Source organism: Gigantopelta aegis, chromosome 6 (genome assembly GCF_016097555.1).
Source record: "Gigantopelta aegis isolate Gae_Host chromosome 6, Gae_host_genome, whole genome shotgun sequence".
In the NCBI taxonomy this organism is placed as follows: Eukaryota; Metazoa; Mollusca; class Gastropoda; order Neomphalida; family Peltospiridae; genus Gigantopelta; species Gigantopelta aegis.
Window position 1 is genome coordinate 30,013,652 of NC_054704.1, and position 123,937 is coordinate 30,137,588.

The window sequence follows — 123,937 nt, forward strand, 5'->3', positions numbered from 1 at the left end:
GTAAAGCGCTCGCTTGATACACAGTCAGTTTAGGATCTATTCCCATCAATGGGCTATTTCCCACCAGTACACCACAACTGGTATATCAGACTGTGGTATGTGCTATCCTGTCTGTGGGTTGGTGCATAATAAAAGATCCCTTGCTACTAATGGAAAAAGGCAGCAGGTTTCCTCTCTAAGACTATATATCAAACTTCCCACATGTTTGATATCCAATAGCCAATGATTAAATTAATAAATCAATGTGCTCCATGTGGTATCGTTAAACAAAACAAACTTTAACTTTGATATATACTGGTCATGGGACACTGGTTGGGATGGGAAAAACCGCAATGGGTCTGCTGAGGTTCAATCCTACATGTATAACCTAAGCGTCTCAGGTGAGCATTCGAACATGTTGGATCCTGCCCAACAATCAATAAAATATGGCCTGATTCAATGAACATACATATACACATGTATATATATATATATATATACTTTTATATTGTCCTGGATCCAGTTTTACGAAGTGATCTAAGCACTAAGATTGCTTTGTAAAATAGGGCCCTGAAAAATATGTTATTTAACCAATGACATAGCCCTCACAGCGCTCACTCGATATGCAGTCGGTCTGAGATCGATTCCTGTCGGTGGGCTATTTCTCATTCCAGCCAGTGCACCACGACTGGTATATCAAAGGCCATGGTATGTACTACCCTGTCTGTGGAATGGTGGATATAAAAGATCCCTTGCTGCTAATCGGAAAGAGTAACCCATGAAGTGGCGACAGTGGGTTTCCTCCCTCAATATCTGTGTGGTCCTTAACCATATAACCGTAAATAAAATGTGTTGAGTGCATCGTTAAATAAAACATTTCCTTCCTTCCTTCCAATGACATAGCCTTCATATCCCATGACATTAACAGTTTGTGAGAAATGGAGTTAAATGCTAAACTTTAACATTGATCTAAACGCTGATGCCATCGCCAACGCTGTTGGAAACGTAATGCCTATATGACAAAAATTAATTATTAAACAGACACCCAAACTACTTTTTTTTAATTTACAAACTAGCAGCAATGGGTCTTTTATATACGCACAGGCAGGATACCATACACTACAGCCTTCAATATATAATTTATGGAATCTGAATGACAAAACTGTATACCATAATCAAAATTTAGCCGAGTCAGTTGAGCGCTTGCCCGATCGAACCACCTCAGTGGATCCGTTCAACTGACTGGGGTTTTTTCTCGTTCCAACCAGTGCACCACAACTGGTCAAATGCCTGTGGGAAAGTGCATATAAAAGATCCCTTGCTGCTCATGGAAAAATGTAGCAGGTTTCCTCTGATGACTACAAGTCTACCAAATGTTTGACATCCAATGATTAATTAATCAATGTGCTCTAGTGGTGTTATTAAACAAAACAAAACAAAACAAACTACTTCATCCTTAGGACTGCCATTCCCCTGAAAGATATCCCCCAAAGACTAGCTTAGAAAATCCAAACTTGAAGAGAATAGAGCCTAATGGAATATATACAGCTATAATTATAGGCATGCACTCATGAGTCACTGTAAAAACAGTGATGATGAGATGTTAGCCTGGTAGCAGATGGAAACGAACTTGAACACATAGTGATTTTAAAATGAACAGGCAGTTTGCAGACCTGTGACACTAACATAGTAAAATCCAGAATTCTAAAAAAAAATCTGGTGGCTGATCACCTCTGTGGATGTAACCAGATCCTAGGACCGATGATAAACAAATCTGGTGGCTGATCACCTCTGTGGATGTAACCAGATCCTAGGACCGATGATAAACAAATCTGGTGGCTGCTCACCTCTGTGGATGTAACCAGATCCTAGGACCGATGATAAACAAATCTGGTGGCTGCTCACCTCTGTGGATGTAACCAGATCCTAGGACCGATGATAAACAAATCTGGTGGCTGATCACCTCTGTGGATGTAACCAGATCCTAGGACCGATGATAAACAAATCTGGTGGCTGCTCACCTCTGTGGATGTAACCAGATCCTAGGACCGATGATAAACAAATCTGGTGGCTGCTCACCTCTGTGGATGTAACCAGATCCTAGGACCGATGATAAACAAATCTGGTGGCTGCTCACCTCTGTGGATGTAACCAGATCCTAGGACCGATGATAAACAAATCTGGTGGCTGCTCACCTCTGTGGATGTAACCAGATCCTAGGACCGATGATAAACAAATCTGGTGGCTGCTCACCTCTGTGGATGTAACCAGATCCTAGGACCGATGATAAACAAATCTGGTGGCTGCTCACCTCTGTGGATGTAACCAGATCCTAGGACCGATGATAAACAGGTAGGTGCCCTTCCTGCCCCGGAACCACCCACTGGCTTTGTCAGAGGCTGGATCCGTGATAGGCATGCCTGAACCTTTATTGGATATTGACACGTAAATAGAGTTCCCATTCCCATTCCCAGGTAAGTGCTCTACCATTGGGCCACTCCTCTCTTTATTTCTGCTAATACTGTCTTATAGTGAAGACGCATGTGCAGGAAATTCAGCAGGGGTGAGGGTGAGGGGTCTAGACTGGTAAGTGAAGTTTATAGTGGATGTTAAGTCATGCTCCCCCAGAAAATACATTGAAAAAAAAGAAGAAAATTTGCTGGAGCCGAGAGGTTATGACCCCTTAAAACCCTCCTCCTACATATGCACTCTGTAATTTCAAGATTATAATAACAATTATAACAAATTCACGAAACCAAAGAGTAAGATATATTTATTGTTATCTTTCTGAGCACATATAAAATCTGTCAAACATTTGTACACACATATTACAACAGCTTTGCTTTTATTTCAATTTCTATAATTATGATACCTTTGTATTTGCTTTTTTACAATGTTAACATACTTTTCCATTTGTCATTATACAATATACATATTAAATAAAATCTTTGGTTATTATATACATTTCTGCACAAGGCACGGTAACAGTTATATACAATACTACTGATTCTTGCTCACATTTTCACATCTTCATCATATAACATACATTATTAATATTTTTTACAAAACAATATTTGTAATATGGGAATCACTCTACAAAATAATCTTTGTATTAACAGAACCACTGCAGTGACTATGTGACTGATTACGTATACACTCTTTCTGTTCACAGTAATTACATATTTTAATTAACTGCAATTCTGTATAGCAAAAATGAAAGAAACTGCCATTAATATAAGCATGTGCCTGTTCACCAATATTCTTCCTAATATACTTAGATGGTGTAAAAGTAATGTGCAAGTAATGAGTGGGAAAACTGCTAGGGATGTTCAGGGACATGTTATAGTGTGGATTTTCTTTTGTAAATTTGACGTGCATCCAGATGCATGTTCAAGAGTGCGAGAATTCACGAACAAGATGACTGGTACCATCGTCTTCTATCATATCACATTCATTTAACATTAGATGCCAAAACTAGTCTAGCATGTAACCGTAATCTCTCGCATTCATGGCTCAGTGACAAATATTCCCTTGACTGATATTGAAATTATAAATAATTTTACCACCCATCCCCTCCACCCACCCTGCCAACCCAACAACAAGTAGCAGAACATTTAAGTACCCTAACCTTGTATTTTTTAAACATGCCTAAAAAGCCTGAGTAAGCAAGTGGCTTCTATGAACAGGCACTGTGCCTACAAAATTTTAGGATCTAGATTCCAAGGCTTACAAAACTTTAGGATCTAGATTCCAAGGCTTACAAAACTTTAGGATCTAGATTCCGAGGCTTACAAAACTTTAGGGTCTAGATTCCGAGGCTTACAAAACTTTAGGATCTAGATTCCGAGGCTTACAAAACTTTAGGATCTAGATTCCGAGGCTTACAAAACTTTAGGATCTAGATTCCAAGGCTTACAAAACTTTAGGATCTAGATTCCGAGGCTTACAAAACTTTAGGATCTAGATTCCAAGGCTTACAAAACTTTAGGATCTAGATTCCGAGGCTTACAAAACTTTAGGATCTAGATTCCGAGGCTTACAAAACCTTAGGATCTAGATTCCAAGGCTTACAAAACCTTAGGATCTAGATTCCGAGGCTTACAAAACTTTAGGATCTAGATTCCAAGGCTTACAAAACTTTAGGATCTAGATTCCAAGGCTTACAAAAACTTAGGGTCTAGATTCCGAGGCCTTAATAAAGTCTCACTAATACAAACAGCATGTAGTTAAAAAAGTGGGCCGTGTTTTATGAAGCAATCATAGAGCTAAGATCACCTGAAGTGGGTAATACTTAATATGATCTTAGTGCTACGATCACAACAAGGCCCTGGAGACTATGCTTAAGTCTTGAGTCTGGACTGTAGATATTATGGCATGTTAAAATATTGTGGTTTTCATACATGTGACTCTTTCACAACAATTTAATTGATAATTTTCGAATTTTGATGATGATCAGCATTTATATTTGTTTGACACTCAGTAGCCAATATGTTTTTCATACTGGGGTGTCATTAAATATTCAATTCAATTAGCAAGGGCCTAGATGAATTTATATATACATGTACATATTAAAATACATTCTATACAGGTGGGTGATTTAAACAGAAATCAAGAATTTGATAAATGTCATATCTTCTTCCTTCATACTCTGCATATATTACTGGTATAAAAATAAATGACAAATTCCACTATCTAAAAATTCAAAGGGCATGACACTGCATAAGAACTATAATGACTTGCAAAAGTAATAACATTCCAAAAAGTTTAAAAAAAAAAAAAAATCACAAAAGAAAAATGTCTCATGTGATAAAGAACCAATTATTTGTTTCGAGGTCTGTTTTCAGATCACCGGGTAAAAACGGACAAATTAAACCAAAACATGGCTTTACCAATAACGGCTGTTCTAGAAATGATTATGATGGGGGTGCAGGTGGGGGTGATGTAAATGGGAAAGACATTGAAAGTTTTACTTTTAGCTAGTACACCCTTTTTGGTGTGATAATAATGCAAATGAAACATTATTATGATTAAGGTTTGAAGAACAGAATCATCAAGTTCAGTCTTAGTGAACGTGACGTTTAACTGGTGAATCCACCTTAAATACACTGAATATGTCTGAAATGTCAGTCTGGAATCTCTTACCTAATTCATGATTCATATCCATAGAACAGTGTTTGTCAACCTTTTTCTGCCAATAAACAGTAATATATTATTAAAATTAGAAACTTAAAAGAACACTTTAATCATTGGCTATTGGATGTCAAACACTTGATAATTTAAGTATTAGAGAAACCTGCTACTCTTTTTCCATTAGCAGCAAGGAATCTTTCATATGCACTTTCCTACAGAGATGACAAATCAGGTCAGGTCAGTGTTTAACGTGCACATTCAGAGCAAGCTGTTGTAGCGCATGCCTGTCCTGGGCACAATTGCCGGCCTTGGCTGGCTCCTCTGTCCAGGACAGGAAAGTGTTTGGGGTGGGTGGGAGAGGTAGCAGGCGGTGGGTAGTTTTGGTGCTATGGAATTTTGAAATAGAATAGAAAGGTTGAAAGGTTACACAGTTTCGATGAAGGAATTTGGGTGCTTTTTTTTAACGGTCTGCCAAAAGGTAAAGGGGAGCTAAGTATAGTTTTTTAATTTTAATATATCGAGAGTAGTTCGTTATTGGAACCTAGCCTACTGTGTCAAAATAACCATACACTTGACACCAAACAGCCATAGTTTAAAATGTGCTGAGGTGTTGTCAAACAAGTATTTCTTTCGTAAAAGGTGGGCATTGGGGGGAAATGTGCCTGCCCCTCCTCTCTTTCTAAACAATCATTTCTAAAACAGCTCCATAATACAGTTCATACAGACAATTAAAAAAATGTGTCCTGTACATATAATCTCAATATAGATGCACCATTAAATATAAATAACCAATGTCCTACACCTTTGACATCATCAATTTCAGGGCTAGCTCTGCCACTCGCCAGTTGTGAATTTCAGGAACAATTGGTGAATTTTATTTTGATTTGGCGAAAACATTTCATGTAATAATTGGTATTTTGTTGAAAAAGAACAGTGGATTTTGATTTGGTGAAAACATTTCATGTAATAATTGGTATTTTGTTGAAAAAGAACAGTGGATTTTGATTTGTTGAAAACATTTCATGTAATAATTGGTATTTTGTTGAAAAATAACAGTGGATTTTGCATATTTAAAGATAATTTGGCGAATTATTTTGCTCACCCAAAGCTAGCCCTGAATTTGACTTGACTAGGGTAGGTAGGTGATATTCTGGCTCCTCTTGTCAGATTATCACCAACCTACCCTACACATAATTAACAACTCACGACCATAATGACAGTAACTAATGAACATTTTAAAGTCAAACATCTTTTGACATAAAAAAAAAGTCCAGTCTGAAACATAACTGTTCATAAGAAAAGTTGTTACTTGTTAAAATATTTTAACAAGAAAAAACCATTAACTGAACGTTTGTCTAAACTGGCATCCCCTTAAGACTACTGAAATTAACATGCATGCCCAGGATAGGCCTGCTTGAAAATATAGGCATGTTAATCTGATTAGTATTGGTCTAAAACAAGAGGTTCACCTAAATAGTCACCTGACTAAATTGTCGACTGAATCTACCAGACTAATAGTATGCATGACAACCATTTTTCTGGTGGTGTGTGTGAAATTTTCATATTTTTTAAAATGCATGTACCTCTGAGAAGTAATGGTTATCAGGGCTTCTAGATTATGGTAGCCCCACTCCCGTGGCTAGTGATATTATTCAATGATGGGCTAGTAAATAACTACAATTGCCATGCTCAATGGCTAGTGAAAAAAAAATGTGTCAAATGTTGCAGTTAAGTCTATTTTGTAAATATGAATATACTGACGCCACTCCAACCCCTAATGTTTGTGTTTTTAAGCTCTATCTCCCCCTTTAGGTAACATATCTGATTATTACTATTATTTAGTAAAATTGTATTAACTCAAAGTAAAGTAGGGCTAGTGAATTTTTAATCGTGGCTAGTAAATTTTTTAAATGACTGATCCCATGGCCAATAGATTTAAAAACAAATCTAGAAGCCCTGGGTTATGGAGATGGGGTCAAGTCTAATTTTTAACGGTATTTCAGAGTTTCAACATCATAGTCTCTTGTTTCACTCTATTTAACTTTATCCAAATGTGTTAAAACGTTTGTAGATTAACGGAACTGGACACTATCATGGTTGAAACTAAGATCTGTAACTTTAGTACAATCTCAATGACAACTCTGTAGTGTCAGTGTGGATTCAGGCGGGGGCCCAAGGGACCCAGTGTAGATTCAGGTGGCGTGGATTCAGGCAGGGGCCCAAAGGACCCACCCCCCTCCCCCCTATTTTTGGTAAAACAATATATATTACAGAATACACCAAAAATGCAAACTTATCCCGACCATCTGTCAAAGACCTTTAAATTCTATTTTCAAAAACAAGAGTGGCTTTTGGGGGCCCCCTCTATTAAAAAATCCTGGATCCGCACCTGGGTGTTGCACATCTACAGGAAATTCCTGTGGACTAAGACTGTATCAGAGGTGTTTGAAGGCTTTGATGATCAACAGAACACAATTTTAATATACATTTTCTGATAATAAATAAATTATCACAGTTTATGAAACTCGTTGAGAATTTCGTTATTCCCCTAAATCATTCTCAGGAAATTCAATTATTCACAGCTTGTTTCATAATTTTAATTCAGCACCTATGTGACTGTGGTAATATTTTATGTAATGACTGCATAGTCCACCGACTGCGACTGTTTTTAATATCAGAGATCAAAATCAATATTATCACATTAAAAAAAAAAAATCCATTTCAATAAAATCAAAAACATGTATTAACCAAGAACTAAAGAAGCAATTAAAGAAATGGTTATTTATACAGGTATCACATAATTAATATAGTTATGATATTTAATTTGTTCACGTATCAATCATAATGTTTAAATTTATAACACATTTGGCACATTTTCTGAAGTAGTACAATGTAATCATAATTTAAAAATCATCTGCTGAATTTAGTATGTATAAAACTAACGGTTATTTAAGACATGAAGAAAATAGGGGATGTAACAAAAAATATTAGCAAACACTACACTGGTCTGTAAAAACAGAAATTGTAGCCTCAAATGGGTGTATACATTCCCAATAATGTTTTTCAATAAATCAGATTTTTAAAATTGTGCTCCTCATTTCAATTAAAAAAAAAAAAAATCTTGCATCACCTTTTGAGATAAAGAATATTTAGAAATATTATAAGGACATTCATTGCTCTACAACATCAGTTACTGAATATTCATTCATAAATAGTGTTTTGGTGTACAATGTTTGTTAGGAATGAATATTAAAACAGTACACAGTACACTGATACTCATTGTTCATTTAAGCAAACTTATTAACAAACAAACAATGGAACTGAATGTGAAGAGTACACTGGTAAATGTTAGTTTTTTAAGCAGAATGATAATGAATATTCATAAACACATTACACTGGTACACACACTGATCCGCAAAGGAGACTTAATGAAGATTACTTAACACAAGTAGTCCACTGGTAGTGCACACTGCTCTGCTTTGAGCCTTAATGAACTCTAATAAACATTATACACAAGTTTTCTTTGACTAGTATAATAAATAAATCACTGACATACATTCTGTCATAAACCTCCTTATGAAATGAAAACACTTGACTTGCACAAAGCATAAATATCTTGCAATTCAGTATTAAAAAAACAAAACTACAGAAAAAATCTAAAACAATAGGAGTTAACAATCTGCTTTTGATAATTGTTTGAGGACAATAAAATATATTAAAACAAATCTGTACTAAAGCAGCACGTTTTAAATTTACAAATACATAATATATTACATATTTATGCCAAATTAGATGTATCAATTATTATTCTTGAAAACAATACACTTAAGATTATCAGTCATGCAAAAACCAGGATTAAATTAACAAACATTAACAAAAAGCTGATGCTGGTGGGTTTTTTTATCTATCTAATTATAGCATAAATTTATTTCTAACTTTTAAATTTTAACACCAAAACATGCTTTATATTATTTACAAAAAACACCGACTAGTTTAAATGAGCGGCAGAATCTATAAATCTTATGTCAAAAACATTAACATCTTCTTTGAAAGGATCCCTGAACAGGGCTCGAACTTAACGACGGCACCGACGGCAATTGCCGTCATTGAGATATAAATTGCCATCGGTCACGAGTATCACCGATGGCACAAAAGTACCGACGGTAAAGCTCCTCAATTATGGTAAAATGTTTACGTCTGGTGTACATTATATGTCAGTATATACCATTAGTACATTTAAAATATGTCTACATACAGAAAAATAACCTTTCACTTGTGTTTATTTGTTGCGAAAATCATTTTCACAAAAATTGCCATGGGTAGGCTTTAAATTGCCATCAGTGAGCCGTCGTTTCACCCACAGCAATTTTGTTTTTACATTGCTGTCAGAAAGAAATTCTTAAGTTCGAGCCCTGCTTGAATATTAACAATTTCTTAGAAAGGATCCCTGAATATTAACAATTTCTTAGAAAGGATCCCTGAATATTAACAATTTCTTAGAAAGAATCCCTGAATGTTAACAATTTCTTAGAAAGTATCCCTGGATATTAACCATTTCTTAGAAAGGATCCCTGAATATTAACAATTTTTAGAAAGGATCCCTGAATATTAACAATTTTTTAGAAAGGATCCCTGAATATTAACAAGTTCTTAGAAAGGATCCCTGAATATTAACAATTTTTAGAAAGGATCCTTGAATATTAACAATTTCTTAGAAAGGATCCCTGAATATTAACAATTTCTTAGAAAGAATCCCTGAATGTTAACAATTTCTTAGAAAGTATCCCTGGATGTTAACAATTTCTTAGAAAGGATCCCTGAATATTAACAATTCTTAGAAAGGATCCTGAATATTAACAAGTTCTTAGAAAGGATCCCTGAATATTAACAATTTTTAGAAAGGATCCTTGAATATTAACAATTTCTTAGAAAGGATCCCTGAATATTAACAATTTCTTAGAAAGGATCCCTGAATATTAACAATTTAAATCATGATATGTTAGGATATCAAATAGTCATAGTTTAAAATGTGTTGAGGTGTCATTGAACAAACATTCCTTTCCTTTCCTTTATAGCAAATGAAATTAAATTTTAACATACTTTTAAACAGGGCGAGTGGACGGATGGAAACTGTGACCGATCAGCATATGGTTACCAATACTACCAAATGTAATGCATGGAAAGGACAACAGACTAACAATCAAGTTTGATTAAACATTAAAACAAATAATTCTGGCACCTATATTTTTTCAATTAAACATTAACCAAAATAATTATATGAGCTCTGTGGTCTAGTGGATAAGCTGCTGGATAATCAAGCTGACGACAGTGATTCAAATCCCGTCAAAGCTGGCTCACACATTAATTCACCTTTCTCATCTATCACCCTCTGCCGATCATTCTCATTATCTTAAAATAAAACACTTTCCAATTTCTCCCACTATTTCAATCGGTTTCGACCCTTGCTGTCAGTTTCCTCCAACTTTGTCTTCTGAGCTGTCCACACCATCGCCTACCTATCTCAACTTCCTCCACGGGTGTAGTCTCTGTGTCCCTGCACCCACCTGGCATCCTCGTCCTCTGCCACTAATAAAACTGGTCTGACCCACGACACTAACTAACGACCGCCTAGTGCATAGTAAGTGCCTCTTGACACTCCCCGAAGTGGTCAGACTAAGCCCACAGCTAAAAGCTGATGTGGAATGGCAGGTGTGTGGCACAGATAGCCACAAGAGGCAAGCACCTGTCGCGGTTGGAAGGAATGGGATGTGGAGGTGGGCTGTGAAAGAAGTTGAAAGTTAGGAGTTGCCTGATCGGGAAGAAATGAGATGGAATTCAAAGGAGAGAAAGAGAAGGGGGCAGTTGGATTAAGACAATAATAATAATAATTCTGGCACCAATGTTTTTTACACATGAGAAGGTTGAAAATTAAGGTTAAAACCCCCCTGAAGTAACCTATGTTTTTTCTCCACTGTCAGGTGGATAAAACAGTAGATTCATTAACTGATTAAGACCAATAAGAGATGTTTAATATACACTTCACACAGGTCAGACCAATTGAACAATGTTAATAACATCATTAGTAAGATTATGAATGACATCTCCGCGAGTCTGGTCATCTGAAGGATTCTGGGAAGCTGTCAAGACTTTCCTGCCGCACAGAGGCCAGGTTTCCATTTTTCTCCGTGTTGCTAATTCCTAACATGTTTCTAGGTTCCTCCAGAAGCTGCAAATATATAAATTATAAAATTATTTAAAATAACCTAAAATGAGCAAAACTGTGAATGAACAGTGAAAAAAAACAAAACTAGGTTCCACAAATGTCAAGATAAACTAACTTTTCTCCATAACGAAATAAAAAATCAAAACTATTTTAGATGATTGGATAATTCAAAGACAAATATGTCTGAATTAGCAATGAATAATAAAAAGAAAAGGTATTTGATCACATGGCTGAAGGCAACATCCAAAAAACATAGCATACATGTGGAAATATTAATATCTTTGACTGGCTGTTTTTGAACTTCATTTGAATCCATTATATGGACGAGAAACTGTCCTACTGTTTGAGGTTTAGGACAGGTGTCCTAAAACATTGATTTCAGCTATGTTTACTACAATAGTGCTGATAAACTTACAAACTACATATAACTACAATATATAAAAGCCACCCAATTGACATTATAAACATAAAGTCTTTAAACACAGGCAGACTGAAATGCAGACATCTAAATTCAGAATGCAGAAAGCATTGACCTTTTCTTTCTTCATCAATACTTAATCTGACCCCTCAGCTGAGTACACGTCTCCTCTAAACCGAAAATGCACTATTGGATTTCTATACAAAGTGCCTTTATTGAATGCAACTTAAAACCCTTTGAAACTACTTGTCTGTCTTGAATACATAGCCAGGTATATCATTCTCACCAGAGTCAGAACTGAACTTAAAACCCTTTGAAAGTATTTATCTGTCTTGAATACATAGTCAGGCGTAATATTCCTACCAGAGTAATATCGAACTCGTCAAACAGTTCTTGAATAAAGCGCCTGGCCAGCAGACGGAAGGAATAGTTTGCCAACAGGTCACTGACATCCGAATAGAAACACAGATCTTGGAATGCCTTTGGAAACTTCTGCTTTAATCTAAAACACAAGAAAATACAACTAAATATATTTGATATACAATTTATATTTTATAATATTTTATATGCACTTTCCTGGAGAAAGAAAAGCATGTTATTTAGAAGACTTTGGAAGATGCCATACATCATTTCAGAGATTGTCGGGTCTTTGTGAAAGCAACTGCAGCTATGTGATAAGGTTTATTGTCATTTCCAATAAATTGTTTACTTAGTGAACAGATGTTATATTAGTTTGTTTTGTTTAACGACACCACTAGAGTACATTGATATAGTAATCATCGACTATTGGATGTCAAACATTTTGTAATTTTAACATATAGTCTTAGAGAGGAAACCTGCTACATTTTTCCATTAATAGCAATGGATCTTTTATATGCACCATCTCATAGACAGGATAACACATACCAATGCCTTTGATATACCGTCGTGGTGCACTGGCTGGAACGAGAAATAGCCCAATGGGCCCACCGACGGGGTTGGATCATAAACTGACCGCTCATCAAGTGAGCGCTTTACCACTGGGCTATGTCCCCACACACTGGATGTAGTAATTACTCACTGGTATAGGATACAATAAAAAATACCAAATGTAACACTGTGATTTTGTACAAAAATATGGGATGCTAATAAAAACTTTTTTTTTTTTTAATCTCTGAAATGTCATGTGATCCCTCCCAATTTTTTGCAGGTAAAATAAATATTAGATATTTAATTTTTTTATATGTGTACTGACTTGGTGGATCCACTGATCATATCAGTTTTTTTATAAAATTGGAACATTAGTAGTAATGAAAAATTATTTATTCTAGTGGAACCTAAAAATACTTATGCAGGTTGTCTTGCATTACACCAGTGACTTCTGTGTCAAAGTCTGAGCTGTAGTACAGTCCTACCTGATGACTGAAAACCGATCGTAATACTGTACTAACGTGAGTAGAACCTGGTCCAATCCCTTGAGTCCTATTGAACTACAGAGACTGATGATGAGACGGAGAATTTCCTTCATAATACTGACTCTACAAACCGATGTAATATGTAGACGGAGTAAAGCCTGCTTCCCTTGAGTCCATAACTACTGACTCTGACAAGACGGAGAATTTCCTTCATAATACTGACTCTACAAACCAATCGTAATACTGTACTAACGCGAGTAAAGCCTGCTCCGATCCCTTGAGTCCTACTGAACTACAGAGACTGATGACGAGACGGAGAATTTCCTTCATAATACTGACTCTACAAACCGATCTTAATACTGTACTAATGTGAGTAAAGCCTGCTCCGATCCCTTGAGTCCTACTGAACTACAGAGACTGATAACGAGACGGAGAATTTCCTTCATAATACTGACTCTACAAACCGATCGTAATACTGTACTAACGTGAGTAAAGCCTGCTCCGATCCCTTGAGTCCTACTGAGCTACACAGACTGATGATGAGACGGAGGATTTCCTTCCGCACGAGAGTCCGGCCTTCGGGGGTGTCTTCACTCAGCTTCTTGGGCGCTGCAAGCAAAATGGCTAATATATTAGGCTGCATTCGAGTGTGCTCGTAATTACCATTCTGACAACTACCAAATTGAAAATAGCAACCGAAATCTTCCAAAGCTGATATTTTCCACTTGTAAACTCAGAAGAAAAAAGGCTAACCGAGTGACCTTCACCTTTTGAATTTAAAGAAAAATAGTGACAAAATGTCTGTCTGAACTCGGTTTTGATGATAAGAAATAAAGCATGCACCGGAACTCTTTCACCACTAGGTTTTACAGCCTTGACCTTCCCTGCACACTGAGTTTAAATAGCAGATTTATGATCATGTTTGTTAAAGGATAAAACTACTTGTTTTATCATTAATTTTAGTTATAGGCTATACATTTCCAGAAAGGTGAATGGACAGCTGTCTAGATAAAAAAATAATACTTTAAAACTGTTAGATTCAACAGGTATAAATCTGGTAATTACAGGTAAATTATGCATATGACTCACCTATTTGAGTAGGTAGGACTGGTAATTTAAAAAAAACCCAGTACAAATGTTTTTCTTGTGGGATAATTAATTAATTAACATTCCAGTTATAATTTTAAAAATATATTTACAATGCTTTTGCAAAATTAACAAGCCATAATAAGCTTTCATTTCATCAACAGAAACATCATACCACACACCTTTGTTGTTAGCAGGATCTGTATCACGCTTTTTTTTGGCATTCATGTTGGTAAATTACACAATTATAATATAAAATAGCGAAAAGTACTTTATGGCGTTTGTGTTGATGTCAAACACTTTTACGGGCCCCGGATTTTTAGTAAACGTTGATCTGCAGGTAACCGAATATGGCTCATATGTCCAGGTAAACTCAGGCGCGTGGTAAAACAGTGGCAAGTCATCTTGTAACTCGTCATCGGTATCATTTTCTTCTAAATTGCCATGTTGAATGACATTTCGTTCACGATCGCCAATCTTGATTAAATCAAATGCACCAAAGTCCATATTATCCCACATTTCATCATCGGAAAACCCGTCATCTGAATTGCAACCATTGTTTTCAACAGACAAAATTTCGTCACCTGGTTCATGTTTAATTACAGTCAGAATATCAGTATAAACTTGGAAAAACTCATTCAAAATTCGCTAGAACATGGGCGCAGCCATTACAGTGTGTCACATGGCAGCTTTGGTCGCGCGAGATTTTGTGTAATTATAATATTGACGCGTCACTCGGCACCAAATATGAACAGGTGTTACAAGCCGCTAAACCGGCCTGTCGTGCTGAGAGGCACTGGATATCGCTAGCCGGTATACCGGCCTGTCGTGGTGAAAGAGTTAATTGTGCAACTGAAGATGATTGATCGGTGCAAAACTGGTGGGAGACTATTTTAATACTTTTTCACCCTATTTCAAGTGAGAGATGACGTAATTTATAATTTATGAAAATTTCACACATTTAAGTCAATAAACTAGAAAAATATTATAAATATTAATAGGTGTATCAGAATAATTTTAAAAAGTAATATTATATTTCAAGCATCTGAGTATTGATTATCTGCATAAACCATTTATCGGTCAAGCAAAAATAAATTCGGGTAACCCATTTTCTTTTTGCATAACCCGTTATGTCCCTGTAAATAATGTCCTAAATTTAATGTGTGAACGGAAAAAAAGTTATTTGCTGTAGCAACTTAATATATATGTAGTCCAGTTTAGAAAATGGTTCCTCATAAAAAAAATACTTTCCGATATGCTTTTTAAAATCTTTCTTTGATGATTACACGTAGGTTGACCTCTGTAGTATTTAAATAACCCACTGGTTTGAAGTAACTTGTTATATGTAGCACTAACTGATAACAACTGTGTAAGTGGTATGGTGCCACTTGTGTAATAGCAATTTCGTGGTCGACTTATGTTAATATTTTACAATGTCAGTCGGGAGCACTCCCTAAAATTAGTAGTCACATGACCCTCTCGACAGTGTTGTATTTTTCACAGAATATATTCTGACATAGAAATTGTATTGAACTGCATGGAGTAATTAATGGTGGTGTGTAACCTTATACTAAATTAGATTTGCGTGAATGACACGCGAAGGAAACAATTGTTCTCGCAATTTTCTGAGGCCTATTATTTTTACATGTGTCTGAACTCATTTCACTGGTTCAACTTACCTATGTCTGAACTCATTTCATTGGTTCAACTTACCTGTGTCTGAACTTGTTTCACTGGTTCCACTTCCCGGGGTTTCTGACGAGACTATGATACTTTCTCCGCGAGGTCGACTCGTCTTGATACCTTGAAGAGAGCCCCCTAACTGGCCCGTCCCTCCATCCGAATCACAGTCAATCGGAGGAATGTCTGAAACAAAGAGTCTTCCTTAATACTGAGTACATTCTGACCAATCTTCAAAGGAATGAATGAGCGAACGAAAGATCAAATGAACAAATGAATATTTAAGGACATTCCAGCATGAATGACATGAATGAGATAATCAGCTACTGGGTGTCAAACAAATGTAAATGAATGGTGAAAATTACACATCAATATAAGAATTAACATACTTAAATTAATACAAAATTAATAGAGCTGGCCCAATTCCCTAAAAAAACTACAATAAAAAAAACCTACCGTAATAAAAAAAACAAACAAAAAAACTCAAAAACAACAACAAAAAACCCCAACTAAATTAATAAATAAATAAATAAATAAAAAGAAGAGGTAACTGTTGTAAAAAAATTCTAATAAAGTAATGCATTATCCATTTATTTTCAACAACCAAGCGACTGCACCCCATCCAACTCCACCTATTTCAGAGTATCTCCAGGCACAATCTGTCCCCCTAACCTCCCCCTCACCAGCCAAGCCATTTCTGTTAGTCATCCTACCGTTGTAATCCCGAATATAATCTTCCTCATGGTCAGATTTCTGAGACTGCCGGTTGCGTCTGCACACCAAACAAATATCTGCCTGGTGCTCAAACAGAGAATCATATTTCAGTGGTGGGACGTTCACCGACAACGAACCCTTTCTCACTGAAAATTAAATACATAACAGTAAATTAAAACACAAAAAGCCTAAAAACACAATTTCAGTTTATTTTTAACCAGGAGTTTCTTTCCTTCTCTTACAATATTAAATATTAATAATGAAAAATGATATGCCTACTGACCAATTGACTCGGCCAGGTGTAACAAGTATGTAGTGTACATCAAAAACAGGCTTTGTAAATTCAGCCTGCAATGATAAAGTTGTCAGTCCTTACCAAGATAAAAACAAACAAATCAGTTTTACCTAGAAAGTGATGATTCATTATGCCAAACAAATTATTTTCTGACTGACGAAGATGGTTTGCTACTGAAAGCCTATTGCTAATTTGAGTGTATTAATAAAATGTGCTGTTCTCTAGTAAAGCCTGCCAATGAAATCACTCACCAGAAAGCTAGTTGCTGATTTGTATGTATTCATGAAATGTGCTGTGAAATCACTCACCAGAAAGCCTGTTGCTGATTTGTATGTATTCATGAAATGTGCTGTGAACTCACTCACCAGAAACCCTTCTGCTGATTTGTGTATATTCATGAAATGTGCTGTGAAATCACTCACCAGAAAGCCTGCTGCTGATTTGTGTGTATTCATGAAATGTGCTGTGAAATCACTCACCAGAAAGCCTGTTGCTGATTTTTGTGTATTCATCTTTTGCTGAAACTGATGATCTCTGATCTTCACCTTCAATGACCTAAAACACAATTTTGCTGTGTAAAATAGCACATGTGCTTTTCAATTTACATTTAAAATTTTGAACAAACATCTCTAAAGTTTAAAAGATTTTATTTACAGTTATGTTTAAATTATCTAGGACACCCTAGGTAATACTGACCATCCTTTAATAGGCCAACCATGGGGTGGTAGTTGGAACAGAACATTACTAAGAGTTGATGGTTCCACTGTGAGGAATCGATTCTTCAACCTATCTCAGGCAAGTGCTCAACTACCGATCTATACCCTATTCCTATAAACAGTGCTCAAAATAGTTAAAAAGAAAAGCTTTTGACAAAATTTAGGAGAGAAATAATTTTAAGACTTTTCCAGACTTTTAAAAGTTCCATACTGGTAAGAACTGAAAGATAGAGCACTCACTTGAAGTGCTGCGAGTTGAAGTATAAATCCCATTACTGGTTAAGCAAAAGCTATGGTATGTGCTGTTTTTGCTTGTCGTCAAGTACATACAACTGATTGCTTGCTGCTAACAGGCAAGAGCAGGATTTTTCTTACAACTCTTATTTTCTGGATGAAGTCATTTGTCACTATTATCATACGTCAGACACCTAATAACTGTTTTTTAAATATGTTCTGTGGTTTTGTCAACATTATTTAAATTTTCTTGCTTCCAAATCAGTTTCACAACATGTTCAATACTTCCATTACAATACATGATTGATTTTTTGGCTGAACTACCTTACTCAAAGGAATGTCATTCTCCAGTAATCCATGTTATATCCATCTTTAAGAACAGCCATAATTAGAAAGATGGATCATGTTATTCAACTCATCTCAAGTTGGGATTTTCCTACCTATAGTCCTTCCCAGCTTCCATGAACATTGGGTTTTTTTGGTAAATAATTTCAGTTTGATTTGACTAAGAAGAAAAGTTAAAGTGGTTTGGAAAAAAAAAAAAAAAACCCACTATTTTTTGTACGTAATTTAGAAAATAATCCACTCAGAAATTAGTAACTTTGTCAGGTGTGGATACCGAATTTTTCTGTGTGTGTGTGTGTGTTTCGTATGCAGCTAATTAAATGAAAAATATTTAAGGATGCCTATTCATTCATTAATATTAGTGGAAAATAAAATTGTCAACGGGGGGGGGGGGAGGAGGGGAGGGGGAGGGAGGGGGGGGGGAGAAAGGGAGAGATCTCCTCAAACCTCTTCTGGATCTGCGCCTGCTTGTAATAAACACCAAAGTAAGAAAACTACGTTCCGTGATGGGACAGGACTGGTATAAAATTTCTGTTTTGTATTTACCTCGAATATCATGTGAATGTCGACAGGGAGTGTGAGACCTATGAATCGGTTAGTGGGTTTGTTCGCCTTGATGGCCGACTTGTTTAACGTGTTGAACGGACTCGTTTGCTGAACTTCACAGTCCACGAGAGACGCACAGCTCATGTTGCTTCGTATTGTGCTGGAAAATCAGAGAAAATAATCATCAGGCATGTGACTGAAACATTTCTAAAAAAGCTGAAAATTATACATGCATGCCGAAGGCACGTAATTGAGTGTAGAATGCAAGGAAAATGAATGAAATGAAAACTTTTTAAAAAGCAGAATTCCACCAATTAGCGGAAGAATCACATGCCTGAATCATCCATACATTTTACTGAATACTGTGTCCAAAGTATATATCCCCAAAATAATCACACCCAAATTAAGTGCAAACATGCCGACTTCAAAACATTTGACCTCAAAACCACGGGATTAGATAAAAAATAACTTGAAATTTATTTCTGAATATCTACAACTCTTCATCAGCTGTAAATAACATTTCTGAATTAAAAAAGACCTGGCTGCGCTCAGAACAGACAAATAACATGTTGCACCCAAATTATAGGCCCTCAGATTTCATGGAAGTTATCGTTTCGGGTACGGTGTCGGTAAAATCACAGAACCAAAATTTTGTTTCCCATGATTATTATATTTAGTACAACTATTCAACAAAAATAATATATATATAATTATTTTTTAAAACCAGTTTCCAATGGGTTCCCATGATCACAAGACATGCATCGAAAAAGTGTTTGCCATGAAATTAGAAATCCTATGGCCTGAAATTAGTGCTACTTAAAGCCCTGATTGTCAACCTATGTTACACTAGTTAATGAAAATGGAAATATTTTATTTAATGACGCACTCAACACATCTTATTTATGGTTATATGGCGTCGGACATATGGCTAAGGACTATACAGATATTGAGAGGAAACCCACTGTCACCACATCATGGGTTACTCTTTTCGATTAACAGCAAGGGATCTGTTATATGCATCATCCCATCAACATAACACATACCACGGCCTTTGATATACCAGTCGTGGTGCACTGGCTGGAGTGAGAAACAGCACAATGGGCCCACTGACAGGGATCGATCCCAGACCGACCGTGCATCAAGCGATCTCTTTACCACTGGGCTACGTCCTGCCCCACTAGTTAAAGGCCTTACCTCAGATACATGTTGTCTACGCTGCTATCCGACTCTGTACTGCACGTTCTCGTAATCAGCGGCTCCACAAACAGGGAGACCGAAGCGTCACCTTCCCCCTCTGAACTGTACGTCCTCTGTCGCTTAATTATCCGGAGTGTCGCGTAACCGAGAGCATCACGGTAACTTGTGTACGCAGAAACTGTTTCCACGCTGCGGCTGATCCCGAGAGACGACGCGGCTGATCGCCTCCGCAGACTAGGGACGCGCGTCAAGTTAACGAGTCGTCGGTTGACAGTCGAAGGGTGGACCTTGTCGGTCGTGTCAAGCTGTACGGATGCCGGTATAGTATTGAGAGATGACGCGCTCGCGATTGGACTCAGAGGTGAAACCGTCAATGTGGGCATGAGGCCAGAGTCGCAAGAACTTATACCACTTGTTGTGGAGTCCGTGTTGAAACTGCTAGTCCGACTTTTACTTTTATGTGAACTATCACTGCTGCTGCGGTCCTCTCTCACGACCGAACTGCCACCAAGTTTGAAAGAAAACTTCTCCTGCCCTTTATTGTCGCCGTCTGGCGACATACTTCCGACAGTGAAGGTAAACTTGTTTTCTTTTTGATTATTTGAAGGTGACATTTCGCCCTCAGATCCTTGTGACTGATGAACAAACGCGGCACTTTTGTCGATTATCACAGAGGTTATCACAGAGGTTGCCACTGGTGTCGTTTTTGTACTTTTATCCATTTCAGACACTATAGTATTCACTGTCTGTGTGTGCGTTTCTGGTTGCAATTTAACATTGAGTTTTTCTGAATTAGACTTCACCGACACATTGTGAAACTGGTGAAATTCGACCGTGTCCGATTGCAACGTCCTGTCACTGGGCATATCCTTCACAGAATGCTGCAACAAGACTGGCACTTTGTCATTCACTAGAATGGGAATGTTTAATGACTTCATCGAATGAATGTTGGTTTTATCACAGGAACAGTTTTGATCAGAGTTATCCCCCTTCTCTTCCTCTTCAATGAAAGACAACTGTGTGCTTCCCATGACCATCACTTTGTCCCCATCTCCTTTGAAAGCACTATGAAAACTAGAACAACTGTCACCTAGGTACCCGCGATACTGAAAGGGAAAGCAGCCCCCCTCATCCATGACTGGCCACAGATCCTCTCTTGTACGGCACATCGACTCCCAACCATACCTGGCAAGAATTTCTGTCCCTTTTCTAGTCGAAGCTAGAAGTCCCAACACATAGAAGGCTGTGCTGTAAAACAAGACAATTATAATGACAACATGCCTAATGTGCATTCTGTAAAGAAAATATTATCAATAAGAAATGCATACTGGTTTTACAATAGATCACAAGAATACTTCAGAATTAAATTAAATGTCCTGCCTATCATAAACTGATTCTGTGGATAAAGAAATAATTTGTGATGTAACATTCAGAATTAATCTACTCTTTTGAAGAAAAAATTCAACAATAATAATTTTAAAAATTCAACAAATAAAATAAAAAAAAAGCATTTAACAACAAATGATGTACCTGAGGGTGGTATAGCCCTAATCCACATAGATACATAATGAATAATTCCTTTTCTCCCATCCATTCAGTGAAAATAAACAATGTTGTACAAATGTCCAAAATGATTTTTTTTTTTTTAATTTTATTATGCAGTGAAATAAATATCACCATTAGAAAAACATATCTAAAAACTGTTGATACTAAAAGTATAAACTGAAAACAACAATTCTGCTGAATTAAATGTCTCGCCTACCATAAATGTTTTCGGTGCACTGTGATGAACATCGATAGGTGCAACTATAAACCAAGTTTCACCGACATAGGACTAATAGTTTGTGAGAAACAGATCTAAACAGGAAGCTTTAACTCTAAAGTTGACACCTTCACTGCCACTGCTGTTGGAAAAGTAACACCTATATCTCACCATTTAACTTTGTAAAGGAAGAACAAAAACAATATACTGTTCCATCAGATTGTGTATTCTTGTTATTGTGAGAGAATTTTTGTCTTTTCCCATGCCAAGAATTGTCTGGACATACCAGACAGATTTATTTCATCTGGAGTGCTGTCATAAAACAAATATCTTGCATAGCTATAAATGGAGGAAAAAAGATCTGGGCCTGTGCTTATAAAACTTTTAGAGTCCAGACTCAATCTCAAATGACGTCACATGTATACAATTTGTATAGCGTTGTCATGACATTAGTATCTCAGACTTATTTAGAGTCTTGAGTCTAGACTCTAAAACGTTCTGTAAGCACCGGGCCTTGAAGGTTTACAGGGTCTTTCAAAGTAGGTGGTTACTGTGAGATCAAAGATAAAAATGGAAACAGTTTTCAGATGACAAAACAAATCTGAAAATTCCATGGTTTTTTATATCCCATAGTGTATGCATATTTACAGCATGATTTATTCTGAATCGTACATATAATGAAGGCAGTTACCCTCTGATTGAGAACACTCCACATTCCTCAGCCAATCGGATAAATTCCGGTATCAATCTTTCTTTGTCCAAATAGGTCACTCCTTCCACAGAGATTCCTAAATGACCCTGAATAATACAACATAATACAAAGTTAAAATATCAACACAACGAGCAGATTCTCAAGCAACAGAAATGTATTGAAAAAGAGCAAACAGCTAAGGGATGATCATGTCATCATTGTTAAGAAACTTGTTTAATTTGTCTAGAGGTTTGAATACCTGGTACGAAAGACTCATGTATTTATTGCAACTTTGTACTATAGTATTGTCGGAAATAGAATAAAAATGATTTTCGTTGATTATTTCTTACATATTAAACTGACTAGTAAATATTTTGTAAATATCTATTTAATGATACTCTACCTAATTTAGCATTTACTTGTTTGGGCGCTCATTGATGTACAAGGTGGTGTTTACTTTTGAAATTAAAAGAAAAATGTCAGTAAACAGGTGATTTGTGCACTTTATTGGAACAGACTATAACAAATTTTGGTCAACGTGTCAATTTCATTGCTGTTACAATAGGTGAGGGACTGTTTCTGATGACGGTTTGGGGGCGAGACGTAGCCCAGTGGTAAAGTGCTCACTTGATGTGTGGTCGGTTTGGGATCAATCCCTGTCAGCGGGCCCATTGGGCTATTGCTCGCTCCAGCCAGTGCACCACGACTGGTACATCAAAGGCCATGGCATGTGCTATCCTGTCTATGGGATGATGCATATAAAAGATCCCTTGCTGCCAATCGAAAAGAGTAGCCCCTGAAGTGGCGACAGCGGGTTTCCTCCTTCAATATCTGTGTGGTCCGTAACCATATGTCTGACGCCATATAACCGTAAATAAAATGTGTTGAGTGCGTCGTTAAATAAAACATTTCCTTCCTTCCTTCCTGATGATGGTTTGCCCCTATCCCTCTCCAAAACAAAATATTTGTAGTCATTTATAAGTAACTTTTGAGCAAAACTGTCAAGAGCCATTATGAGTGATCCATTATACCGGTATTAAAGGTGCTATCTCAATGTTACACAATGACAGCTATTGCAAATCAATTTTTTTTTTTTTTTAAATTTTGATTTAACATTTAAAGAAGACACCTTTAACAATATGCCCATAAATGATTATAGGAAATAATTTTATCTACTGGCAGAAAATACATTTTTATTGGAGAATCTTTATCACAGCTCGCATTATATAGCACCTTTAAATTGTTGCAAGGTTGTGTAAATTTCTAATGTACTTATATTGAATTTATATTCAATAAATATGCTTGTCATAATTAATAATTTATGCTGGAATTCAAAATAATCAGTCAACTTGCAGTTTTAAATTAAAAGTTTGTTTAAGGGTAAATGAAATTGACACATATCGATCAAAATGTGTTATAATCTGTTCCAATAAAGGTGACATATTTAGTTTAATTTCAAGAGTAAACACTACCTTGTACATCAATGAGAGCCTAAACAAGTAAATGCTAAATTAGGTAAAGTCTCATTGAATGGGTATTTACAAAATATTTACTTGTTAGTTTAATATAAAAGAAATAATCGACGAAAATCATTTTCATTCTATTTCCGACAGTACTTTAGGAGGCATAAATCTCAAAAGGATATAGTTTTTTCTTTCGTTTTGTTTACAGAGTATACATTTTTGTTTTACTCCCTCATTTTTTGCTATGCTATTAAATTAAGGGTTTTTTTATAATTGTAAAAATAATATCTAAAACTGCTGTTTCACAATTAATACTTTTTGGAATTCGTGAAATAATTTTATTACAATTCACAGAATAAAAACGATACATTTTTGTCATATTTCAGAACTTTGGTATCCCCTGTTGCCTTTTTGTCACTCCTTCAGAGGATTCTGCCTACAGATGGATGGGCCGTAGTCTGAATTCTTGAAACAACATGGGGTCGCTACAATTTCCTATTTACTTCAACCATATTATAATTTGAAATAAATAATGTCATTTATGCTTACCAGAGCCCACAAGGCAGTTTTCAACTTAAGAATATGATCATCTGACAGTAATTCCAAACTCCGAACATACTGATTATACTGATGGACACATTCCTGAAAATAAAGTATAATTATAAATTATTCGTTTTATTTGCAAGCACAGTGTTAACCGAATAGCATGGATTTTTATATAAAAATATAGCACCAACAGGTTGTTAAAAATAGTATCAAGTCCAGACTAGCGAATTTTAAGAATAAAAGGCAAGTATTGGTATCTTTTATTTAAATTAAATATTAAAAAATGACAACACTGCTATATCAAAAAGCCTATTATTTTCTTACCTCTTTCTTGAGCATGTCAAAACCGTCTTCATGCATCGTTAGTTGACCATAAAGATGCATTGGAAGAAACACATCTTTCTGTGGATGTCTGCAAACAAAACAGATACTTTAACAATGAAGTCAATATTAAGCTTATCTCAAGATTAAAACAAACGCAAAAATGTCAACAACAAAAAACAAGACAAAACACAAACCCACTCACTCCATCTCCGCAAAACCAAAAACAACAAAAACCTTTGTGATAGCAGTTATTGTTTGATAAATAGAACTATTTAATTTTTGTATTGAAATAAACTTCTGTAATAAAATTGCTTCGCCTAAACAGGCTTACTTGAACTACAGAATTTATTTCTGCATTCAAATTATTAATCCAACCAGAGGGGACTATAGGTTTCATCTCCGTCCTTCTGTTTGTCTCTCAACATCCATCTGTCACACATATAGTCTTCCGGATGTCGTTTTTTTCACAATGCTTTGAGATATTGAGCTGAAATTTTGTATATAGCTTTATTTGGTATTGTTACAGATCTAGTTTGACTTTCATGGTGATTTACCCATTTTTGTCAAGAGTTATGGGCCTTGAACTTAGGAAATACGAAAATTTGTTTTTCAGATTTTAATTTTTTTTGCAATGCCTCAAGATATTGTGTTGAAATTTTGTGCATAGCTTTATCATGTTCTATTACAAATCAAGTTTGACCTTCATGGAAGATACGAATATGTGTTGGGCTCTGTAGGGGTCATGTATTGCTTTAGCAGTATATCACAATGCGTGTTTCTCTACTGAACTTTGTGCTGTTCTGAATTTACTGAACTTACTTTTGTATTGATCGTCTTGTGAATGAACCCTCGTACGTCTTCTCATACGTGGTCAGCGCTTCATTCAGCATTTCCTCCACTATCTGAACATATCTGGTGTTGAAGCCCTGAAGAAAATAACACAATAAAGAAATACAAAATAAACTTGAACAAAGGAGACAGTTCATAGATAAAAATTACACGGACAAAAAATTCTGAAAACGTTTCATCAAAGAATAAAGACAATAACGTTTTTTTGTTGGTGCTGAAATCAGAATTGTTTTTTTAATTGTACAGATTTCCATCTCTGACAAGTTAAAAAAAAGAGAAAAGGAAATTCTCAATTTTATATGAAATAACAACAAATTTCCAAAAACATATCTTTAAAGTAAACACCTTATTAAAAAAATGGCAGGATATTTAGTTTTACTCATATGATGTTAGATGCTTAAAGGGACACGCCCTAGTTACGGCTAGTTGTTAACCATTACGGCGTTGTTTTTCGCTATTAAACCCATTTTTTCACAAATAAAATTGCACTTTACTTACATTTTATTATTTAGAATACACATTTCCATTCACCTGAAGTGCTTTTTGGTAATCCTGGTAATCCTGATGTTTGTAAAACCACGAAATGCATTTTTTGTATTTCTTAAAATGCTGTGTGCACTCGAGAAAAAACCGTTAAGCAAGCGAGGTCCAATCTATTTTTAGAGGGAACCTTCCTGTGTAAACGTCACAGACGTTGGTATACCACGTGACCGTTATCATTTTGGTCCGGTTTGTTTTCTCGTGCACGGTTTGCGCAATCAACATCCGATTTGTAAGTGTCTCAATACAAAACGTTACAAACCCTTAAAACCAATAATTTTGCTAAGTCTTACGATATCTGGAGAGGGGATACAACCAGGACAGAACAGTTGGAACATGTCCAGGAGAGGTGAAAGGAACGTAGGTATTGTTGTGCTTCGAGCGACATCTACCGGTGACATCAGAATACTAACTTTCAAAATTATTTCAAGCAATTGGGACATGGGGATTCCCATGGTATTTATCGATATAAAACCTGCTTTTTCACTCCATTTGATAAAAACGTGATCTAAGTGTGTTACAGGTTTGTAGATTAACCAAATTATAATTTATTTTCGCTGGATGGAACTAGGGTGTGCGGCTTTAACAATAACTAAAAATATTATGCTAATAAAGTAACTATTGATAACTCAAAATTGCTTGAATTTCTGGGACTGGAAATAAACATTGTGTATTTCATGAATTCCGTGACCCCCCAAAAAAAGGAAAAAAAAGAAGAAAAAAAAAGAAAAAACCCCCAGAAAAAAACAGAGAAAAAAAAGAGAGAGAAGGAAAAAAAAAAAAGAGTCAAAACCTTGTTCCATTTCTGCAGCTCATGCATCACAAAGTTGGAGTCCATGAGAGACTTGAACCCTTTAGGAACAGACAAGAACCGACACAACATCATCACACCCTGGTCACCGAGATGTAGCAGTGAAGGCCTTAACTTGATCAAGGATTCTAGGTTTTCCTGAAAACAGTTAAAAAAACCCCCAAATTAAATGTAAAAATTATTAACATTCAAGATACTGCAAGTAAGATATCTTACTGACGTCATCAAAGTTAACATGCTGTATTCCACGTACAGTGCATTCTCTCATTAATATTTTCTGCCATTTTGCATACCCCAATAGAGAACAAAACAATTAACAGAACCACAGGAAGTTACAATAAGAAATATCCATGAAAATTATACTTAACCATTCAGAAATGAAACATATTTTATATATAACTTTAAAATTAAAAATACATCAGCAACAGTTATAAATTTGTACCACATAAATATGGCTTGTGTCAACCATTAAAATCCATTCCAGTATATATCCTTTTTCATGTCAGTAAAACTTCATTGTAGAAACTTGATACAGTGAAACTCCTCTAAACCAGACGCCTTCGGGACCAAATAAAACATCCGGCATTAAGAGATATCCAGTTTAGAGAGGTTCTCTTCTGTACAGATATATAAAAGGGGGCTGCCAAAAATGTCTGGTTTTAAGGGAATTCCGGTTTACAGAGGGTCTGGTTTTGAGAGGTTTCACTGTATGATAAAAATAATAAAATAGGCCTCACGTTTATTTCTGAAGCCTCGTCCAGGATATTCAACGCTACTCCGGCCACTATCTGACTGGGGTCATACAGCTGGGTCACCAGGAACTCGATACCCCATGACGAGAAGGACGCAATACCCGTACGAAGCAGCACTCTCAGGAATCTGGTACAATATATTCTACCAGTCTGCAGTAAAGAAACCAAAACCATTCTGTGAAGCTTAGCAAGTAGTTTGCCATGAGAAGGACGCAATACCCGTACGAAGCAGCACTCTCAGGAATCTGGTACAATATATTCTACCAGTCTGCAGTAAAGAAACCAAAACCATTCTGTGAAGCTTAGCAAGTAGTTTGCCATGAGAAGGACGCAATACCCGTACAAAGCAGCACTCTCAGGAATCTGGTACAATATATTCTACCAGTCTGCAGTAAAACAACCAAAACGATTTTGTGAAGCTTAGCAAGTAGTTTACCATGAGAAGAACGCAATACCCGTATGGAGCAGCACTCTCAGGAATCTGGTACAATATATTCTACCAGTCTGCAGTAAAGAAACCAAAACCATTCTGTGAAGCTTAGCAAGTAGTTTGCCATGCAGATAGCTTCTGTATTCAGAAATGTAACATAATATGATAAAATAATTACAAACAACTCTCTGCTGTTATATGATACACTTGAGTCTGATTTGTTGGCGTCACCAACAAACTGAATGTTATCCTTTGATAAAATGAAGAAACGTATGCCATTACTTAAGCATCATGAAAAGGACAAAAGCAACTGATTTGTGTGTATTTAAACAAAATAAATTTAGTTTTTTTTATAATTATAAGAATTTGTTTGCGTGTGAATTCACTGACATTTTAACAGTCACCAATTTGATATAAAATCGCGTCACTATACTAGGTTTTTATACAACCTGTGACTGTTAAGCAAAAGTAAATTCACAAAAAAAGACAGACAAATAATTCTTATTTAATATAGCATGTTATTGAATGCACATACTTTGCCGTAGGAATATACTTTAAAATTCTGAATAAATATGATACTCAGTCATAAAAATATATTTTAATTCCAAACAAATCTATTTTGTCATACATATCAGGGCACAATACTATTATATTCTATAATTAAAAGCTCCAAACTTGAGTATCGTTGGAATTACATGTGTAGTATATCAGTAATCAATTTTAAAAAATACTACCTATTTGAAAAATCAGTTTGTTTAAAATAAATTTGAAATACCAATGTGGTACTAAACCACAGTACAATAGATTTATGTTTAATAGGTAACTCAGTGGTTATGCAAATATAATTAATGTAACAATCTGTTATCTAAATATAAATCATGTGAACCGAATTCTGGTTACCAAAGATTTTCATATATTGTTTCTTCCACATGAAATAATTTAATTTTAAAAAAAAATTACACTTTGTTATAAAGACTATATTTTAATTTTGAATTCTAAAAAATCTAGCTAAATGATATTTTGTCATAATATAGAGTAACTGTTAAGTGTGCACATAATAGGTTAAACTGCCATTCACCAATTTGCCAAATAAAAATCATATTGAATTTGGTGCATTATTGTCAAGTTGATAATGCACCAAATTCAATATGATTCTTATTTGGCAAATTGGTGAATGACGTTTAACCTATTATATGCAGACTTAACAGTTAATGTATATTATGACAAAATGACAAAATATCATTTAGCTAGATTTTTTAGAATTCAAAATTAAAATACAGTCTTTGTAACAAAATGTAATTATCAACTTGACAATAATGCACACTAAAAATCATATCTAATCTCTTGAAATATTTGCTTCGGTTTTAATTTTGGTGGCTAAGCTTGTTTTTGTCACCAATAAAGAGGTTATAAATGATTATAATGTGATTATTGAAATAACTCACCTCAGAGGAAGCAGTGAGAGCTTTGGACAAAATGGTGCGAGCGGATCCCTCCCTTGAATAGTTCAAACTGGCCACAGCCAACTTGATGTAAATGTCTTGAGTGTTCGGACCAATCAGATCCAAAAGGCTAAAACAAAACAATTAACACAAGATACTTAGACAGTTTGCATGCAGTTTTATCTTTCTTTCTTGTTGTTGGGTTTTTTTTTTACTGCAGTTTTAACACAGGATAAAAAATAATAAGTAAAACCACATTTAATGCAATTTATGCACAATTTATGGATACATTTTTAGCTAAAACCCCCATCTCTGTTGCTAGTTTTACATTACTAAGAAACATATGATTCCTACATTTTGTATGGTATCACCTGACCTGACAAAACATTCTAGGTAGTGGTTGTCTGGTTGGGCATTGGTGGAAGTGTACTAAGAATGAAAGGTCAGGTTACAGTATGAAATTTTTGCTCCTTCATTTTGCTACAGAACTGCATGTATATCTAGGTTGTTATAGAAGATGCCATTTTAACAAGCTCGACTTGCTCTCCAATCGAGATGAAATGGTCAAGTAGGCAAACTATTTTTAAATACTCCAGAGGACATAACTTGGTAATGTCAATGGCCCCTGAGATAATTGCCATACCCTCTAGGTAATGTATAAACAATACTGGACTTATCTGGACATATCTATAAATAATATAAATTATTATTAAATATTAAAATCATTTCCATGAATCATTTACATACTTAACAAATACAAAGGTACAACAATTGCCCTATTTGAAAAGTGTGGGATAAGGATGTTGAAGTTTGTTTTGTTCAACAATACCACTAGAGCACATTTGAAATATTAATCATTGGCTATTGGATGTCAGACATTTACATATAGTCTTGAGAGAGAAAACTGGTACATTTTCCCCATTAGTAGCAAGGGATCTTTTTCATGCAACATCCCACAGACAGGATAGCACATACCACGGCCACCGACAAGACTGATCCTAGACCGACCACCCCAATGGAATAAGGAATCTTACTTTTGAAAGATGCCTGTGTTTTCCAAGAAGCGATCACCTCGTGGCGTGAGTGAGAAGCGACCGATGAAGAGGAAGTAGAACTGGCTGAGAGAATGGTGCATACTGTTCATACCGAATATCGACTCGGGAGCCACTCTGTGGGCGCTCAGCTGCAACGGAGAGTAGGAGAAACAAGCATGTTACTAAGGAAATGACCCTAATCATCTACTTCTTTAACTGTCAATCTCATATTTTTGTATTTATGGTGCTTTCATTAACTAAAAGAAAGCAAAACTTTTTCTTATACCTTTGATCCTTTTTACACACATTTAAAAACAAAAAAAATCATACAAAGACCAAATTAACATCAACAGCATCAACCAGTTTCAAAATGTATCGGTATGTTTTTGGTTTATTACATGAAACATCAATTTACCTTGTCATAAATACATTAAATAATTCATATTTTATTCCATTTTAAAACAATTTAGTTAAACATACTATAGGTTCCTATTAAAAGAGTTAAATATCAAATACAGTGTTCTACTGAAATCCTAATTAGAACAGATGGTTACCTCGTATAAGCACTGTGCAATATCTGTAAGCCATTCTGTTACGTGTTTTTGTGCCTCATCCTGTAAGTCAAGATAAATAAAACAATATAATTACAATCCTTTATTAATAATAATAATAATAATAATAATAACAATAATGATAATAATAATAATATACCAGTAATAATAAAGAAAGAAATGTTTTATTTAACGACGCACTCAACACATTTTATTTACGGTTATATGGCGTCAGACATATGGTTAAGGACCACACAGATTTGGAGAGGAAACCCGCTGTCGCCACATAGGCTACTCTTTTATGACAGGCAGCAAGGGATCTTTTATTTGTGCTTCCCACAGGCAGGATAACACAAACCATGGCCTTTGTTGAACCAGTTATGGATCACTGGTCGGTGCAAGTGGTTTACACCTACCCATTGAGCCTTGCTCATTCACTCACTCAGGGTTTGGAGTCGGTATCTGAATTAAAAATCCCATGCCTCGACTGGGATCCGAACCCAGTACCTACCAGCCTGTAGACTGATGGCCTGCCACGACGCCACCGAGGCCAGTCCCAGTAATATAATAACAACTATTCTGTGAGAAAAATTTCAGTTCAATATCTTAAGGCATTGCAAAATTAAAGGGCCCTGGAAAACAGCTTTTTTTTTATCTCCTAAGTTCAAGGGCCATAATTTTGTCCAAAATGGGTAAATTGGCATGAAAGTCAAACTTGATCTGTAACAGTACATGATAAAGCTGTACATAAAATTTCATTGCGAAAAACCCCATCTGGAAAACTATATGTCGGACAGTCAGACGAACAGGCAGACAGACAGAGATAAAACCTATAGCCCCTCCGGTTGGACCTGGAGTGGACTAATAATAATGATAATAAAATAATAATTAAAGTAATACTACTACTACTACTACTACAGTGATCTCCAAAATGTTAAGTACAAACAATTTTGGCATCGGCTAAAATCTCTAACTGTAAAAGAAAGAGTACCTGATGTGACTTGATAAGGAAGTCTATCAGATGACAGCCTACTTTGCAGAAGAGTCTTGAATTATCACATTTGAGGTCCATACGAGAGAATTGGTCATTCGTTGGTTTGAAGAAATAAATAACTTTTTTCACCAGTCTGAAATGACAAGACATGAATAATTGTTTTCAGCAGCATTTAAAAAACAAAAAAATTAAAAATCAAATTATACAGGGATCATGCTAGGGGTGATTTCGATGCCAATGAACTTCGTCTTATTTTAATTGCAATGGCGAAATCCACTTAATTTTGACTTCTTGAAATCAGATTGCAACCACGACTATGCAAAATTATCTAATGTCTAAGATCCAATAGCTGTATCTTTATAAAATGATACAGTGAAGCCTCCCAAAAGTGGACGCTGTGTAAACCGGAATTTCATCAAAACCAGACTTTTTCAATGGTTCCTTTTTAAACATCAGTACGAAACAGAACCTATCTAAACCAGATGCCTCCAAAATCCAAACTTTTTACTTGGCCCTATGAGTGTCCGGTTTAGAGGAATTTCTGTATAAAGGAAGGAAGAAAGGACATGTTTTATTTAACGATGCACTCAACACATTTTATTTATGGTTACACTGTATAAAGATGCTCAGAAATAATGTTGGTCTGGTATTCTATAAATAAAACAAACATTTTGAGAGTACTGCTAAAGCAATACATGTCCCCTACCAGGCCCATCAATTTTTCATATCTCCTAAATTCAAGGGCCATAACAGAAAAGTGGGTAAATCACCACTAAACTTCAACTTGATCTGTAAAGCTATATACAAATGATAAAGCTATATAAAAAAAATTATTGTGATATATCCTGGCATTGCAAAAATCTGGAATTTGTTTTTCACATCTTCTAAGATCAAGGGCCATAAGTCCATTAAAAATGAGTAAATCGTTATGAAAGTCAAACATGATCTGTAACAGTACGTGATAAACCTATACACAAAATTTCAGCTCAATATCTAAAGGTCTTCTGAAAAAAGATTCTGGAAAAGAAATTTTGACATCTCCTAAGTTCAAGGGCCATAAGTCCGTTAAAAATGAGTAAATCGTTATGAAAGTCAAACATGATCTGTAACAGTTTGTGATAAACCTATACACAAAATTTCAATATCTAAAGGTCTTCTGAGAACAAATTCCGGGAAAACACATTTTCACATCTTCTAAGTTCAAGGGCCATAACGCCATCAAAAATGGGTAAATCGTCATGAAAGTCAAACGTTATCTGTAATAATACATGATGAAACTATATACAAAACTTCAGCTCAGTATCTCAAAGCCTTCTGTTAAAAACATCCGGAAAACATATGTGGGACAGATGGACGGAAGGACAGATAGACAGACGGATGGACGGATGGAGCTGTAGGGGACTAATAACAGCATTTATTATTGTGAACTGGTCTAACTTGAAATACAATTTTAAAAATGATTTTAACCTCACTGAAAAAGAAAGGTCTGAGTCATAATAAACTATTCAAGTCATAATACAAACCTGATTACATTCTGGTCATCAAGTCTTCGTAATTTATCATCTGGCCACTGAAAACATTTAAATGTTGAATTTTAGCTATGTTTAATAGTTACATTTCTTTTATACCAAGTCATATTATATTCACGTATATCCTTTTGCACTTATAGTATTATAATTAAATTTTCTTTGTGTCTCTACACTTTATGGCAATCTGACTGGTCCAGAGGTGCTTACTTTTTTTTTTCATATCTCGATGCCTACTACCACCCTCCAACTGACTCGCACTACTTTTGTGCAACCATATTTAGATATTTTTAAGAAAACACACAGAGTCATACAGTATGCACATCATTTTTTTCAGTTCATACTTGCATGCACCAAAAAATAATTGCGGTCAATTTTTAAATATTTCCACAAAATAATGTAAGAAAATGTCAGTCTTTAAACACAGGTAAATATTTTTAAACTATTTGCTCAAAGATGCTACAGATGATTTTGGAATTAACCTCTTTTTTTTATAAATTTAAATCCATGAGAATTATGAAGGCCATCAAGTGGAAATTAAAAACCTGTGAGTGAAAGAAAGAAATGTTTTATTTAATGACGCACTCAACACATTTTATTTACAGTTATAAGGCGTCCAACATATGGTTAAGGACCACACAGATATTCATGGGCTACTTTTCGATTAGCAGCAAGGGATCTTTTATATGCACCATCCCACACAGGGTAGTACATACCACGGCCTTTGATATACCAGTCGTGCTGCACTGGCTGGAACAGAAATAGCCCAATGGGTCCACCGATGGGGATCGATCCCAGACCGACCGTGCATCGAGCAAGTGTTTTACCACTGGGCTACATCCCGACCCTACTTGTGAGTGAAATGCAGTAAAATGCATGCAAAACATGAATGGTGATGTGTAACCTGTACTGAATCTAGGACATCCAATCCTCACCTTCAACAAAGAACTAATGAGATTCCAGTCCCAACACTTCCAATCTCTGTTTCCAAGAATCTGAGTGTCACGCACCACTTGAGACACGAGGTCATCAGCCAGGGCCTAAAAGTAAATAAACCAAATAGTACGACATGTTATAAACCTGGTTTATTACCCTCTCAAAATATGCAGTTTTGGGATCGGACAAGCCAAAGCCTACAATAAGGCCTCTTGCAAAATTTTACAACAAAACAGTTACACAGTCAACATGTTTTAAATATAGAAGCTTGGTCAGAAGACAGACAGGCAGTAGCAGGATGGGAATAGCAATATACTGCAAATCCTTGAGCAGAAACCAAGAGGGCTGTAAAGAAAAAATAAGTGTATTGCCCAATAGTAAATGAAAAATATCCTTTACTTTCAACTTATTTTCATGCTTATATCCAATTAAGGTTCAAGCACGCTGTCCTGGGCACACATCTCAGCTATCTGGGCTGTTTGTCCATGACAGTGAGTTTGGGGTTAGTTTGTTAGTGAGAAAAAAAAGAGGGTGTAGTGGTTTTACACCTACCCTACTGAGTTGATAAAAAAACTCGCTCTGGGTGGGAGCCGGTACCGGGCTGCAAACCCTGTACCTACCAGCCTTATGTCTGATGGCTTTACCACGATGCCACCAAGGTCGGTAAATCAAAATACCTTTGTGAAGTACAGCTCTGACAAGCTGTCTCGTTTCAAGTGCCAGTGTCTGCCTACGAATTCAATGAATTTCCCAGCATGCTGCAGAAGCTGATCGAGAAAGAGACTGTGTGGAACCGGTCCGCGTTTCTTCAGTGAATGTAAATGAGTCAGGTTGGTCACAGCCACACTGGCCTGGCTTTAATAAAGAAAGAAAACAAACTTTTATCAATACGAGTGCTAAAGTGAAATATTTTTCCATACAAATCAGAGTTCACACTGGAAATGGGCCCTTAATAGGATTATCAATATGATGTTTTTTAAACAAGAAATCTGTACCATATTCAAATTTAGATAGCTAAACACAATAAAATAAAGGCTCTTTTGACAATTGTATTTATTACATTTTCTTAATTAGCATTTTGGTAATTTAATAATGAAATATATTTGCGTAACATTAACAGGGAACAATATTTTAAAATCTTAAGACAGCCTGAAGTTGGTTCAGCTGATAGTGTAAGGTTATCTAAAATAAACTTTAAAATACTGGGGTTTTTTTTTTACTGCAAATCACTGAAGAACAGTTTCTTTAAAGGGACAGACTCTAGTTTCTAAACACCAAGTCTTTATGTTTCACAATTACAGCCGTTTATGATCACTGAAATCAAACATTACTTATATTTTATTCTTTACATTATCCATTTTCGTACATCCGAAGTGTTTCTGGTCATCCTGGTGTTTCTAATACCACAAAATGTATTTTTCACATTTTCGAAAACGCACATGCGTTCGAGAAATAGCGGTTAAGGAGTTGCGTTTTAGTTAATTTTTACGGGTATTTCAATGTCACAGACTCTTTTTTTACTCTATTGTATCCATATTTGTTACAGGTTTGTAAATTAATCAAACTTAGGGTCCATTTTTACGGGTTGAAACTAGGGTCTAGATGAAAAAAATATGTTTAAATTCTAGGTTCTCTCCCTTTAATACTTGGTAAAGTGACTTTCAGAACATGATGTCTAAAGCTTTTCAATTAAACATGATATTAAAACAAGCATAGTATCCTCATATTTTATATTTACCAAATTGTTTGTAATTAACAGTGTGGATATTAAAGACATGCTGATTGCATATCAGTAATGCTTACTGTCGCTTTGCAAGAGGAATTTCAAAGGAGGAAGCCATGGTTATCAAACTTGGTAAACAATGACTATGGCTGCTGGTTTCTGGAGGGAGTAGTTTGTAGGCCTGGAAAAAACAAGACACCCATATAATATATCAAATATTGTTTAACAAGATTAGGAATCAGTCAAATAATAAATATATTTATATGTAACACATCAAATATATTGTTTGACAATTAGGAATCAGTCAAATAATAAATATATGTACAAGTAACATATCAAATATATTGTTTAACAAGATTAGGAATCAGTCAAATAATAAATATATGTACAAGTAACATATCAAATATATTGTTTAACAAGATTAGGAATCAGACAAATAATAAAATATATGTAGAGCCAAAAAATCAACAATGGCACAAATCTGTGAAACTGTGTTCCGTTCCATATTATTTTAACATGCTCATATACCACAGAGGTTTCGAGCATGTCTGCCCCGGGATTCGACCTCTGAGAGGCCAGGGGCCCAACCCGGGGCAGATGAATCTGTGTAAATTCTTTTTGTGTCAAAATTAAATGAAAGGGGTATTTGTTTAACACGGCCATTGATCTTCACGACATCAAAGCAGTACTGTAACAGTAACAAAATTGATCCGTAATTTTTTTTTATCATTATCAAGAATTAAGTATTATTATTTGTAATAAATTGTTGTCTCAAGATGACCCGAATTTTGAGAGCTGTTACCGACACCTCAGCACATTTCAACTCCTTAAAGCACTGACCATAGTTATTACAGTCAACTGTTTTCAGCTATTACAGCTTTTTCATAATATAAAATGGCTGTTTCAGTTATTTTTTCTGTTTTCTCTGAAAAATCAATTACAATATTTAGTGGCAAAGGGGGAAATTTAAAAACATTTTTTTTTTTTTTTAGACAGGCACTATCAAGCTTTTACCTACCAAATGCAGCAATTCACCCAACAATATCACAGCTCTGGTAAACAGGGCTCCTTCGCTGCTTATCACAACTTCAATCAATGCCTGACAAAAAAAACAAACATAAAAAAAAACAATAAGGCTCATCCTGTGCTTGAATTGTTATTATGAAAACATTTAACATGATAAAAAGTTTCGTATTTCTCCTGCCTCATCTATTCTAGTCTTCTTTCATGATGCATTTTATTTAGTACTTCCATGCACCAATCTAGCTGATCCTGGTAAAACAGGCCTACCCCATGGTACCAGATAATATACATGCAAAACTTAGTCAAGTAGTTACAGATGCATAGAAAATCCCAAACATTTGACCAAGCTGAAGCATTTCTACAACATGTGTAGAATGAACATTTGTTTATATTTATTTTCGTTCTTATATCCAATTAAGGTTCAAGCATGCTGTCCTGGGCAACCACCTCAGCTATCTGGGCTGTTTGTCTAGGACAGTAGGTCAGTGGTTAGTTAGAGAGAAGTTGGTGTAGTGGTCTTACCCATCGAGTTGTTAACTCAAGCCGGTACAGGGATGCGAACCCAGTATCTACCAGCCTTAAGTCTGGTGGCGTAACCACTACACCACTGAGGCTAGTTAACACAAATATTCACAATGCACCTTTAATAGCTGGAGCTGGACAGCAAGGAGCTGACAAAGAAAGAAAGAAAGAAATGTTTTATTTAACGATGCACTCAACACATTTTATTTACGGTTATATGGCGTCAGACATATGGTTAAGGACCACACAGATTTTGAGAGGAAACCTGCTGTCACCACTTCATGGGCTACTCTTGAGCTGACAAATAAGGAGTGCTATCACAGGGAGAAAAAAGCAAGGACATTTTAGGACTGAAAGGTTAGGGAACACATAAAATAAGGAAATAGGCACAGACACATCTGTTATTATATTAACCACATCTGTGGTCAAAATGGTTACCTCTAAAATGCCAGCACTAATCCAAGCACTTAAGATCAGTGCTAAATGATTCTCAACAAGATTTGTTCTGAAAAAAAAAAAAAAAAAAATTAAAACAAAATATAGAATAAAATACAGAAAACTATAACTACTAAACAATTCTTACAACTTAATCCCTCCATAAAACTCCCACCAAAATCCTATTGGATAGATGAACATGATATGTATTTTATTTTCAAAGTATAGAAAGAACAGTGAATTTTATGGCAATATCTTCAAACTAATCTTACACCAATGTCAGTTCATGAAATTTACGGGGGTTTTTCCACAACGTAGATTTTACATCCCAAACAGTTATAAAACAAATTCATAATTCATAACTGAAACAGCGAAGGAAAAAGGACATTACAGTCATGTGACCGGAACTAGAGGGAGCATACAGCAGAAGAATTTCAGGCCATCCCATTGGCTGTTGGGATGTTCAGACCAGACTACTAGCCGTAGGAGGGAGTGCACTTGTTTGAAGACAGGTGATGTTGAAAAGAAATAAATATTGCTATAGGTGTAAGAATATAAAGGAATCTGCAACTGATTTTTGTCCATACTTTTTATAAATTAATACGTTCAAGTATATATCAGGTATCCAAGTCACCTGTCCAGGAAAGTGTTAACTGATTAGTGAGAGAAGCTAATGCAGTAGTCTTACACTCCCACAACTGACCTTGGTGGTGGAGTGGTTCAGCCATCAGATATAAGGCTTGTAGGTTTTAGGTTCGCCTCCTAGTACTGGTACCCACCCAGAATGAGTCGGTGGGAAGGTGTAAGACCACTACACCGACTTCTTTCACTAAAAACTAAAAGCTAACCACTAACCATCTATCCTGGACACAGTCCAGATAGCTGGGTGTGTGTGCCCAGGAGAGGGTGCTTAAATCTTAACCTTCTGACTACTGCAGGCGAGATATCTTGCCCGACGTCACGCCAGTCGACATACTGTACACTGTATACAGTTTATTCCCCAATTCATATTTCCCGCCATTTTGCACACCACACTTACCAGGAAACAGTTTAGTTTACAATAAACAGCTTTTGTTTGTTGTTTTTCAGTGGAAAATAGCTTGGAATTTTTAGTTTAAAAAGTGGTTTTCGGCAAGTATTTTCGCTTGACAACAATGGCGGCACATTGCGGTCATTTTCAGGGATCGATAACTGATTGTAATAGCTAATTTGATAATAAATTTGATCGTTTTACCAACAACAAAAATCACCAAATATTGCAATATGAATAAAAAACATTCTGGTCAGAAAACCACTGTTATTGGGAATAATGGACATGACTACTGGACAGCTGGACACACATCTTTTTTTATTCTTTGCCTAATTTAATAACCATTAACTGACCTAAAATATCATAGAAATTACAAAAACCCACGAAAATAATATTTACCGATTCATACATGAACTTTATTTTATATATTTAGAAAACATTTAAGTGAATATGTTAGTAAAAATTATAAACTTGTACCCACTCAACATGGTTTTGTCAAAAATTAATCCAGTAGTCTAAAGGTTGATTGGATATAAGCATGAAAATAACTACAAATGAATTAATACACAATGTCACTCACCAATCTTCAACCAACTGACATAACCACTGAACCATTGAGGTCAAGTTAATGCAAGTGTTCAGTTAGAAACAAATCATCAGTGGCAAAAAAAAACCCACCACCACCCTCTGCACCCACCAAACATTTCATCATTCATAAATTATATTAATGTTGAAAAGAATTCTCAAACAGTACTTTTTTTTTAACAATGCTTTGCTATTAAAAATAATAATCCGACACCTTTCATTTTGTAAATGATTTTGTTAGTGAAAGTAATAACCCACCTTGTTTTAGCTAAATGAGGTAACACTGCTCGACCTTCCTCCACTATAAACCCTTCGGAGAGGCGCCATGTTTCCTGCATATCACTGCGGTCTGAAACATCATACAAAGTGTACATGTATATAGTATATATGGAATAATATAATATACTTTAGTTACCGACATTCAACAACTCCATTACTGCAAAAAAACCCCACAAAAAGCATTAATTTGGGGTGTAGCCAGAGAGGAAAAAACGTGGAGGTAAACCCAGACCTGTAAAATAAATATCAGTCAGTGTTCGAGATTAACGGTATCCCGATATCCCAGGGATACCAGAATTTAATTTTGGATACCAGACTTCAATAACCCAGTATCCCACCGGGATACCATACAAAGTTTTTTTTTTTTTTTTTAATCCTGCGTTTTTATTTTTCGCTGAAACAATGAAAGTCGTCATTTATTGGTGAAGTTAAGTAACAGTATTTTCGAGCTCGTACCCAATCTAATGCTATGCCGTAACAGTATCTCCCCCAACTCGTACCCAGTCTAATGCTACACTTGTCTAATGGAGCAATAGCGGGGTAGCAATACACTGGAAACTGCTACGTCGCTATTGTTTTTGTTGGATGTTTCCTCCCTTAAAATGATACAGGTAAGTTTATCATTAGTAATGTCAGAAACACTTATAGATTACTGCTAAATATTAATTTATGTCAGTATTACTCAAAAATAGATGCAGCAAATAATTTTGCCGATTCTGTTTGATTGCGAATTTCACAAATTCCGCGATTTCGATTGCGGCGTAGAAATAGATTGGGAACAGTCCGTCCCATCATTCTATAAAAAAATGTTGTTCTAAATAATGTCAGTTTGGTTTAACGTAAGAAAAAAGTAAAAGTGGTTTGGAAATAACAAAACAATACTATGTTTCTGTGTAACTTACAAATCGGTTGGATCAGAAATAAATCATTTGTAGTAAATTCCATATCATGAAAAAAGGCGTTTTCTGTTGGATGGAATATAAGTGGGATACTAAATTCTCATGTGGGTTACCAGATTTTAAAATGTTACAATCTAACTGGGATACTGCCTACAAATTGCCTTGTCTGCCTCATGTTGGCTACACCATTGTTAATTGCCACACATATTTGGTTGAAAAATTAACTAAAACTTGCATTGCAAATACTTTAATGTCAGTATTACAACTGATATTGTAAGTATTTATCTTACGACAGAGCACACAATACATATACACAAAATACATCAGATAGACATAACACACACACAAAATAGGTGAAAAAAAATATTTTAAGTAGGTTAATTAAAAAACTAACATAATAATTTAATGTATCACATGGCTAGTTCTAAGAAAAGCAGAAATTAACCATTAAAAAGCAGTACCGATAGTTAAAACATTATGTTTGTTTAAAAGACTTGTACTTGATAACGTGTCTCTTAGTTATCTGTAATTATTCACCACATAACCTATTAGCGATTCATGTTAATTCAAAGTTACAAACCCGACACATGAACAGAATGACTGTTCGCATGGAATATTGAGCCCTACATGCTGCACAACTCACCAACACTAATGAGAGCAGTCGCAAAATCCGAGGTCCACTGAGGTAAGGTCAGTCTGAAGAGATCAAACAAGGTTTCCATGATGTTTTTCTGTGGACAAACAAAAGTTAAAATTGGTTTTGTTTCATGACATCACTAGAGCACACTGATTTATTAATCATCCACCAGTGGATGTCAAACATTTAGTAATTGCGACATATAGCCTTAGAGAAGAAACCCGCTACATTTTTCTATTAGTAGCAAGGGATATTTTATATACATCATCCCAAATACAGGATAGCACACACCACAGCTTGTGATGCACTGCCTGGAATGAGAAATAGCCGAATGGGCCTGTGGACAAACAAAGTCTACTTCATCAACATAATATATTAATACATCCAGCATTTGGTAAATACATCCAGCATTTGGTAAATACATGTACATCCAGCATTTTGTAAATCCATCCAGCATTTTGTAACAGGGTAACCACTTCTCAGCCTCACAGAGATACAAACAGATTATTATATATCAATACATTACAATATGAAATAAGAACAGTTACTGTCTTACGACTTTGAAAATATTTTACTGGACCCTAATTTTTTTAAATACATAATATATTTAGGACAGAACAGTTTAGGCCATGGTCAGATTCTTTTCTCTTTTTTGTTTGTTTGTATGTACGCACCAGATTCCACACACATTATCTGCTGCCTATCCAATTCAATTGCCTTGATGACTGGTGTATTAAGGTGTTGAAGTAGGGACGGACAGGTCTGTTAGCACCTACTGATTTCAATACAACCAAATTCAACAGTCAATGAATATCATGTGCAGAAGTGGTACAAAACATACCAAAGATAGCTTTGATCTCAGCCTTACAGTTTCGTCTGCTGAATCATCAAATATACAGTGAAGTTGAATTCGCCAAAAAGCAGATTTGGAACGTAGCTTGTTTAACTGAGATTTTAAGGAAATCTCAGTTTGACAAAACATTCTGAAAAATGCTAACAGTGTTTTTATTCTAGTTTAAAGACTGGTAGAGAGTAATTTGTTCATACTCTGATTTCTGTGTAAGGGAGGTAGAGTATTCCAATGAGGGACTGCAGACCTGACCCTTCTGGATGACACAGTCGTATTAAACCTGGAAATATAACAGAACAATACTGGATGATGTAATTTCAGAACATTCAGAATAATCTTAACTGTCTTTACTTTATAATTCTACAAGTTTTAAAACTGAGAATATTATTTAAAACATATAAAATGTATGACTGTAAACGATCACCGAAACATATAGTTAATCAGTCATAAAAATACTGGCTTTGTGACAAAATGATGTCCAAATTACACGTTGCTTGTTAATATCAACAGTTTTTCCCTATAAATTCTACAAGTTTTAAAACTGAGAATTTTTTTAAAACATAAAATGTATGACCGTAAATGATCACCAAAACATATAGTTAACAAGTCATAAAAATACTGGCTTTGTGACAAAACGATGTCCAAATTACTTGCTTGTTAATATCAACAGTTTTCTCCTATAAAATTAATGCAGGTGAAAAATAAAAAGGTATGTCTATATATAGTAAATTAGATAAAAGACCCAAATGTAATAGCTAGCTTTTATTAGGATATTCAATAGTTGGATGTGTAACAGAAAAAATCAACCTCCACTGAGGGGATTTGAACCACAGACTCTCAGTATGAGAGTCCAGCACTCTACCAACTGAGTTGATAGGGAAATTCCCACAAGCTACTGCCAGTAGGAGCACTTTATACCAACACTACTACATACTATCCTATCAAGTGAAACTATGTCCCAGAGCTATGGGCCATGGGCAGTTGAACTGTTACGGGTCCTGACTGGGTTATAATTGTATTCTTGTGCTAAGAACACACCCAGTCCCTACGTCGGCTCCAAATGTAACAGAAAAAATCAACCTCCACTGAGAGGATTTGAACCACAGACTCTCAGCACGAAAGTCCAGCGCTCTACCAACTGAGCTAATAGGGAAATTCCCACTAGCTACTGCCAGTAGGAGCACTTTATACCAAAACTACTCCAGATGTACCATCATCTGTTGCATTCTCCACAAACAAAAGTCTTTGTAAAATACACAGTTGGGCAATAAAGATAATGCTTAGGTTTTAGAAACAGGCTAATGAAAGATGGTTTCCATGTACCATAAAAAAAAAGTTAAAGTTTGTTTTGTTTAGCAACACCATTAGAGCACATTGATTTATTAATAATCAGCTATTTGGATGTCAAACATTTGGTAATTTTGACATATAGTCTTAGAGAGGAAACCTGCTATATTTTCCCCTTAGTAGCAAGGGATCGTTTGTATGCACCATCCCACAGGGAGGATAGCACATACCACAACATTTGATATGCCAGGCTGGAATCAGAAATAGCTCAATGGGCACACTGACAGGGATTGACCCTAAACCGACCGTCATGACAGCACTTTACCACTGGGTTACGTCCCACCCCATATGCCCATGTGCTAGTACAAGTATTAAATGATTAATAATCTTTCTCCATAATGAACTGTTCAGTAAATATTTGACAGCCTTCCTCTCACCAGGCCATGATCGCATCATGCACACCAGCGCCATTTTTCCAGCGATAAACCTAGCCTCTTTGTCATCTCTGTATGAAAAAAAACGAAAGGACCAATTATTGACATCACTGCTCATCTTAAACTACAAAATTTACAAAGCCTGTTTTTCCTTACAAGCATATGTTTAAGCATTGTAAAATTTATGTACATGTAAGATAAAAAACCAACAACTTTGTATATTTGTCTCTGAAGTGTCTAACATATAGTATTTGCAACATTTGGTCAAAGAAAGAAAAAAAAAAAGAAACATATTTTAACAGCAATTTCTTAAAGCACATCTCATTTAAAGTTATGATGTCACAATAGCATGAAGGAAAATATTCCTTGCTTTTACTCTTATAAATTAACTGAATCTATTCATTTGATTAATCGAGTCCACATTACGTCCTAAAATCTGGTTAACATTTTGACATATTATATATTACTTCATTAATTTGAGACTTATCAGGTTTAATATTTTAAGTTCTTCGACACTAATTGCTTTTAACAACAGTAAGTAGATGTTTAACTTACGCATGATGATGGTCTGTCTCCCCACTGTACCTAAAGTGACAGTCTGTAAATGGCGCCAAGAGTTGCTGTCAGAAAACAAATAAAGTGATAAAGTTATTAGTTTTGCATATTCCTACATAAATTTGTGATGGTGGTTATGCGACAGATAAAAAAAGCTCTATATTTCTATATTATTAATTTAAGGACAGGTAATAAACATAGATTATTGTATAAGCAGGAGTTCAGTACAAGATGTATTGATACTGTTTTATTCACCAAGCTAGAATGTGGGTATGAAACAATACCAAATACATTCCATACACTTCGAATAGCACTTCTGCAAAAATGATATTAGGGCATTGAGTGCTATCACTTCGATTGACAGCATCAGGGCTACAGAAAGTAGTTGCCTGGTCACCAAATGCGAGTAAAATGTCTTATGGATGATTTAAAAAATGCAACTACCAGTCCGAAGGTCTTTTGATTTTGTTTGACACATGTTACCAAGGGCCATTTTTGTTTTGTCAATATATCTATAGATTTCATTTGACGTGAAGACACTGTACATATTGTTAATAATATATTGTTCGGACTATTAAAAATTCTGGCAGGATAGTAATTTTAGTCTGGCGGGCTAGTTAAATATTTACCATTTCTGCACCCCTGCAGCATTCATAAATGTTATCCTCTTACAAATGACATCATGTGTCACGTATGACATCATAATACAAAGGCTAGAGCCTGTATGGAGCTAGATTGCTTGTATATATAATTTGTGTATTTATTATTATTATAAAATCGATTGATGTAATAAAACAATTATGGTACAACGAGACCAATGTTTTGTGGAATGTGAAAAAATAAATATTCATCCTAGGTCAATATATATATCAAGGGTCCAAAAGAATAACCTACAGTGTTCAAACAGATGGTAAATATTATAACGGTTGTGCGTATCAAGATCACAATGACACAGTAAAATAAAAACCTAAATGTCAGTAAATAAAGCTTGTTTAGTTATAAATATTTCATGATTGCCGAATTGTAATTATTAAAGCTTGTGGGTCCTGGACGGAGGAGCCAGCGAGAGTCGACACCTGCACCCATGACAGGCGTGTGCTACAACAGCTCTATGACCTGAACTGACCTGACCAAATTGTAAATTTTAAAATTCAAAAATATCAAAGTGCCAAAAGTATGACATCAAGTGTTATTCCTGTGGACCATTCATATATATTTTTTGCTTTATAAAACACCATATCAGTCTCATCATATAGGTTATTATTGGCTGTTATACATACCTCGAGGTCTGTGTTTGCCCTAATATAGTGCCGTGTCCTTGGGTGGTTTAGCAGGTATAACACAGTGCACACGAGTGACTCGTTCAAACGTGGGTACTGGTGAGAGTCCAGTATGTTCTGTAGCAAACAATTCAGTCCGCCACATTGTGACATTAGGCTTATGTTAGATATTGCTGAAACATAAAAAAAAATTGTTTTTACAATTAGAACAAAATTTGTGAAGAGGACTGCTTTTCTTTTTTAATTTTCATCTTCTTTTAATGTTATATATTCTAATTTATACTCTATTTCCCAAACATTTCTGCCTTCGTAGCAGTTTATTATTCATAAATTATCAATTACTAAGCAGTTTATTATTCAAAATTATTAATTACTAATCAACAAAAATGTACATTATATTTCTTTGAGGTACTAAACCTGCTACTTAATGCCAAACACCTTGGAAGTGTAGATTTTGGTTTCTATATTAAATCTTGTCAATCACATTTGTTGAAATATTTTTGTAATTCTAGTTCATTAGCAAACTGACAATCTTGGATCTAGAAGGGAAGTAACTCTCTTCTTGTATTCAGTTTTACTCAGTGATGTACTCGATCAATTGTTCAAATGGTTCAAGTCAGCAATGCTCAATTAACTTGATTAATTAGAATATCGATAATGAAAACGTAATATTATTCATTGTTGAAAACCATGCCGAGAAGAACTAACAACAATATACGTAAACCTACCAATCTCACAAATAGTGGCGAGAGACACGCGTAGCAATCTATCTCTTTCACTGGCGCCATCTTTGCCGATTGAGATCAGTGGAAAGACAAATGAAGATGGTAACTTATGTGGAGCAATCTGGATGATCTTTCGTATCAGTTTGACTGCATGAATTCTTTCTATCTCGTTGTCTAAACATGTGTCCAGGCATCTGCAATACACATCAATGAATTACATCAAAAAAATATAACTAAATTTCTGTTATATTCATTACAATTTAAAGCCATTCCATCGGTCCAAATGCAGCAATGCAAGGTTGTTCATTTCTCAATGAATGTAAAAATAATGTCGTCAGGGAACATCACTTTATATTAGTACTTTGAGCATTATTGTTTAAGAATTTAAAAAAAAGTCAAATTAAAATGTGAATTTTTAGTATTATTATTAGTAAGTATGTTTCAAATTTAATTATAAGTATTGTCTGTTATTGCTTAAAAAATTACGTTCATCAGGGTATGAAGACAAAAAATCATCCACAAATTTATGTGTGAACGACTTTGCCAATTCAGTTTGGCAGGAATTATGCGTTTCAGCCTAAACCCTGTTTACTATAGATCTACATGTACATGTACTTTCCCAGGTAAAACAGTATATAATCATGGCTTTTAATGGTAGTTATAAAGCTTGGAATATGATGTTTCCAAATGGGTTTATTTATAAGGCTCGATCCTACAAACTGTCAAACCGTAGACAAACATTATACAACTGAACTATATTTTGTTGGTTATCATTTTTCAAAATTCTATTTCAGAGCCTTCACAGTTCTTAGAATTTTAAAATTTATGGGATTATTGGTACCCATTAGAAAGTTCTGTTTTTCAGTAATAATGGATTATGTTACATAAAAATGTGTAACAGATTTATCATTCAGTGATTTTTACCGACACACTATAAACATGATACCAGAAACATTCATTTTTGTGAAATCAGGCCTGCCTTCACTGATTAAAATAATAACTAAAACACTGATCATTAATAAACTTTATGTTGAACTATACAAATGTATACACCAACAGGCATCAAAATTAGTTGACAACCGTTCTGGTTGCCATATGTCAAGAAAGTTGAGAACGCTACTTTGTTCTGCACAAAATGTTATTAACTACATAATTCACCTATAGTCTGTCTCACAGGGAACGCCTTTTTTATACTATGGAATTTACTACACATTATTTGTGTCTGAGCAGACTGATTTGTACACTGCATATAAAAATTGTATATTTTTGTTATTTCCAAAGCACTTTCTTATTACGTTAAATCAAACTGAAATTATTGACAAAAAACATGATGGGACGGACTATAGAGTTTGATTAGGTGTGTGTTATTTAGATACACATGTATGTACAGTATCAGTACAGTGAGAACAGTGACATGAATGACTAACAAAGTATCAGTGAGAATAGTGAAGGGCTTTTATATCAATACATGTAACAATGGAAATACAAATTTATGTTGTAACCTATATACGTTACCAGAATTTCTAAACTATCTTAGCACTACCAGGGCTTCTAGAATTTTTACAAAACCCACTTGCCATGGGATCAGCTAGTGATTTAAAATATTTACTAGCCACAATAAAAAATTCACTAGCCCTACTTTACGTAATACAATTTTACTAATAGTAATAATCAGATATGTTGCCTAAAGAGGGAGATAGAGATTAAAAACACTAAAATTGGGGGCTGGGGTCGCAGGCAGAATATTCATATTTACAAAATAGACTGAAATACAGCATTTGATAACTCTTTTTTTCACTAGCCGTTGGGCATGGCAATTGTAGTTATTTACTAGCCGAACATTGAATATTACTAGCCATGGGAGTGGAGCTACCATAATCTAGAAGTCCTGGGCTACGAAATCGTAAAACCATCCTAGGTTGTGATGTCACTATAACACAAGCTAAAGTCGTCATAGCTTACAATGGTTTTACAATCTGTATTTTGTGGGAACCTGTATATATATATATATATAGGTTAAATCAGACACATTGCTTATTTTGATAACTGCACTAACATAATTGTTAACCTAGCTAAAGAGTCCCTTTGTGAAGGTTGTTTTACCTGGCCACAAAGTAGTCCAATCGTAGGAATAGCAGCGTATCGAGAGTGTCATCAAACAGCAGCAGGTGACGCAGAACCCGGAGTGTCGCTGCTCGTACTTCTTTTGCTTCATCGAGCAACCCGACGCGCAAACTGAGAAAAACATACAAACACAATGTGACTGTGACTACTTAATCCAACAACAGCAGTGTCATTTATCTTAATATAATGCAATTTCTGTTATATTCATTAAAATTTAAAGCCATTCCATTCATCCATCTGTAGCAATGCGAGATTGTTCATTTCTGAATGAACATTTAAACATTTTACATTGCATTGTTGAGCATTATTGTTCAAGAACCAAATTTTTTTTTAAAATAGAATATCTTGTTTATGTTTTCAGTAACAAGTATCTTTTCAATTTTGTTTTCATGTAAATACATATAGGAGATTTGCATTTAAAAATAGAAATAAACCATACACAAAAGTGTACATGTTCTAGAACTGACATACATGTAATTAAATGGAGGATTGGGGGAGGGGGGGGGGGGCGGACAAATCGCCAAGGCATCATAATTATTAAACTATTTTGTCTGGTGCTGCTGATAGTCCTTTTGGTTTGACATGACATAATTGCTAACGCTCGCATGTGCTAGTGCAAAACTATTTTTGTAAGGTGGAGGAAATGGCTCACCTTGTTACGTGAATTTGACACTGAATTTGACTCTTAGCAATTGCTCTGTTATATAATTCCAAGACAGGAATTTATTTCTCACCATCTATTTCACCATCTATTTTCAAACTATATATATATATATATACACACACACATACACACACACACATACTGGTAAATTAAATTAGTTTGTCTGTGGTGAGTACAGAGAACAGTTGCCTCCTCTCATCTGATCAGTACTGAAACTGTCCCAGTCAAAATCAGCAATTGTGATATTATTAATATATATATATATATATATATATATAATACACTTACTTAGGAAACATATTTTTGGTGTGAACATTTATTTACTATTTTGGATGAGCAAGTGAAAACATATTGTGCGCAACTAAGAAAGCAAAACCTATTTGGGCATGTGTGTTTTAAAATAATTGCTCAACCCCTTTGTTTATGGGTTTGATAATCATGTGATTAATTTGCATGTAGCAATGAGTTTTTTTTTCTTTAACATACATGTAATATAGAGACTTACCAAGAAAGAATCTCTTTCGTTGTGAATCCAAATGTCAGTGCATTGGAAGACTTCTTCACATAATGAATGAGTCTTACAAAACAGTTTAAATATCCCAGTTTTTTAGCTTTGGGACACACACTCTTCAGCACAATGTGGTGCAGTATTTCTTTAACATTTTCTTTGGGTTCTGAAATAATAAAGATCTATGTGAAATTTGGCACTGAATAAAAATAAAGATCGTCAGCAGTACTTAAATCAGAAGAAATGACACAATCAGAACAATTTAGGAAACTGTTAAAAAGGTTTATAGATTTAACTACTGATGTGCTGTGCATCAGGCGTCCAAAAATCGGTTTAGAACATTGTAGGGATAAGTGGATTTTTGGGGTAAAACAATCGCACAGTCTTTTTCGAACAGATACATTTGTATTTGTCTTTAAACTTAGTGTCATCAAATATTAGCGTCTGTAAAGCAATACTAAATTTGTTACATTTTTTATGCTCGCTCACATTTTATGATTAACAGTACTTATTAATTATCGGTTATTGGATGTCATACATTTGATATTTTTACACAGAATCTTAAAGGAATCCTGCTAAATTTTTCCATACAAATTAGCAGCTAGGGATCTTTTATATGCACCATCCTACAGACAGGATAACAAATTACATGGCTTTTGATGCACTGGTTGGTACAAGAAATAAACCAAATGGACCCACCGACAGATCAACTGCACATCATTCGAGTGCTTTACCACTGGGCTATGCCCCACTACAAGTGTGAAATATGTCCTGCAAATGTGATCAATTCCAGAAAGCCCTTTAACCCGGGATCGTAGTCATAACGGCCCCAGTACTAAACGGCCTTAACAATAATTGGTCAAAACGGCCCGAAAAAAGTCAAAACGGCCAAAGTTAAAAAGTCATAACGGCCCTTGAAAAAAGTCAAGACGGCCTTAGATATAATACTTTTAAAATGTATTTCATCTACACAAGTGTCGAGAAATGCAGGAGAGTCTTGATGCGTCCTTCAAAATAAGGATGTGTGTTGATCATGACGGTATCAAAGATTGGTCTATCGGTCTTTTTAAATACAAGGTCAACTGGTGGTCTTAATTATATTAGTAAATTGGGGAACAGGCCCGTTGTGGCCCCCGGGTGAGCAGCGCCACTAGGAACTCGTTCAGACGATACGCACTCACCCGGAAAGCCTAGATGGTCCACTACCCCCCCCCCCCCCTTTCTGAGATTGAATTATTAAAATAATGAATTACAGGGCGGGCACGCACGACACCCCGACGAGTAGCGCCACATGGAACTCGTCCGGGGGGCACGGCCGGGTCGGTCTATCAGTGTTGTTAAATAAAATGTTAATTGGTGGTCTTAATTACAATAGTAAATTGCGTTGTGTAGGCTAATAAATTGATACCAGTGATTCTTTTGTTTTGGTTGTTTTTATACATATTTTTGAACTGCCTGTGATATAGGCTATATTGATTACTAATTATTCTGACCATTTCTTTTGGCCGTTTTGACTTTTTTGTTTGGCCGTTTTGACTTATATGTTCAGGGCCGTTTCATCATGGGGCCATTTTGACCGCATACATTTAACCCGTACCATAAATGATAAAACAAATTGAAAATAATAAAAATGTGCTGGGATTCAGACAAATATTTCTTTTCTTTGAGTTTTTCAATTAATGTAAACTTCACTACTGATACCCATGTTCTGCCAAGTGTGCATGTGCATGTGTGTGTGTATGTCCTGCATTTTGTGCATACACATAAAATCTACCTTGACAGACGAGTAGGGCCTAACCCATGTGGCGGAAGTGGGTTTCTTTTCTGATATTCTAGACCATTTGTCACCAATGACACGATTGTCAAGCTTGATACACATTAATCACTGCTCAAACAATCGTCTGGGTGTAGTTAATCAACTAGTTCCTTCATTTTCTATTATTTTAAAATATTTTTTAAAACATTTTTTTTTATTGCTTACCCTTGGCAAAGTCAAGACGGATTTCAGTTTCACTTTCGTGGCGATCTGAAAAAAGAAGATAACACAAAATATTAATTGCATCGTATAGTTAATCAAGTATATCTATTTTGTTCTCAATATATATTAAAATAAACGTTCAACATACTTCGGAATCGCCCACTTCTTAGATTTCGGCCCTGGCGAACCATTGAGGCCGCCATATTGGTGGCAAAATAGTAAACATTAACCAATCGGCGCCTTGTTATCCATGGTTATGTGGCTCAGTCTTAAAAGCAGTATCAGTTTACAAGGTTTTAATTTTTAAAAACTTAACTTTAATTATAGACATACAAAAAATATATATTCATTCGGAAGATCTGTGTAAAGAAATGGTTGTTATGATGTATGGATCTTGCAATATTTTACTTGTAGTCCGTCCCATCATTCTATATAAAAAAAACAATCGATTGTTAATAATTTCAGTTTGGTTTGACGTAAGAAGAAAAGTGTTTTGGAAATAGCAAACAAAAAATAAGACTATTTCTGTGTCCAATTTAGAAAACAAACGGCTCAGAAATAAATAACTTGTAGTATATCCCATAGCATGAAAAAGGCGTTCCCTGTGGGACGGACTATAAATCTATTAACATTTGTGGAAACTTTTCAGGGGTTATTCCACACATTTGAAATATTCAGGATAAATTGTATACGGATATCTATGCATCTACATAGTTCTGATAATGCATACATGTACTAAGACACTTGACGACTGATATTTCAATTAAGAGAATCAATAATTAAATAGTTAACCGAATTAGGCTATGTACGTAAATTTTATTGAAAATTAGGGGTCGGGGATAAATTTATTACGTAGAATTACTGAAAGTTCGAATAATATCTACAAATATTTTTTTGGTTTTGTTTACTTATTTAAAAAAAAAACAATATATATTTTTTTTTTAAATCTATGGTCGACACCACAGTGCGAATTGATTCACTACCACCTATTGCATTTTTGATGCACAAGTCACGCGTTCAGTAAAAAAATTTTGTCGCGAGCGCTAGGTAACTTTTTGATAATAGTTTTATTTTTGATTTGTTTCCTTGTTATACTGATTAAAATTGTCATGCCTACCTGTATTTAATGAATAAAAATTATACATATGTTGAAAAATTTACGCAATTCTTCATAACCACCCCCCCCCCCTAATTTTACCATGATCCGCACATGGAGTTATATAATTTTATTGAACGGCACAAAATTTAGCAAGCCTTGTCGCACCACCAAAATAGTTGACACGAGTTTGTAATATTGAATTTTGTTTTGCTTTTCTTTTTTGTGTGTGTGTGGTTTAAAAAAAAAATAATAATGGTGCATGACCGTCCCTAGGCTAATCTCTCTCTCTCTCTCTCTCTCTCTCTCTCTCTCTCTCTCTCTCTCTCTCTCTCTCTCTCTCTCTCTCTCTCTCTCTCTCTCTCTCTCTCTCTCTCTCTCTCTCTCTATGGCTCCCCATAACCTTTTAGGGAAGCAATTAATTACTCTTGTTTTAAAGGGAGGTTTGTGCAATCCATTTCTGCAGTTAACAATAATTAAGTGACACCCCATTTTCTTGCAAGCAGGTTGAATTGAATGCAAATTGTTGGTGTTATTATGCATACTGGGTGGGTGGACAACGTACTGTCGAACCTCTAGATCCATTTTATTACAATTCGATAACATTATCATCATTGGGGCTCTCTTTTGTGTGAGGGAACCAAAATATTTTTAACATTTTTATTTTTGATATGTTGTAAACAGTAGTGGTAAAAACTCAATTTCTTCGGTGATTGTCATAAATAGATTATCAAATGCATGTTTGTAATGTGTACTGTGAATCCAAGGGACGTATGCTGGTATATATTGCCGTCGTTTGACTAAGTCGCAAATCTCTAAGACCTATTTATGAGCAGCATGGCCGCATCGAAACATCAGGAAGTGCAACTGGTTGAACCGCAATTTTCGAAAATCGTTGAAGGCCTTCGTGGAGCTGAAGGTCCAGTATTTGACAACCATGGACAATTTTTCATGGTTGCCCCAGAAGTAGAAAAAGATGGAAAATATGCAGGACAAATTCTAAAAGTTGATTTGGAAACCGGAAAAGTATGTTTGAAATGTCAGATCATGTTATGAATCGAATGATGCTGCGACCACGCCCCCATTTTTATTTGATTTCCAGTCTAATTCTTCATGTTATAATGTGGCGATTTTTAGTTTGATATGCAAACATTATGCTCATGAATTCCATCAGAAATGTGTATCGCTCAATTAATTTATGTATATAAACTCTTGTGGTGTTGATCACAAAATTGTTAGTGCTTAAAAGTCCTGGAAAGTATTTGAAGTGTTTGAGAGCTAGATGGACATTTGGATGGTTATAATTGTTTTCTGTTGTAGAGACTGTTCTATAATGAAAATTCTGGATTTGTGCCCACCACTGAGATTAATTATTAATAAATACACTGCAGGAAGAAACCCTACAGTATGCCCTTTAAACAATGGCATACAAGGCAGGGGAGGGGCAACTGCAAAACCTAAAATTCTTGCAAAAATTATACAGATCTATATTTTTGAAAAAATTGCTAACTTGAGACCTTTTTACCATGTATTTCCATCAATCTACCCTCAAAATTAGTTGTAAACTATGGGCAAGATCAAGCAAAATAGCATTGTAGACTTCAACAAGAGTAAATTTTTGTCAGAAATATATACATTTTTTAGACAGTACTAGACAGTAAACAATTATTTAGAAGACATATTAAACAACTTTAAATAGTAAAACAGAATTATTAATACATACTTTACATATTTAGCTAATTGTTTTCACTTTTAAATATTAAAAGTAATTAGTACAAATTAAAATATACAATCAACTAATAGCTTGCAAGTATTAATAAGTATATATATCTATTTTTTTAATTATACAAATTTAGTCATTGTAACCAATTAAAAACCTGTCCTTCCATTACCGGTACCGATGACGTTTTGATTAATTAGCTGTGATTTAATTAGTGTATGTGTTTTTCAGACAACCATATTATGTGAACCCTCGGTTGACGGTTTTGGAGGTATTCCAGCTGGCTGCCAGTGTGACCATGAGGGGAATTTATGGGTTGCAGATATGAGGCTTGGCATCATCAAAGTCACCCAAAAAGGGGAGATGACTCAGGTGAAATATCCTTTTGTTTGCCATAAATGATCAATCTTCGGTGACTTATCTTCCCTTGCTCCATTCACCAAAGAAAAACCAGTGTTAAAGTAGTGGTACTCAAATAGGCTATCATGAAGGTCAGATCAGGAAGTCACCAAGGTAGAAATTTACACCACCAAGTGTACTTTTTCTATCCAAAATGACCGCATATGATGGAGTCTTTTTCTCTTATCCATTCAGTGAATAAACTATTATTTTACACAAACAGACAGATGGCTGAAAAAGTTACTTTTTTATTTGACCATTTAATCATAAATAAACTACATTATCGTATTTGCCATGTTTGTTTCATAATATAACACTACAAATTAACAAAATATTTATTTAAAACTGTTGTCTGGTGAGCTGATATCAGTATCTTGCATTAATATGACTCCTATTTAATTACCAATGACCTCATGTTAAGCACAATCACATTTTATCCCATATAAGATTAATAGAATCTATCACCATTGTGAGGTATAGATAAGGCTATTTCAACCCAAGGGACAAAATGTTTTTTTATGAGGGCCAAGGTTTGTTTAAATATTTTTAAAACAATGATACAACATGAAATGGCAAACAGAATTTTGAAAACCATGAGTTATGACGTCAGTTGTCATAAAACATGAGTTATGACATCATGCGTATGTAGAATGGTCTAGTGCTCAGGTCGGACACATTTATCTAGCCCTGGGGTCAGACAGATTTTTCTAGCACCGTGCAAAAGCTGGATAACCCTGTCCAGTGGGCAAGAAAGACATTTCTTTCGTAGCTTTCTTTTGTGGGATAGCTCTGTCCTATATACCTGAGGACGAGAGAAATTCATATAAAAGATCCCTTGTTACTGTTCTCTAACAGAAGCTGGTGTGATGCACCAGATTTCCTCTTTGATATTCTAGACTAAGTGTCACAACATCCATATGTTGGACATGAAATAGCTGTACTTTAAAATGTGTAGCAAACACTCCTGTCTACTTTTTCACCTCTGTATATTACTGGGAATTAGGCTTGTTACCTTTAAAGAAAAGTAAAGTAGACAAATGAAAATAATTTTACTTTGGCAACACTCTTTTTTTTTTTTTTAAATTGTTGGGCTATAATTATGTTTATTTTGCTTATTATGTATTTTATTGTTAATAGCAGTGTTTCTTGTAGATATGTACCAAAGACAGTGAAGGACGAACTATGCAAGGATGCAATGACTGTGCATTTGATTACCATGGCAACTTGTGGGTGACTGCACCAGCTGGAGAGATAGCACCACACCCTTATCGGAGGTCAAATGAGGTCACGTTAAACTCTTCTTATGGATTATGCTTTTTGTCAACTATAATTTTGTACATACTGCCAAACCAAATTAATTCCAAATGTATTTGTGGACATAATGCTTTATCTTTCAGACATGTTTTATAGGCTTTTATATAGGTTTTATTGCCCAGATGTACATTTGGTAACATGAGTGGATTAATCCACTATATCAATTGCTACAAATTCAATATAATTCCTTTAAACTTAGTATCTTCAATAATTTGGTATTTAACTGAATTAGGGCTTAAGAAGTAAGGAAAAAAAAGACATTTTCTTTCCTAAATGGCTTATGGCAGTGAGTAGTAGCTGTAATGGAAGGAATTCTGGTTTACAAATAGTCTGGTGTAGAGGAGTTTGTGTACAGATCTGATGCAGAATTGTTTGAATTTAACAAATTATCAGATCCCAGTATTTCAACTGAAATGAAAGAACATTTGAGCGGGAATATTTTATTGCTAGGATGTATCACCAACATCGGCGCCCACCCTGAAAGAGTTTTAATGGCTTGATTAGTAGGTGATTGGACAATACACTGACATCTTTCCGACTAACCAGAAACAACCAACACACTGCGTTAGACAGACAGCCCAGGTGTGTGCTTGAACAGTAATTAGATACAAGCACGGAAATAAATTGAAATGAATAATTGATGGGTTAGATTACAGTAAACCTATCATCATGTTTTTAAGGTACGGCCTTGAGAATCGTTTTTTATTTTCACATTCAGGAAGCCTTTGGGTCTGTGTATTGTTTGACAAAAGCTGGACAAGCTATTCGTGTTGACACGGGAATTTTGTTTCCGAATGGCATTGCTGTCTCGCACCTGGATGATGGCCGACCAAAACAATTAATTGTTGCAGAAACATTTACAAAACTGCTGTGGTCGTATGACATTAATAACGACGGACAACTCCAGAACAAAACAATATGGGGAAGACTTTCAGGTAAGCTGTTACGTGGTCACATGCTAAAAACATCATGTTACTTCATTTTGATATTGGTTTTATCTACTACAATTCACTGTTGAAGGCACCAGATTTTAAAAATTACTTTGACCAAGAGGTGATTTTGTATACAGCATCGAAACATACTGTGAGAACACCTGTATCGGAATGACATTAGTTTTATACAACAAGTCGTGTGGGAGTCATACCTGTGTGAGAACACCTAAATCAGAATGACATTAGTTTTATATGACAAGTCATGTGGGAGTCGTACCAATTAGAACATGTCATATTTCTCACAACAAATCGTATGTGACAAGTCTGTGTGACAAATCGCATTATGAAAATGCCACTTTAGCCACTTTTAGGGCTGGGCAAAATTCTTCATTGGGTTCTTCATTTTAACTCTACCTATTTATGTTTGCATAGACATCCTTACAGTAGTAATTTGATTTACTTAAAGTTATAGCTTTCAGCTTAAAAATACCGGTACTAGCATGACCAGAAACACATTGGATGTACAGAAATTGATAATTAATGTAAGAAGTCTAAAGTAATGTGTAAACATATTTTACACTATCTTAGAATCAGTGTCTTTAAAATATATATATATATATATATATTTTTTTAATGAAATTTTCTTTTTAACAACCCAGTTTTAGATTTATCATGAACTGCAAACAAAAATAAATTATAATTTCAGGGGACCATGAAGGAGGGGCTGATGGGATGGATTTTGATGACGATGGGAACCTGCTTGTTGCTCACTGGGGGAGTGGTTTCATTGAAGTTTTTTCACCAGCAGGTGGAACGTCTGCTAAAAGGATCAAGTGCCCCTTTAAGAAAGCAAGCAACTTACATTTTGCTCAGAAGTCGAACACAGTTTACGTCACAGAACACGATTCCCATGCCTTGTGGAAGTTTGAGTGGGAGAGGAATGGCAAATTACAGTTCTGTGATACCTTGATCTTTTAAAGATACGACATTGTATGGTATATCTGTCCAAAATATAGGGTGGAATTTATGAGTCTTATTTTCTTTAAGCGCAGGTGGTTAAGGATTGTAAATGTATGCAGTTTTATGCATGTAAAAGCAGCTCTTAATGTCTTGCCTAGAAGGATTGTATTACACATGTATTTCACATTGGGCCATGTGAAATATATTATAAACAATCAAGATGACTTTGGATGTGCTGAGGTATATTCCTGGGCCCGTGCTTTAAAACGTTTAGAGTGTAGCCTCCATTCTCTAATGACATCACATGCAGGCAGTCTTAATTTAGAGTCTTGATTCTGGACTCCAAAACAGTTTAATAAGTACCAGGCCAGACCTCACCTTGAAACAAAATTGATGGGAGTGATTATGTGTGTTATGTGTAAGACTCTACCATAATGATACAATATAATTTCAAATGCTAAGGGGAGGTAAAAATTATTCTCCTGGAACTAGTCTCTGGTGAGTTATGGGGAGCGAGAATGATAGCTTAAATGTTGAGGTCTGGTACTCTAAGAAAGACACTGTAAGTTTCCGTCAGGACTACTGTCAGTGTTTTAGAGGACTATGTCCTTAAGCTATTCTTTATGTATAATTTTAGCAGTGGTCAAACTGGGAAAACAAGGTTTTGCTGCTGTTTTTGTGTTGAATAAAAATTTATTATTAATAATACATGTAATACTTAAACAAATCATTGGTGGAAAATCATCTGGGTAAGGGCGTTTTATGAATTTGTCAGGTTAGACCAAAGTGTCTTTTCTTTTAAAGTTGCAATAAATGTTTATTTTATTATTATACTTGTTCATGTGGGGTAAGGTATCATGTATGTCTGTGTTATCTGTGCATGCTTTATTTTAATATCATTTATATACTGTATATATAATGGAAGTCTGTTTACTGTTTATATGTAGTCCTGAAATTGTAGGAAAATGAGGAGTCTTCCAGGTTTTGAAAAAGTACCAAAGAAATAACAGCACCATATTCTTTTGAGTAGCAGCACAAATTAAATGTTTACTGTATATACATTAATTAATAACAATTTTTAAAAAACATGGGACTTGTTACAAACCCTTTGAAATTATATTTTAAATATTATTTTTATACTGGTATATAATATAGGACAACTGGATTTATTTATCATAATTCAAGTGGTCATCTAAGGAGCAATAGAATCCTTGTTATTTATCTGAAGGAGTAGCCTACATTTGGATGTTACGGCAGTGAGCTTCTAACTCCTTCTATCCAAGAGCAAATGAACCAAATATTAGACACCAAACAGCCATAGTTTAAAATGTGCTGAGGTTTTGTTAAATATTAATTTTTAAAGTTTTTAACTAAGACTAGTAATAAATTAGAGTTCAGTCCAGCCTTTGGCAGCAAATTACACCCTAACAACCAGGTCTCTCATTTATATTTATAAACAAATACATAGTCCCACTCCATTAAAACAAGAAATCCTCTATACATGTATGTCTTTGACACTGTTGTTTAGTAGGGTATATGGACATCCTGTCAATCCAGCTGAAATTAAATTTCAATTATCTCCCTTGCCAAAGAAAGGCTCTGGCGTCATATCTGATAGCTGATAACTAATTTTTTTTTTTTTTTTAATAAATCAAATTACTTGATTATACCATGGCTAAAGAAAAGGTTTTTTGACCAAGTGTTAAAATAACTATCACTGACGTAGGAAGCAGAGATTGGGGTGGAAGACATGGGAGGCATGTCCCCCCTACACTTTGTATCAGCATCAGTAATAGTTTTTATATATTTATATATATATATGTGTGTGTGTACCCTCCCCAACCTTTTGGCATCTTCCTATGCCCGTGACTTTGTTAAGACACCAAATAGCTGTAGTTTTAAAATGTGCTGAGGTGGTATTTTTCTTTTTCTTTTTTTAAGAAAAAGCTAATTTATTATTTACCCGATTGTTGACACGCCAGGATTTGGAAAGAATGTAGTAGGTCATCATAAACATAACGGGCCCCTGCTCGGACTATGGTTTCAATTAAATTTTGTTTTAAACATTCACTAAACAATACCTTCTATTATTAAGATACATATCATACATTGTTTTATGACCTACCTGTATATTAAAATTAACATGATTAATCTTCAGGTTTTTTTTTCTTTCTTTAATTAACAGGTTGCATTCTAGTCAATTTATTTATGCCATTCCATTTGTCAAAAAAACCTATCAATGATGAAATGTTCCATATAGCCTGTGATATATTTTAATACATGTATATATCTCGTTATGCTTTTCTTTATCAAAGTCTGGCAAAGGTATATCTATTGATATAATTACTGTGCTTGTTATTGTTAATTAATGTACATCTTTTGATACATGTATTTTTATTATGCTTTGGTAAATAAATAAATAACGATTTTTGGTGTAGTTTTTGTTTGTTTTGTGTTTGTACATTTTAAACCAGCCTGTAATAAGTACATTCTGTTATTGAAGATATGTTTCTGAGAATATATGCAATTTCTCTCATTGATCAATTTATGTAATTAGTAATTAATACTAAATGTTTGACATCCAGGCGATGATTAATAAATCAATAAAACACTTTAAATTTATAAAGGGCACCTACAATATTCGAAAATAATCGGCCTCGGTGGCGATGTGGTTAAGCCATAGGACTACAGGTTGGTAGGTACAGGGTTCGCAGCCCGGTACTAGCTCGTACCCAGAGCGAGTTCTTAAGGGCTCAAGGTGCAAGGCCACTACACCCTCTTCTCTCTCACTAACCACTAGCCAACTAACTCGCTGTCCTGGACAGACAGCCCGTATCGCTGAGATGTCCGTACCAGTGCAATAACGACCAAGGTGTGCAGCAACAACAGTAGTACTGAATTAATATTACGGGCAGGATCTAGCTCTTGTAAGTAGAGTGCTCGACTGAGCATCGAAGGACAGGCGTGTCTTTAATCTGGTGAGCCAAGGTTTTAGGAGAATCATTTCATGCCCCCCTAAAAAATACTTTAAAAAAGGAAAGTTTTCTTGACTTAAGGAAGATGGCTCTAGATGTTTTAGAAGAAGAGAAAAAGATCCAGACTGTCAATCATGAGTGAAAAAAATATATTTCTTGGGAATTACGGATATTGGTGTCACTTGAGAACTTATTGTTAGGTAGGTAGGTAGGTAAGTTGGTCGGTTTTTGACGTGCACATTCAGAACAAGCTGTTGTAGCGCACGCCTGTCATAACTCATGGACACAGGTGTCGACTTCCGTCGGCTCCTTCATACAGGACAGGAAAGGGTTTTGGGGTTGGGGAGGGAACAGCCCGTGCTGGCATGTGCAAGGAAGCACAAGCAGCCCGACCAGGGTCGGTAGCAGTATTCAGGAAGGAGCGGGATGTAGCTAAGTAGCAACGCGCTTTCCTGATGCACGGTCAGTCTAGGATCCCTCGGTAAACCCACTGGGCTATTTCTCGTCCAAACCAGTGCATTACGACTGGTATGGTGAATATAAAAGACCCCTTGCTATTAACGAAACACCTAGATTGGTGCATATATGTATACAATTGCTACTTGCCACCGTTAGTTTCGTTTATTGCATTGGTAATAAAGTCAAGTATGCCAAGCACTAGGCTTTTTAAACCAATACCTACACTATAAGGGTTTAACCTTTCAAATTAGATAGCTAGGCTAGTTTAACTCCCCCTCCGTCATTGTATTCAATGCTATACAAGGACGGAGGGGGATGGGTGGTCATGAATGACCGTTGAACTCACTAGAATAGGGACTTAAGACAATTAGGTACAACCTTAACACAAAACTAGGATTCACACACAGACTACATGCTCACTGCATCAGTACACAGGGTGCATTGACTAATGATAACAATACACCCGCCCCCATTTAATGGCCCAGCACGTACGCTAATAAGGAACCGGACAAAAGAATACCGTTCCGAGTACACAATTGCAATGCACCCGGGGGAAGCTGAACAAAAGAATATCGGCCTCCCCCACCCAAACCCCCAATACTTACTGCTGGTAATAACTTGGTACTTAGTGATGCCTCGACCAGAAGCGGTCAGGCCCTTTATAAGGGCCCTATGGGCAACCTAGGGAGATACCACAGCATCGTAAAGGTCTAAAATTAACGACCTACTCTCGATTCACTAATATCAAAACCTATATTAGCTCGGCCATTTACCTTTTGACCGACCGTTCAAAATTGCGCCAAATTCCCTCAATCAAAATTGCGCACCCTTTTCTCTTTGGCATTTAACTGCTCCATTCAAATTCCATAGCACCACCACCACCCCCACCTGCCTGCTACCGATTTGATTGGGCTGCTGGTGCTCCCTTGCACCTGCCAGTGCAGGCGGTCCCTCCTCTCCCCTCCCCCCACCTTTCCTGTCATGGATGGAGGAGCCGGCCAAGGCTGGCTCTTGTGCCCATGACAGGCGTGTGCTACAACAGCTTGTTCTGAATATGCACGTAAAACCCTATGACATGACATGACAACGAAACACTGTAACGTGTTTCCTCTCTAAGACTAGACCAATATGTAAAAAAATACTAAATGTTTTGACATCCAGGCGATGATTAAAAAATCAATAAAACACTTTAAATTTATAAAGGGCACCTACAATATTCAAAAATAACCGGCCTCGGTGGCGAAGTGGTTAAGTCATCGGACTACAGGCTGGTAGGTACAGGGTTCGCAGCCCGGTACTAGCTCATACCCAGAGCGAGTTCTTAAGGGCTCATTGGGTAGGTGTAATGCTACTACACCCTCTTCTCTAACACTAACCACTAGCCAACTAACTCACTGTCCTGGACAGACAGCCCATATAGCTGAGATGTGTGCCCAGGACAGTGTGCTTGAACCTTAATTGGATATAAGCACGAAAATAAGTTGAAATGACATACATTATTGATATGGTAATACTCTCCCAAAACAAACCGTCGAAGATATTACGCCCCCCACTAAACACGAATAGATTCATTGTATTTATTTGTTAAACACTAGATCTGTTACGGGCAATTGGAAATTCGAGGGAATGGGGGTGCGCAGTATCTGCGTCTGTTATCTAACAATCATGCATGGAAAATCTCCAAATTTGTCAGAAATTATTGATGTTAGTATCACTTGAAAGCATTTTTTTTTTTTTAATGAAAAGTTCACAATATCCCCCCAAACTATTTTTCAAGAATAAAAAGTATTTCCGATTTTTTGGCAACAGTAATTTTTATCTCTGATCACTGATGGCATAGCTATGTTTTATGTCATAATTAAAATTCACCCTTTTTTCCTAATTTCTTTGAACTAGACTTATTAATATGCTGGAATCTGAATGCTTTTCTTCATGTTGACAATTCAGGTTTAAAATTATTATAATTTACAATGTGTGAACGTTGGTTTTAATAGCAATTAATGCTGTTCTTGAACTTGCAGGAACCATTTGGTTCTATCTATTGTGTGACAAATCAAGGGGTGGTTGTCAAAATAGATACCGGATTTCTGTTTCCCAACGGCATTGCTGTCCTGCATGACGATGATGGGTGTCCCAAAACACTGATTGTGGCAGAGACACCAACGAAACGTCTCTGGGGTTTCGATATTGTAGGAAGCGGCAGAGTGGATAACAAACGAATCTGGGGACAGTTGTCAGGTACATGTTAAAACACGGTTACTTGCCTGTAAAGGTGAAGGCCTACTTCATGTAATATCACATGGCCAAAAACATAATTGCCTGTTGTTGTCCATCTGGGTTAAACAGTTACAGCGTTTTTCTGTCTAGGTAAATAATGTCACATTCCAGCTACTTCGATCGGAAATACTATTCGTAGTAATACAGTAAACACTGTTTACATTGTCCAGTAGAAAACGCATACCGCCCCAATGACATAACTAGCGTGAGAGTATTAGGTTTCTTGATCTCTCTGGTGACCAACGATTAAAGTGTGGCTCTCTTGTCTACCACTGAAACACCCCCCCCCCCCCCCCCCCCCCCCCCAACCCAATCAAATACTGCAATCGCGCACAGGTCTGAAAATGCGTTTACAACACTGACCCTCCCTCCCTGGTAGACAATTTTCATTTGCCATATTTGTATACTTAAGTAAGTTTATACTAAAGGCTCAAATAGTCAGACAAAATAGTATAGGCCTATGTACTTAATTTGACATTAAAGGGCGGGACTTAGCTCAGTAGTACAGCGTTCGCTTGATGCGCGGTCGGTTTGGGATCGATCCCAGTCTGTGGGCCCATTGGGCTATTTCTCGTTCCAGTCAGTGCACCACGACTGGTATATCAAAGGCCATGGTATGCATTATCCTTTCTGTGGGATGATGCATATAAAAGATCCCTTGCTACTAACGAAAAAATGTAGCGGGTTTCCTTTCTAAGATTATATATGCCACAATTACCAAATGGTTGACATCCAATAGCCGATGATTAATAAATCAATGTGCTCTAGAGGTGTCGTTAAACAACAGCCCCTCCCCCCCCAAACAACAACAACAAAACCCCCCAAAGAAACATAATTTGTCATTTAGTAGCTGGCATTGTGATGTATTCATGTGTGAAATACACTGTGAAATGATCGGCAATCCCAATAAACATATTCGTATTCGTCTTCATGTGCATGTGCATTTTAATGTATTCATGTGTGGAACACCCCTGCGCGTGCTGTAACCTCACCGTGGTGCAGGGGTGTAACATTCTCTTTGAGAATGGCTAATACAGCACAAATTGAAATTTTGAGTAAAAGTCAGTATCTATCTGTGATATTTGTATTTTTCACAGTTCTTTACAGTGTTTTTATTTAAATTTTGAATTTTTATATTAATGTTTATCATCACCTTTGTTGTTTGCATTACCATAGTTTGACATCCAATAGCCGATGTATTTTTCGTGCTGGGGTGTTGTTAAACATTCATTCATTCATTCATTCATTCATGTGTGGAACACGCTGTGAAATGATCGGCAATCCCAATAAACATATTCGTATTCTGGATTTATCGAGTTTTCTGCCACAGGTGACTTCCGCGGACCAGATGGTATAGATTTCGACAAGCACAACAATCTGCTCGTGACTTACCAAAGAAGCGGAAGTATCGAGGTGTTTCCGCCAGGTGGAGGGTGGCCCGTCAAGTCCATCAGGTGTCCATTCACATGTCCAAGCAACCTTCACTTCAGACCAGGCTCCAGGGACGTCTACGTCACTGAACATCAGTATGATGGCTTGTGGAGATTTGAATGGGAATGTGGAGGAAAACCACAGATGTGCGACCTTGACAATGCTTGAACAAAGACATCGGCAGCCCAGCCCCCTTCCAAACTCTGAAGATATGCATGCTCTCTCTCTCTCTCTCTCTCTCTCTCTCTCTCTCTCTCTCTCTCTCTCTCTCTCTCTCTCTCTCTCTCTCTCTCTCTCTCTCTCTCTGAAGGAGTATAAATATATTACCCCACCCTCAGGTTGTGGCATCTTCCAACGTCTATGCTTAATGTTGGGATTTATTGATTATACCACAACTTAAACACATCGGACGTCAGGCTGCTAAACTCTGATGATTATGCATTGCCTACCCCCCCCCCCCCCCCCAACCTGGCTGAAAGCAAAATTAAAATATAACACCCACTCCCAGGTTGTTGGAACCTTATTTGTTAATTAGTTGAGTTTTCTTGTCGATGAGCACATGTGATTTTTAACTGATTCAACAAATCAATTTAATTCCTATTTTAGGATTTTAGGTCTTAGTAGATCTAACAAAAACCGATGTCAGTACAAGTTCAGGTAACCTTTTATTTGACCAGTTAAAACACCACATTCAGAATAACCTCGCAATAACGGGTCACCTGAACACAAAGTTCGCCTAAAAATGTGTACTGAGAATGTCTAAATCCAATGTTCAAAGTGAACAAATAATCGGGATCCAGTATTTAGAATCCGAAATATTTTATACCTTGAACATATTATAACCGTGACTGTTATCTTCCTTGGTTATTATTTTGCTGTAGAACTACTTTGGGGAATGCAGTCTGGGAGCAATGAGGTCCAGCCTAAATACAAAAATGAAAGAGAGATGAGCCGAGTTCCGAAGTGTTTATTCCTGGTCAGTCAAGTGCGTTGTATTTTACATAGAATACATCTTGCAACAATATAAGATGTGTACATAAAATCGATTCATACATATATATTAGAAAACGTATTAAAACGTTTAAACAGTTAGGCAACTACATTACGTGAAATAATGATTAAACCAAATGGCTTGTATAACAATGTAGAGGTAAATAACTGTGTTTGTTGACTTCGTTTCTAAGTATAAAATACTGTTCATTATGAGAACATTACATATAGTAACTACGGTAATATATTAATTATGCATAATGGCTGTATACACAGGTAACAGTAAATAACTGTATTAGTTAAATTGTGTATATATTGTTTCCATGCATATTGCGTTTACTCCCGAATGTACATGTTAGTGACTAACGATTTGTAATAATGATCAATAAAGTACATATTGCGCGTGTTCCTGTGGCGCCAACGACATGTAATAAATAGCATTTTACGGGAGTTACTGTGGCGCTAATTACATGTAGTACTGATATATAAATTAATCATCGCAGTAGCGTACTATATATATCTTGTGTGTCGAACGTGTTTACCTTTTTGGTATTTGACATTATTTACACTTATATAATTTCGCCTACATTGATCAGCTAGTTAGGTACATGCACGTAATACATATAATAAACAGACATTCACATTTCTACCAAATATGTCATTTAACATTATTCATATGTGCATTAAATATATCCGAATGTATAGATTCATGTAGATAGCAAATGTACATAATAACATTGTATGCAATTAGGATGGCCCACAGATATATTGTATAGTAGATACCGGTATGCACTAAGGTAATCAATACATGTAATAAACATTTTATAACAAACATAGTTTAAAGGTACTTACCTAAATACAAAAATGAAAGAGAGATGAGCCGAGTTCCGAAGTGTTTATTCCTGGTCAGTCAAGTGTGTTGTAACTGGACACTGGTCTGTGCGTTATTTTATAGCACTCGGCTCATATCGTTACGTATTAATGTATTTAGGTATTTTAATTATTGTCAAGATTATTGCCGTAATCAATTTACTCTGGATAAGACATCTTTTGTCTACAGCGGTCCTTAATCGGCGCATACCCATTAATTGGAGCCGGCTCATATCGTTACGTATTGATATACTTAGGTATTTTATTTATTGTCAGGATTATTGCCGTAATCAATCTACTCGGCCCAAGACATCTTTTGTCTCTTGCGCCGCCAGTCTGAAGGCACCTGTTAATTGCAGTCGAACTGTCACAATTTTAAATAATTATATGTCTGTTGTTAGATTGGATGGATTGTAACTTGACGACTTTGGCGATTATAACTTACGTTGCTAGAGTTAAATATATTTTATTTTAATCCGCTTATGGCATGTCCAAGCGAGGCGTTTCCCCCCCCTATGACAATATCATCGCTTACATTGGCTGATGTCAACTCTATTAATGGAAACCCAATTTACATTGGATCCGAAATATTTTATACATTGACTACATCATCGCTTACATTGGCTTATGTCAGCTCTATTAATAGAAACCAATTTACATTGGATCCGATATATTTGATACATTGACGATATCATCGCTTACATTGGCTTATATGAGCTCTATTAATGGAAATCAAGTTGCATTAGATCCCGGACATATCATTGCTTACAGAATATTTTATACTTTGGTGCTCTTAAGTAAACATTTGTATATACATTACTGTTTCTGTATCTGTATATGTTTTTCTAGATGCAATCAAACCTGCCTTAAGCGGACACTCATGATGTAGGCAAAAATGTGTTTCAATGTTTACTGTATGTACTGGTATATAAATGAATGTGTGCTCTTATAGTATAGTGTAAATCAACTTTCTACTATATACACTTTTACCTATTGCTTGACATGGTGAATAATGGTTGAAATGTAGACGGTGTCATCAGAAGGCAACGGTATTTTAACCCTCTTAGAATATTCATACATTTATGTACAGTAGAACATGAATGAATAAATGTTTAAACGACCACCCAGTACAAAGGGAAATCGGCATTTATATGTCAACGGTGTATAAAACAATGAAAGCGATATATTTTGCGATCAAAACACAGTGTATGGAACTGTGGTACATTTTATTCAGACAAACTCTACATTGAACAGCATACAATATATATTTCCCTTATTGACAAATATCAACCCATGCAAAGGGAGAAGACATGGGTTGTTACAGTAATTTTATATATAATTATACACATATAATGTAGTTACTACTTTATAGGCAGACTTAATTAAAATCAGGGCATAAACTTTGGCACGAACGATTTGCACGAACGGTTATGCAAAACCAATATCGCCCGTCGTTCGTGTGTGCAAAAACTATAATCGCTCGTCAGAAAATGTAAACTGACGTGTTTTGGCTAATATAACTATTTGTGGAATAAAATAATAACAGAACAGGCCTAGCATTGCATGTGCAATCTGGATCGGAACGTTTATTTGGGGAATCCCCTTTTCGTTATTATTTTTTTTTTTTTTACATCATATCGGGTTTTGATTTACAAATGACGTCACGACTTATTACAGCCATGGTAAATTCAACATTGGTGTAAAGTGTTTAAAAAACAAAGGATTTAAATCTTTAAATCACTTATTAAAATCAATTCTCAAACACAATCCACCTATCAATATTTGCATTAAACTATTCAATACATCAATTAAACCAGTGTTGTTATATGGGAGTGAAATTTGGGGACCACAAGTTCGTAACACAAATTATTTTACTCTTGATGTAGAAAAAGTACACATAAAATTCTGTAAATGGATTTTGGGGTCAATAAATATAGCAGTAATGCTGCAGCATTAGCAGAATTAGGAAGATTGCCAATGACGTATGATATAATTATTAATGCCTTTAAATATGTATTACATATCCAGACTTCAAACAACCCACTGTTAACTGCTGCGTTTATTGATAGCTCAAAGTCAGCTCAGAACAACAAACCGCCGTGGGTAGCTAAACTTATTAATGCTGCAAACCTAATTGGAATTCCTACGCATCTATCTTCAACTCCAGAATTACCGACTGCATGCACTTTAGGTGAAATCGTAATTAAATGCGAGCAGTACTTTTTGCAGTATATTATGACACAGCTAACATCAAACAAAAATTCCAACAAATATGGTAATAAAATGCGCACATATGACATTCAAACAAATTTCGAGTTCATTTGAGTCCTATTTATTACATACCAAAGACTATGAAAGCAGAAAAGCTTTTAGTAGGCTTCGTTTGAGTTCACATTCACTTATGATTGAAAAGGGAAGATACAAGAAACCACCTGTCCCTGCGAATGAGAGATATTGTCCCAACTGTCCCCTAGAAGTTGAAGACGAATATCATTTCATTATGACGTGCCCTATATATAATGCTTTTAGAAATGATTTACATCATAAAATAATAAAACAAGAATCACATTTTTCTTTTTTGACTAATAATGAAAAATTCTTATTTCTTACATGCAACAATATTCCGGAATTATGCCCTATCATTTGCAATTTTGTAAAGAGATGCTTTAAGTTGCGTGAAAGCATATGAGTTGGAAGTAATTTCAAATTGTTTGCATTTCACGTCTGTATAAACTAATGGAGAATGTACGAGGGTGTGTGGATTCGTGAAAAATAATTCATGAACGCCATAGTTGATGGTTTTTTATGGCTCTACACTTCTGACAATATTTGCTTTTACCTAAATATTAATACCACTAGTAATAAGGCTTAAATTATATATGTATTTGTTGATTCAGATGTTTGTTCATGTAATTAATGTATATTTATGTTACTGTTACTGCAGATAAATGTATATTATATTGTTATTTTTGCTCTGCCCATATTCGGGTGTTATGCAAATAAATTATTCTTATTATTATTCTTAACGTCTGGCACTTTGGTACGTTACGCTAAAACTGAGCTCATGAACAGCGGTTTAAGATACATTGTTGATATATATATATATATATATACTACTCAAAAGAATGTAAGGGTCAGACGATATTTTCGACATTATTTTCTGAATGTCAATTATATTAGCTAGACCATAATGTCATGCATGGTATTGTTCCATTTTGACGAAAGTGGGTCTAAGCAACCCATAAATGAATTAAAATCCACTGTCATTGACACTGTCGACTAATTCTAATGGCGAAAACATGCTTACATTTGCACGTAAATTAGGGCGAAAGCGAAAGGTCTGCTAAGTGCCCATAACTTGCTTTTTCACAAAGCGCTTCATTTGCACGCTTTGCATATGTATTCCATGTTCCCAATGCTGAATTTCCGTATAATTGGTGCTTGCGTTAGTGTACGGTGCACACTCCAAATTCGACAATGGTACGATGTCAACTGACTATCGAAGATCGAGGAAGGGCTATTGCTTGGCTTCAGGATGGCAATACGCAAAGAAATGTTGCTCTGAGACTTGGTGTCAGTCAGAGTGTCGTTGGCCGACTGTGGCAACGGTACCAAGCAACGAATTCTGTTCGAAATCGTCCACGTTCGGGAAGACCCCGAAGCACTACAAATAGAGAGGACCGCTACATCACCAATATGGCTCTACGTCAACGCACAACCACTGCACGCCGATTACGTGACAATCTGCGGACTGCGACTGGAACTCGAGTGTCTGATCAAACCATACGCAATCGTCTGAGAGCCAATAATCTACGCTGCCATCGCCAGGCTGTTCGACCACCACTCCTACCACGTCACAGAACGGCCAGACGTCACTGGTGCACGCTTCATCTGCGGTGGCAACGTGTTCAGTGGGGTCGAGTGATGTTCACTGATGAGTCCAGGTTTAGTCTCCAGTTCAACGACGGTCGGGTTCGTGTCTACAGACGTCCTGGGGAGCGCTTCACTGACGTTAACGTTAGACAACGTCACCGGTTCAGTGGTGGCAGTGTCATGGTGTGGGGCGGCATCTCTATCCACCACAGGACCCCCCCTCTATGTGGTGGATGGCAATCTGAATGGAATCCACTATCTGAATGAGATTATCCGGCCGTTGGTTCTCCCAGGCCTTCAGCAGATTGGCGGCGGGGCAGTTCTGCATGATGACAATGCCAGACCCCACCGCGCCAGGGTGGTTAACAGACTTTCTCAGACAACAAGGTATCGCCAGGATGGATTGGCCAGCATATTCGCCTGACTTGGCCCCAATAGAGAACGCCTGGGACGAATTAGGCAAGAGAGTTCGGGATAACCATGCCCCTCCGGCCAACCTTCATGATCTGGGTCAACTTCTTATGGCAGAGTGGCAGGCCATTCCCCAAGAGTTCTTCAGACGTCTGATCAACAGCATGAGGCAACGATGTGTCGAGTGTATTCGCGCCATGGGTGGATTCACACACTATTAAACGAATGTTCTAATGTGTAAAATCCATGTTTGACAACCTTCAACTTTGACAGCATGTCATGTGACTTTCTTGTATACAGTGACGTTTATTTGTGGTTTTTTGTAAATATGGAACAATAAATTAAATTTTTGGTGTAGTTTACATCATTAATCTAATACACTCTGAAACTTATTTGGTTATAAATTTTTTACCCTTAAATTCTTTTGAGTAGTATATATATATATATTTTAAAGGTATGTAATAAATACAGATGTTATTTTCGGGTCTTTCCGTTCAGATCCGGAAGCTCAAAGCTTCCGGGAAATCCCTGTTTCGTTCAGATTATTGTTTGGCACCAACAAGTACTCCCCTGTAACAGAACCGATGGGGTAGTGTGCTAAAATGTAAATGGCAGCTTTCAAGTTAGTCACAGCATACCAAATAATAATAATAATATAGTATTTATGATAAGAATTTGGAGAAAAGCTACGAACATCGCCCATCTTAGATTCTCATTTAATTACCATTGCCGGTTAACCTTTTCATTTGTATCTGAACCAATGGAGAAAATCGTTCGTGCAAAGACTAAAACCACACGAACGACATATCGTTTGGCTGAAAAAAAATCAAATTTTATGCCGATTTAAAATAATATATTCACAAGTACCTGGATCTTAACAAGTATCTAGAGTAAATGAAAGTATATAATGATATATGAAAATGAGAGTGAGAGAGAAAGAGAGAGAGAGAGAGGAGGAGGATAGAAGAGAAACAAATATGCACACACATACACACACACGCACGTGTTTTGATTATGTACATATTTATCATTATTTATAACAACATTTCAGTGGTCTGTAAAAAGAAGTAGGATATACAATTATACAATAGGCATACATATATGAAGGTGTTTTACTTTACATCAATTTCACGTGACCTGCTGCGCATAGCTCATCTAATATTATAGTTAAAAGAAAACCAGGGCCGTAGCTAGCGGGGAAACATTATTTTCTTAACTGTTAAGAATGTATATTGGTGTTAAGGACATAAGAATACAACATTTCTGATATTAGAAAAAAATCTAATCGAGCTTGTTTTATTGGGTTATTCTTCCTCCATGTGTAATTACGTAGTTCGGGATTATGATCTCTCCAGATGTCCACAAGATCTAATTCACCTATTATATCTAACACTTCATCACAGGCTTTTGGATTGTTTACATTTATGTAGTTATGTGTATCAATCTGTGGGTTTAGAACAAAATTTCAATCTCCACCAAAAATATAATATTTATTTTTAAGAGCTTTTACTTCTTGTAGAACTTGCTTGTAAAAGTTAGGACTGTCTGAATTTGGTCCATATAGGTTTACTAATGTTATACGTATATTGTAAATAGTTATATCGACAATAAGTAAATTTCCGCCGTCTCCTGTAAATACTTTATGTATTTTATATTCAAAATTGTTATTTATTAATATAGCAATGCCACGAGATTGGCTGTTATTAGAATTAAAAATACATTCGTATCCCCACTCCGCGCGTATAAGAAGTTCCTTTTTTTTTAGTAAAGTGAGTGTCTTGTAGGAAATAAACCGAATAACATTTTGACTTTAAAAAATAAAACACATCTGTCCTTTTCTTTACATCAGCCAAACCCCAGCAGTTCACGGAACAACATAAATCCTCTATTCATTTTTAAATATGAATATAAAATATAGTAATATTATTATATAGGAGAAAGAAAGAAAGGAATGTTTTATTTAACGACGCACTCAACACATTTTATTTACGGTTATATGGCGTCAGACATATGGTTAAGGACCACAGAGATTTTGAGAGGAAACCCGCTGTCGCCACAGGCAGGACAGCACAAACCATAGCCTTTGCTGAACCAGTTATGGATCACTGGCTGGTGCAAGTGGTTTACACCTACCCATTGAGCCTTGCGGAGCACTCACTCAAAGTTTGGAGTCGGTATCTGGATTAAAAATCCCATGCCTCGACTGGGATCCGAACCCAGTACCTACCAGCCTGTTGACCGATGGCCTAACCACGACGCCACCGAGGCCGGTATATTATATAGGAGATGCACATTAATTAAATATACCAGGGCCGCAGCTAGCGGGGGGGGGGGGGGGGGGGGCAATCTGGAAAGCATTATAGAAACTTAAAGAAAATTATTTTCTTAACTGTTAAGGATGTATATTAGAGTTAAGGACTTTTCTGAATTTGGTCTAAATACTTTATGTATTTTATTTTCAAAATTGTTATTTATTAATATACCAATGCCACGAGATTGGCTGTTATTAGAATTAAAAATACATTCGTATCCCCACTCCGCGCGTATAAGAAGTTCCTTTTTTCTTTAATAAAGTGAGTGTCTTGTAGGAAATAAACCGAAAAACATTTTGACTTTAAAAAATTAAACACATCTGTCCTTTTCTTTACATTAGCCAAGCCCCAGCAGTTCACCGAACAACATAAATCCTCTATTCATTTTCAAATATGAATATAAAGTATAGTAATATATATAGGAGATGCACATTAATTAAATATACTATTTCGTATACATTACACAGACCACTGACCAGCAGTATATAAACAATTACCTCACAATACAATTGCCTACACATACATTCACACGCCATACAGATATAGATTACAAATACATAAACATGTATAAAAAATAAAAACAACCCTACAGGGTCAAAGTGAAACGTTGCAATGTCTATTTTGCCCTTACCCCACTTTTGTTATAATTTATATTAAATGAAGAATAATGAAATAAAAGTGTGAAATAATAGTAGCAGTAGTAAATTTAGTGGTACTGATAACAGTAGAAACTATTAGTGCATTTTGCGTGGACTAAGCCAGGCTAAACACAACCAACTTAAAGTACCGTAATATACACTGAGAGTAACATAAGCATAAATAATACACACGGTGACATACTTTAGCAGTAGATCCAACACACACATACACATAAAGACACACACATACATACATACGCACACTCACAGAGACGCACACCTATACACACACGCACCAGACAAAGCATAAAGATCATGTACTAACAGTTACATTAAAAAAAAACACCCAAAAAACCCCAACAATCACCAACCCCCCCCCCCCCCCCAAAAAAAAAACCCACAACCCCCCACCCCACCCCAACCAAACAACAACAACCCCAAAACATGCACTTAAACAAAATATTGATAGGAAAAGCCAATCTCGCTACGTGCAATAATACTCGTAAACGAAAACGAAAGGTTTTGGGTATTATTCCATAAAGGAGCTGTCTGTTTCCAGAACGAAAATTAAACTTCATGTTAAAATTATACACACAAACACAGCATACAATATTAACATTACAGATCAAACATTAAAAACAAACAAAATCTATGGAGACAAAAACAAATACACATTACATGGATACTTATTACAAATAAACACGGTAATTAATATGCGAGAGCTAAGTAACGGGCATTAACCTATATTAACTCGCAAATCAATGGAGGAAGTAAACAGATTTTATAATAAAATGCATTTCTTTTTTTTATATTTATATGGGAATGATTTCCTATTTGTTATGGACTAGCAGGGGTTACATTGTTAATTTGTATAAACTGTTTTCTGTACCATATCTTTGTACATCACTCCCCCTGAGAAACAAATGTCTGCTTAATAGGTGACCAACTCTAGGAACAGCTTTATCCTTACCCTGCTCAGCTTTCCAGTCAATATAGTTGAAGGTATCCATAGGACATGCATCCTCACCGGCCGAATGAGGTGCAGTCTGACTGGAAATACTATCAACTAAGGGAACTGAAACAACTGCTGCCTGGCACACTGCTTTAATGACGTCCGCAAAAGGTTTCCTCGAAAGACCATCTGCATCAGCATTTAGCTTGCCTGACCTATATGACAAAGTAAAATCATAACCAGCTAAAGCTGCAACCCATCTATGACTGGTGGTTAATATGTAAGTAAGTGGATTGTTGTCTGTAATCATGTGAAAAGTATTGCCATAAAGGTGTTAAACGGTTAAAAGCTGTTTTTGCCAGACTTGTCCAGCACAATTTGAACTTAAAGCTAATACTAATACTAAGTTCTTTATCTTTCTAAGTTCTCGTAACAACTCATCATAATCCTTGATAAAATCATATTTATTTCTCGTCTGAGCTTTCAACCTGTCAGATCGTAATGATGTCCAAAACTTGTGACGTAATAATTAATTTTTAGCTCCTCTGTCTAAATATCCACTATCAATGGCAATTTGTAACATTGATTCAAATCTACATCCAAAAGTCGTAACAGTCTCATCTGGATTCTGATAGGAATTTAAAAAATTCTTGCATAATCATCCCATTTGTAGAATGTCTCCAAATAACACGCCTAATTTGGACAAGATCTCCTTCGCACCAGCCCTTTCTCCTAATGGAATAACATTTTACGAGCAGTTCCCCGTAAAGATCTTCTAATTGCCTGCACCAGTATACTATTACTCATATTCGGATCAATGGATAAACACTGGATCTCAAATCTCCATTCCCTGTATGTCACATCACCTTTGTGAGGTGGATCATCCCCTGAAAACATTAGAATCTTAGGAACGTATGTTGATTTATTAACATTACTGTCATTTGCTAAGCTGAAACCATGCATCTCATCTCAATCCTGATTAAAAGTAGTCTCTTTTACAACTTCTACACGTGGTGTACTTCTTGCTAAAGGTTTCTTTTCCTCCTTAGGCTTAACATCATATCTTCCACTAGCCTCTAATATTTCAGCCATGTCCTGCATGGACATACCATGAGCCATTATATTTGCAAACAACAAACTGTAATATCAAACTCCAATAGACCTTGGTACAACGCTAAAACAATACAAATAAAAAATAGAACTGTATATCCACCAGTCTCAACTACTTACATAACAATATCTACAACAACGTCAACACTATCCACAACTATATCAACACATGACCATCTATAGCCAAGATGAGAGAAATATAAAACTTTCTTAAAACTGGGATTTATATAAGGGGAGAGAAAAAATATCAAAGGACAGCTTGTCAATATATATTCAGATGTTGAAATATAAACAAATTAATAAATTAACTTAAAAAATTAATAATTATAATCATATTAATTATATTTTCTAACAAAACTAATTTAATGCTATTGTTAGATATGTACTACCAAACTACTACCGAAATTATACCCGATAGTCAAACCTAATAAATTTCAAATACCCAATATAACTAGATTACAACTAAAAATAAAAACACCCAATTAATATTATCTAGCAAATGTAAATCTGTCCAAGTATCTGTCTTTGTCTAATGCAAGATAACCAATCACCTGTGCATGGTCAGAAAGGAAAGTATGAATGAATAGAGCCTAACTAAAAGAAATTTTTTATTTTTTATTTTTTTTGAATTCAAATGCACCCAGCTGTAACAAGAGCCTTTCCTACAATAATATCTAATATTTATACATAATATAAAGTTGAAAACCACAAACAGTTTCACTATGAAAATAAATGGCAAGCTTTGGAGCCCTGCTGGAGTTTCGCGTCGCGTACACCGGGTCACGGGCAACCATGACTTCGGTGTATGGCGACTCGGACTCGCAGAAGAGGAAGGGAAGAGGACGAAGGAAGAAGAAACGTGCGACAGGGGTGGCTCAGGGGGGAACAAAACTGGCGGCTCAACCGCCAGCGGTAGTCCCTTCTGCGTCGGCACACTCGGCTCGGCCCAAGACGAAAGGACCAGCTCATCCGGACCCACCGTCAACACCGACGGATGCTCTCAATGCGCCGATGTGCGATACACCCGCAGACGGACCTCCATCTCCCTCAACGTCACCGCCTACACGCAACTGGCCACTGTCACCAGTCTTGCCAGTTCGGAAGGCTGCGGTCCGGGCAGGAGCCGTTGCGAAGAGGAAGGCCGTCTCTCAGTCGAGCGACCAGCCTGACAAGGCAAGGCCTCCACGTTCACAAGCACGGTCCCCTTCCGACTCGAAAGCCGTCTGGAAAGTTCAGATTGGGAAAATCAGGTCCGTGAAGTTCGTGCAGGTGGACATCTCGGATCCGGCATCACTGATGGGTGGACTAATGGAACCAGAGCTAAAACAACTGCCTGATGGAAGCGCTTACGAGCTACACACCATCAAGTCTACAGTTGGTACTAACTCAGTGCCGAGAAGGAGTCTACCGACAAGCGGTCCCGGTTACAGAGATGGATAGCCACACTATCCACAGGATCGTCAAGACCCTTTTCGGCAACAACTACCGGAGTGTCATAACCATCTTAGCCGACCAGAGATGGAAGCACTTCATCCCCGCTTTTGCCGGTTCTCCGCTCATCGGTTCGCCCTAATGGCATTAACGAGGCCACTCACGTGGACATATAGATCGGACTTTAAACATTTAGACCTTCGTTCAAAATTTTATGTCGAAATTACTTCTTTTTAAAAATATTATTAAATAGTCCGATCCTCTCTTCTTTCGCCCAAGACCCCTACAAACAACACGCACGCACACGCACACACACACACACACACACACACACACACACACACACACACACACACTTAACTAACTACATAAATCTTCAAATGTTTCGCATGTCCTTTGTCAAAAGAATGGCACAATACTCAGTGGCTGGTGTAGTTGTATGGCAGGCCAAGGTCTTTCGTGTAGCCATGTAGGCGCACTTCTGTGGAAAATTAAACATGCCGTAAGAAATGGTCTCACAGGTGTCAGCTGTACAGATGAAACCGTGAAGTGGAATCAAGGTACAAAACGGAACATAGAACCAAAACCAATAGCAAACATACAGTATAAAAAACCAAAACTAGCAGACGATATACTAGATGAGACCACTGACGTGTCCACTAGGCCTGTCCGCGTAACGCCCATGTTTCTCATTCATGCCCATTTTCAAGAATTTGTTAACAATTCTATTTTGGCACCACTGTTTAATATTAATGGAACTACAATCAATAAAAATTATGTAAGTACACCAGTCTCAACTCATACACCCCAGCAGCCTCACGAAACGCACACATCCATGTCATCCTGCCAAAAATGCACCAGTTGTATCAACACCTTTATTACCATGGAAGAAAATGATATTAAAAAACTGCAATATGATACTTTGCATCAAAACCAAGACCAACTTTGGAAAGATGCAAGAAAAATAAGAATAACGGCAAGTATAGCTAACAAGGTCTCGAAAAAAGAATCCACTGACTGTAACAATTTTATTCGAGAACATTTATATCCTAAATTTGCAGGAAATGTGTACACAAAACACGGAATTCAAAATGAAAGTGTTCCTAAAAGGTATTTTAAGTCATCTGGTATGGATGTTATTGATACTGGAATGCACGTATCACGGCAGAAAAACTGGTTGTCTGCCAGTCCGGATGGTGTTATAAATGGTGACACTTTATTGGAAATCAAATGTCCTGTTCCTACAACCTGGACTAAATTGTCTGCACTATTTGAAAATGGAAAATACGATGTTTGCAAAAGCAATGGAGAAATAATTTTGAAAGAAAAGGGGAGTAGGGGCTTTTACATGCAAATACAGTTGACTATGTTTTGTACTGAACTTAAGAAAACATATTTTAAGACTGAAGTCATTTTATTTAGAAAACTTATGCCAAAAATTGTAAATGAAATTGAAGCTTTTTGGAAAAGCATTTAAGCAATTTATATCAAAATAGTGATTACCTTTCAATGCTGTACTGTAACACGTTTTGCAGGAATCGTATTAACTTGCCTTCTTGGACTTTACAACCAGTTACATATAAAGGACAAGTACACGAGCAGTTTTGACAAAAAGGTTCTTTTCTTCATTAGCAGGTCTCTGAATAAATGTTTCAGCACAGTCAATAATACAGGTAGTACGAGCAAAATTCTCGAGGAACGATTCTAGATAGCATGCTCGCAGAGTTTCCTTTGGAGGCCAAACGATTAGATCTTTCAGTTTATCTGCAAGAAGTGGTATCCAGCTATTGAATATTTTGCATGCCAAACTTTTGGAAATTCCAAACCTACGAGCCAAATCATCAAATATTAAATTCAATTTAAGTCTCATTATAACGAGCAAAATCTGGTCACTGGTTGTTATTCGGTATTCGAAAGGATTAATTTGAGTCATAATAGTTACTATTGCATCAAATATGTTTAGTAACACCAGTGTATAGTAGGGCGTCTGAATCGGTCCGTCAACTATCTGCTGAAAAGCTTCCATCATCTAGTTTGCAATGCACTCCTTTTTCTTCTTGCACGGGGTGGGGAGTTTGGGTATATTTAGCCTGTGTGTCAATGTACTGCTTGCTATAGTAGTGTTCAACTCCCAAGAAATTGGATTCTTGCCACTGAGTTGAAGTTGTTAACTTACAATGAGTTTCAGTGGAAGTGCACACATCTCTACATGTTTCGGTCGTAAACCCTGCATGTTTTATAGCAATATATTCCTTATGATATGTACTTACATACTGGTTGATGGCGTGAGAACAAGCTTCTTTTTTTTTCAACGGATTGCAATACATTTTTTAAAAATATTACGTCGACCTGTAGTTGGTGTCTTTTATATCCCAGATTTAACTGTGGAACTGGGTTCCTGTCTGTTGGTTTTCCGTCTACAAAATGACTAGAACATACAACTGTGTACTTTGGCAACAACTTTCTGTTGATTGCTTTAAGCCACTGCATTCTTATTTGGGGATTAGTTGGCAATTTATGAAATGTATATGGGACTAAGCAGGGACATTATGCATGCGTTAATCCGTGCACGTCACATGGTGATTTTTTCCAAAAGTTCAGCTTATGACGATTGTTTAAACAACTATTAATAGCACATGACGCACCGCCCCCTAATTTGTATTTACCGCTATTCGGCTCATCCATGTCAAATAAACAGTTGTTAATGATGTAGACTACGTACTAATCCAAGTGGCAGTAACTACCTAGTTTAGCTGGCTTACTTCTGGTAAGTTAGGGTAATATAGTCTTTTGTTTGAATATTCAGAAGAGAAAAGAAGAAGGTTTTAATAAACAAATCAGTTACGTTTCACTTTTCACGTCCATAATGGCAGATCGATCACGTGATTATACAAAATGGCCGCGTACAGTACACCCCAGTAGAAGATCGAACGTGCACATTATGTAACAATGTGACGGTACATGCTCTTAATTTCTTTTCGCCTGTGGCGATATTAATTGTTTTAGAGAGCCGTGTGCAGTCCCAAATGCACTTAGCGCAGGTGGGCACCTTGTTACGTAATACCTTCGCGCGACCGTGTATCCCAATATGCACTTAGTCTAGGCGTGGAGGCCAGGTGGCCAGTAGTTACGTAATACCTCCGCGAGTGCGGTTTTTACAACCGTGATTTGGCGACTAGGCGTCATTAAGTCTGACGATCAGAGAAAGATATGCCGTCTTGGTCGCTGTGGAAATTCACTTGATACGTGAGATACCGCCTTGTACCCCCGGGCGATATTCGGATTTTTTAAATAAATAGCTAGGGTTTTAGAGATATCGGGAAGAAACATAGGAAGGCTTCCAGGGAACGCTGTCCGTCCGGACTGGTAAATAATTTTATTTCTGCTCTGTGTATAACCTTGATGTGATTGATGTGACTTTAAATATTTTAATACTGTATTATACCAATATTATTTAGACGGTGCTGCCGGTCATCTGACGCAGTATACTGTAGGCTCACCGTTCTGATATATATATATATATATATATATATATATATATATATATATATATATATATATATATATATATATATATATATATATATATATATATATATATATATAAAGCTTATTCAGTCATCCTAGAGGACCTAGGTAAACTGTAGGTTATTGTCTTTATTGTGATAGGTACCAGTATTAATTCTGTGTTACAAGGTTACTGAATGAGTAGTTAAGGGTTAATTAAAAATTAACCAGTTAGGAATAGAGTTGTAATTCCTTTATTAATTAAGTTCTCCTGGAAGCGTTTCTCAATTATCACACGTTATTGAACGAGTAGTAAGGGTTAATTAAAAATTAACCAGTTAGGAATAGAGTTGTAATTCCTTTATTAATTAAGTTCTCCTGGAAGCGTTTCTCAATTATCACACGTGTGGATGTTGTGTCACGGTGAAGTGATTAGCATATTGTGTAAACTAGACACCTAGAGATTAACTAATTAAGTGATCAGTTCTGGTTGTTATTATTTGTTGTTGTTAATTAGCTACTGCAACAAAGCGGTCCCCCCCACCTGGGGGGCTTGAATGCAAGCTGCTGGAGTTTCGCGTCGCGTACACTGGGTCATGGGCAACCGTGACTTTGGTGTACGGCGACTCGGACTCGCAGAAGAGGAAGGGAAGAGGACGGAGGAAGAAGAACTGTGCGCCAGGGGCGGCTCAGGGGGGAACAAAACTGGCGGCTCAACCGCCAGCGGCGGTCGCTTCTGCGTCACCACCCTCGGCTCGGCCCAAGACGAAAGGACCAGCTCATCCGGACCTGCCGTCAACATCGAAAGATGCTCTCAACGCGCGACCAGCCCGACAAGGCAAGGCCTCCACCTTCACAAGCACCGTTCCCCTCCGACTCGGAAGCCGTCTGGAAAGTTCAGATCAGGAAAATCAGGTCCGGCTTCCTGAAGTTCGTGCAGGGGGACACCTCGGATCCGGCATCACTGATGGGCGGACTAGTGGAACCAGAGCTAAAACAACTGTTCATTGCGGCGTCTGTAAACACGTTGTCGTCCATCACGTCGCTGTGGTGATCTTGTGCTGCAGTTGTTATGCGAGGTCTTCCACTTCTGGGTCGGTCGTCAGCTGATTGAAACTGCTGGTACCTGTCTCAGAGACGTGAAATGTTGCTCTGATGGACGTTCATGTGGCGTGTGACTGCTGACTACGATTCACCTAACTGGAGGCGGCCTATTGCAATGTTTCGATTCGGCAGGCTTAGTCTTGGCATCGTATAACTTGTCTACGTCAAAATGGAAATGAGGCATCATTGCGAGCATTGCAGCTTTAAATACCCATCACTATCCCAATCTTTTCCCCGAGTTTCACGTGCATTCGCCAAAATCTGACCATTTCACGCCGATTTCCTGCAATTGCCGCACAACGAGCTACAACGTGCGTTAAAATTTGTTTTAGGGTGCATTTAGGCATGTTGTCCCATTCAAGGAACATTAACAAACATGGTCATTCAGCAATATTGTACAAAAAAACACGATATTTTGTCAAATCAAACACTTTTCTTCTTTCTTTATCACCTATGCGTTTCTTTTTTGACAGAGTATATTATTTTCTAACAATTTCGGCCAGAGACAAGTTCTAGAACTTAGATCAAAAGGTTTTTGGAAATCTATAAAAGCGGAAAATAACTTCTTTTTTCTTGTCTTTAAAATTTCTCAGGGAATGTATATTAAATAGATGATCGGTGGTAGAGTAGCCTTTTTATTCAGTATATTATTTTCTTTAATAAAAGCATTTAATTGGTTATTTAAAATTGTGGTGAATAGTTTAGAGATGCAACAGAGCAACTTTATTGGTCTATAATTTTCAGATACTCCCATTGTTTTTCAAGAGTGATACGTGTCACGTGACGTCACCAAAACTTTCATGCAATAAATTTGCGAAACAGACGAGCCTTTGACATTGACGGCGGTGTAAAACCCGTTTATTTAGGTTTATTTAATATTAAACACCATTTAATATAGTGCGTACAGTGCAAAATGGCTGTTGTGTATACATTTCCCTATGTGTAAGAAATAGTCTGCTTGTCTTTTCCTCATTTGTGTACTTTGTTTTTGGGAAGGTTTTCTTAATTCAAGTATTTTGATGTCAGGGTTCAATCGTATGCATATTCCTTAAAAACAAGACATATGTAAATAGACAGGTTTATGGCGTAGTCCGGTTTAGGGTTTTTCACGATACCCATTTTATATTGGGTATATCCAGCCTTCACTACCTTCTATACAAAATAATATTTTATTGAATTATTAATTTTAAAACTCGAAAAACTACGAAATGAAAATATGCAATATTGCTTACTTAACTTCAGTATATTCTCTTTTTTTTGACTATTATAGTGGCACCATAGTTCAAGGTCATCAGCATTGTCTGTCATGTGGTGTTATCATTTTGACACATTCTGACCTCTTATTCAAGAGTAGGAAAGATACCCTCTTCTGACATTACCTGAAAACTATCTTTACCTTTTGGTCTTTTTGGTGACGCGTTCTACTCTCCTTAACTTACAGCCTGGCGTGAAACACTCTGTCTACAATCTATAAAGGACATCACTTAATGAAGAACAGGAAGTGTCAAAGTAACTTAATGTTTGACAAATTTATGGCATTAGGTTTGCAAATTGAAGACCCCTCCACACGCACGCACGCACAGACACACACATACACACATAGCCAGACTCGCGCACACACACACACACACACACACACACACACACTCACAAAAATTTCCGCCCGGTTCCCCCTCTCCTAACCCTAACCCTAACCCTCACCCTAACCCTCACCCTCACCCTCACCCTCACCCTCACCCTAACCATAAATTAACAAATACAGACTCTCCGATCCGAGGACCATAAGAGCTCGCTTTGTTATGATTTTATATTGGGGGCTTCTACATTGGTGGCTTCTACATTGGTGGGACACACTGTGTGAGTCAATTTAACAGGCGGTGGGGAAAAGAGGTGTGATTGGAGGGGGGACTGGGAGTCTGTGTGATTAACGGTGAAACAAGTCTTATCACTCGTACTCGTGAAAGGACGTTAACAAACTGAAACGGAGCATATTGATCAAACACAAGTCACCTGCACGAGCTGCTATCAGTTATTCCATTGATTGTGGCATTTCCAGAATTTATACAGCAGGGGCGTGTTCAGGCGGTCGAGCGCTCGCCGACAGTTTGACTGTTGCAATTCGTCTTCTATCAAATGACATGCATCTAAAGCCTATATCACATTATACGACGCGACGCAACTCAACTCAACGGTTCAGTCGCGTCGTGTAGTGTGTATTGAAAAATCAGCCGTCGGCGACTGATTTTCAGTCGGCCCGACTGCATTTGACACGACCGAACATGTTCAGTCGCAAACGACGGCCGTCGTATAGTGTGAACGGGGTCTACGACGCGACGCGACTGTCCGTCGTGTAGTGTGAACGGTTTACACGACGCTATACAACTGATGTCTACCGGTATCCAATGGAATATCTACATATCATCATGTGACATAAAAGTTACAATGGCGGAATTATTCTAGACAGAGGAATAGACCCCTTCGCAGTCTGTAGCATCACCTGAATAACTATGAAAACAGGCTGGGTGATGTAAACAAACAATTTTTGCCATTGATTAGCATGGGATGTGAGATTTATTTTTCTTCTAAACTGAAGAACACAATTCAGAATGGTTCGCAACATTTGTTCTGTCTGTAATTGCGGTCACCAGAGGAGTCGTATAGTGGACTGTACTGCTTTTTATACATTTTCTAAAGATATAACATTTTAGGCCTATTGAGGTTGGTATTTAAGCCGTGTTGAACAGTATTATTAAAACATTATTTTAAGCGTCCATGGAAACCATAACGGAATTCTGATAAATATATATTTCATGTTGTCATTTTTCGAAACCATCAGATTTGAAAAGAAGATGTTATATGGGTGCAGAACGCGCCCGCATTTCCCCCGTTATTTTTCTCTGGCTGAGAATGTTGTACTAGAACGCCTGAAAGTCAAACTTTTGTGGAGGGAGCATGCTTCAAATTCTCTATAGCCCCCAGATTTCCATCAAATGTAATCCCCCCCCCCCCCCCCCCCCCCCCCCCACCCCACCCCCCTACAAATACTCTCCTCGGACTCTGGGTGGAACCTTCTTATTCCAGAACATTGCTAATAAACAGAAAGCATCTGAGGGAGAAGGCAGCTATTAAATGGCAGGTCACGTAATAAATATATATTAATTATATATATGTATTTAAATACCGTAAGTCATGTTATGTGTAACTCGTTACTTATTCCGTAGTCTCATCTCTCAGATTAAGTGGACCCTCGTACAAGGGTCCGTTCATGAATTAGGCAATGTAACATTCTAGTCGGGAGGGGAAGGGATTTCATGGGGTGTTACGAAACATGGGAATGGAGGAGGTGTTTGTCAAGAGTTATATATCATGTTTTAAAAATAATTTTAGCATATTTATTTATAAATGAAAATGCAGCGAATCATTGCTGTTGTGTTTTATAACTGATGATTTTCTATTCAGTGGTATTATTAACAAACAAATATAAATACAAAATCTTATAATATTAGTGAAAATATGTCTTTTGGGAGAGGTTATGTTTTGAATGTTACATAATTTTCGAGTAGTGGCCTTAGCGTTACAGAAGGTCACACGATTATGGGAGGAGGTCGTCTGAAAGGGGGCTTTTAAAAATACTTTTTACTGCTAGTGAATAGTTGCAGGTTCTTAATACTTGGATATATCTCGAGTGGTGAATTTAAAGCATTTTAAAAGTACTGTATTGTCTCATGAATGAAATACATCACTGGTCTGCATGATCAGAAGAAAATTAGTCCTGTCAGAAGATGTCAACAATTGGATGTGCCAGTAATATATTAATTGTCCCTCCTATTATTGTCAGATTCCTGCCACTCACTTCAGGTGCCTGGGACCGACTCTCTCTCCCATCCCTCCCCCCCCCCCCCCCCCCCCCCCCCCCTCTCTCTCTCTCTCTCTCTCTCTCTCTCTCTCTCTCTCTCTCTCTCTCTCTCTCTCTCTCTCTCTTCCTTCCTTCCTCTCTCTCGCTTTCTCTCTCTCTCCCTCTCTGTCTCTTTCTCTCTCTCTCTCTCTCTCTCCCTTCCTCTCTGTCTCTCTCTCTCCCTTCCTCTGTCTCTGTCTCTGTCTCTGTCTGTCTCAGTCTCTCTCTCTCTCTCTCTCTCTCTCTCTCTCTCTCTCTCTCTCTCTCTCTCTCTCTCTCTCTCTCTCTCTCTCACACACACACACACACAATGTAAATTGTACATTATTTCGATTTGAAACAGATACAGATACATGTGTAAATGAATTGTCGCTGGGGACTGGCATCAATAATGTATAACAAAACACCATTCACATGTACCATGCCACTCTAGGCGATGTCGTTTTAACATCATCATATCAACTACGGCAGTCTGAGTCCTCTAGTGTCTTGTTGGGCCCAGTTGAGTTGAGTCGCGTCGTATAGTGTGAACGGATTTCAGACACGACCGATGGGTCAGCGATCGTGGCCCACGACGCGACGCGACCGTCCAGTTGAGTCGCGTCGTATAATGTGATCTAGGCTTAATGTGAGCCTAAAAAAAAACTAGTCTCGCTAGCGACCACGGTCTGTTGACCTCCTGACCACGCCTCGAATATATGTGTATGGTCCCTATCAAAAACAATCTGATTAAAATTGGCTCTACTGGTCTACCAATAGATCTAACAACATTGCGTTGACTCCCATGTCCAGGTGACATTTCATCTATAAATAACAATTTAAATATCGACAAATTACACCTTTTATTGCGTTATTCGGGCGAGACTATTTATGCGGAGGGGGAGGGGGGGGGGGAGTGCAGTAATAAACTCTGGATTGTATACTAGTGTAAACAGATTGGGTTGGGGTTTTTCGTCTTGAAACGAATTTTATATAAAATTTTATATTGAAATTAGTTTTCGGCATACTTCGTAATTCACCCGAATCATTTCGTATACCCTCGGCATAATCCCGAATGTTTTCAAATTCTTTTCAAATCATTGGACTTCCAAGCTAACTTGCGATGAGGACAGACGTCTCGCCATGTACTCTCGAGTTACCCTCCCCCCCCCCCCCCCCCCCCACACACCTGGGGGGACTCTTACTGAGTTACGAGAAGCTACTTGAGTATCGCGTCACGTACACAGGGTCACGGGCTTCCGTGACTTTGATGTACGGCGACGCGATTGTACAGAAGAAGAGGAGATGGAGGAAGAGGAAAAGCGCGCCAGGAACGGCACGGGGTGGGGGACCAAAACTGGCGGCTCAACCGCCAGCGGCGGTCCCTTCTGCGACGCCGCCCCCAGCCCAGCTTGAGTCGAGGAAACCAGCTACGCCGGAACCGTCGACCACCGAGAGGGACAGACTCAACACCGCGGTGTGTGAGACGCCCCGTAAAGGCCCTCCATCGCCGACCACTACGTGGCCCAGACAGAACTGGCCGGTATCCCCGGTACTGCCAGTCGTAAAGTCACCGGCCCGATCAGCCGCCCTTGGAAAGAGGAAGGCCGTCGCTCAGCCGAGCGACCAAACGGACAAGGCCCGGCCTCCTCCAACACCCGCACCGTCCCCCTCCGACTCGGAAGCCGTCTGGAAAGTTCAGATCGGGAAAATCAGGTCCGGCTTCCTGAAGTTCGTGCAGGGGGACACCTCGGATCCGGCATCACTGATGGGCGGACTAGTGACACCAGAGCTAAAACAACTGCCTGATGGAAGCGCTTACGAGCTACACACCATCAAAACTACAGCCGACAAGACGGGGTTGGTACTAACTCAGCGCCGAGAAGGAGTCTACCGACAAGCGGTCCTGGTTAGAGAGATGGATAGCCACACCATCCACAGGATCGTCAAGGCCCTTTTCGGCAACGACTACCGGAGTGTCATAACCATCCTCGCCGACCAGAGATGGAAGCACTTCATCCCCGCCTTTGTCGGTTCTCCGCTCATCGGTTCGCCGTAGGCCAACCGACACACCCTAACGGCCTTAACGAGGCCAAAATTTTATATCGAAATTACTTTTTTTTAAAAATATTATTAAATAGTCCAATCCTCTCTTCTTTCTCTTATTTATTTTTGGCTTGTAATTTTTTATTTTTTAAAAATTTATTCTATTAACTTTTTACTAACTGCTATTTTCAAAATTCTGCCCATTTTCAACACTACCCCCTCCACCCACCCCGCACCCACCCCATCCCAAGTCAGGCCACCGATATTATCGGAGGTCGGACTCGGGATGGGCGTGTTCGAAACCCTAGTGGTATATGGGCACGTTAAACTAGTTATCATCATCATCAAATTACTGGCGTGGTTTTGCAAGTAAGGTTTTGATTGGTCGAATGAAAGGTCAACTGGACATGAGCTCCAACGGGGTGCTGTTAGATCCACAGGTAATAGTAATTAACCAGTGGAGCTAATTTTAATTAGATTGTATCAAAACCAAATTAGAAATATCGCGTTTCACTAAGCTTTTAACGTTCGGTTGAGGGTGGGACTGCTTCGATTGATACTCACAACTCATTATCGTCAACCGTACCTTAATTCATACAATGTTTTGTCATATATTTAGAATATGTAATTTTAAAGTTTAAAAAAGCAGTATTGCATATTTTCAGTTCGTGTTTTCTTTTTTAGTTTTAAAACTAATAATTCAATAAAATATTATTTCGTATAGAAAGTCGGGAAGGTTGAATATATCTAGTATAAAAGGGGTCGGGGTGTAACCTAATGGGAGCTGCTGTAATATCTGGTACGGATCTATGGTGTAGTTTGTTGGCCTCGATAAACAACATTCAGCTTATACAAGCAAAAACGTAATTGTTTCACCAAAAATATCGAGGAAGCCCAACATCCGAGTCCGCATTGGACTGATCGCCCTCTGTGGACACATGTTTAACTCGGCATTTTAAAAGATCAAAGTCTTTACAAGATAGGATTTCCAGTTTCAGCACATGTTATTTTAAAAAATAAAAATAAATTACTATTAATGTCTAATTTCACACTGCCTAGATATATTACATATTTAAGAATCAGTTGTATGATATAACAAGTCAATCACCACGTATAAAGAAATTAATTTAAATCGTGTAAATTATGAATTATAGGCCGTAACATATTTTTTCTCAGTGCTACCTTTTATTCCAACTCTATTCCGAACAATGTACAGTAGATACTGCCAAGATCAAGCTGACTGTATTAAGCCAGCAAAGTGGAATCGCATATTTTCGATATAACGATATTTTTACAACACCCCTGGTTTCGCTTAAAATTGTTTTACTGAGTTTTGTAGATACTCAAACATGTTTCAAGCACAAGCTATTTAAAGGGACATTCCCGAGTTCGCTGCATTGTAAAATGTTTCCGACTAATAAAATATTTTTACGATTAAACTTACATATTAAATATATTTTCTTGTTTAGAATATTAGTGTCTGTATATTCAATGTGTTTCTGGTCGTCTTAATATTTGTAAGAAGCCCAAAATGGATTTTGTCTTCAAATAATTTCGTACGTACGAAAACATATTTTTTAGGAAATATAATGAAAATTAACCTAGTACAAATATTAGAACGATCAGAAACACGTTTAATATGCAGCCACTAATATTCTAAACAAGAAAATATATTTAATATGTAAGTTTAATCGTAGAAATATTTTATTAGTCGATAACATCTTAAAACATTGCGGCAAACACAGGAATGTCCCTTTAACAGTGATATGGGATTAAATAAACTTGTATTCATTGCCCAGATAACAAAACCAAACACTGTCAAATTTATATACATCGTAGTATTGATAGCTCTAATGTTGGGGTCATTTCGACACTACTGACAGTATGTGAACTCAAATGTTTATTGCTTAAGACAGGGTAGATGACTGAGCAGGTGAGAAATAGGTTTTCCAGTAGGGGTGACTATTGCGGTCAGTTTTACTATTGCAATAATATTGCGATAGATAAAATACTATTGCAATAGTATTGCAATAGTATTGTGAATTGTTAAATCGCTTGATAACAGTAATATGAATAGATATTTCGCAAAACTATTAACCTCAGTCTTACAATATGTATGTATGTATGTATGTATGAATGTGTGTGTATTACATGTATGAATGTGTGTGTATGTATGTATGAATGTGTGTGTATTACATGTATGAATGTGTGTGTATGTATGTATGAATGTGTGTGTATTACATGTATGAATGTGTGTGTATGTATGTATGAATGTGTGTGTATTACATGTATGAATGTGTGTGTATTACATGTATGAATGTGTGTGTATGTATGTATGTATGAATGTGTGTGTATTACATGTATGAATGTGTGTGTATGTATGTATGTATGAATGTGTGTGTATTACATGTATGAATGTGTGTGTATTACATGTATGAATGTGTGTGTATTACATGTATGAATGTGTGTGTATGTATGTATGAATGTGTGTGTATTACATGTATGAATGTGTGTGTATTACATGTATGAATGTGTGTGTATGTATGTATGAATGTGTGTGTATTACATGTATGAATGTGTGTGTATGTATGTATGTATGAATGTGTGTGTATGTATGTGTGGGTATGTATGTATTGATGTATCAGTATCTGTATCTTGCTTGTATGTCGGGTTTAACTATTATATACATAGATATTAACGCACTGGCGCAGGGGATAATTGAATCCTTTCCGACCTCACAAATTGTCTTATACCGTTGCTGGGACTCGAACCTGTGGTACTGAATCGCCCGCAACTTGCAGACTTACCACGATATGTTCTGAGCGATCGAGTCATCCTTAAAACAGAATGCTCTTTTACTCGACCATATGCATGGGGCCTACACGCTACGCGGTCGATGGCACCGAAACGCCTGCAACTTGCAGACTTGCCACGATACGTTCTGAGCTATTGAGGCATTCATGTGTGTGTGTGTGTGTGTGTGTGTGTGTGTGTGTGTGTATGTATGTATGTATGTATGTATTTAAGAATGAATGAACGCACTGGCTCAGGAATTTTTTAAAAACTAAAAACATTTATTATTTTCTAATTTTGCCCCAGGGATTCGAAACTGATTTTAAATTGACCGTTGTAATATACAAAATATAACAGTTTTTCAGTCAGTCTTGTTTTAAATTTATTTGGCTAGTACTATGTTTTGTTTATCAGCCGAATATGATGTATTTGTTTTTAGAAGATTGTTAGAAAAAGGAATAACAAACAAAAACCGCTAAAAAATGGACTGGTTTAGAGGCTTAGACGCAGGCTTAGACGGCGGGTAGTCGTGTGGAGACTAAGATATTCTTGAGACTTGGATTTTTTCTGTATGCAATAACCGGACGTGCTGATATAGGGTTTTTCATAACAGTTTGCAGATTTAAAAATTCAACATTCATAAGTTTACCAATATCAACGCTACGTCGACTGTAAATTATTGGGAAAATTATTTTATCTGCGGCTTTACCAGATTCAACATTGATCCCAAATGGCTGTTTTGTCTGTAATGTGTATGAATCCAGAAGGCCTCTCGTTTAAGTCTCAAGAGGTCTGTTTCGTCTTTCGAACCAAGTACGAGTATCAGGTGTTGTTCGATTGGAATTATTTCAAAATTTTCATCTAACGAATGGTCAGGTAGATTGAAGTAATTGGCGACAGCGGTGTCAACTTCATGCCGAATATCATACTAGTGACAAACTGCTCTAATTCTCAGTTGGTTTTGCGTTTGTCCTACATACTGGGTTTTTTTTACATCAAATACAGGTGATTAGATATACTACATTTTTTTTAAATCACAGTTCATGTCTGTCAGAATTTGATATTCAATTTTGGTCTGTTGACTTTTGAAAGTCCACTGTGTTTTAAGTAATTTGTGAAGTCTACACCTGGTTTTGTCACAAGTAGTAGAGGAGCCAGTTCCTATTTGAGGTGGTTGGTTATGCTGAAGTGTGTATGGTTTATAATCTTCAGTTGCGCTAAGGGGATTTTCTAATTCTCGAACAGTTTCAGATTTAATTTTTTCTTAAAAACCGTTTTGAATATCTCCTAGGTTTTAAAGCACTACATAAAAGTGAACAAGCTTCATTGAAATTCTGTTTGTTATTCGAAAGTATGTACATGTATGCATGTATGTATGTATGTATGCATGTATGTGTGTGTGTTTGTGTGAGTGTGCGTGCTTATGTACATATGTTTGTATGCTGTCTTTGTACTTAGTTATTTGTAATAATGTCACTAGTTAGTAAAATCATGCGTTGGTCGTAGACCATATTTCACTATGCATACTTTCGAAACTATCGATAGTTGAGGCAATAATTGCGATAGTTATCGATAGTTGAATTAACTATCGATGCATTGCTATTGAGGCACTGACTATCGCAGTATATCGATAGTTCGATGTATTGTTACACCACTATTTTCCAGTGACCGTTATTTGTGTTCAATGATTTCCAGGGCATACAGACTTTCACACACACAGACATTCTATTACATTTAAACGAAGCTGGATATTATTATGTATATTGTACAGTTCTCTGTGTTGTGTCATTTGTGTTCATTTCCAGTGCATTCAAACCATCACACATATGGAAATTCTGTTACACAAACGTGTGCGTTTGTAGTAGTTCAGCCGCTTGGTGCACAGGGCACGATAATAACCTGACCTACATTTCACCACTCCACGGCCACAGTAGCGAACTCAACTTCTCATTTAATAATTTACATTCTGTAAGTCAACAAACATTTCTCAATATTTCCAGGCTAAAGATTCAAAATCTAGCTTTAGTTTCTAACATTACCGTCATTTCACCTAAATCCTTTGATGATCTCAAATATCTTAAACATCTAGATTTAAGCTCAAATCCGGTCAGCCTTGAATCGTTAAAAGGAGTTATGCAATCACTTTGGACACTACCCGTAAATTTATTATCGTTAGAACAGATGAATCTTGGCAACATGTTGTATGGAGTTATTGCGTTTCTCAACTCTACAACATTAATGGAGATTCACCTGGAAAACAATGGACTAATACTGTACAGTTAGACACCATTCAAGTACCTGCCCACGCTAAATAAAGTAGCGCTGGACAACAATGTTATATCTCAAATGATTACTGACCATTCGCTATCTCTCAAAACCATAAGTTTTAATTATAATAGGCTTTGCACCAAAGACTCTAACCCCCTTCTAACCAGTTTATTTCTGGACTTTAATGAGATCGAAGAGTTTGAAGGGGCAAATATAGGGTGCTTGAATCATCTCAGAATTTTGACACTACATCACAAAATATAAACTCGGATGTCTATAATTGCATTAATTTCATATCAGTCAAATGATCACTTCTCCAGCCGAACAATAACAAGGCGGAAATGTGATAATGGTATAGTGTCTTACGTTGTTTCCTTAAACACTTTACAAAGGAAGTGAGTGTTCAAAGAGAGGACATATGTTTATCTTCTTCATAAATATTAATTTACGAGAATTGGAATGAAATAGAAACATTTCATTTATTCTTTATCTGTAATGTTTTCATTTATTCTTAAACTGTAAACTGGATATTTACTGTGAAATGGGTTTTCCATTGACAACCCTCTGTGTTTTGTCATTTGTGTTCATTTCTGGTGCATTCAGACTATCATACATACAGAAATTTTGTTATAAAGACTTGTGCGTTTGTTCCCGTTCAACTGCTTTCTGCACAGGACACGGTGACAGTGTGACCTACATTCCACCACTTCCAGGCTACATCACCAGACTCAACTTTTCGTTTAACAATCTACATTATGTAAGTCGACATACATTTCTGAATATTTCCACACTGAAAATTAAAAACTTAACTTTAATATCCAACAACATAGTGATTATTTCATCTAATTCCTTTGATAAGTTTAAACAACTTGGATTTTTAGACTTAAGTTTAAACCCAGTCGGCCTTGAATCACTGAAAGGATTTTTGCAATCACTTTGGACATCGCCTGTAAATTTCTTGTCGCTGAACGGTATGGGCCTTGGTGACCAGCTGTATGAAGCGGTCCAATTTCTGAACTCTACAAAATTAACGTTGATTCGCGTTCACAGTAATAATCTTTCATTGTACAATCAAACGTCATTTAAGCACTTATCTAAGCTAAAAACGGTATATCTGGACTTCAATTTAATATCACGGTTTATTGCTGACTATTCCCCGTCTCTCAAAACTATAAGTCTTACACGTAACAGACTTTTAAGAGTTCCGGACTTTTGTACAATGGATACTAATCCCCTTGTCACACATCTATATCTGGACCATAACCAGATCGCCGAGTTTGAAGGAGAAAATCTAAAGTGTCTGAAACACCTCAAACTACTGTCGCTGGATTCAAATCCTATTAGAGGTTTTCGAACAAATGCCTTTGTAATGCTTCGATCACTACAGCTGTTGATACTAAAGAATTTAAATGGACCACTGATGCATATTGAACACTTCGCCTTCAACAACAGTGAACTTGTTTGGATTGATTTAAGGAACAATAAACTAATTATGAGTTCAATGAGCCCTCGTATGTTCTGGGGTTGTGTGAATCTAAAGCACCTGTCCATGTCCTACAACAGTTTCAGTTATGTCAGTGACTCAATGATGGAGAAATTGTTTAACCCTTTAAAAGGACTAATATCACTTGCAATGGGGAATTGTAACATCCGGAGTATACCAAAAGTCGTGACTAAGAACTTGACCAAACTGAAGTGGCTAACGTTGTTCAAAAATTACATAAAATCGTGGCCACCGGGTACGTTTAACTCTCTGACTTCACTTACTGAATTGTGTCTAATGGGTAACAGGATTACAAACATAGAGGAAGATGCATTTCCAGCAGAGCTTCGTCATCGTTTGAAGTCCATTAATCTAGCAGAAAATCCATTTGCTTGTACCTGCGACCTCTTGTGGTTCCTTAACTGGTATAAGACGAACAGGACAATTTTCAAACAGCTTGACCGCTGGTACAAATGTTCTTCACCGTTATCAGTTCAGACTGTCCAGCTCAACGATATTCACTTATCAGAACAGAAATGTTTAATTGGGGTGATGGCCACTTTTGTTATTGTTGCTGCAGCATCTTCTGGTGTGCTTCTCACTATTATTATTTCAGTGGTTTACCGAAAACGCTGGTCATTGAAACATTATTTGTATATGCGAGGACACAGACAGAGACGTCAACAGGAGATAGACCTAGACTATATGTACGATATTTACGTTATCTACAGTGAAGAAGATCTTGGGTGGATTACACAGGAAATGCTTCCCTTTCTTGAAGACACTAAAGGATTAAAACTTTGTATCCAGCAACGAGATTTTAGTCCAGGAAAAGCGATGGTCGACTGTATAGTAGAAGCAGTGCATTGCAGTCGCGGGTTTATTTTGGTGGCATCCAACACGTTTGTGGAGGACGAATGGTGCCAGTTTCAATTACAGTTAGCTCACAAGCACAACGAGGAACGCGACCTTGACCTCTTGATGGTGATTCTTCTGGAGGAAGTGGATCAACGTCACATTACCCCAGCACTGTACGCTGTACTCGAGACAAAAGACTACATTAGCTGGCCGGAAGATGACGAAGATAGCGTCACATTTTGGGAAGATCTTTACCAGGAAATTACCCATTAAATGGTTAATGAGATTTGGGTTGTCAGAAGCAAGACAGCTGTTGAAATCTGACTACACCCCACTTTTAAAAGCATAGAAACAATGTGAAATGCCCTGGACGGTACCTAACAGGGCCCAGACCACGTTTCTCGCTAAGTATTTCGATGCCTTCCTTTGTCAATATTAGTCTCACTTTACACCTCGCCCACTTATTTCAAAATGGCTACCAAAAAAACCTAAACAATTCCTTTTCTGTGTGAAGTTTTTGATTATATTACACAAGGGTAGAGACAAGAGAGAATTACGAAAGCTAGTTAAACGTATATATTAATGAGATCTGAATATGTTTGTTGAAGATTTTTGGCAATCGAAACAATAGAAAGCAGATTTCTTGGCATTTACTGCAGAGGTTATGTATCACCACTGTCTTGCCCTATTGCAGCAGACAAATTGGCATAGATGCATACAGACTCTCCACATTCAGCTTTTCAACAGGAACTGTGAATACTCTCAGATGATTTTCTTACATCGCAGTTTCGAGTCATTACTGTGCCATTGTATAGCCATGCTACCTAGAGCAGTTTCCCTCTCATTCACCATATCATCTTGTGCTGCAGAGCAATCTGAACCATGATCAATGATGTTCAGTTTAGTCTTGGGAATCCGTTTTTATCATTCTTGGCTTCCGTGTCTTGATAATGCATATATACTTTGCCACTGTATTTTGTCAACCATGAGGATTGCTTCCTAATAAACAAACATCTCGATTTCGAAAATACACCAAGCAATGATCAGTGGCAAAACAATTTAAACACGGTATATGAGAATGATTCATAAAAACTCTTCACTTTCATTCTTCTCGTTTCACTGTGCTGAAGTGCGTCTGCATAGCAATTGTATTACGTTTTTGTTCCTCAACATACACAGAAAACTGCGTGAAAGCTTAGCTATCAAACACCCACATTTCAAAGTAAAACAGGACATTTGGCTGAACAAACACAATACATTGCTGATTTAGAAGGACATAAGGGAGTAGTAGCATGACTCCACATGGAATAGTTACTGGTGAGAACTGTAAACAGCAACGTGAAATTATTGCTTTCATTTGCTGTATGCAAATGTCCTTTCAGGCTGTAATATTGCTTCTGTGACGTAGTAGATTGAGAAAGCAATAATCATTAAAGTTCTGTCTGACTTATATTATTATAATAAATTAATAAATTCGGGGACTTAGATGCTGATACCAGAGAACCTATATCATTTGTTGCCATTTTTTAAGGTAGTATAATAAAAGAGTGCCTCTCAAACAGTTGAAGTGATTGATGGATGAAATGAATTGAAAGAAAAAGTCACTGTTGAGAAAGTGGTGCGTGAACATTTTTAAACATCCATATGGAAACCAGCCTACACACTCATGCAGATACCACATGTTTTGGTTGGTAAAAACACTAGTATGGAGAACCTACAGCACTTTCTCCAGTAACTAGTCCATGTAGAGTGAAGATAGCACACCTTAAGTCATGTAGTAACATTTGACAGCTATTAAAGGGACATTCTTGAGTTTGCTGCATTGTAAGATGTTTTTGACTAATACAATATTTCTACGATTATACTTACGGGGCGGGACGTAGCCCAGTGGTACAGCGCTCACTCCATGCGCGGTCGGTCCAGGCACGATCCCTGTCGGTGGACCCATTGGCCTATTTCTCGTTCAAGCCAGTGCACCACGACTGGTATATCAAAGGCCGTGGTATGTACTACCCTGTCTGTGGGATGGTGCATATACAAGATCTCTTGCTGCTAATCGAAAAGAGTAGCCCATGAAGTGGCGACAGCGAGTTTCCTCTCTCATTATCTGTGTGGTCCTTAACCATATGTTTGACGCCATATAACCGTAAATAAAATGTGTTGAGTGCGTCGTTAAATAAAACATTTCTTTCTTTGATTAAACTTACATATTAAATATATTTTCTTGTTTAGAATATCAGTGTCTGTATACTCAATGTCTTTCTGGTCGTCTTAATATTTGTAAGAAGCCCAAACTGGATTTTGTCTTCAACTAATTTCATACGTACGAAAAAACTATATTTTAGGAAATATAATTAAATGTAACCTAGTACAAATATTAGAACGATCAGAAACACTTTTAATATACAGCCACTAATTACAATCGTTAAAAAGTCTCTGTTAGTAAATAACATCTTAAAAATTGCAGCAAACTCAGGAATGTCCCTTTAACACACGTTTATGTGTGAAAACCACCAATCATTGGGTGATGTATCTTGAAACTGGATACTTTTTTGCTGGGCGCTAATCCTATTGTTGCTATTTCTATCCTGCTTTGTTCTTTAAATAATAGCGGCGGGATTGTTTGACAGGCACAAGCATATATGAAAGTTAAAGTTTGTTTTGTTTAGAGCACATTTATTTATTAGTCATTGGCTATTGGATATCAAACATTTGGTAATTTTGACATATTATAGTCTTAGAAAGGAAACCCACAGCAAGGGATCTTTTATATGCACCATCCTACCAATCTAATTAAAATTAGCTCCACTATTACATGTGGATCTAACAGCAGCCCGTTGGAGCTCATGTCCAGTTGACCTTTCATTCGACCAATCAAAACCTTACTTGCAAAATCATACCAGTGATTTGAAAAGAATTTGAAAACATTCGGGATTATGCCGAGGGTATACGAAATAATTCGGGTGAATTACGAAGTAGACAGGCGGTGCAGGAAGGATGAATGAATGTTTAACGACACCCCAGCACGAAAAATACATCGGCTATTGGGTGCCAAACTATGGTAATGCAAACAAATAAAGTGATTATCAACATCAATATAAAAATTCAAGATTTAAATAAAAACAGTGTAAAGAACTGTGCAAAAATACAAATATCACAAATAGATACTGACTTTTACTCAAAATTTCAATTGTATCTCGAAGAAAACAAGGGGATTTGTGCTGTATTGGCCATTCTCAAAGATAATGTTACACCCCTGCACCACGGTGAGGTTACAGCACGCGCAGGGGAGGAAGGATGAAGTAATCTTGTACCGTGCCCGCATATTTGACGTATTTATTTATTTTAACCCTCTAGTGCACAAGTACTCAAAATAAATACCAAAAAGTATCATATTCATTCAACTTACAGGTGTTAGTGTACATTGAACACTTCCGTGTTGATTTTTGAATTTTTATAAATTTGTATAGACTTTTAATAATGTAGCATATCTGCTACTTTGGGCATTTAAGATTAATTCACTTTGGAAAATACATCATTAGGGCATATATAATATATAATTATCTATCAAAAATAATCATTAGTCCAAGAATATAAGGTGACATATTTTTTGGTCTCAGAAACTTGATAGAAAGTAAGTTGGCTCCGTGCCCCTTTTTTTGAAGAAAACGTTTGCCTTCGTGCCCCTCCAACTTGCCTTGGTGCCCTAATTTTTGTTATTAAACCGAAGGCAAACTTGCCGTCCCCCAAAATGTTTTTAATTCGACCCCTGCTGATGCATATATTAAGACCTTTCCCTATATATATTAATAATTTATTCTTACAGAACAAAATGACAGACAAATGATAAACAGACGTAGTAGATAATTAAACACGAAAGTAAATAGTTAAGATTCGAGATTAAGTTCAATAGCTGCAGGTTAGAAAGAAAACCGAGTGACAGAGAAATAGAATGGAGATAGAAACATGAACCAGTTAAGTTTCAAATTATTTACTGATCTCAATAAAGTCATGGGTGGTTTTAATAATGTTTATATTTTGCTGGTTAAGCACAGATAACCAAATAATAGAATATTACAGATGAGATGTAAATAGTTCTATAAATGGCGTAGCACTCTGGACAGACTGTTAGGAGATGCATTATTGCATAATTTTCGTGATGAAGGAAAGAAGGAATTAGCAAAGAGCTTAATGTTACAAAACGAAGTACTCAAGTGATCAGCATTACATAAAAAAGTAACAGATTGGTTTCAGTGACGCGACATTGTACTTGAAGAATTAAATAAGTGGGCAAAACGTTATATGACAGTTTATACATCAAACATAATGTGTGTCGTTTATACATTGTCTCTAATGATGCGAAATCGGTTTCTTTATAAAGGTGGTGTAAGGTTCCCCTGACAGCACCACATATTGTTCTAAGAGCATTCTCTTCATATTGGTCAAAGGATCACTTATCCAACCGAACAATAACAAGGCGGAAGTGTGATAATGGTGTAGTGTCTGACTTAATTTCCTTAAATGCTTGACAGAGGAAGTGAGTTTTCATAGACTTTATTTATGAGAGCCCGAGAGGACATATGGTTATCTTGTATAATTATATCAATCACGGATTTACGATAACTCGTCTTTCAATAGAAAATATTTTCATTTGTTCAGTAACTTGCGTATTTAAAACTGGACATAACTGAGAAATGGGTTTTCCGACTACAATTATCTGTGTTGTGGCATTTGTGTTCGTTTCCAATGCATTCAGACCTTCACGAATATGGAAATTCTGTTCTAAAGACTTATGCCTTTGTTCCCATTCAGTCGCGTCGTGCATACGACACGGTGACAATTTGACCTTTATTCCTCCACTTCCTGGCTACATCACTGAACTCAACTTCTCATTTAATCATCTTCATTCTGTTAGTCAACTAACATTTGTGAATATTTCAAGACTGAAGATTGAAAATTTAGCTTTAGTGTCTAACAATATAGTGATTATTTCATCTAATTCCTTTGATAGGTTTGAAAAACTTGCCGTTTTAGACTTAAGTTTTAACCCAGTCGGCCTTGTGTCACTTAAAGGAGTTTTACAGTCACTTTGGACCCTGCCTGTATATTTCTTATCGCTAAACGGTATGGGTATTGGTGACCAGCTCTTTGAAGCAGTGCAGTTTCTGAACTCTACAAAATTAACCTTGATGAGCGTTTACAAGAATAATCTGACATTATACAATCAAACATCCTTTGATCACGTACCCATGCTAATTACGATACATCTGGACTATAATTACATATCCCAAGTAATTATCGAACAGTCTCCACATCTTAAAACCATAAGTCTTGAATATAACAGCCTTTCAACAGTTCCGGATTTTTGCACCAATAAAAGAAATCCCCACATGAAAAATCTAATTCTGGCCCATAACCGGATCGCGGAGTTCAAAGGAGCAAATATAGAGTGTCTGCAACACCTTAGACTACTGACGTTGAATGCAAATCCTATTAGTGTTATTCGAAAAAATTCTTTTGCAATGCTTCGTTCACTGCACATATTAATACTACACGATTTACGTGGGCCACTTAACTATATTGAAGAGTTTGCCTTCAACAACAGTGAAGTAGTTTGGATAAATCTGAAGAGCAACAGAATTAAGTTTGAGACGGTGAGTCCACGCATGTTCTGGGGTTGTGTGAATCTAAAGAGCCTCTCCTTGTCCTACAACCGTTTCTCGAACGTTAACGACACGATGATGGAAGAGCTGTTTCATCCTATAAATCAGCTAACATCCCTTGATATGGGCAGTTGTGGGCTACGTGCTATACCCAAAGTCCTGACTAAGAATTTAACAAAGCTGAAGTGGTTAACTCTGTTCAAGAATTACATAAAATCGTGGCCACCAGGTACGTTTGATTCTATGACTTCACTTACTGAATTGTATCTAATGGGCAATAAGATTGGAAACATAAAAGAAGATTCATTTCCTGTAGACATTCGTCAACGCCTGAAGCAGATTAATCTTGCGCAAAATCCATTTGGTTGTACCTGCGACCTCTTATGGTTCCTTAACTGGTTTAAGACGAACAGGACTATTTTCAAAGAGTATGACCACTCGTACAAATGTTCTTCACCATTGTCACTTCAGGACGTCCAGCTTATTCACGTGCATTTATCAGAACAGAAATGTTTGATCGGGGTGATGACCACTTTTGTTATTGTTGCTGCAGCATCTTTTGGTGTGCTTTTCACTATTATCATTTCAGTGTTTTACCGAAAACGCTGGTCACTAAAACATTATTGGTATATGCGAGGACACAGACAGAGACGTCAACAGGAGATAGACCTAGACTATATGTACGATATTTACGTTATCTACAGTGAAGAAGATCTTAGGTGGATTACACAGGAAATGCTTCCGTTTCTTGAAGACACAAAAGGATTAAAACTTTGTATCCAGCAACGAGATTTTACTCTAGGAAAAGCGATGGTCGACTGCATAGTAGAAGCAGTGCATTGCAGTCGCGGATTTATTTTGGTGGCATCCAACACGTTTGTGGAGGAAGAATGGTGCCAGTTTCAATTACAGTTAGCTCACAAGCACAACGAGGAACGCGACCTTGACCTCTTGGTGGTGATTCTTCTGGAGGAAGTGGATCAACGTCACATTACCCCAGCACTATACGCGGTAATTAAAACAAAAGACTATATTAGCTGGCCAGTAGATGACGAAGATAGAATCACATTTTGGGAAGACGTTTACCAGGAAATCACTCAGTAATTCTATATAAGAAACAAACCAGTGGAATGTCTGCACCAGATTGTGTTAATGAATTTCGTTTGAATCCGGTTACTTTTCTTGCATCCAATCAAGTAACAACGTGCTTGTCCTAGAAACAGCCATGTTAATGATTTGGGTTTTTACATAATGATTAATGACATTTGGGTTGTTATATTATTATACAATATCTTATTATCTCCTCTAAAGTCCGTCTTTTCACTGTAAAATAGTGTTATTGTATGTTCCTCACATGCCGTTGTGCAACGACCTGAGCGTAATAAAGTTCTGTCCTGTCCTATTCTGTTCTGGAATCGGGACGGCTGTGGAAATGTGACTCTAGGTTTAAAATTATAGAAACATTAATGTGAAATGCTCCAGCCCATGTTGTGTAGTTCGATGTCTTCCTTTGCCCCAGTTACATGTCCGTCATGGGCGGGACGTAGCCCAGGGGTAAAACGCTCGCCTGATGTGTGGTCGGTCTGTCAGTGGGCCCATTGGGTTATTACTCGTTCCAGCCAGTGCATCACAAGTGGTATATCAAAGGCCGTGGCATGTACTATCCTGTCTGTGGGATGATGCATATAACACACCCCTTGCTATTAATGGAAAAAAAATGTTGCGAGTTTCCTCTCTAAGATTATATGTCAAAATTACCAAATGTTTGACATCCAATAGCCGATAATTAATAAACAATATGCTCTAGTGGTGTCGTTAAACAAAAACAAACTTTAACTTTACCCGTCACTTCTCGCCGTGACGCGCCCGTGTAACGGCTGATTAAATTAGTATAGTAAATATGTGTATTTTCTGACTTTATGACCTTTTCGTTTTTAATGTGTAGAAACTCCGTTTTACGTAACCTATGTACTTGGGTTTTTTAGCACTGAAGTGTTTTGTTACTGTAGTGTATCTTTCACACTGCATTAACCCTACAGAGCTTAGTTCAGCTCTGCCTAGAATATGCTTACCTGTCTGTCTGTCATATATGATACATACACTGCATTTATCATCTGTGTATTTGTATAACATAATTTTGAATGTGTGTCTCTCTGTGGGTGTTTGCATGTCTAACTCAATCATCTGTTTATTTGTATATAATCTTGTCTGTATGTCTCTCTGTCGGTTTGTCTAGATGTCTAACTCAATCATCTGTGTATTTGTATATAATTCTGTCTGTGTGTCTCTGTCCGTGTCTCTGTATGTCTAACTCAATCATCTGTGTATTTGTATATACTCCTGTCTGTATGTCTCTGTCCGTGTCTCTGTATGTCTAATTCAATCATCTGCGTATTTGTATATAATCCTGTCTGTATGTCTAATTCAATCATCTGCGTATTTGTATATAATCCTGTCTATATGTCTAATTCAGTCATATGCGTATTTTTATCTAATCTTGTCTGTGTGTCTGTATGTGTGTATCTCTCTCTCTCTCTCTCTCTCTCTCTCTCTCTCTCTCTCTCTCTCTCTCTCTCTCTCTCTCTCTCTCTCTCTCTCCCTCTCCCCCTCCCTCTCCCTCTCCCTCTCTCCCTCTCCCTCTCTCTCTCTCCGGCTCCAACCCAGAGCGAGTTCTTAAGGCGCAATGGGTAGGTGTAAGGCCATTACATCCTCTTCTCTGACACTAACCAACCAACAACTAACTCACTGTGCTGGACAGACATCCCAGATAGCTGAGGTATGTGCCCAGGACAGCGTGCTTGAACCTTAATTGGATATAAGCACGAAAATAAGTTGAAAATTAAAATGAACATTTCACTAATTTCATGAAAACAGTTGACAGTTAATCCAGTCTACCTGTTAAGTAATTCACGTGTCATGTTTTGATAATTAATCCTGTTCATTGTCTTAGTTTCTTTGATCTTGAGCTGCTATAATTTGTCGAAATAATTTTTATAATTACTAATCCAATTCAATCAATTCAATTCATTGTCTTTTTTTTCTTTAATCTCGAGCTGGAATAATTTGAGGTATCACTTTCTTTGATATGATACTGTTAAATACATTCCTAATTCCTGAATAATCTATTCATACTTGAGTGGTGTCATAGATTGTGGAGATGTTAACAAAAGTTGATTCAAGTAGAATAAATACTAGTAATTTGACTTTTTTGTTATTTATTATTTGTTTAAGCATAGTTATGTATGGGATGAACTGCTCAAACTGTCATTGAACATGTTGTCAACAATAATGCATGGACTTCATAAAATCACTGGTCATTACTGGTCATCACTAAATAATTTAGGGATTGCATAAAATCCCTAACCAAAACAGGCTTTTCATGAAATTACTGAAATGTTCAGGGATTTCACGAACTGCTGACGTGTTCTAGTTTTGATTTTTAAAGACATTTTTGTGATTAGAACACGGCACACTGACATGGCTCTGATGGATATATGAATGTACGACGTGGGTTTGTGCGCGCGCGTGTTGGGCATATACACTATATACAATTATTTCATTGCGGCTGGCCACATACGTTTTGTACACGCATCACACCAATCCAGTCTAGTAGCCCGAGTACTCTGACGGTAAGAGAGCTAGACTGACATTTGAACAGTTATCCGGCATCCGCCTCTGTTTAGAGTTACATTATACTGAATCGTCAGGACATCATTAACAGATATATCCGTCTGTAGATACAATTTAAAAAAACTGATAGAAGTAGATGAGTGTAGATCAAATTTACAGGTAGACTAATTAAACACCTTGTAAAAAAATTGCCACGGCTTGCTGTGGAGAAATTGCGCCTTAATTGATACACAAACTAGTAATAAAAGGATTACGAAAACTAAAAAAACTCGAAAACCTCGATATCTCAAATTAATTTTTCTGTCCCACCATAAATATTGAATATATATTGCATTTCCAAAACTCGAAGTGTGTTAACTGATTAAGCTATCGTTACCGGTGTGTGTCTTGACTAGTCTTGGCTGTCGAGGATTCAAGTGTTACTTACAGAATTGTAGATCGCCGACTAAGCGGAACGAAATGATCCTTTGTTTGGTTGTCGGATAGATTCGTTACATAAGACATAATTGAGGACAGTTTGGTTTACGCCAATCATTAAGGCTGTTTGTTTTTGCTCTTAAAAGAATGGATAGTGTTAAATTATTTTTTATGTTAAAAAATACAAACTTTAAGTGCTATTCGGCATTCAATGTTTTAGTTTGTTATTTACGTTCTGCAAATTTTGATGTTATTACATACTTTCGCTTACTTATATATGTATTTTTCGTTTTTAATAATCATTAACGCTGTTTGTTTTTGCTCTTAAAAGAATGGATAGTGTTAAATTATTTAGAACGTTTCTATTGTGTATTTTTTATGTGAAAAAAATATATATACTTAGTGCTATTCGGCATTCAATGGTTTAGTTTGTTATTTACGTTCTGCAAATTCTGATTATATTACATACTTCCGGTTACATATATATGTATTTTTCATTTTTAATTTGTGTTTCAGTCAATAAATGCAACGCATATATTGTTTCAAATTCATCTGAGTTGGCTTTTTTCTTTCGCTATTTAATTAGTTTTAAATTAAACACAACAGAAATGTACCATACACGCCGGAAGATGCCAAGCAGATGATGTTGCGCTGAACTGCCAATTATATATTAATTCGCCTTTTGGAGGTGTGTGTATGTGTGCGTGCGTGCGTGTGTATGTTTGTGTACGTGTTTAGCGCACGTTTCTTACAATATCAAACGAAATCATCCATCTGCAATGCAGTATCAATTTTGAGGTGTGCTATACAAATTTTGAAAACTCGAACTCCATGAAATTCGAGTTATCGAAGTTTGATCTCACACATACACAAACAAACACACACACACAACACGCTCTCTCTCTCTCTCTCTCTCTCTCTCTCTCTCTCTCTCTCTCTCTCTCTCTCTCTCTCTCTCTCTCAGTCTCTCTCTCAGTCTCTCTCTCTTTAAATATGACATATTGTAACTGTACATACCTTTTATACACTATAATAGAGATGCACATTATAGTAGGTTGCACTGTAGAAACAACAGTTTCAATGAGCATGTCATTTTACCATCGACAACTGGTAGGGGCGGCCATATTAATCATCCTTTCAGGAGGTGTTGTTGGTCAAGTAATTAATGGTAATCTGATCATTGTAAACATATTCCCCACCAAAAACCAATAAAGACATTATGTTTATCGGCTAAACACCGGACTTTTCAGGGAACTTCGAATTTTGGAAGGGTGCGGACCTCCAAAAGCCTCGAGGGCAGTTCTTACAATATTAATGCAATAAATTGAATTGAACTGGACTGCATTAACCCCGCGAACCTTTCTGACAGTCTTATTAATATGCATTGGGGTAGCCAAGGTGGAGCATGGGAGCCATGTCCATTCTGAGTCACACGCACACACACACATACAATGTGGGTAGTCCCTCAATATAAAACCATCGGTACACCAATACCTACAGCATCGTAGAGGTCTAAATTAACGAGCTACTCTCGATTTACTAATATCAAAACCTATATTAGCTCTGCCATTTACCTTTCGACCGACCGTTCAAAAATTGCGCCAAAAGAAATTATGGGGGTAGCTGCCCCTTGCCCCCCCCCCCCCCCCCCAGCTACGGCCCTGCTATCAACATTAATTTTCTTACTGTCACCAGCATTTAGTTTATTTGTTATACATCACCGTAAAAAATTTATTCTTCTCAGCTATAAAACAGTTAATCGGACTGCAGTTTCATTCATCAACTAATTTGTTATATCTCATTTGTTATACAAAACAAAATAATAGATTTAGCATAATTTTAATGGGATTCCTGATTTAGGTGTTTGCAGAATTTGTAATAAAGTATTTTTAGTTAGGGGACACAAGAGGCTTATGACCTTTATATTTTCCAAAGGGCCTGTGACACTCCTTGGATCCGCGCCTGGTCAATGTAAGAATTTGCATTGAAAATATATTTTCGTTTTGATTTATTGGCTGTGCACAAAATAATATCCACATGTGACCCACATATTAGTATCCAAAATATATTATATATTTTATATCATTTCAGACGTATTTTTATTCCAGCGAATCTTTATCACACTTTAATATATACGTATACATGAACCATTGAGCAGAACATCTGAATGGTGGTTTTGGCATAGGTTCGTATCTATCCCCCCCCCCCCCCCCCCCCCACTTCTTTCAAGTTTAGGGTAATCATATCGTCGTGCCATTAATTCATAAGGTTACAGAAGGTCTTTAAACCTGCTTGCTGGATGTCTACTAAACTTCTGCTGGAGATTGCATATGTTGGGGAAATAAACCGGAGTTTCCGATTATTATTTTTTAGGAATGAGATTGAGAGAGTGGAAGAAATGGTCAAACTATGTGAATTTTTAGCGAATTGCTTAATACATAGCAGATCGACATTGATTAATCAATCCTTCATTCATTTTTAATTCGACTCTTTCAAATAAATGACTGATTTTTCCAATTTCTCTACAAATTACCATCAAATTGCATAAGTTAAATCTACTTTTTCTAAACAGGGATGAAGGGCGAGGCAACTGATGGAACAGCAAAATAAAGCAGTTGCACGCGCTGTTCTGACTTTCGTCTCTGTGTACATGTATTGTCAAATATTAGTAAGAATTAAAGTGAATCTTCCTATTTTGGCCGTTATAGCATTTTCTATTCATCCCTGCGTTAAACATTATATTTAATGTAAACAATATGGTGGTAATTTGTTAAAAATAATTTTAATTACTTAATTCTTTTTGTAAAATGTTTTATGTTAGTTGGTATGGGGTTAAAACGTATTGATTGTATACACATTTAATGGTATTTAGTATAGTTATATGGCATACGGACTATTTCCAAGAAAGCAAAGCAGTGCAAGAGCCACACATTTTAAAATAAATACACACAAAATAGTAACCTCAAATGTTCATCGCCTTGACTTCCTATCTTAACCTCGGTGGATCCATTCAAATGGGTTCCAACCAGTGCACCACAACTGGTCAACGGCCTTGGTATGTGCTTTGTTGTCTGTGGGAAAGTGCATATAAAAGATCCCTTGCTGCATTAGAAAAAAAATGTAGCGGATTTTCTTTGATGAATACGAGTTCGAATACGAATATTTGACATCCAATAGCCTATGATTAATTAATTAATGTGCTCTAGTGGTGTCGTTAAACAAACCAGACTTTTCCTATCTTCATATCAGTCAAAGGATCACTTCTCCAGCTGAACAATAAGACGGCGGAAATGTGAAAATGATGTAGTGTCTTACGTAGTTTCCGTAAACACTTTACAAAGGAAGTGAATGTTCAAAGAGAGGACACATGTCTATCTTCTTCATAGAGTAATAATTTACGAGAACTGGAAATAAAATAGAAACAGTTTTCAATTATTCTGTAACTTGAATGTTGTAAACTGGATATTTACTGTGAAATGGGTTTTCCGCTGACAGTTCTCTGCATTGTGTCATTTGTGTTCATTTCCCGTGCATACAGACCTTCACAAATATGGAAATTCTGTTACAAGGACGTGTGCGTTTGTTCCCGTTCAGCCGCTTTGTGCAAAGGGCACGGTGACAACCTGACCTACATTCCACCAATCCACGGCTACATCAGCGATCTCACTTTCTCGTTTAATCATTTGCATTCTGTAAGTCAACACACATTTCTGAATATTTCCAGACAGAAGATTAAAAACTTAACTTTAGTATCTAACAAAATGGTCATTATATCATCTAATTCCTTTGATAAGTTTAGACAACTTGGATTTTTAGACTTAAGTTTTAACCCGATTGGTCTTGTGTCACTGAAATGCATTTTGCAGTCACTTTGGACACTACCTGTAAATGTCTTAGTTCTAAACGGTATGGGGCTTGGTGACCAGCTCTTTGAAGCAGTCCAGTTTCTGAACTCTACAAAATTAACGTTGATTCGTGCTTACAATAATAACCTTACAGTATACAATCAAACATCATTTAAGCACTTACCTAATCTAAAATCGGTATATCTGGACGACAATTTCATATCTCGAGTGATTACCGAAAAGTCTCCATATATTAAAACTATAAGCCTTAAAAAAAATAGACTTTCAACAGTTCCGGACTTTTGCACTAGTAAAACAAATCCCCTTGTGACAAATCTATTTCTGAACCGCAACCGGATCGCCGAGTTTTCAGGAAGAAATCTAGAGTGTCTGAGACATCTCAGATTACTGACGCTAGATGCAAATCCTATTAGAATTATTCGAAAAAATTCGTTTGTAATGCTTCGTTCACTGCAAATTTTAATACTAAGCGATTTACACGGGCCACTAAGACATATTGAAGAGTTTGCCTTCAACAATAGTAAACTAGTGTGGATCGATCTAAGAGACAATGGTCTTCAGTTTCAGTCGGTGAGTCCACGCATGTTCTGGGGCTGTGTTAATCTAAAGCAGCTGTCCATGTCCTACAACAGTTTCTATAACGTTAACGATACGATGATGGAAGAATTGTTTACCCCATTAAATCAACTAACGTCCCTTGATATGGGACGTTGTGGTATCCATAGTATACCCAAAGTCGTGACTAAACATTTGACAAAACTGAAGTGGTTAAGTCTGTTCAAGAATTACATAAAATCGTGGTCACCGGGTACGTTTGATTCTATGACTTCACTTGCCGAATTGTATCTAATGGGCAATAAGATTGGAAATATAAAAGAAGATTCATTTCCTATAGAGATTCGACAACATCTAAAACACATTAATCTGGCGGAAAATCCATTTACTTGTACCTGCGACCTCTTGTGGTTTCTTAACTGGTTTAAGACGAACAGGACAATTTTCAAGCAGTACGACCATTCGTATAGATGTTCTTCACCATTGTCGTCTAGAAGCATAGAGCTGATTCACATACACTTATCACAACAGAAATGTTTGATCGGGGTGATGACAACTTTTGTAATTGTTGCTGTAGCATCTTCTGGCGTGTTCCTAACTATTATCATTTCTGTACTTTACCGAAAACGCTGGTCACTGAAACATTATTGGTATATGAGAGGTCATAGAGAGAGACGCCAAGAGGAGATAGACCGAGCCTATATGTACGATATTTACATTATCTACAGTAAAGACGATCTTGGTTGGATTACACAGGAAATGCTTCCGTTTCTTGAAGACACCAAAGGATTAAAACTTTGTATCCAGCAACGAGATTTTACGCTAGGAAGAGCGATGGTGGACTGCATAGTAGAAGCAGTGCATTGCAGTCGCGGTTTCATTTTGGTGGCATCCAACACGTTTGTCAAGGAAGAATGGTGCCAGTTTCAACTGCAATTAGCTCACAAGCACAACCAGGATCGCGACCTTGACCTCTTGTTGGTAATTCTTTTGGAGGAAGTGGATCAACGCCATATGACCCCTGAACTATACGCTGTACTCAAAACAAAAGACTATATTTGTTGGCCGACAGCTAACGATGATAGAGTCACATTTTGGGAAGATCTTTACCAGGAAATCACCCATTGATCTTAGATAGGAAACAAAGGCTTCTAAAGTTCATGCCCAAGACTGTGTTGGTGAATTTTAGTCCTGACGATGCCTTTTGCGTAGATAGGGTGGATATCCTCACCCCAATAACACAGCTTTCCCCATGATCTTTTATATTTTCTTCTGGCCCCAAAGACACGACAATGTGGGGGTTTTCCCCAGTATAAATGCACCCTATATATAAACTGGCTTCACCAGTTACTGATACAAAATCACTCTACCAATATTGAACTTCACAGACTTTAAGCTAATTCACACCATGTTTCATTATGTAGATTTAAAGATGATTGTACATGTAGCATTTTGTGTTAAATTTTCTGGAGATGAGAGGTGGGGTCCATATACTTACACATTAATTACAATCCTATATAATATATATATTCTTCAAAAAAAAGTAGAGGAACTCTAATAAGAATTTACAATTGCCAAAATTGTAAGGTATATTAGCTGTGGGGAATGGTTATATGATAATAGTGAATTAACTGGGCAAACATTACAACCGGTAGTTCAGTATTACAGTAGGTTTTATGACCACCAAGATCTTGAAAGACGACTGGGGTCAGAAGTGAAATTTGAAAGTTGACGGGGTTTTTTTTTATCAGTAAATCGCAAATTTAAACAATAAAAATGACTAAAAACAAAACAATAACAACTGTATGATCAACAGAATGAAACAAATTGACAGAAATAATGTTCCACAGTGATTAATGGACCTTCCTGGAAATTGTCAAAATCGAGAATGACTTCCCACGCACGTGTACGGGGCAACTGCGTGATGCATGTGCAAACTATGGAATGTGTTTCGATGTGTTGATAAACAGACCTGAATGTTCTTTACTAGGATGTCTGTGGTCAAAACGTATGTTCTGTCTAATAGTTGATATTAACATTAATATTCCAGGTTCCCCTACTTTTTTAAAGAGTATCACAGGCGCATACTCAAAATAGCTAGCGACCTTCAGTTGAACGTGAGTAATAATCATCATTTATAGCAAGCATTCTGAGAGTACTGCTAAAGCACTACATGTTCCTCCGGGCCCCCACACATTTTATACTAAGTTCAAGGTCCATAACTCTGTCAAACATAGATTTATTTAATTTTTAACAGAGTTATGGATCTTGAATAAATTCCCATAAACGTCAAACCTGATCTGGTTGTAACTATGAAAAATGGGTAAATCCCATTGAAACTCAAACTTGATCTGTAGCTCTATATGATAAAGCTGTGTACAAAAGTGCAGCTCCATTTAACTCAAACTTGATCTGTAGCTCTATATGATAAAGCTGTGTACAAAAGTGCAGCTCCATTGAACTCAAACTTGATCTGTAGCTCTATATGATAAAGCTGTGTACAAAAGTGCAGCTCCATTGAACTCAAACTTGATCTGTAGCTCTATATGATAAAGCTCTGTACAAAAGTGCAGCTCCATTGAACTCAAACTTGATCTGTAGCTCTATATGATAAAGCTCTGTACAAAAGTGCAACTCCATTGAACTCAAAATTGATATGTAGCTCTATATGATAAAGCTCTGTACAAAAGTGCAGCTCCATTGAACTCAAACTTGATCTGTAGCTCTATATGATAAAGCTGTGTACAAAAGTGCAGCTCCATTGAACTCAAACTTGATCTGTAGCTCTATATGATAAAGCTCTGTACAAAACTGCAGCTCCATACCATGAGGCATTGCGACAGAAAAAAAAGAGTCAAGAAAACTACATGTAGGACAGACAAGAGACAGACAGACAGACAGAAAGACAGAGACGAAACCTATAGTCCCCTCGGGTGGGACCGGTAGGGGACTAATAAACATGACATCACAGGTTACTAACCATTATCAAGTAACAGTTTCCACTGTCCTGAACAGACAGCCCATGACATCGTGTTTGAATCTTAAATCAAATACAAAGAAGAAGTTCTAAATCACGGACTTCGGTGCCGTAGTGTTTAAGCCAACAACCTTAAGGCTAGTAGGTAGTGGGTTCGCACCCTGGTATCGGTTCCCACCCAGGATGTATTTTGACCGTTCAGTGAGCAGGTGACATCAATGATATTAATGAATAACAAACTATAAATATATTTGTGAAGGGTTGATAATGGAAATTGTAAACTCCATAAATGTTTGTTTTGTTTAACGACACCACTGGAGCACATTGATTATTTAATCATCGGCTATTAGATGTCAAACAATTCTGACACGTAGTCATCAGAGGAAACCCGGTACCTCTGTCCTAATGTAGCAAGGGATCTTTTATATGCACCATCCCACAGACAGGATAACACATACCACGGCCTTTGATATACCAGTCAAGGTGCACTGGCTGGAACAAACTCCATAAATGTGGCACAACCAATAAGTCGCCAGGCTCGTAGTGTATGGGTCACCGGTGTAAACAGGAATTTAAGAACAGTAGGAATACAAGTCCTAGGGGGAAAAAATATCCATAAAAATAAACCAGGTATGAAAGTCCGGGTAGGACTGTAGTTCCTAAGAAATGGAGGTCCGACAGGACTATTCGTCCTAGGAACCTATGACCTTGATTCCTAAAGACATGCATTCCTTTTACACAGGGCACTATACTTATTCGATGCCTGAATTAAACCCGTATACCAGGGCCCGTGCTTATAAAACATTTACAGCCCAGACTCAATCTGTAATGACGGGGGGGGGGGGGGGGGGGGGGGGGAGAGCGGGTGGCGGAGGACATGTGCCCCCTCCCCCTTGTCGAGGATGAAAATGTACGTTATCCCCAATTAGTGGCTGTGACCCCATCACTAGATATTATTGCTGCCCCCCCCCCCCCCCCCCCCCCACACACACACACACACTCCAGACATCATTCCTACGGGCCTGCTCTAGCCAGTGTTCCACAATTGGTGTAACAAAGGCCGTCGTATGTAAAATAAAAAATATTAAAAAATATTAAAAAAACCCAAACAAATTTAAAAAAACCCTTCCTGCTAATCGAAGAAGAGTAGCCCATTGCGGTTTGAAATATAAATTAATTAAGCGCATTCCATGCATCCTTTATTTGACCGGCTTCGGTGGCGTCGTGGTTAGGCCATCGATCTACAGGGTGGTAGGTACTGGGTTCGGATCCCAGTCGAGGCATGGGATTTTTAATCCAGATACCGACTCCAAACCCTGAGTGAGTGCCCCGCAAGGCTCAATGGGTAGTTGTAAACCACTTGTACCGACCAGTGATCCATAACTGGTTCAACAAAGGCCATGGTTTGTGCTATCCTGCCTGTGGGAAGTGCAAATAAAAGATACCTTGCTGCTAATCGGAAAGAGTAGCCCATGTAGTGGCGACAGTCGGTTTCCTCTCAAAATCTGTGTGGTCCGTAACCATATGTCTGACGCCATATAACCGTAAATAAAATGTGTTGAGTGCGTCGTTAAATAAAACATTTCTTTCTTTCTTTCCTTTATTTGACGTTTGAACTGAAACCCACAATGTAGTAGCGTTGTAGCGACTCATTGAACTTGGGTTTGAACTACCATTATGATAATTTTGTAAAGGATTATTTTATTGTTTAAAACTTCATTGCAGTTAAACTTTATGTTTTTACGTTTTATTGAAATGTTTTGTTCCGTTATTATTTTCACTTGTAACATGCTTCATTTTGTGTGTGTGTGAGAGAGAGAGAGAGAGAGAGAGAGAGAGAGAGAGAGAGAGAGAGAGAGAGAGAGAGAGAGAGAGAGAGAGAGAGAGTGAGTGAGTGCGTGTGTATGTATGTATGTATATCTGTATGTGTGTGTGCGTCTCTCTCTCTCTCTCTCTCTCTCTCTCTGTGTGTGTGTGTGTGTGAGAGAGAGAGAAAGAGAGAGAGAGAGAGCGTGTATGTATCTCTCTCTCTCTCTCTCTCTCTCTCTGTGTGTGTGTGTGTGTATGTGTGTGTGTTAGTGTGTGTGTGTGTGTGTGTGTGTGCATGTGCATGTATGTGAGAGTATACTTTATGTGTAATTAATGTATAAGTATGTATGTATATGTGTATGCCAGTGTGTATGTATATACATGTAATAATAAATTAATGTATATGCATGTGAAAATGTATGTGTATATGCACGTGTATGCGCGTGTATGTGTGTATAAAATTTATATACATAATTAATGTGTATGTATATATGTGTATAATTGTGTATATGAGTGTGTATGTGTGTATATAATTTATGTATATAATTTATGTATATAATTAATGTATATAACTATTGTATATGTATGTGTGTATTTGTATATGTATGTGCGTATATGTGTGCATGTGTTTGTGTATTTTGTTTATCATTGCGTATTCTCATTAAGTGTTTAATACGAACATACGCAGTGTACTGAGCTACCTTTACCACATTAGTAATCTAAGGCCACGCCTGTAACAGCTTGCTCCATGTTTATCAGGTGGAGTTAATTACGGCTTAGTGTACAGTCCTCTGTTTGCTTACAGGGCTTATTAAAACGTAAACACACACGAATCAATATAAAACGAGTAGAAAACATGTCACTGTCTCATAGTAACATGCTTTCAGCTAAAACATGACATTCCTCTATTAGTGTCCCAGAAGATCACTGTACCAAGCTTCAGAAAAAGCCAATCGACACTGTGAAAGAAGATAGAGTTCAAAGCAAAAGCTGGCGGACAGACACCAGACAAATCGGTATTTAAAAAACTACACAGACAAATGTCATAGCGGAGGTACAATTTCTATTTAAATATTTTAAATTTAAAACTCTATGAGAAAAAAAAAAATGTTTCATGTTGAATTTTTTATTTAAATGTTAAAACTTTTAAAATTTCTCTTAATTTGTTTACGAGAACTGCCCCATAGAAACATAGTACAACGTTTCAGAACTATTCGATCAGAACTCTAGGGAAAAAAAACTTTTAAATTTCCAATGTTAAATTTCTATTTAAAACTTTTTAATTTAATAAGAAAAATTCAAAAATTCTTAATTTCGAAAATATGTCTCCATTAGTTTGTGAATGGTGCTCCAGATGATCATTGTACCAAGTTTCAGAAAAAATTCAACCGAAACTGTAGAAACACATAGACGTCAAAGGAAAATTTTACAAACGGACGTACGGACAGACGCCGGACAAATCGGTATTAGAAAAGCTTCGCTGATAAAAGTCATAGCGGAGCTCAAAACTTTCTATATTTCGTAGTTTATTTATGAATATTTTCAAATCCTGTGGCTCACATACTGTGTATTTTTCTGCCTATGCACGTTAAGAACCGTTCAACAATTACATAACACACAATCTGACAGTTGTTTATACCCCTTCCTTCCCTGTATACATTTTGTTCAATCTGATTAAAATTAGCTCTACTGGAGCTAATTTTAATTAGATAGACATTTTGTTGTAATAATTATATTGATTGTTGAATGTAAATATCTTTAGACTACAGATTGAGTGTATAGTTCATGGGCCAGATACCGAACCCCCCCCCCCCCCCCCCCCCCCCCTCCGGGATTTTTGGAGACAAGTATTTTTAGATACCTCATTATATATGAATTTAATATCTGCTTGTCTGCAGCAAAAATGTTGGTGGATTTAAAAAATATCGCCATTTGAATAGGGGTACCGTTGCACATTTTTTGTCCCAAAAACACTATATTGAAAAATTAAATATAGTGATAAAGTTGTCATCCATATACATTTTTAACAGATATAAGGCCAAAATGAATGATATTCATCCTATACTAGATGTTAATAGTAACAAACCAAATAACAATGCAATATGTGGTATGAATAATGATATACTCATCGGCAAAAGTTAAGCAATGCCTGAAATGCATTATTTTCTATATTTACACATATTTTGGGCTGCTTGAACCTTTTACTATTAAAAATTGCACTGTATTTAATATATTGAGGCAGCATTATTCAAATATGGTTCAGTATATCTGCCTATACTATACTCAACAAAATTAATTAAGGTCAAATAGATATTTTAGCATTTTCCTTTAAATATGAGGGGAAATACAACTTCTTCCGTTGAAAGTTGTCAGCATTGTGGCATGTTCTTAAACTTAATGACTTAAATAACAATTTTGAGGGAACACAATGACAAAAAACATTCTGAACAAATGTGTAACAAATACTTCCCTAAGTATGTGAAATCCCAGTGTTTTTTTGTGTGTATAACCAGTAAAAGTTTACTGAAACAATGTATAGAAGCCATATATATGACTAAAACGTTAAAATAATATGACAGTAACAAAGAATTATATTATAATATAAGAAGGTTTACTAGCCCTTAATTAATTTTGTTGAGTATACATGTATGTGCATCAATATTATGAATATGTCCCTCTTTACTAAACACCAGTGTTAAAAATTTAAAGCATCAGTTTTGTGTACCTACCATAATTTCTTTTGCATTACATGTACAAGTCATCTATCTCACAGAAGTTCATCTTATACTAGTCTGTGTTTGTAATATTTTTAGATTTGCCTTTATATTTACATTGTGCTTAACTTATGCTCAAGTGTATATAATTAGTTTCTACATCAAATATTATCTAGGAAGGTTTTGACTTCCTTTCATATTCCATTGCATTTTCATGCAATTAAAGTATGTCTGTCATGTTCACAATTTCTGGTATTCTCCTTCTCCAGGCTCTGCTCTGGTTCCCCCATCAGTATGTCCATCAGCTCTCATGGTATCATATCACTATTTCATCTCTAGTATGCCTTCTAAAATTTCTGAGCCATATGACAATTTGGTTGGGGAATAGCCTGGACTGGCTGGTATGACTGATACCAAATGACAACTTGGCAATTTGTTCTCTTTATGTGCATTCTCAGAGCATTCTCAGTGAATACATACATGTAGAGTGGAGAAGGCTGATTTATATTCTACTGTAGTTCAATATTATCATCCTTGGTTTGGCAACAAACATGTCCAGATATTTCTCAAGTCATGATGTTTTTTGTATGTTATTCGCACCTGCACTCCCATAGAGAAGGTATACGAAATGATCTACTTCTTAAATATATGAACATCAATTTTTGCTGAACTTCCATGAGCTAACAACATTTCAAGGAAGTCTTGGTGTTGCTTGAGAATATTCAAAACCTCCAGTTTTCCATTCTGCATAAAAGCACTGTTGGTATCATAGCCAGTAATGGCAAGCACAGCTGGAATTGCTAGTTGGTGTCTTCCCTGCATCCTTAATGATGCTGTGCACATATATAAGATGCCTCTTGTTGCCAAATTGAGTGTATACAAATGTCCGTATCTGGGATGGTGAACTGGCAGCAATGTACAGACATTGAAGTATAATATTTGTCTCTGCATCTTCTTGTGCACTTTACAACACCCCCAGACATGGTTTGCGTTTGAAACATGTACTTTGTCTCACAAATAGAACCCTCTTCCCAAGAAGCTGAGGGCAGAGTTTTCTTTTTTTTTCATTTAAAATACCTTCCAGTCTCATAAGACCTTTGTAGGGATTCCTTAGATCAAGTGTGGCTTGGAAGAACCCCTTTCACATGAGAAATTTAGTGCCAAACCACGAATGCTGTTATTATGCTACTGTGGATTAGTTGCAAACCTTCCATCCAGTAGATATTCCCTGAAAATATGCTGTACCAATAGAGCAAATTGGAAGAGAGCAAATTGCCATTGTCTCATATGGTATTAGTCATATCACAAAATCCAGGGTATTCCTCAACCACATAGAAATGGCTGAGAAATGTCCAAAGAAATACTGAAGCTGAATTGGATGGTTTGTGATCTGATAATGCAAGAGCTGTTGACATATTGAGGGAGGAACAGGAGTAAAGGCCCAGAGCAAAAATAAGAAATTACAGATATTGTGAACATAATAGACATTATATTTGAGTCAGATGATAAGACTGAAATAGGAAAGAAAGTCAAATGCTAGATATGTCTGATGACTATATCTGATGTCAATTATATAAACCTAAGCATAAATTAAGCACAATTTAAATACAAATATGTTTTTAAAAATAGTATAAGCTTCTGTGAGATAGATGAATTGTAAATGTTTTAACACACATGCCGAGGAAAGGTACTTATAATTGGCTGGTACTAAGAACAGAGGGACATCTTCATAAATTTGTGAACATAGTATATAAACTCCATATACTTAACCATATTTGAATAATGAAGCCTCAATATGTTATAGAAAAAAGCCAGGTCAATTTGGGTTTTTTATAATAAAAGCTTCAGGCAATCCTAAGTATGTGTATACATAGAAATTAATACATTTCTGGCATTGCTTACTAGTAACTTATTTTGAGAAGTATATAATTATTCATACCTCATATTATATTGTTTTGTAATTGTTATTAAAGGGACACACCCTAGTTACGGCTAGTTGTTAACCATTACGGCGTTGTTTTTCGCTATTAAACCCATTTTTTCACAAATAAAATTGCACTTTACTTACCGTTTATTATTTAGAATATACATTTCCATTCACCTGAAGTGTTTTTTTGGTAATCCTGGTAATCCTGGTTTTTGTAATACCACAAAATTGCATTTTTCTTATTTCTTAAAAACGGACGCATGTTTGAGAAAAAAACCGTTGAGCAGACAAGGTCTAATCTATTTTTAGACGGGATATTTCCATTTCAATGTCACAGACGTTGGTAAACCACGTGACCGTTATCATTTTGGTTCGATTTGTTTTCTCGTGCACGGTTCGCGCAATCAACATCCGATTTGTTGTTGTTCATTTGTGAGATTTTTCTTCACAGTTCGTGAACATTTTCAGTAACAATAAAGTTCAGACAAGTAAGTGTCTCAATACAAAACGTTACAAACCCTTAAAACCAATAATTTTTTGCTAAGTCTTACGATATCTGGAGAGGGGATACAACAGGACAGAACAGTTGCAACATGTCCAGGAGAGGTGAAAAGAACGCACCCCAAGTCTGTGCGCACTCTGTGAAATTTGTCGTGACGTAGGCATTGTTGTGCTTCGAGCGACATCTACCGGTGACATCAGAATACTAACTTTCAAAATTGTTTCAAGCAATTGGGACATGGGGATTCCCATGGTATTTATCGATATAAAACCTGCTTTTCACTCCATTTGATAAAAACGTGATCTAAGTGTGTTACAGGTTTGTAGATTAACCAAATTATAATTTATTTTCGCTGGATGGAACTAGGGTGTGCGGCTTTAACATCTACTTTATAGAATAAAAGGAAGGATGTAGAAATAGAAAATTGTAAACTTCGCATATATTATATTTGGGTCACATAAAATGATTGAGAATTGGGAATGAAAGTTAGATTATTATAGTGCTAGATATTTGCCTGATGACAATATTCTATGTAGATATCAATTATATACACCAAAACATAAGTTAAGCATAATATAAATAGAACTGCAATTCTAAAATATTACAAAAAGCAACAAAAAAAACTAGCTGTTGTAAGATGAACTGTTGTGAGATAGATAAATTGTATATGTTATGAAGACTTGCTTAGAATGGTATGTAAATTCACTTTTTATGTTTGTAAGACTTGTGTGTAATATAAAAATATTCAAAATATCCATGTAAATGGTTTAGACAGCATGTACTGCACCATATTTAAGTAATGCTGCCTTCAGATATTAAATACAATACAATAATAAAAGGATCCGAATGTTTTAGGTACGGTATGTATATATACACATGTAAATAGAGAATTACGTATATCGGGAACTGTGTAACTTTTGCTGGCGAGTATACCCCGGTACTATATCCATACCACATATATTGCACTGCTTTGTGGTTTGTTGTTATGAACATGTAATTTAGCATGAATAGCATTCATAATTTGGTCTTAAACCTGTTCAGAATATGTCTGAATGTTAACTTCAATATTGCCATGCAGTTTTTTCATATACTATGTTTGTAATACTCAGGACATTTCAAATTCATTGACTCACTATGCTTAGTCAGGTGCTAAAAATGTATTATTTTTTGGTGGAATACATTCACCAGTAACCCAGCTTTAAAGTAAAAGCAGTGATATAGTCCAGAATTATTTTCAAATATTTTCGAAAATTATGTGGAACATTCACCTTGATCAGAAATTTGCCCTGTTAAAAATAAATTGGTGCCTACACTCAAACGTGCCCTACAGGCACACCCACCAACAGATTGCCAGCAGACAAGCTGATTTGAATATGTCTATGGATAGGCTTCAAAGATATACTCATCTTGAAAAATCCCGGGGGGGGGGGGGGGGTTATAGTGGGCCCACGGTCTAGTATATCATAATGGTTGTTACAATTACATAACGCAGGGGGAAGGATGCATCATGGAATGCGTTACGAAACCTTACGGAGAGAGAGGGGCCGCTGTTGGTCACGAGTTACGAACCGTTTTGAACACAATTTTTAAAGTGAAATTTAGCCAGTCATTGTTATTTTGTTCTTTAATAGGTTTTCTGTCTACGTTTTATTACCAAACCAAACAAACATAAATACAAGCAGGGAATCTAATAATAGCCTATTTGTCATTATGACAGGTATGGGGCGGGACGTAGACCAGTGGTAAAGCGTTCGCTTGATGCGCCGTCGGTCTAGGATCGATCCCCGTCGGTGGCCCCACTGGGCTATTTCTCGTTCCAGACAGTGCTCCACAACTGGTGTAACAAAGGTCGTGGTATGTACTATCCTGTCTGTGGGATGGTGAATATAAAAGATCCCTTGCTGCTAATCGAAAAGAGTAGCCCATGAAGTGGCGACAGCGGGTTTCCTCTCTCAATATCTGTGTGGTCCTTAACCATAATATGTCTGACGCCATATAACCGTAAATAAAATGTGTTGAGTGCGTCGTTAAATAAAACATTTCCTTCCTTCCTTCTGCCAGGTAAAGGGATGATCATACTGACGAGCGTTACGTAATTTTAGAAGGGTCGTGACCTTAGTGTTATAAAATGTTACATGGTGTTAGGGGATATTTTTTAAAATGCGAGATTTTGTGTTACGTAATAAATTGGTGAACGGTTCAAAAATAAATTTCAGTTCAGTACCTTTTATTTACTAGAACTACGAGAACACAGACTTTTTGTAAGTTTAATATGGCTTTACTGAAACAGAAATATATGTAATGTACAGTGGTGTTAGTGTTATTATTATTTTTAACTGCATGTTTATTACTTTTTTATGTGTTTTTGGAACCGTACCTAGCGGGAGGGGAATGGGTGCCAGTTGTCCTTCCAGAACAACACACACACACACACACACACACACACACACACACACAACAAAAGAGAAAGAGAGATGTATTTTAGTATTTGGCGCCCCATGTCCATTAATATTTTGGCGCCCCTCCCCCACCCACCCATGAGCGTCCGCAAGAATTTTTCAGAGGGGGCAAGACATGTTGGCACTTAATATTAAAACATAGCCTTGATCAGAAATATGCAGGCATGGCGATAGTAAGTGAACATGTGTGGAGGGGGCTGATTGGTTGATATTTTTTTAATGGGGCTCGGGGACATGCTCCCCCAGGAGAATTGAAAGCAAGATGGTCTGAAATGCATTTACGTGCATTCTACAAATACAATTTATCATTACAAATACTGACAAATGCAATATTTACAAACAAACGATGTTTAACATTTGTATGCAAGTGCATACGTAGAATATACATGTACAAACACAACTTTACAATCCAATCAGATAACTGTCGAGTACCCGACTAACAAAGAATACAATTACTAATTTAGTATGAAAGACTCAAATGTATTAAAACGTAACTGAACTCTTGTTTGACTCTTTTGGTCGCGCATTTACGTAATTTTTAGAGGAAATGCCAATATTCTAAATATGTAACGCTAACTTATACTTTAACTGACAAATACAAGTACTATATATATATATATATATATATATATATATATATATATATTCAGGTCTAAATCCAGGAATGCGCAAATGCTCCCCTTGTCCCCCGCAGCAGACGCCCGTGATGGCGGTGAGTGAGTGGTGTGGGTGATCATATCAAATAAAGATATTCTACTACTAACTAAAAACATTTATGGATAGGCGGATGAACACGAGCTAGTGGGGATATTACGACATAGTAGAAAAAAGTAGGTATAGGCGGCTAAACATGAGCTGGGTGAGGTGGAGGGGTGCGCAGGTGGATCTGGCATAAAGAGCAGATTCTACTACTTAGTAGAACGTGGAATTTGATGTGTTTTTCAAAGGTGTTTTTTTTGTTACAAAATTTTGCCACCCCCTGATTTGGCGCCTATATATATTATACACACAGGCTACTTAAATTAAATATGTTGGCTGTATTTGTCTAAATATTGTGGCTATACAAATAGTCGAATGGCGAAATGGTGATCAGTTACACTATATGCCAGTAACTCGGGGGATTCATTCAACTGATTGTTTTTTTTCTCGTACCAACCAGTGCACCACAACTGGACGAAGGCCGTGGTAT

The 123,937-nt window shown here is 36.6% G+C and overlaps 5 protein-coding genes across 6 annotated transcripts; 4 read left to right on the forward strand and 1 right to left on the reverse strand.

The window, feature by feature from the left end:
- Positions 1-10,878: 10,878 nt before the first annotated feature.
- On the reverse strand, positions 10,879-52,349 carry LOC121376235 (rapamycin-insensitive companion of mTOR-like). The gene is made up of 35 exons (XM_041504052.1): positions 52,295-52,349; positions 52,150-52,194; positions 50,166-50,334; positions 48,976-49,107; positions 46,876-47,066; positions 46,148-46,320; positions 44,868-44,932; positions 44,316-44,383; positions 42,789-42,871; positions 41,748-41,835; positions 40,185-40,275; positions 38,315-38,381; positions 37,350-37,430; positions 36,412-36,512; positions 35,286-35,463; positions 34,608-34,712; positions 33,670-33,716; positions 32,144-32,279; positions 31,156-31,215; positions 30,602-30,750; positions 29,571-29,697; positions 27,681-27,845; positions 26,926-27,081; positions 25,563-25,669; positions 24,744-24,831; positions 24,423-24,515; positions 22,411-22,517; positions 19,955-21,205; positions 18,761-18,920; positions 17,399-17,474; positions 16,624-16,770; positions 15,944-16,096; positions 13,630-13,753; positions 12,114-12,252; positions 10,879-11,335 (listed from the first exon to the last, which is right to left on the reverse strand). The coding sequence occupies exons 1-35, from the start codon at positions 52,347-52,349 to the stop codon at positions 11,225-11,227; spliced, it is 5,088 nt and encodes a 1,695-aa protein (XP_041359986.1). The 3' UTR covers positions 10,879-11,224.
- Positions 52,350-53,979: 1,630 nt separating this feature from the next.
- Positions 53,980-70,551, forward strand: LOC121375188 (diisopropyl-fluorophosphatase-like). Of its 2 annotated transcripts, none has more exons than XM_041502482.1 (5): positions 53,980-54,268; positions 55,194-55,334; positions 56,514-56,645; positions 64,023-64,239; positions 65,609-70,551. In XM_041502482.1, exons 1-5 carry the CDS (start codon positions 54,071-54,073, stop codon positions 65,875-65,877), a joined length of 957 nt encoding a protein of 318 aa, XP_041358416.1. In that variant the 5' UTR covers positions 53,980-54,070; the 3' UTR covers positions 65,878-70,551. The 2 variants fall into 2 exon arrangements, with proteins under 2 accessions (XP_041358416.1, XP_041358415.1); XM_041502481.1 differs by lacking the exons at positions 64,023-64,239; positions 65,609-70,551 and adding exons at positions 57,394-57,610; positions 58,314-61,004 and having other exon boundaries at positions 53,993-54,268.
- A 24,556-nt stretch (positions 70,552-95,107) lies between these two features.
- On the forward strand, positions 95,108-97,736 carry LOC121374477 (toll-like receptor 1). Its single transcript, XM_041501575.1, has one exon. The coding sequence runs from the start codon at positions 95,108-95,110 to the stop codon at positions 96,500-96,502; it is 1,395 nt and encodes a 464-aa protein (XP_041357509.1). The 3' UTR covers positions 96,503-97,736.
- A 2,579-nt stretch (positions 97,737-100,315) lies between these two features.
- LOC121374479 (toll-like receptor 3) lies at positions 100,316-103,536 on the forward strand. The gene has a single exon (XM_041501576.1). It carries the CDS (start codon positions 100,924-100,926, stop codon positions 102,994-102,996), a length of 2,073 nt encoding a protein of 690 aa, XP_041357510.1. The 5' UTR covers positions 100,316-100,923; the 3' UTR covers positions 102,997-103,536.
- A 6,844-nt stretch (positions 103,537-110,380) lies between these two features.
- Positions 110,381-111,844, forward strand: LOC121373907 (toll-like receptor 6). Its single transcript, XM_041500722.1, has one exon. It carries the CDS (start codon positions 110,388-110,390, stop codon positions 111,486-111,488), a length of 1,101 nt encoding a protein of 366 aa, XP_041356656.1. The 5' UTR covers positions 110,381-110,387; the 3' UTR covers positions 111,489-111,844.
- Positions 111,845-123,937: the final 12,093 nt, after the last annotated feature.

Bases quoted from the DNA above. Each gene is read 5' to 3' on its own strand.
- LOC121374479 (XM_041501576.1), top strand. From the start codon at position 100,924: ATGGGTTTTCCGACTACAATTATCTGTGTTGTGGCATTTGTGTTCGTT.
- LOC121375188 (XM_041502481.1), top strand. From the start codon at position 54,071: ATGAGCAGCATGGCCGCATCGAAACATCAGGAAGTGCAACTGGTTGAA. The intron at 55,335-56,513 runs GTGAAATATCCT...TGTTTCTTGTAG, and splicing joins AAAAAGGGGAGATGACTCAG to ATATGTACCAAAGACAGTGA. The intron at 57,611-58,313 runs GTAAGCTGTTAC...TTATAATTTCAG, and splicing joins AATATGGGGAAGACTTTCAG to GGGACCATGAAGGAGGGGCT.
- LOC121373907 (XM_041500722.1), top strand. From the start codon at position 110,388: ATGTTCTGGGGCTGTGTTAATCTAAAGCAGCTGTCCATGTCCTACAAC.
- LOC121374477 (XM_041501575.1), top strand. From the start codon at position 95,108: ATGGATACTAATCCCCTTGTCACACATCTATATCTGGACCATAACCAG.
- LOC121376235 (XM_041504052.1), bottom strand. From the start codon at position 52,349: ATGGCGGCCTCAATGGTTCGCCAGGGCCGAAATCTAAGAAGTGGGCGA. The intron at 42,872-44,315 runs GTGAGAGGAAGG...TTATATTTCCAG, and splicing joins CATGATGCGATCATGGCCTG to GTTTAATACGACTGTGTCAT. The intron at 40,276-41,747 runs GTGAGTTGTGCA...ATGATGTTTCAG, and splicing joins GACTGCTCTCATTAGTGTTG to ACCGCAGTGATATGCAGGAA.